The following is a 144,179-nucleotide window of genomic DNA, read 5'->3' as shown; positions in this document are numbered from 1 at the left end:
AGCTAGATCAACAATTATCCCTCTATCAGAACCTAGTAGGACTATGACACTCCTACATAGACCCTCAAATTATTTGAACAAGTCCTTCACTATACTGGAAGAGACTTTTTATGAAAACGCACAAGAATAACTTTTGAGCTCGAAATTTGACAACGTATTAAGTACTTTTTTCTCAGACAGGCTAGATCAACAATTATCCCTCTATCAGAACCTACTAGGACTATGACACTCCTACATAGAACCTCAAATTAATTGAACAAGTCCTTCACTATACTGAAAGACTATTTATGAAAACGCACAAGAGTAATTTTTGAGCTCGAAATTTGACAACGTATTAAGTACTTTTTTCTCAGACCAGCTAGATCAACAATTATCCCTCCATCAGAATCTACTAGGACTATGACACTCCTACATAGACCCTCAAATTATTTGAACAAATCCTTCACTATACTGAAAGAGACTTTTTATGAAAACGCACAAGAGTAATTTTTGAGCTCGAAATTTGACAACGTATTAAGTACTTTTTTCTCAGACCAGCTAGATCCACAATTATCCCTCTATCAGAACCTACTAGGACTATTACACTCCTACATAGACCCTCAAATTATTTGAACAAGTCCTTCACTGTGCTGAAAGAGACTTTTTATGAAAACGCGCAAGAGTAATTTTTGAGCTCGAAATCTGACAACGTATTAAGTACTTTTTTCTCAGACCAGCTAGATCAACAATTAGCCCTCTATCAGAACCTACTAGGACTATGACACTCCTACATAGAACCTCAAATTAATTGAACAAGTCCTTCACTATACTGAAAGACTATTTATGAAAACGCACAAGAGTAATTTTTGAGCTCGAAATTTGACAACGTATTAAGTACTTTTTTCTCAGACCAGCTAGATCAACAATTATCCCTCCATCAGAATCTACTAGGACTATGACACTCCTACATAGACCCTCAAATTATTTGAACAAATCCTTCACTATACTGAAAGAGACTTTTTATGAAAACGCACAAGAGTAATTTTTGAGCTCGAAATTTGACAACGTATTAAGTACTTTTTTCTCAGACCAGCTAGATCAACAATTAGCCCCCTATCAGAACCTAATAGGACTATGACACTCCTACATAGACCCTCAAATTATTTGAACAAGTCCTTCACTATACTGAAAGAGACTTTTTATGAAAACGCACAAGAGTAATTTTTGAGCTCGAAATTTGACAACGTATTAAGTACTTTTTTCTCAGACCAGCTAGATCAACAATTAGCCCTCTATCAGAACCTACTAGGACTATGACACTCCTACATAGGCCCTCAAATTATTTGAACAAGTCCTTCACTATACTGAAAGAGACTTTTTTACGAAAACGCACAAGAGTAATTTTTGAGCTCGAAATTTGACAACGTATTAAGTACTTTTTTCTCAGACCAGCTATATCAACAATTAGCCCTCTATCAGAACTTACTAGGACTATGACACTCCTACATAGACCCTCAAATTATTTGAACAAGTCCTTCACTATACTGAAAGAGACATTTTTATGAAAACGCACAAGAGTAATTTTTGAGCTCGAAATTTGACAACGTATTAAGTACTTTTTTCTCAGACCAGCTAGATCAACAATTATCCCTCTATCAGAACCTACTAAAACTATGACACTCCTACATAGACCCTCAAATTATTTGAACAAGTCCTTCACTATACTGAAAGAGACTTTTTATGAAAACGCACAAGAGTAATTTTTGAGCTCGAAATTTGACAACGTATTAAGTACTTTTTCTCAGACCAGCTAGATCAACAATTATCCCTCTATCAGAACCTAGTAGGTCTATGACACTCCTACATAGACCCTCAAATTATTTGAACAAGTCCTTCACTATACTGGAAGAGACTTTTTATGAAAACGCACAAGAATAACTTTTGAGCTCGAAATTTGACAACGTATTAAGTACTTTTTTCTCAGACCAGCTAGATCAATAATTATCCCTCTATCAGAACCTACTAGGACTATGACACTCCTACATAGACCCTCAAATTATTTGAACAAGTCCTTCACTATACTGAAAGAGACTTTTTATGAAAACGCACAAGAGTAATTTTTGAGCTCGAAATTTGACAACGTATTAAGTACTTTTTTCAGACCAGCTAGATCCACAATTATCCCTCTATCAGAACCTACTAGGACTATTACACTCCTACATAGACCCTCAAATTATTTGAACAAGTCCTTCACTGTACTGAAAGAGACTTTTTATGAAAACGCGCAAGAGTAATTTTTGAGCTCGAAATCTGACAACGTATTAAGTACTTTTTTCTCAGACCAGCTAGATCAACAATTAGCCCTCTATCAAGACCTACTAGGACTATGACACTCCTACATAGAACCTCAAATTAATTGAACAAGTCCTTCACTATACTGAAAGACTATTTATGAAAACGCACAAGAATAATTTTGAGCTCGAAATTTGACAACGTATTAAGTACTTTTTTCTCAGACCAGCTAGATCCACAATTATCCCTCTATCAGAACCTACTAGGACTATGACACTCCTACATTGACCCTCAAATTATTTGAACAAGTCCTTCACTATACGGAAAGAGACTTTTTATGAAAACGCACAAGAATAACTTTTGAGCTCGAAATTTGACAACGTATTAAGTACTTTTTTCTCAGACCAGCTAGATCAACAATTATCCCTCTATCAGAACCTACTAGGACTATTACACTCCTACATAGACCCTCAAATTGTTTGAACAAGTCCTTCACTATACTGAAAGAGACTTTTTATGAAAACGCGCAAGAGTAATTTTTGAGCTCGAAATCTGACAACGTGTTAAGTACTTTTTTCTCAGACCAGCTAGATCAACAATTAGCCCTCTATCCGGACCTACTAGGACTATGACACTCCTACATAGAACCTCAAATTAATTGAACAAGTCCTTCACTATACTGAAAGACTATTTATGAAAACGCACAAGAAAAATTTTGAGCTCGAAATTTGACAACGTATTAAGTACTTTTTTCTCAGACCAGCTAGATCCACAATTATCCCTCTATCAGAACCTACTAGGACTATGACACTCCTACATAGACCCTCAAATTATTTGAACAAGTCCTTCACTATACTGAAAGAGACTTTTTATGAAAACGCACAAGAATAACTTTTGAGCTCGAAATTTGACAACGTATTAAGTACTTTTTTCTCAGACCAGCTAGATCAACAATTATCCCTCTATCAGAACCTACTAGGACTATTACACTCCTACATAGACCCTCAAATTATTTGAACAAGTCCTTCACTATACTGAAAGAGACTTTTTATGAAAACGCGCAAGAGTAATTTTTGAGCTCGAAATCTGACAACGTATTAAGTACTTTTTTCTCAGACCAGCTAGATCAACAATTAGCCCTCTATCCGGACCTACTAGGACTATGACACTCCTACATAGAACCTCAAATTAATTGAACAAGTCCTTCACTATACTGAAAGACTATTTATGAAAACGCACAAGAAAAAATTTGAGCTCGAAATTTGACAACGTATTAAGTACTTTTTTCTCAGACCAGCTAGATCCACAATTATCCCTCTATCAGAACCTACTAGGACTATGACACTCCTACATAGACCCTCAAATTATTTGAACAAGTCCTTCACTATACTGAAAGAGACTTTTTATGAAAACGCACAAGAATAACTTTTGAGCTCGAAATTTGACAACGTATTAAGTACTTTTTTCTCAGACCAGCTAGATCAACAATTATCCCTCTATCAGAACCTACTAGGACTATTACACTCCTACATAGACCCTCAAATTATTTGAACAAGTCCTTCACTATACTGAAAGAGACTTTTTATGAAAACGCGCAAGAGTAATTTTTGAGCTCGAAATCTGACAACGTATTAAGTACTTTTTCTCAGACCAGCTAGATCCACAATTATCCCTCTATCAGAACCTACTAGGACTATTACACTCCTACATAGACCCTCAAATTATTTGAACAAGTCCTTCACTGTACTGAAAGAGACTTTTTATGAAAACGCGCAAGAGTAATTTTTGAGCTCGAAATCTGACAACGTATTAAGTACTTTTTTCTCAGACCAGCTAGATCAACAATTATCCCTCTATCAGAACCTAGTAGGTCTATGACACTTCTACATAGACCCTCAAATTATTTGAACAAGTCCTTCACTATACTGGAAGAGACTTTTTATGAAAACGCACAAGAATAACTTTTGAGCTCGAAATTTGACAACGTATTAAGTACTTTTTTCTCAGACCAGCTAGATCAATAATTATCCCTCTATCAGAACCTACTAGGACTATGACACTCCTACATAGACCCTCAAATTATTTGAACAAGTCCTTCACTATACTGAAAGAGACTTTTTATGAAAACGCACAAGAGTAATTTTTGAGCTCGAAATTTGACAACGTATTAAGTACTTTTTTCTCAGACCAGCTAGATCCACAATTATCCCTCTATCAGAACCTACTAGGACTATTACACTCCTACATAGACCCTCAAATTATTTGAACAAGTCCTTCACTGTACTGAAAGAGACTTTTTATGAAAACGCGCAAGAGTAATTTTTGAGCTCGAAATCTGACAACGTATTAAGTACTTTTTTCTCAGACCAGCTAGATCAACAATTAGCCCTCTATCAGGACCTACTAGGACTATGACACTCCTACATAGAACCTCAAATTAATTGAACAAGTCCTTCACTATACTGAAAGACTATTTATGAAAACGCACAAGAATAATTTTGAGCTCGAAATTTGACAACGTATTAAGTACTTTTTTCTCAGACCAGCTAGATCCACAATTATCCCTCTATCAGAACCTACTAGGACTATGACACTCCTACATTGACCCTCAAATTATTTGAACAAGTCCTTCACTATACGGAAAGAGACTTTTTATGAAAACGCACTAGAATAACTTTTGAGCTCGAAATTTGACAACGTATTAAGTACTTTTTTCTCAGACCAGCTAGATCAACAATTATCCCTCTATCAGAACCTAATAGGACTATTACACTCCTACATAGACCCTCAAATTGTTTGAACAAGTCCTTCACTATACTGAAAGAGACTTTTTATGAAAACGCGCAAGAGTAATTTTTGAGCTCGAAATCTGACAACGTATTAAGTACTTTTTTCTCAGACCAGCTAGATCAACAATTAGCCCTCTATCAGAACCTACTAGGACTATGACACTCCTTCATAGACCCTTAAATTATTTGAACAAGTCCTTCACTATACTGAAAGAGACTTTTTATGAAAACGCACAAGAGTAATTTTTGAGCTCGAAATTTGACAACGTATTAAGTACTTTTTTCTCAGACCAGCTAGATCAACAATTATCCCTCTATCAGAACCTACTAGGACTATGACACTCCTACATAGACCCTCAAATTATTTGAACAAGTCCTTCACTATACTGAAAGAGACTTTTTATGAAAACGCACAAGAGTAATTTTTGAGCTCGAAATTTGACAACGTATTAAGTACTTTTTTCTCATACCAGCTAGATCAACAATTATCCCTCTATCAGAACCTACTAGGACTATTACATTCCTACATACACCCTCAAATTATTTGAACAAGTCCTTCACTATACTGAAAGAGACTTTTTATGAAAACGCGCAAGAGTTATTTTTGAGCTCGAATTCTGACAACGTATTAAGTACTTTTTTCTCAGACCAGCTAGATCAACAATTAGCCCTCTATCAGAACCTACTAGGACTATGACACTCCTACATAGACCCTCAAATTATTTGAACAAGTCCTTCACTATACTGAAAGAGACTTTTTATGAAAACGCACAAGAGTAATTTTTGAGCTCGAAATTTGACAACGTATTAAGTACTTTTTTCTCAGACAAGCCAGATCAACAATTATCCCTCTATCAGAACCTACTAGGACTATGACACTCCTACATAGACCCTCAAATTATTTGAACAAGTCCTTCACTATACTGAAAGAGACTTTTTATGAAAACGCGCAAGAGTAATTTTTGAGCTCGAAATCTGACAACGTATTAAGTACTTTTTTCTCAGACCAGCTAGATCAAAAATTAGCCCTCTATCAGAACCTACTAGGACTATGACACTCCTACATAGAACCTCAAATTAATTGAACAAGTCCTTCACTATACTGAAAGACTATTTATGAAAACGCACAAGAGTAATTTTTGAGCTCGAAATTTGACAACGTATTAAGTACTTTTTTCTCAGACCAGCTAGATCAACAATTATCCCTCTATCAGAACCTACTAGGACTATGACACTCCTACATTGACCCTCAAATTATTTGAACAAGTCCTTCACTATACGGAAAGAGACTTTTTATGAAAACGCACAAGAATAAATTTTGAGCTCGAAATTTGACAACGTATTAAGTACTTTTTTCTCAGACCAGCTAGATCAACAATTATCCCTCTATCAGAAATTACTAGAACTATTACACTCCTACATAGACCCTCAAGTTATTTGAACAAGTCCTTCACTATACTGAAAGAGACTTTTTATGAAAACGCACAAGAGTAATTTTTGAGCTCGAAATTTGACAACGTATTAAGTACTTTTTTCTCAGACCAGCTATATCAACAATTATCCCTCTATCAGAACCTACTAGGACTATTACACTCCTACATAGACCCTCAAATTATTTGAACAAGTCCTTCACTATACTGAAAGAGACTTTTTATGAAAACGAGCGAGAGTAATTTTTGAGCTCGAAATCTGACAACGTATTATGTACTTTTTTCTCAGACCAGCTAGATCAACAATTATCCCTCTATCAGAACCTACTAGGACTATTACACTCCTACATAGACCCTCAAATTATTTGAACAAGTCCTTCACTATACTGAAAGAGACTTTTTATGAAAACGCGCAAGAGTAATTTTTGAGCTCGAAATCTGACAACGTATTAAGTACTTTTTTCTCAGACCAGCTAGATCAACAATTAGCCCTCTATCAGAACCTACTAGGACTATGACACTCCTACATAGACCCTCAAATTATTTGAACAAGTCCTTCACTATACTTAAAGAGACTTTTTATGAAAACGCACAAGAGTAATTTTTGAGCTCGAAATTTGACAACGTATTCAGTACTTTTTTCTCAGACCAGCTAGATCAACAATTATCCCTCTATCAGAACCTACTAGGACTATTACACTCCTACATAGACCCTCAAATTATTTGAACAAGTCCTTCACTATACTGAAAGAGACTTTTTATGAAAACGCGCAAGAGTAATTTTTGAGCTCGAAATCTGACAACGTATTAAGTACTTTTTTCTCAGACCAGCTAGATCAACAATTAGCCCTCTACCAGAACGTACTAGGACTATGACACTCCTACATAGACCCTCAAATTATTTGAACAAGTCCTTCACTATACTGGAAGAGACTATTTATGAAAACGCACAAGAATAACTTTTGAGCTCGAAATTTGACAACGTATTAAGTAATTTTTTCTCAGACCTGCTAGATCAACAATTAGCCCTCTATCAGAACCTACTAGGATTATGTCACTCCTACATAGACCCTCAAATTATTTGAACAAGTCCTTCACTATACTGAAAGAGACTTTTTATGAAAACGCACAAGAGTAATTTTTGAGCTCGAAATTTGACAACGTATTAAGTACTTTTTTCTCAGACCAGCTAGACCAACAATTATCCCTCTATCAGAACCTACTAGGACTATTACACTCCTACATAGACCCTCAAATTATTTGAACAAGTCCTTCACTATACTGAAAGAGACTTTTTATGAAAACGCACAAGAGTAATTTTTGAGCTCGAAATTTGACAACGTAATAAGTACTTTTTTCTCAGACCAGCTAGATCAACAATTATCCCTCTATCAGAACTTACTAAGACTATTACACTCCTACATAGACCCTCAAACTATTTGAACAAGTCCTTCACTATACTGAAAGAGACTTTTTATGAAAACGCACAAGAGTAATTTTTGAGCTCGAAATCTGACAACGTATTAAGTACTTTTTTCTCAGACCAGCTAGATCAACAATTAGCCCTCTATCAGAACGTACTAGGACTATGACACTCCTACATAGACCCTCAAATTATTTGAACAAGTCCTTCACTATACTGGAAGAGACTATTTATGAAAACGCACAAGAATAACTTTTGAGCTCGAAATTTGACAACGTATTAAGTACTTTTTTCTCAGACCTGCTAGATCAACAATTAGCCCTCTATCAGAACCTACTAGGATTATGACACTCCTACATAGACCCTCAAATTATTTGAACAAGTCCTTCACTATACTGAAAGAGACTTTTTATGAAAACGCACAAGAGTAATTTTTGAGCTCGAAATTTGACAACGTATTAAGTACTTTTTTCTCAGACCAGCTAGACCAACAATTATCCCTCTATCAGAACCTACTAGGACTATTACACTCCTACATAGACCCTCAAATTATTTGAACAAGTCCTTCACTATACTGAAAGAGACTTTTTATGAAAACGCACAAGAGTAATTTTTGAGCTCGAAATTTGACAACGTATTAAGTACTTTTTTCTCAGACCAGCTAGATCAACAATTATCCCTCTATCAGAACCTACTAGGACTATTACACTCCTACATAGACCCTCAAATTATTTGAACAAGTCCTTCACTATACTGAAAGAGACTTTTTATGAAAACGCGCAAGAGTAATTTTTGAGCTCGAAATCTGACAACGTATTAAGTACTTTTTTCTCTGACCAGCTAGATCAACAATTAGCCCTCTATCAGAACCTACTAGGACTATGACACTCCTACATAGACCCTCAAATTATTTGAACAAGTCCTTCACTATACTGAAAGAGACTTTTTATGAAAACGCACAAGAGTATTTTTCGAGCTCGAAATTTGACAACGTATTAAGTACTTTTTTCTCAGACCAGCTAGATCAACAATTATCCCTCTATCAGAACCTAATAGGACTATGACACTCCTACATAGACACTCAAATTATTTGAACAAGTCCTTCACTATACTGAAAGAGACTTTTTATGAAAACGCGCAAGAGTAATTTTTGAGCTCGAAATCTGACAACGTATTAAGTACTTTTTCTCAGACCAGCTAGATCAACAATTAGCCCTCTATCAGAACCTACTAGGACTATGAAACTCCTACATAGACCCTCAAATTATTTGAACAAGTCCTTCACTATACTGAAAGAGACTTTTTATGAAAACGCACAAGAGTAATTTTTGAGCTCGAAATTTGACAACGTATTAAGTACTTTTTTCTCAGACAGCTAGATCAAAAATTATCCCTCTATCAGAACCTACTAGGACTATTACACTCCTACATAGACCCTCAAATTATTTGAACAAGTCCTTCACTATACTGAAAGAGACATTTCATGAAAACGCACAAGAGTAATTTTTGAGCTCGAAATTTGACAACGTATTAAGTACTTTTTTCTCAGACCAGCTAGATCAACAATTATCCCTCTATCAGAACCTACTAGGACTATGACACTCTTACATAGACCCTCAAATTATTTGAACAAGTCCTTCACTATACTGAAAGAGACTTTTTATGAAAACTCACAAGAGTAATTTTTGAGCTCGAAATTTGACAACGTATTAAGTACTTTTTTCTCAGACAAGCTAGATCAACAATTATCCCTCTATCAGAACCTACTAGGACTATGACACTCCTAAATAGACCCTCAAATTATTTGATCTAGTCCTTCACTATACTGGAAGAGACTTTTTATGAAAACGCACAAGAATAACTTTTGAGCTCGAAATTTGACAACGTATTAAGTACTTTTTTCTCAGACCAGCTAGATCAACAATTAGCCCTCTATCAGAACCTACTAGGACTATGACACTCCTACATAGACCCTCAAATTATTTGAACAAGTCCTTCACTATACTGAAAGAGACTTTTTATGAAAACGCACAAGAGTAATTTTTGAGCTCGAAAATTGACAAGGTATTAAGTACTTTTTTCTCAGTCCAGCTAGATCAACAATTATCCCTCTATCAGAACCTACTAGGACTATGAAACTCCTACATAGACCCTCAAATTATTTGAACAAGTCCTTCACTATACTGAAAGAGACTTTTTATGAAAACGCACAAGAGTAATTTTTGAGCTCGAAATTTGACAACGTATTAAGTACTTTTTTCTCAGACCAGCTAGATCAACAATTAGCCCTCTATCAGAACCTACTAAGACTATGACACTCCTACATAGACCCTCAAATTATTTGAACAAGTCCTTCACTATACTGAAAGAGACTTTTTATGAAAACGTACAAGAGTAATTTTTGAGCTCGAAATCTGACAACGTATTAAGTACTTTTTTCTCAGACCAGCTAGATCAACAATTAGCCCTCTATCAGAACCTACTAGGACTATGACACTCCTACATAGACCCTCAAATTATTTGAACAAGTCGTTCACTATACTGAAAGAGACTTTTTATAAAAACGCACAAGAGTAATTTTTGAGCTCGAAATTTGACAACGTATTAAGTACTTTTTTCTCAGACCAGCTAGATCAACAATTATTCCTCTATCAGAACCTCCTAGGACTATGACACTCCTACATAGACCCTCAAATTATTTGAACAAGTCCTTCACTATACTGGAAGAGACTTTTTATGAAAACGCACAAGAATAACTTTTGAGCTCGAAATTTGACAACGTATTAAGTACTTTTTTCTCAGACCAGCTAGATCAACAATTAGCCCTCTATCAGAACCTACTAGGACTATGACACTCCTACATAGACCCTCAAATTATTTGAACAAGTCCTTCACTATACTGAAAGAGACTTTTTATGAAAACGTACAAGAGTAATTTTTGAGCTCGAAATCTGACAACGTATTAAGTACTTTTTTCTCAGACCAGCTAGATCAACAATTAGCCCTCTATCAGAACCTACTAGGACTATGACACTCCTACATAGACCCTCAAATTATTTAAACAAGTCGTTCACTATACTGAAAGAGACTTTTTATGAAAACGCACAAGAGTAATTTTTGAGCTCGAAATTTGACAACGTATTAAGTACTTTTTTCTCAGACCAGCTAGATCAACAATTATTCCTCTATCAGAACCTACTAGGACTATGACACTCCTACATAGACCCTCAAATTATTTGAACAAGTCCTTCACTATACTGGAAGAGACTTTTTATGAAAACGCACATGAATAAATTTGAGCTCGAAATTTGACAACGTATTAAGTACTTTTTTCTCAGACCAGCTAGATCAACAATTAGCCTTCTATCAGAACCTACTAGGACTATGACACTCCTACATAGACCCTCAAATTATTTGAACAAGTCCTTCACTATACGGAAAGAGACTTTTTATGAAAACGCACAAGAGTAATTTTTGAGCTCGAACTTTGACAACGTATTAAGTACTTTTTTCTCAGACCAGCTAGATCAACAAATAGCCCTCTTTCAGAACCTACTAGGACTATGACACTCCTACATAGACCCTCAAATTATTTGAACAAGTCCTTCACTATACTGAAAGAGACTTTTTATGAAAACGTACAAGAGTAATTTTTTAGCTCGAAATTTGACAACGTATTAAGTACTTTTTTCTCAGACCAGCTAGATCAACAATTAGCCCTCTATCAGAACCTACTAGGACTATGACACTCCTACATAGACCCTCAAATTATTTGAACAAGTCGTTCACTATACTGAAAGAGACTTTTTATTAAAACGCACAAGAGTAATTTTTGAGCTCGAAATTTGACAACGTATTAAGTACTTTTTTCTCAGACCAGCTAGATCAACAATTATCCCTCTATCAGAACCTACTAGGACTATGACACTCCTACATAGACCCTCAAATTATTTGAACAAGTCCTTCACTATACTGGAAGAGACTTTTTATGAAAACGCACAAGAATAACTTTTGAGCTCGAAATTTGACAACGTATTAAGTACTTTTTTCTCAGACCAGCTAGATCAACAATTAGCCCTCTATCAGAACCTACTAGGACTATGACACTCCTACATAGACCCTCAAATTATTTGAACAAGTCCTTCACTATACTGAAAGAGACTTTTTATGAAAACGCACAAGAGTAATTTTTGAGCTCGAAATTTGACAAGGTATTAAGTACTTTTTTCTCAGACCAGCTAGATCAACAATTATCCCTCTATCAGAACCTACTAGGACTATGAAACTCCTACATAGACCCTCAAATTATTTGAAGAAGTCCTTCACTATACTGAAAGAGACTTTTTATGAAAACGCACAAGAGTAATTTTTGAGCTCGAAATTTGACAACGTATTAAGTACTTTTTTCTCAGACCAGCTAGATCAACAATTAGCCCTCTATCAAAACCTACTAGGACTATGAAACTCCAACATAGACCCTCAAGTTATTTGAACAAGTCCTTCACTATACTGAAAGAGACTTTTTATGAAAACGCATAAGAGTAATTTTTGAGCTCGAAATTTGACAACGTATTAAGTACTTTTTTCTCAGACCAGCTAGATCAACAATTAGCCCTCTATCAGAACCTACTAGGACTATGACACTCCTACATAAACGCTCAAATTATTTGAACAAGTCCTTCACTATACTGAAAGAGACTTTTTATGAAAACGCACAAGAGTAATTTTTGAGCTCGAAATTTGACAACGTATTAAGTACTTTTTTCTCAGACCAGCTAGATCAACAATTAGCCCTCTACCAGAACCTACTAGGATTATGACACTCCTAAATAGACCCTCAAATTATTTGAACAAGTCCTTCACTATACTGAAAGAGACTTTTTATGAAAATGCACAAGAGTAATTTTTGAGCTCGAAATTTGACAACGTATTAAGTACTTTTATCTCAGACCAGCTAGATCAACAATTAGCCCCCTATCAGAACCTACTAGGACTATGACACTCCTACATAGACCCTCAAATTATTTGAACAAGTCCTTCACAATACGGAAAGAGACTTTTTATGAAAACGCACAAGAGTAATTTTTGAGCTCGAAATTTGACAACGTATTAAGTACTTTTTTCTCAGAACAACTAGATCAACAATTAGCCCTTTATCAGAACCTACTAGGAATATGACACTCCTACATAGACCCTCAAATTATTTGAACAAGTCCTTCACTATACTGAAAGAGACTTTATGAAAACGCACAAGAGTAATTTTTGAGCTCGAAATCTGACAACGTATTAGGTACTTTTTTCTCAGACCAGCTAGATCAACAATTAGCCCTCTATCAGAACCTACTAGGACTATGACACTCCTACATAGACCCTCAAATTATTTGAACAAGTCCTTCACTATACGGAAAGAGACTTTTTATGAAAACGCACAAGAGTAATTTTTGAGCTCGAAATTTGACAACGTATTAAGTACTTTTTTCTTAGACCAGCTAGATCAAAAATTAGCCCTCTATCAGAATCTACTAGGACTATGACACTCCTACATAGACCCTCAAATTATTTGAACAAGTCCTTCACTATACTGAAAGACTTTTTATGAAAACGCACAAGAGTAATTTTTGAGCTCGAAATTTGACAACGTATTAAGTAATTTTTTTCTCAGACCAGCTAGATCAACAATTAGCCCTCTATCAGAACCTATTAGGACTATGACACTCCTACATAGACCCTCAAATTATTTGAACAAGTCCTTCACTATACGGAAAGAGACTTTTTATGAAAACGCACAAGAGTAATTTTTGAGCTCGAAATTTGACAACGTATTAAGTACTTTTTTCTCAGATCAGCTAGGTCAACAATTAGCCCTCTATCAGAACCTACTAGGACTATGACACTCCTACATTGACCCTCAAATTATTTGAACAAGTCCTTCACTATACTGAAAGAGACTTTTTATGAAAACGCACAAGAGTAATTTTTGAGCTCGAAATTTGACAACCTATTAAGTACTTTTTTCTCAGACCAGCTAGATCAACAATTAGCCCTCTATGAGAACCTACTAGGACTATGACACTCCTACATAGACCCTCAAATTATTTGAACAAGTCCTTCACTATACTGAAAGAGAATTTTTATGAAAACGCACAAGAGTAATTTTTGAGCTCGAAATTTGACAACGTATTAAGTACTTTTTTCTCAGACCAGCTAGATTAACAATTAGCCCTCTATCACAACCTACTAGGACTATGACACTCCTAGATAGACCCTCAAAATATTTGAACAAGTCCTTCACTATACTGAAAGAGACTTTTTATGAAAACGCACAAGAGTAATTTTTGAGCTCGAAATTTGACAAGGTATTAAGTACTTTTTTCTCAGACCGGCTAGATCAAAAATTAGCCCTCTATCAGAACCTACTAGGACTATGACACTCCTACATAGACCCTCAAATTATTTGAACAAGTCCTTCACTATACTGAAAGAGACTTTTTATGAAAACGCACAAGAGTAATTTTTGAGCTCGAAATTTGACAACGTATTAAGTACTTTTTTCTCAGACCAGCTAGATCAACAATTAGCCCTCTATCACAACCTACTAGGACTATGACACTCCTAGATAGACCCTCAAAATATTTGAACAGTTCCTTCACTATACTGAAAGAGACTTTTTATGAAAACGCACAAGAGTAATTTTTGAGCTCGAAATTTGACAAGGTATTAAGTACTTTTTTCTCAGACCAGCTAGATCAAAAATTAGCCCTCTATCAGAGCCTACTAGGACGATGACACTCCTACATAACCCTCAATTTATTTGAACAAGTCCTTCACTATACTGAAAGAGACTTTTTATGAAAACGCACAAGAGTAATTTTTGAGCTCGAAATTTGACAACGTATTAAGTACTTTTTTCTCAGACCAGCTAGATTAACAATTAGCCCTCTATCACAACCTACTAGGACTATGACACTCCTAGATAGACCCTCAAAATATTTGAACAAGTCCTTCACTATAGTGAAAGAGACTTTTTATGAAAACGCACAAGAGTAATTTTTGAGCTCGAAATTTGACAAGGTATTAAGTACTTTTTTCTCAGACCGGCTAGATCAAAAATTAGCCCTCTATCAGAACCTACTAGGACTATGACACTCCTACATAGACCCTCAAATTATTTGAACAAGTCCTTCACTATACTGAAAGAGACTTTTTATGAAAACGCACAAGAGTAATTTTTGAGCTCGAAATTTGACAACGTATTAAGTACTTTTTTCTCAGACCAGCTAGATCAACAATTAGCCCTCTATCACAACCTACTAGGACTATGACACTCCTAGATAGACCCTCAAAATATTTGAACAGTTCCTTCACTATACTGAAAGAGACTTTTTATGAAAACGCACAAGAGTAATTTTTGAGCTCGAAATTTGACAAGGTATTAAGTACTTTTTTCTCAGACCAGCTAGATCAAAAATTAGCCCTCTATCAGAGCCTACTAGGACGATGACACTCCTACATAACCCTCAATTTATTTGAACAAGTCCTTCACTATACTGAAAGAGACTTTTTATGAAAACGCACAAGAGTAATTTTTGAGCTCGAAATTTGACAACGTATTAAGTACTTTTTTCTCAGAACAGCTAGATCAACAATTATCCCTCTATCAGAACCTACTAGGACTATGACACTCCTACATAGACCCTCAAATTATTTGAACAAATCCTTCACTATACTGAAAGAGACTTTTTATGAAAACGCACAAGAGTAATTTTTGAGCTCGAAATTTGACAACGTATTAAGTACTTTTTTCTCAGACCAGCTAGATCAACAATTAGCCCTCTTTCAGAACCTACTAGGACTATGACACTCCTACATGGACCCTCAAATTATTTGAACAAGTCCTTCACTATACTGAAAGAGACTTTTTATGAAAACGCACAAGAGTAATTTTTGAGCTCGAAATTTGACAACGTATTAAGTACTTTTTTCTCAAACCAGCTAGATCAACAATTAGCCCTCTATCAGAACCTACTAGAACTATGACACTCCTACATAGATCCTCAAATTATTTGAACAAGTCCTTCACTATACTGGAAGAGACTTTTTATGAAAACGCACAAGAATAATTTTGAGCTCGAAATTTGACAACGTATTAAGTACTTTTTTCTCAGACCAGCTAGATCAACAATTAGCCCTCTATCAGAACCTACTAGAACTATGACACTCCTACATAGACCCTCAAATTATTTGCACAAGTCCTTCACTATACTGAAAGAGACTTTTTGTGAAAACGCACAAGAGTAATTTTTGAGCTCGAAATTTGACAACGTATTAAGCACTTTTTTCTCAGACCAGCTAGATCAACAATTATCCCTCTATCAGAACCTACTAGGACTATGACACTCCTACATAGACCCTCAAATTATTTGAACAAGTCCTTCACTATACTGAAAGAGACTTTTTATGAAAACGCACAAGAGTAATTTTTGAGCTCGAAATTTGACAACGTATTAAGTACTTTTTTCTCAGACCAGCTAGATCAACAATTAGCCCTCTATCAGAACCTACTAGGACTATGACACTCCTACATAGACCCTCAAATTATTTGAACAAGTCCTTCACTATACGGAAAGAGACTTTTTATGAAAACGCACAAGAGTAAATTTTGAGCTCGAAATTTGAAAAAGTATTAAGTACTTTTTTCTCAGACCAGCTAGATCAACAATTAGCGCTCTATCAGAACCTACTAGGACTATGACACTCCTACATAGACCCTCAAATTATTTGAACAAGTCCTTCACTATACTGAAAGAGACTTTTTATGAAAACGCACAAGAGTAATTTTTGAGCTCGAAATTTGACAACGTATTAAGTACTTTTTTCTCAGACCAGCTAGATCAACAATTATCCCTTTCTCAGCACCTACTAGGACTATGACACTCCTACATAGACCCTCAAATTATTTGAACAAGTCCTTCACTATACTGAAAGAGACTTTTTATGAAAACGCACAAGAATAACTTTTGAGCTCGAAATTTGACAACGTATTAAGTACTTTTTTCTCAGACCAGCTAGATCAACAATTAGCCCTCTATCAAAACCTACTAGGACTATGACATTCCTACATAGACCCTCAAATGATTTGAACAAGTCCTTCACTATACTGAAAGAGACTTTTTATGAAAACGCACAAGAGTAATTTTTGAGCTCGAAATTTGACAACGTATTAAGTACTTTTTTCTCAGACCAGCTAGATCAACAACTGGCCCTCTATCAGAACCTACTAGGACTATGATACTCCTACATAGACCCTCAAATTATTTGAACAAGTCCTTCACTATACTGAAAGAGTCTTTTTATGAAAACGCACTAAAGTAATTTTTGAGCTCGAAATTTGACAACGTATTAAGTACTTTTTTCTCAGACCACCTAGATCAACAATTAGCCCTCTATCAGAACCTAATTGGACTATGACACTCCTACATAGACCCTCAAATTATTTGAACAAGTCCTTCACTATACTGGAAGAGACTTTTTATGAAAACGCACAAGAATAACTTTTGAGCTCGAAATTTGACAACGTATTAAGTACTTTTTTTCTCAGACCACCTAGATCAACAATTAGCCCTCTATCAGAACCTACTAGGACTATGACACTCCTACATAGACCATCAAATTATTTGAACAAGTCCTTCACTATACTGAAAGAGACTTTTTATGAATTTATGAAAACGCACAAGAGTAATTTTTGAGCTCGAAATTTGACAACGTATTAAGTACTTTTTTCTCAGACCAGCTAGATCAACAATTAGCCCTCTATCAGAACCTACTAGGACTATGACACTCCTACATAGACCCTCAAATTATTTGAACAAGTCCTTCACTATACTGAAAGAGACTTTTTATGAAAACACACAAGAGTAATTTTTGAGCTCGAAATTTGACAACGTATTAAGTACTTTTTTCTCAGACCAGCTAGATCAACAATTAGCCCTCTATCAGAACCTACTAGGACTATGACACTCCTACGTGGACTCTCAAACTATTTGAACAAGTCCTTCACTATACGGAAAGAGACTTTTTATGAAAACGCACAAGAATAACTTTTGAGCTCGAAATTTGACAACGTATTAAGTACTTTTTTCTCAGACCACCTAGATCAACAATTAGCCCTCTATCAGAACCTACTAGGACTATGACACTCCTACATAGACCCTCAAATTATTTGAACAAGTCCTTCACTATACTGAAAGAGACTTTTTATGAATTTATGAAAACGCACAAGAGTAATTTTTGAGCTCGAAATTTGACAGCGTATTAAGTACTTTTTTCTCAGACCAGCTAGATCAACAATTAGCCCTCTATCAGAACCTACTAGGACTATGACACTCCTACATAGACCCTCAAATTATTTGAACAAGTTCTTCACTATACGGAAAGAGACTTTTTATGAAAACGCACAAGAATAACTTTTGAGCTCGAAATTTGACAACGTATTAAGTACTTTTTTCTCAGACCAGCTAGATCAACAATTAGCCCTCTATCAGAACCTACTAGGACTATGACACTCCTACATGGACCCTCAAACTATTTGAACAAGTCCTTCACTATACGGAAAGAGACTTTTTATGAAAACGCACAAGAATAACTTTTGAGCTCGAAATTTGACAACGTATTAAGTACTTTTTTCTCAGACCACCTAGATCAACAATTAGCCCTCTATTAGAACCTACTAGGACTATGACACTCCTACATAGACCCTCAAATTATTTGAACAAGTCCTTCAATATACTGAAAGAGACTTTTTAAGAATTTATGAAAACGCACAAGAGTAATTTTTGAGCTCGAAATTTGACAACGTATTAAGTACTTTTTTCTCAGACCAGCTAGATCAACAATTAGCCCTCTATCAGAACCTACTAGGACTATGACACTCCTACATAGAACTTCAAATTAATTGAACAAGTCCTTCACTATACGGAAAGAGACTTTTTATGAAAACGCACAAGAATAACTTTTGAGCTCGAAATTTGACAACGTATTAAGTACTTTTTTCTCAGACCAGCTAGATCAACAATTAGCCCTCTATCAGAACCTACTAGGACTATGACACTCCTACATAGACCCTCAAATTATTTGAACAAGTCGTTCACTATACGGAAAGAGACTTTTTATGAAAACGCACAAGAATAACTTTTGAGCTCGAAATTTGACAACGTATTAAGTACTTTTTTCTCAGACCAGCTAGATCAACAATTAGCCCCCTATCAGAACCTACTAGGACTACGACACTCCTACATGGACCCTCAAACTATTTGAACAAGTCCTTCACTATACGGAAAGAGACTTTTTATGAAAACGCACAAGAATAATTTTGAGCTCGAAATTTGACAACGTATTAAGTACTTTTTTCTCAGCCAGCTAGATCAACAATTAGCCCTCTATCAAAACCTACTAGGACTATGACACACCTACAAAGACCCTCAAATTATTTGAACAAGTCCTTCACTATACTGAAAGAGACTTTTTATGAAAACGCACAAGAGTAATTTTTGAGCTCGAAATTTGACAACGTATTAAGTACTTTTTTCTCAGAGCAGCTAGATCAACAATTAGCCCTCTATCAGAACCTACTAGGACTATGACACTCCTACATAGACCCTCAAATTATTTGAACAAGTCCTTCACTATACTGAAAGAGACTTTTTATGAAAACGCACAAGAGTAATTTTTGAGCTCGAAATTTGACAACGTATTAAGTACTTTTTTCTCAGACCAGCTAGATCAACAATTAGCCCTCTCTCAGAACCTAATAGGACTGTGACACTCCTACATGGACCCTCAAACTATTTGAACAAGTCCTTCACTATACGGAAAGAGACTTTTTATCAAAACGCACAAGAATAACTTTTGTGCTCGAAATTTGACAACGTATTAAGTACTTTTTTCTCAGACCACCTAGATCAACAATTAGCCCTCTATCAGAACCTGCTAGGACTATGAAACTCCTACATAGACCCTCAAATTATTTGAACAAGTCCTTCACTATACTGAAAGAGACTTTTTATGAAAACGCACAAGAGTAATATTTGAGCTCGAAATTTGACAACGTATTAAGTACTTTTTTCTCAGAGCAGCTAGATCAACAATTAGCCCTCTATCAAAATCTACTAGGACTATGACACACCTACAAAGACCCTCAAATTATTTGAACAAGTCCTTCACTATACTGAAAGAGAATTTTTATGAAAACGCACAAGAGTAATTTTTGAGCTCGAAATTTGACAACGTATTAAGTACTTTTTTCTCAGAGCAGCTAGATCAACAATTAGCCCTCTATCAGAACCTACTAGGACTATGACACTCCTACATAGACCCTCAAATTATTTGAACAAGTCCTTCACTATACTGAAAGAGACTTTTTATGAAAACGCACAAGAGTAATTTTTGAGCTCGAAATTTGACAACGTATTAAGTACTTTTTTCTCAGACCAGCTAGATCAACAATTAGCCCTCTCTCAGAACCTAATAGGACTATGACACTCCTACATGGACCCTCAAACTATTTGAACAAGTCCTTCACTATACGGAAAGAGACTTTTTATCAAAACGCACAAGAATAACTTTTGTGCTCGAAATTTGACAACGTATTAAGTACTTTTTTCTCAGACCACCTAGATCAACAATTAGCCCTCTATCAGAACCTGCTAGGACTATGACACTCCTACATAGACCCTCAAATTATTTGAACAAGTCCTTCACTATACTGAAAGAGACTTTTTATGAAAACGCACAAGAGTAATATTTGAGCTCGAAATTTGACAACGTATTAAGTACTTTTTTCTCAGACCAGCTAGATCAAAAATTAGCCCTCTATCAGAACCTACTAGGACTATGACACTCCTACATAGAACCTCAAATTATTTGAACAAGTCCTTCACTATACTGAAAGGGACTTTTTATGAAAACGCACAAGAGTAATTTTTGAGCTCGAAATTTGACAACGTATTAAGTACTTTTTTCTCAGACAAGCTAGATCAACAATTAGCCCTCTCTCAGAACCTACTAGGACTATGACACTCCTACATAGACCCTCAAATTATTTGAACAAGTCCTTCACTATACGGAAAGAGACTTTTTATGAAAACTCACAAGAATAACTTTTGAGCTCGAAATTTGACAACGTATTAAGTACTTTTTTCCCAGACCAGCTAGATCAACAATTAGCCCTCTATCAGAACCTACTAGGACTATGACACTCCTACATGGACCCTCAAACTATTTGAACAAGTCCTTCACTATACGGAAAGAGACTTTTTATGAAAACGCACAAGAATAAGTTTTGAGCTCGAAATTTGACAACGTATTAAGTACTTTTTTCTCAGACCACCTAGATCAACAATTAGCCCTCTATCAGAACCTACTAGGACTATGACACTCCTACATAGACCCTCAAATTATTTGAACAAGTCCTTCACTATACTGAAAGAGACTTTTTATGAATTTATGAAAACGCACAAGAGTAATTTTTGAGCTCGAAATTTGACAACGTATTAAGTACTTTTTTCTCAGACCAGCTAGATCAACAATTAGCCCTCTATCAGAACCTACTAGGACTATGACACTCCTACATAGACCCTCAAATTATTTGAACAAGTCCTTCACTATACGGAAAGAGACTTTTTATGAAAACGCACAAGAATAACTTTTGAGCTCGAAATTTGACAACGTATTAAGTACTTTTTTCTCATTCCAGCTAGATCAACAATTAGCCCTCTATCAGAACCTACTAGGACTATGACACTCCTACATGGACCCTCAAACTATTTGAACAAGTCCTTCACTATACGGAAAGAGACTTTTTATGAAAACGCACAAGAATAACTTTTGAGCTCGAAATTTGACAACGTATTAAGTACTTTTTTTCTCAGACCACCTAGATCAACAATTAGCCCTCTATCATAACCTACTAAGACTATGACACTCCTACATAGACCCTCAAATTATTTGAACAAGTCCTTCACTATACTGAAAGAGACTTTTTATGAAAACGCACAAGAGTAATTTTTGAGCTCGAAATTTGACAACGTATTAAGTACTTTTTTCTCAGACCAGCTAGATCAACAATTAGCCCTCTATCAGAACCTACTAGGACTATGACACTCCTACATGGACCCTCAAACTATTTGAACAAGTCCTTCACTATACGGAAAGAGACTTTTCATGAAAACGCACAAGAATAAATTTTGAGCTCGAAATTTGACAACGTATTAAGTACTTTTTTTCTCAGACCACCTAGATCAACAATTAGCCCTCTATCATAACCTACTAGGACTATGACACTCCTACATAGACCCTCAAATTATTTGAACAATTCCTTCACTATACTGAAAGAGACTTTTTATGAAAACCAACAAGAGTAATTTTTGAGCTCGAAATTTGACAACGTATTAAGTACTTTTTTCTCAGACCAGCTAGATCAACAAATATCCCTCTATCAGAACCTACTAGGACTATGACACTCCTACATAGACCCTCAAATTATTTGAACAAGTCCTTCCCTATACTGAAAGAGACTTTTTATGAAAACGCACGAGAGTAATTTTTGAGCTCGAAATTTGACAACGTATTAAGTACTTTTTTCTCAGACCAGCTAGATCAACAATTATCCCTCTATCAGAACCTACTAGGACTATGACACTCCTACATAGACCCTCAAATTATTTGAACAAGTCCTTCCCTATACTGAAAGAGACTTTTTATGAAAACGCACAAGAGTAATTTTTGAGCTCGAAATTTGACAACGTATTAAGTACTTTTTTCTCAGACCAGGTAGATCAACAATTAGCCCTCTATCAGAACCTACTAGGACTATGACACTCCTACATGGACCCTCAAATTATTTGAACAAGTCCTTCACTATACAGAAAGAGACTTTTTATGAAAACGCACAAGAATAACTTTTGAGCTCGAAATTTGACAACGTATTAAGTACTTTTTTCTCAGACCAGCTAGATCAACAATTATCCCTCTATCAATACCTACTAAGACTATGACACTCCTAAAAGGACCCTCAAATTATTTGAACAAGTCCTTCACTATACGGAAAGAGACTTTTTATGAAAACGCACAAGAATAACTTTTGAGCTCGAAATTTGACAACGTATTAATACTTTTTTCTCAGACCAGCTAGATCAACAATTAGCCCTCAATGAAAACCTAAAAGGACTATGACACTCCTACATAGACCCTCAATTTATTTGAACAAGTCCTTCACTATACTGAAAGAGACTTTTTATGAAAACGCACAAGAGTAATTTTTGAGCTCGAAATTTGACAACGTATTAAGTACTTTTTTCTCAGACCAGCTAGATCAACAATTAGCCCTCTATCAGAACCTACTAGGACTATGACACTCCTACATGGACCCTCAAACTATTTGAACAAGTCCTTCACTATACGGAAAGAGACTTTTTATGAAAACGCACAAGAATAACTTTTGAGCTCGAAATTTGACAACGTATTAAGTACTTTTTTTCTCAGACCACCTAGATCAACAATTAGCCCTCTATCAGAACCTACTAGGACTATGACACTCCTACATAGACCCTCAAATTATTTGAACATGTCCTTCCCTATACTGAAAGAGACTTTTTATGAAAACGCACGAGAGTAATTTTTGAGCTCGAAATTTGACAACGTATTAAGTACTTTTTTCTCAGACCAGCTAGATCAACAATTATCCCTCTATCAGAACCTACTAGGACTATGACACTCCTACATAGACCCTCAAATTATTTGAACAAGTCCTTCACTATACTGAAAGAGACTTTTTATGAAAACGCACAAGAGTAATTTTTGAGCTCGAAATTTGACAACGTATTAAGTACTTTTTTCTCAGACTAGCTAGATCAACAAATATCCCTCTATTAGAACCTACTAGGACTATGACACTCCTACATAGACCCTCAAATTATTTGAACAAGTCCTTCCCTATACTGAAAGAGACTTTTTATGAAAACGCACGAGAGTAATTTTTGAGCTCGAAATTTGACAACGTATTAAGTACTTTTTTCTCAGACCAGCTAGATCAACAATTATCCCTCTACCAGAACCTACTAGGACTATGACACTCCTACATAGACCCTCAAATTATTTGAACAAGTCCTTCCCTATACTGAAAGAGACTTTTTATGAAAACGGACAATAGTAATTTTTGAGCTCGAAATTTGACAACGTATTAAGTACTTTTTTCTCAGACCAGCTAGATCAACAATTAGCCCTCTATCAGAACCTACTAGGACTATGACACTCCTACATGGACCCTCAAATTATTTGAACAAGTCCTTCACTATACAGAAAGAGACTTTTTATGAAAACGCACAAGAATAACTTTTGAGCTCGAAATCTGACAACGTATTAAGTACTTTTTTCTCAGACCAGCTAGATCAACAATTATCCCTCTATCAATACCTACTAAGACTATGACACTCCTAAAGGGACCCTTAAATTATTTGAACAAGTCCTTCACTATACGGAAAGAGACTTTTTATGAAAACGCACAAGAATAACTTTTGAGCTCGAAATTTGACAACGTATTAATACTTTTTTCTCAGACCAGCTAGATCAGCAATTAGCCCTCAATCAAAACCTACAAGGACTATGACACTCCTACATAGACCCTCAAATTATTTGAACAAGTCCTTCACTATACTGAAAGAGACTTTTTATGAAAACGCACAAGAGTAATTTTTGAGCTCGAAATTTGACAACGTGTTAAGTACTTTTTTCTCATTCCAGCTAGATCAACAATTAGCCTTCTATCAGAACCTACTAGGACTATGACACTCCTACATAGACCCTCAAATTATTTGAACAAGTCCTTCACTATACTGAAAGAGACTTTTTATGAAAACGCACAAGAGTAATTTTTGAGCTCGAAATTTGACAACGTATTAAGTACTTTTTCTCAGACCAGCTAGATCAACAATTAGCCCTCTATCAGAACCTACTAGGACTATGACACTCCTACATGGACCCTTAAACTATTTGAACAAATCCTTCACTATACGGAAAGAGACTTTTTATGAAAACGCACAAGAATAACTTTTGAGCTCGAAATTTCAATTAGCCCTTTTTCAGAGCCTACTAGGACTATTGCACTCCTAGGTAGTATATCAAAACTTTGAACAAGTCCTAATCTGTAAAAACCGAAGCTTTGCGATGCACAGCAAACCGGACCAAAAAAAAAGCGGAAGCAAACAAAAAAAGCGCAAAACTGAAAATCCAAGAAGAGCGCAAAGCTTCAACGAACCTTCTTGCTTTGCAAGAACACATTCCCACGATGTGGGAACACGGACCGAAAAAACCAGTCCGAAAACCGCAGCTCTGCGGTGCAGAGCAAACCAGACCGAAAGAAAGCAACAGCTAGCCAAGCTAGCGAGCAAAGAAGCGGGAGACGACAGCAGACAGAAGAGAAGCAAAGCAAAAACAAACTCTGAAAAAACATTTGGTTAGTACACTTAAAAGAACATCAAAGACAACACACGAGACGCACGGCCACCCCCACCAAGCGACCGCTTCCCCCCCCCCCCCCCCCCCCACCCCGGCGCCAAACCTCCACCCCCTAAACGACCCCCCCCCCCCCAAAAAACAACAACCGACCAACGCCAAATTTTGGCATGAGTTCTGGAACAAGGCCATGGAACTAAGAGAGCATGGAAATGAATTTTGCAATGGATACGAGAATCAGTTACGATGAAGTTACGTCACGAACGGACGTCAGAAACGTCCAAAATGACCCAAAGTACGGTCGACTCGCGGGCTAATTTCACTACTTTTTGAAAACAACACTATGTGACATGTATACCATTGAAACCGTTTTGAACTAAGCTGTTCATATCACTAAACAAAATGAAAAAGTTCCCTCTATACACAGAGTTATTAGCAAAAATCGACCGAGTCCGATCGAAAATAGGGACGTTTCCCATGCTCGTACTCAAATTTACAACTTCTGGTGAATAATTTTTCAGGTTTCATTATATCAAAAGAAAGCACGCATAACAAGCTCTCTGATTATGCAACTCAATGGGAAAAAAATTCGTGTAGGCAGAGTTATTAACGATCGAGCCGTTGGTGCCAAATGCACCAAAAAAGGACTTGGATGACCCAAAATGCCCAACACCTTCATCAACGATTATGATTAAAACAACCAAACATATATGGGGAGAATCCCCATTATCAGGGGAATCTAAACAACCAATTCTCGGACAGTTTAATGACGATACTCAGAGGTCACCAGGTGATCAGACCTGGCAGTCATCCTTCTGGGGTTCAAAATGGGGTCAAGTTTACAGGGTAATTTCTCGGAAACGACCGAACAAAAACAAACGCCCTTAATACCGTTTGTAGCACTGCTTGAGATACGCATTATATTAAAAAATCAGCCCAATCGGTGCATTCTTCAAGGAGTTATAGCAAAAATAGGGTACCGTACTAAATAACCATAGAGGAGAGAAACACCACTTTCAGAGCTAAAATCGACCTTCTGAACTACATAAAATGGGGTGTAAAATATATATGGCGACAATCAGCATTATCGAACGAGTCTAACGAACTAACTATCGAGTCTAAATGAGCTAGTTTTAGTGGTCTAACATGTAGGTACAGCAAAAGTACCGGACACGAATAGCTCAAAATGGAGGTATGTGTCCTGGCCAATTTCTCTAAAACGGCTGAAAGAAACAAAACGCTATTTACAGGGATTCAAGTACGGCTCAAGCTGAGTTCAAATCAACAAACAGATCAAAAATCGGCTCACTCTACGAGGAGATATTCCAACATAAAGGTGCCGTACCAAATGAGCAAATAGGACAGGTACTGCTCATGTAACGCTAAAATTGACCATCTGGACTACATAAAACTGCATACAAAATATATATGGGGAGACTCCCCACTAACTGGGGATTCTAAAACACTAACACTTGTTGGGTAAATCGCGTTTTTTGTTGTACCGAAATTTGGGTCACCCAGAATAGCCCGAAAACTCGAACTATTTCAACTTTGAACATTAATAACTTTTTGATTAGGCCGGTTTGGGAAATCAACCAAACACTGCAAGCAAGAAGGGTTCAGTGCCAACAAAGAGCGACCACTCCCGTTTAATTTGGTTCAGTACTTCAGAAAATATTAACAAAAAACTGTTCTGTACCCCATTTTTTTGGGCTAAAATCGAAGCCCAAGATCTCCGGAACCGACGTAAAACAACGTGAAACAGCGTTCCCGGCGTATTTGTGGGTGTAATTCTGGTCCACTTCCACGTTCTAGTTCACTGCAAACCTTCATCGTGAGGTGGGAAAAAATTTCCCGCCTCACCATGAAGGTTATGATGTTTTGTGTCTTTTGACATAAAACAACATCCACAGAAATTTGATGAAATCGTGAAAACAGAAAAATTGTTGAATTGCTAAAAACTATTGACTCAAATAGCTTCATGGACCCGACACTAGCGTAAATAACACAATTTGCAAGTAACAACAACCCTCATTACAATAAAAACCACTTAAATTCATAATAACGCTTAAAATGATATATTTTTTTAAGTTTACACCCTAATTGTTGTTTGCACAAGCAGACGCAAGAAAAAGACTACAAATAGGCTAGCAGGAACAGATCAAAAGAAACAAAATGCCACCTCGTTTGTTGAATTTGATTCAGTACTTAAGGAGATATCGATGAAATAATAAACTGTAACCTGACTTTCGGTATCTGAAAAGACAAAAATTTAAAGAGAAGCAATGCAAAATGTCCATCAAAAACATAATAAAACCTGTTCTATGATTGAGATAGCTTCAGGGACCCAACAGACGGGTGAATAACACAATTTTTAAGTAATAACAACGCTCATTACGAGAACGACAACATCATTTCAAATTGAAAAACAAAACGGGATTTTTTTTAAATCTTCACTTATTTTTTTTTTAATTCTTAAAGTGCAGCATAGTTCAAGTGCTGCGTTCCTCCAAAAAATGAAGTTGTATGACGTTGATTGACACTATGAGGACTGCTCTGAAGTGAAAATTTGATGTTTGAGTTCCCTTGCAATACAATTTTTTGTTTGGATTATTAAGGATGAAAAAAAGTTGCTTCATATCTTACCAGTTTTATAATTAAAAAAACAACGAAATGAGGTCTTAAATGGTAAGATATGTGCACTGTTGGGTTTTTTTGCTTGTGCGTTTAATAAGGAGCGAGAACCTATTGAAAAAGTTTCAAAAACTATCCTTGATCAACTTTACCTTCACTTGTTTGCAACTTTTACAAATCACAAAATTTTCATTCTGATTTCATTTTTTCCCAAATTTTGAGCTCTATTTCGCGCTTCAAGCTTGTGTAACTTTCGACATATGTCACATTCTGCTACAAAATGAGTTTAGAAGGGATTACAAGGTTGAGCAATTTGACCATTTAGGATTTTCGTCAGGCGTCTATTTTATCAGTGAAAAACGTTGTTATCGGAACACAAAACGAATGATTGACTATTTTGCAGCAACTATGTGTTTTTCATTCTCAACAAACTAAAACAGTTTGGTTTTTATAGTACTTGCTACCTAATAATGACTCATAATGAAGGGACTCTAAGAAAAATATTTTTTACAGTATTAAAATTCAAAAAAAATAATATATATCATGATTTAGAACGCTCTGGATGCTTTTAATTTACTTTTTTCAGTGCTTACCAGTTCACTCACTTTTGTTGGGTTCAAAATGAACTATTCAAACGGTCGTTGAATTATTTTTGCGAAAACGAGTATTTGAAACAAGTTATCGACGATAAAGTCTATATGAAAATAAAAATGTTGACTTTTTTCAAATTTGGAGTTGAATACCTCTCTACCAGCTTCATTGCAGTTAGCAGAGAAAACAGAAACAGTTTAGTACCAACAAAACGCGACATTGCCAAAATAATTTTGTACAGTACTTCGAGAGATATTAACAAACACCTCAATTATACCACATTTTTTCCGCTTTTTTTAAATCTTAAAAATGCCGAAAAACATTCTTGACGCCGTTAAACGGTGCCTCTGGCGTGTTTCTGCGAGGCAATTCAGTCCATTTTTTTTTTGTTTCATGTTAATTAAAACCTTCATGATGAGATGAAAAAACTTTCAAACCTCACCATGAAGGTTATGGTGTTTTATCAGTTTTGATACAAAACAACATACACAGAAATTTGACAAAAATAATAAATTGGAAAAAACGTTGAATTACCAGCAACCAGTGATATAGTTAGCTTAAGGAACTTGAGAGTTGTCTGGAAAAACGTCTAAAAATTGTACGCAGAAAAACCTGTTCGATTACAAAAAGCACACCTCAGCCAATAAAATCTGAGATTGGACATTGTTTTCAGGAATCCATCCTGAATAACCGTTCAACAAAAAAGTTTCAGGACAAACAAATTCAATAGCAAGCAGTGAAAAACTAGCGGCCAGAAATTGCACTGTTGATTAGCCATTTAGATGCCAAAACTATAGAGAACTTTCAAAAAATAGAAAATTTTGATTTACTTTTTTAAAGCGATCAAATGTATTTATTGTTGCGCATTTGATTATTCTTGTTCAATCATTCTTTTACATAGTTTAAGTAATCTGACAGTAGATCTGCAAGAGAACTTTAGTTGTTGTGAATGCTCAAAAAAAATCGAAAATGAACTTTCAAATGAGCCAAACTTTGAGTAAAAAAATTTTTTCTGAAACCAGAACAGATTTAATTGAACAGAACGCGAACCAAACACATATTCTTTCAATTCCTTCTTTTAAAACCTGCGCTTGTAGTTGGGGAATTATTCACCAGCTATGTAAGTGGTACTGACAGTTTTATGTTAAAAAAATGCTACTTTTATCTGATTCACTTAAACCGCAAATTTTTTTTTTCGAACTTCATTTTACAGCTAATCATTTCTTTGAGACATAATACGTAAGCATTGGTCTTCTTTGGATTGAAATCTCAGTTTTGACGCTTTTGATGGATATTTGAACGTTTTTTTTTTGCTTGATCAATGACATGAACTGCAAAAGATATCATTAGACTTCCAAAGTGTTCGGTACGACCTTAGAAGAGGCGTAAGAAGTTTTTGCAACTTCGAACTGTTTCGAGGTATATTTTTTGACCACAAGGGCTACCTGCAGAGCAAATTAAAGTTCGAAAACTTTACCTTAGAAAAATTACAAAACTTGATACGGCCTTATAAGGCACCGTACTAAGTTTTGTAATTTTTCAGAGATTTAAAAAGTTATACCCAGTGCCATAAAGTGATGAAAAAGTGAGTTGTATTAGCTAAGCGATAGATTTAAAGTCGGTTTTAGGGATTTAGAATTTAAAAATCAGTAATTACATCAATTGGTCACGGTGCCGTAGAAAACTTATTACGGCCTTATACGGTGCCGTACAAAGTTTTGTAAGTTTTATACGGCAGCTTATAAGTCTTAGTAAGTTTTCAAAGTTTCGTCTAAGGTGGGTAACCTGGGAACTTCCTTGGACAACGTACACACGAAACGTCTCTTCAACAATCTGTCTGATATAAATAAACAACAACAAACTTTGAGTTCTCCTGCTAAAAAATTCTATTAATTTGGACAAAATTATCTTACTCAAAAACTGCAGGTTTTAAGTGTACCGGCTTTATAAGCTAATGAATATATTTATATTCCGTAATTTTTAAGTAAATTGTTCAAGGAGCGGTGTCAGAACAAAATCTGGAGATGATTGTAGGATATTGGATCTTTTGGTCACCAGTTTGGTTAAAAGGAAAACTATTCAGTTTTTCTGGAGTGGCTAGTGCTTTTTTGTAAACCATTGGATAAAAACTTAATGGTTTTTGAAATTGAAGCTGACAGTTCTTAAATGTTTTGACGGACACAGTGGTTGGTCATTTGTTGTTATTATTCAGGGATATATTTTCAAAAAATTTTCTTCCTAGAAATTTCTCCTCCATGATTAACCATGGCTTTGAATTAAAGGAACTCAAAAGAGTAAAGAAGAACTTCAGTTCAAACGGACGGCATAAATTCTTTGCTGCTTGAACTCTTTGCCCTTTCTTCAAAATCTGCGCTCATAATTGTTTAAAACGCCTTCACTGAAAAAACTTGCTATTTATCTTACCAACTGAACATAACCTTATCAACTCTGAAACAATTATAGCTTAAGTGCAAGTCTTTATAATAGAGGTGGTTTAGATTTTTGGGCCTCCAGAAATGTTGGACTGAGTTTTCTTTAGTCAGAACAAGACACATAACAAGAACATCTGTGTTGATTTAGTGCCTTCAAAGCTTTGCATTTTTGTAAGTACTTGAAAGTCTGAAGACATTTCAGATAGTCTGAGAGCCTAACGACTGTTAATAGTCAAGCAATCTGAAACATGAAGAGACTCGGCAACAAAAAGTTCTTATAACTTCAATAATGAGTGAGCGTAAGACCGATATTGAAATTTCATTTGAAAGATAATTCTAAATTTATTTAAAAAAATTCAAAAGCTTAAGCCAAACGGAATCAGAGATTTTCCAGAACCGTTTGATAGGCAAAACCTAACTTGTCGAAAGCAACTGTTCTCTCACTTTAACATACCATTTAAGTTCCCATTCATTTCTAGTGCTGATAAAAACCAATTGCCTTAGAACATCATGACTTTTCGACTTCTGAACGTTCATAAATTGTATTTTTTGAACTGTTTGTCGACTCTCATTGTTTATGATTTTCAGTTTTTGCGATAATCTATTTTATGTTTTAAATTGTTCGAAAACAATTGTAGCAACCCAAAAGAAGTTTCAACAAGAAAACAAGATAAAACATAGTGAGGCTCGTTACAACAAGGTTTCCAAGCCAAAGACAGTTTTATAAAAAAAGAGAGAGAGAAAAAAAACTTAGTGGTAATGGGTAGGGATTCTACACATGATTGTTTTCAGAATTTTTCTGTGCTCTGTTAATATTTGCATATTGCCAACGCTTGACAAAAGATGATTTTGAGCATACTAAATTCGACAAACAGAAGATTTCCCATAAAGTGAAGATCAGTTTTTGACGTTTTTTGGGCCCGAAAACTTTTTGAGCTCGAAACTCTTTTATGTCAAGTTTTTGAATCTGCCTAGCAGATCACTGATTCCCGTTCTTATCAATACCGCGTTTAATATGATAAGTTTTTGTCTGTGTTCACATATCTTGCATAACAAAATTAAATCTTTTTATTTTGAAAACAACTAGCAGGCCTGCAAACACACATCACAAGAAAAATCTTTCAACCGAATAGAAGATTTAAAATAAATTAGGAATTATGTTTCGCGCCATCTCCGACTCCAACCGATATGCCCTTCATTTACAAGGCATAGGTGTTAACGCCTATGCTACCGATGCATATTTTTCCGTCTTTTACCCTATGTAGCAGTAAATTTCTGTTAAGCGACGCTTTTGGCTTTGCCGAATTGCATGTTCAAGGAGCACTAACATTTTTGCAGATAACGATCTCATACATGATAGCAAAGCGCGTTCAATATCTATTGTCGATTCCTATTACTGAATCAGCAAATCTCTTGTCAAGGGCGTTTATGGCTCGTCTGTTTTGACAAGCTTAATAAGCGCAAAACATCAGCAGATTAGGAGCCAAAATATGAAATAAGGGAAAGATTGGAAGGAAAGAAAAGAAAAAACGAAAAAAACGAATTAAAAGAGAGAAAGAAAAAGAAAATCAATTTCTCAAATTTGTGGTCAAAGAAGTTTTTCCGGTTTTTATTGGACTCGAATCTCTGCTCCTCGCTCAACAGTCGTGGGTCTTAACCGCTACGCTAAGTATGCCGATTGCGTACGCCTATTGATCCCTCTAATGCAAAAAGAATGAAGGAATAAAGAAAGAACGAGAGTAAAACTAACAAATAAAAGGAAAGAAGTGAAGAACGGAATAAAAAGACAACCAAATACCAATTTTTAAAACCAAGTACATGCTTTTCAACCCTTAATCGGGTTTGAACTCATGCCCCTCGCTTCACAGCCATAGGTTTTTTACGTGCGCTACCGACGCCTGTTGCTTTTGTCTATTGAACTGATTACATTCAAGCAAAAGTTTTATTGTTGGCTATTTTTTCTTGCTGGCATCTCCTAAGCTGCACTCTTAATGAGCCCAGAATAGGAGCATAAGCATGGTGATGTAGGCTGCATGTTTATGGACCATTAAAACATGAAGTTAGGAACGCTGTTAAAAATTGCGCTCAAGTGCAACTTTTGTTCAACATAAAAGATAGATAGATAAGAGGGAGAGAATGAAATGCAGAAAGATGAGGGAATGAAAAAAGAACTAAAGGAAGAAGAAAATATAGACAGAAGGAAAAAAAGAAAAAAGAAAATCACACCCCAATTTTTTAAACCCCAGTACATAATGCATCGTTTTCTGCCTCTGCTCGGGCTTGAACCCAAGCTCCTCGATTCATAGCCATAGGTCTACTCCCTTGCGCTACCGACCTTTGATGCTTTTGTCTATTGAATTGATTAAATACGCGAATATTTGGTCATTGGTTAATTTTGTGTCGCTGGTTTTTGCTAAGCTGCATTCTAAATGAGCAAAAAAATGTGCAGATTAATGGCTTAAGCTGCATGTTTACGGGTCGTTAAAGCAAGTGAAGAAAGGAGCGCGCTGTTAAATATTCCACTCAAGTGCGAATGGGATTGAAATTATTAAATACACAGATGAAAAAGAGAGAATCAAATGCAGAAAGAATCAGAGAAAAGAACAAAAAGAAGATATAGAAAACGACTAATAGGAATGAGATGAAGAACGCAGGAAAAAGATTTTCAAATCCCAAACATTTACCCCAGTAAACTATGCATCCATTTCCGCTCCTACTCGGGCTTGAACCCACGCCCATCGCTTCACAGTCATGGGTCTAATCCCTTGCGCTAACGGCGCCTGTTGCTTTGGTCTACTGAACTGACTACATACACAAATTGTTGGTCATTGGCTTTTTGTCTCGCTTGTTTTCGTTAAGTTGCCTTCTAGATGATTACAAAAATATGTGCAGATCGAGAGCTTAAGAATGGTGGAGAAGGCTGCATGTTCAAGGATCGTTAAAGCATGTGAAGATAGGAGCGCTGTTACCCAAATACTCAAGTGCGACTTAAATTTAAAATAATAGATAGATAGATAGATGAAAGGGAGAGAATGAAATGCAGAACGAATAAGTGAATAAAGATCGAAAGGAAGATATAGAAAACGATTAAAAGGAAAGAACTGAAGAACAGAAGAAAAAGATATCCAAATCCCAAATTTTTACCCCTGTACACTAAGCATCAATTTGCTCCCCTACGGGCTTGAACCTAAGCCCATCGCTTCACAGTCATAGGTCTAATAAATTGCGCCACCAACGCCTGTTGTTTTTGTCTATTCAACTGTCTATATACGCAAAATTTTGGTCATTGGTTTTTTGTCTCGCTTAATTTTTTTGAACTGCAATCTTAATGAGCACAAAAAAAAATGTGCATGTTGGAAGCTTAAGCAAGGTGGAGTAGGTTGCATTTTTAAGGATCGTTAAAGCATGTTAAGATAGGAGCGCGGGTAAACATTGCGCTCAAGTGCGACTTACATTTAAAATAATAGATGAGTCTGTTGAACAATTCAACCAAATCTAATCTGGTCTAATTTTTGCGAACTACTGATATGATTCATTATATAAATCTATATAAGCGTAATTCGCCTCGCAAAAACAATCTCTTGGAACGAACAATCAATTCTGGAGACATGGTGCAGTCAGCAAAAACAAGATCAAAAGCCAGATAACTAACTTGGCTGGAATTGGCACTTCTTAAGAGAAATCCTTCAACAGACGGACATACTAAATCAAAAATCAGACGGACATACTAAACCAAAACATCTTAAAATTAATTTTAATTTTTGCAGTTAGGCTGAACTGCAAAAATTAAGATTAAGTGGCAAAATAAAGATGTAATGGAGAACTTCTCAAGTTAAGATGAACTTGCAATGTACTCTGTGGTATCATAAAACCAACAACAGTGTGATAAACGAAGTGCATTTGTAATTTAAAGGGTTCGTAACAAACATGTCTTCGCCAGAACGGGTAGCCGAGAGGGCCAAGTTAATTTTTTTACGACAGACTTTCAATGCACCAAATATGGGACAATACATGTACAGTTGAACAACCATACAACTAAATATTCTGCCCAAAAAAGCATTGCCTTAATTGTGGACTTCAAAAATGTTGTACCATTAAGTTGTTGTACCCAAAAAAGCATTGCCTTAATTGTGGACTTCAAAGTTGTTGTACCATTAAGTACAAAATAGATAAATAAAAAAAATGACTCAACTCCGCCTCCGATAAAACATAGCCAAAACGTATAACTTTTTAACAATTGCAATGATTAATACGACTCCAATTAAACCAATTGGAACCATATCCCCTAAGTATTCAGTGAAGATTAACGTATTCACACTAAATCAATGTGGTTGAGCTAACCTAGGGAGAGAAAACAAAACGTTTTCTCGCATCAGACTATCAGAACAGGTGCTAGGAAATTGAGCCGAAAGGAAAATTAGCCGAATGGAATATTAGCCGAAAAGGAGATTTTAACCAATCAGATTTGAGAACGGCCGTGATATTTTGTTCGGTTGTGATAGATTCATATCAAGTCCCATATGCCGCTGAGGCATGGCCGTGGCCCGCCAGGCATGACCAAAGGCATTATTTTCATGTGTAAGCGAGTTAGATAATTGCGCGTCCCACTTATGTTTGCTTACAGCAATTATCTCATGCAATTATTTCTGCTACTATGCCACATTTTGACTTTTTCGGCTAATATTCACGTCGGCTAGATTTCCTGACACCATCAGAACACTTAGATAAATTCAAAATCCAGGAGTATGTATTTTTTCGCCAAAGATACAATTTTAACCTACAAATGGCTTAAGATCCCAATATAGGTCGTGGTCTTTCTGTCATTCAAGAGATGACCTCTAATCAAGTCAATTCTGTAAATTCAATTAAGCACTGGCCAATTAAAAAACATATTGTGAATATTGTTCTCGATCATTCTTTAGGAATTCGAAAAACTAAAGTGCACTAGTTAAATTCTAAATTTGGACTTACCCAAAACTATACCCCAAAATAACGAGACGGTTGTCGTCTCCCGTCAAATATTGGATGAAATTTTTGTTGAAATAAAAAACTCAAACATAGTCAAACTGTGAAAATGCACTGATAGATAAATTGTTCTTTCGTTTGATTCCTCTTGCAGTCAAATGAGAACATTAAGTTCAACTTGCATTAGTTTAAATAGTATTGAATAAACCGAATAAAAAAAATAAATAAGAAAAGCTACGACTTCTATGGACTAACCGGTACTCTTGTGGACTTCCAAAGACAGTTGTTAAAGTCCTTTTATTATTAACAATACGAACTGTCCCAGGTTGACCACCTTAGAGGAAAATTTGAAAACTTACTAAGACATACGCTGCCTTAGAAAACTTACAAAACTTTGTACGGCACCTTATAAGGCCGTAATAAGATTTCTACGGCACCGTGTCCAATTGATGTAATTGCCAATTTCTGAAGTCTACCTTTCTAAAAGTGGTTTTAAAAACAACGATTATCTCATACAAGTCATTTTTTCACTAATTTTTGGCACTTTTCTCATCTATGAAAAAATAAAAAAACTTAGTACGGCGCCGTATAAGGCCGTATCAAGGTTTGCAATTTTTCCAAGTCATTCTTTTCAAACATTAATTGGCTCTGCAGGTACACCTAACAGTCAAAAATTTTACATTGAAACAGTTCGAAATAGCAAAAACCTGTTACGCCCCTTGTGAGGACGTGTCGAACTTTGGAAGTCTAATGATATCTTCTGCAGTTCATGTCATTAATCAACCAGAAAATTGTATTGTTCAAATGCACAAATCCATCAAAAGCGTCAAAACTGAATTTTTTTACAAAGAAGGCCAATGCTTAGGTATTATGTCTCAAAAAGGGGTTACCTTTGAACTGAAGTTCGGAAAAACAAAAGGTTTGCGGTTTAAGTGGATCAAACAAAATTTGCACAGTTTTACACGTTAATCTGTCAGTCGCACCTACACACAGCCGGTAATTAGATCGCAAACTGCAGGCCCACAGTTTATAGTAAACTGAAGAAAAATTCTTTTAGTTGTTTGCGGTCGGTTCAGTTAATTGTGCTCTTGTTTCTGTAAAAATTATTTTGTGAAATCTTTGGCGCATTTAAGAATTCAGCAATGACTATGGTGCCATTTCCCCTTGTCTTTTTCTAATGCATATCAGCAATTGGACATTTTTGAGGTGAGTTTCAATTGGTTCCTAAAGTAGTGAGAGTAGTACATTTAAATTTCACAATTTTTTCGTCAACTGAATCGCTCACTAATATCGTTTTTAGGTAACGTCAATAATCAACCAGAAAAACATTCAACTTCAAATATCCACCGAAAACGTCCATGTTGTAATTTTAATTTTCAAACAAACCAATGCTTACGTATTATGTCTCGAAAAGAGGTTATTTGTTATCTGTATATTTTTTTTTATCGTGAGCCGTTGATTTAATTATTGGCACACAACTCAAAAAAAAACTTTTGATCGTCCTGAAAGGTTGTACAGTTTTAATCTGGGCTTCACTTAACCACAAATTTTGTATTGCGAAACTGAAATTATGTGGCTAGCTTACAAATTTGAACAGCAGTTATTTCGTCATTTAAATTAATACCAATATCACTGCGGAAAGACTTCATTTATTTCCATGTTCGGACAAAGCAAACTTATAGAAAACGAGGCCAATAGAGTCCTTAATACAACTTTTCTTGCCTCAATTTCTGTTAACGATGCAGTAAAATTGGATGTCTTTGTGGGCCTGTTACTGCGTCGTGGTTTTTTTTGCCTTGGGTTATCTCATAAATCTCTACAGTTTCTTGTGATTCGTAGTTCGTGTCCTTTAGGTTGGCTTCGGCCGTTCAGCTTCCTGAGCTGGAATCTTGTCATCTTCGTCCTCTTCTTATTTGGGGATGTGGAATGCTCTCTGTGTATTTTTTTTGCGCAGCCTTTCTTGGGTGATTGCACATATTTCCTCTTAGGAGGAACTTTCGTGCGGTGAACTTTAGCTAAATTGGTCAGGTTTGTGTTGGTGGGTGAGTCTTGCTGCCTTTTTCGAATGGTGCGTTCGCCCTTTAATTTTGTCATTTGTTCCCTTTGGTGGACCTTCATTGTTCGCTGTAACTTTTCATGGTGGTTAATGGCCGTCTTTCGTGCAGCAAATTTGATCAAAGGGATTCGGGGTTGTGCGGGCGTATCAAATCTAGTTACCTCTGACTTGTGTAGTACGGTGTCAGCTTGCCCCGGGTACTTGATTGTTAAAATCGAGCCGGAAGTTTTCACTAATTGTGCACTTTCTGGCATTACTTCATATGGGCCTTGGAGTTGTTTCTTGCTGCGTGTTGAATTAATTGTGTTCCTCGCTAATTGCAGACCTTTGCTGGATTCGGCGACTGGTTCCAGCGTTTGTTGGGGGGTCATTCGGAATGTTCGAGGGATCTTGCCGGTGTTCTTCTTAGCTGCCGTGAGCAACCTCTCTTTAGATGTACGCACCTCCTCGTCGCTGTTGAGATCCTCTTGTTCCCAACGTTCGTCGGATATCAATTCGACCACTCCCATTAAGTTGTCATTTAAATAATCAAGTTGTACATTTGGCCATTTTAAATTGCTACAATCAGTTGTAGACGTCAGGTTGGTTATATGGGGTGTTAGCGGGACGCCCAAAGTGCGCTTCGAACGGGTATATATTCGTTGCTTTTTTCGACAAATTCTTAGTTCTTGGGCGATTTGTCTTAATGACTTTTTTATATTAAACGGGTGTTCTTTTGGATCTGATTGATGTATCCTAGTCTTCGTTTGACCGTTTGCAATAATCTCTCAACGAGGCGTATCAATCTAGGGTCTTTTGCAGGTGCAAATATTATTTTTATGTTGTTTCTGTTGCAATTCTCTATTTATATTGCCGGTTTGTCATCTAGCTTGATCCATTCGTATAGATCTAGGTACTCCGTGTATGGACATATATTTATTTAGGAAATGTTCTATGTTGATTGCATTCGCGTTATTGTATAATTTAAGGGTTGGAAAATCGATCGCTGCGGGCAAGGAAGTATAATTCTCTTCCTTGCCGTTTAACATTTGTCCACCAAAATCTATTTGAATTTCTTCGTTTGGTTCGATGCATGATATGATTAGTGATCAGTTTGTTTTTGGTATTAAACTTTTAAGATTCTTACCAAATTCGGTGAAGGGGCGGCACGTTTTTGCCTTGTTTACCAGGTCTCTATTAATAAAGGGCTACCATAGTCTATTCTCAACTTCTGTCATTCCCCATGATCCCGGGTGGGTGGCATGAAGAACGTCAATGAGAGCACCCTTCAGTGTATTGAGGATCGTGAGACGATTATCGAGTAGTATGCAGCCGTCGTTCGCTCTCAATTGGTTCCAGTGAGCGTGTATCTGTCTGCTCACTGCTTTGCATTGACGTTTATCGTTTTGGATGATGCAGTGTCGAATTTCTCTTAGGACGTTGTCCCTGTTTGTCCTTGCTACGAGGACTGAATACGTCTTTGATTGCTTTGCCCAGCATTGTGTCTGATGTTGTTTTGTCTTCTTTGCTGGGGCTCAGGTAAGTAGTGAAAGAAAGTGGGCTTTTTCCCAGATTCTTTGGGGTAGTATTTCGTGTTGAATCTTGTTCTGCTTGCATTTCTAAAGAAATTTGATTTTGAGTTAGCAACTGGTTGGTATTTGTGTTAACTGGCAGGTGGGATTTTGCAATCGCTCGCTGTCTGACTTTTTGTTCAATTATGTCATTTTTTTCACGTGGTTTTTTTTAAATTTGGATAGACTTGTCTGCTTTGGTTGTAATTATGTTGTTTTTGAACTGCTTTTGTTTTTGTCTTTTGACTTTTTGCTCCAGGCACTTTGATTTTGGAATTGTCACGCGATTGCAAGGGTAATTTTATCGGGTGGCCTCTTGTGCGCTTAATTACAGTCGCTGTGTTTGATCTCTTGGAATCGTCGTGCGATTCCAGTGTAGGAAAATTTCGTGTTCTACCGCGTTTTCTTATTACTTTGATTGTTTTTTTTTTACTATAGCGTCTATTTGTGCTTTACAAAGTCTTCATCTTACATACTAATTGGTTTTGCGGCGCCGTGGGTGTTCCTAGATATGTAATCTGTGAGGCCCATTTTTGAACCTGGTATGAGTTCGATATTAAAGTGAAATGGGATTAACCTATCGCACCAGCGGGCTAATCTGCTTTGGTGCGCCTTCGTTGATTTGTCTTTAAGTATGGATAGAAGTGCTCTATGATCTCTTTGTACAGTAATGTATTGATCATATAGATAGTGTTTAAAATGTTCAAGTGACCAAACTATGTCTAAGAGTTCGAGCTTGTTGATGCTATTGTTTTCTTCGGCTTTATTTAGGAAACGTGAAGCGTATGCTATTGTTTCCCAACCATTGTTCGGTTCCTGCTCGAGGACCGCTCCGAGTCCGGATCGTGATGCATCTGTACGTTTTTCTTGACTGACAATAGTGCGTATTTTTGGTTTTATTTTCTATGTGCTCTTTTATTTTCTCGAATGCTGTTTGATGTTTTGTGGTCCATATATATTTGTTATCTATTTACAGTAATTCTCGAAAAAGTCTGCATTGTGTCGCTAAATTCGGAACAAATTTTTTGAGGTGATGTACGCTACCTAGAAAGGATTTAAGCTGTTTACATGTGTTGGTCGCCTTCAAGTTTTGTGTGGCTTCTGTAATAGTGACTAATGGTTTTATGCCATGTTGATTGATTTTGAACACTAACCATTCCTTTCATTTTTCGCGAAATGGCATTTTTTAAGTTTACGCTTAAGTTTCTTTTAACGAGTTTTTGGAGACATTTGAAGACTTGTTCTTTATGATTTTCAATTCCTCCGCCCGTTACTAATGTTATGTCGTCCAGGAAACTATTTGTGTTTTTAAAGCATTTTAGTGTAGTATCTATTGCCTTTTGGAGTTCTGCGGGCATATCAGTTAGGCCGTAGAAACCTGTTATGAATCTGTACGTTCCAGTGACTTGACCACCTCTGATGTTGGAGTTGCAATGTTTTGTGGTTGCTTCGTAAAGTGGTAATTGGCCATACTTGTATCGTAGGTCGAGAGTGGAAAAAAATTCTCTTTCTTGCGACGATTCCGAGATTGCCTGTTCAATGTTGTCCATCAGGCAGTCTATATTTTGCATTTGATTTTTGTTTTTATGGATTGCTTTATTTATGACTTTCGAGTCCGTTGCAAGTTTTATTATTTTGTCTCGTTTGACTGTAATTACTATAGGTGAAATAAAATTTTTGTCGCTGCCTTTGTCCAATTTGATTACGTTGCCGTTCTTTTGTATTTTTTTAGTTCTTCTTCGACCTGTGATAGTAGGTGGATTGGTATTCTCCGTCCTCTTTGATGAATGGGCGTGAAGTTTGTTTTGAATTTTGAATTAACTGTAAAATTTATCGATCGCCCTATCCTTTTTATTAGGTTGGGATTTTTTTGGCTTTTTCTATTTTTAAGTTTTGTCCTTCTAGATTTTTCATCATTGCAACTTGCTTACCTTCCGCTTTTGGGGAGGGTTGTTGGTTGACTTGGATCCCGAGTCCTTGAAAAAAAATCGCGGCCAATAATCGATCTGTGGTTGTTCAGTACCACTATGAGATCAGACCAACCATTACACTCATACCACAGTATAGTGTGCCAACATTTCTGATTGGTGTATTCGTAAAGCAGCGCAAATTGTAGGATTCGTCTTACGGCTCTACCAGCTGTTCTTATCCCTGTCCCCTATCTCATGCGCCAGTCTTTCTGTTACCAAAATGTTTGAACTACCCAGTATTTGGTGTTACCAAACTTTATGTGAAGTTTCGTTGTTGTGGGTGATACTTCAGTGGTAGAAATTAAGTTGATTATGTAGTCGTCCTCCGAATCCTCTCTGATGCTCTCTATTTCATTGCTTAATTAAACCATATTTTTTTGTTCCTCTTTCTTTGTTTCGTCTGATTCGACTATTTCGTTGACATTAAGATTGTTAGTGTATCTGTTCAGGATGGACCTGCAGACCCTGGCTAGATGGTTGGGTTTATTGCATCTTCTATACGTCTGTCCGATGTCTTGACACTGAGCCCGATGTTCTTAGGTCCAGGGCTGTTCACAGTTTCAACCGTTACGTTGCTGGAATTGTTGTCTGTTTGACTGATTTGAATTGCCTCTGGGCGAATTGTAGTTACCTCTGGGCTGGCTAATGTTGCCTTGACAATTTCCCCGATATCTGGAGCTAGAGATGGCTAGGACTGGCTCCGATCTTCCTACTACTAATACCATTGAGGGATCTGTTGTATTCTTGGCTTGTATTGCTAATTGGCTTCGTGCACGTAGTTCGATGCTGATGGCTAATTCGAGTGCCTTTTCTGGATCTAGTGTTTTATTTAAGAGCTCCTTCTGAATTTCCGTGTCGGTCACGTTGACTGTAAATATGTCTCTTAACAGGTTGTCTTCCAACGCCCCCAGATGGCAAAATTCTGCTAGGGATCTTAGAACAGAATGGAATTGTTCCATGGTTTCTCCTGTTTGTTGGCTTCTTGTGAGCAATAGGTAGTGGTCAAATTTGACGTTCCGTGGTCGTATGAACGTCAGCTCCAGTTCTTCCTACAGTCGCTGTGTCGTGATGTTCCCGACGTTGGTGTAAGGGTTTTTCTCGGTATACATTCTGCGTCCTTCGATTCTAATGGTCAAGTAAACCATTAATTTTAGTCCCTTATTGGCAATGTCCCATGGCTTATTGCCGCACAGCACCCCTATTCTGTCCATTAGATTACAATCGTTTTTCCATTTGGCTGATGCCTGATTGTATCTTGTAAGTATCTGCCTCTCCAGCGTTTGGGTTGGGTTGTGTATTGGTTGTTCCTCTACGTGTTCTGGGGAATGAATGACTGTCATCGGTTTCTCTCTTAGGAGGTCGTCAAGTTCAATATTCGTCTTTGCGACGAAGGACACTTTCAGTTGACTTCTCCACTTTTCACTTGGTAAGTGTGGGTTTGAACTGCGTTTTTCCCAGAATGGTTCGAGACCTAGTGTTGTCTTTCTTTTTTCCTCTGACAGCGCCATGTGATACTCGATCTATGTGATGATGATCTAAACTTGTAATCGAAGACAGTTTCTTCAACGGACAACTGTAATCAATGCTAGATAAGGCAGAACTGCAATTAACCATTTGGCAGTCTGCATATTAGTGCGTGGTACCAGTCAACTTTAAACATAAGAGACAACCGTCGAACGATTGCAGATGATTAACAATGTTAAGATATACATACTGCATGAAGGATTTAATAACTTACTATATCATAAAGTGAGATTATCTATAAGTGTAGTACTCGTGTACCAGAATTATAATTGTTGTATGGTAAACGATAGCGGTCAAAAGATCAGTTGCGAAGAGTCAATTCAGACTGTTTTTCACTATTCAGTTTGGCAAAAAGCACTTTGCTTTATTCTCGCAACGTTAGCATAAGCTTATGTGACAGAAAAAACCTGTCCATAAGGATTCACAGTTTATGTATACAACAAAAAGATTAAGTTCATGAGTAAGTAGGTTTACTGCAACGGTGTAACAAAGTTCCAAAACGACGATACTGCATTCCATATGGAATGATAACACTAGTAATATAGTTTAACAGTGTTTATAATAATAGGTGTAATACTTGGTTTCATACAGCCTCCACCACATTTCCCCGGCAATGATATTGATATTAGTCGAATATCAATTTGTTAAGTTCATCCACATCCCCTGTATTGAGGGATGAGATTGGGTTTTGTTCCGAGGTCTTGGTTGCTGGGATAGTGATGATGTTGTTGCCGTGAATTTGTTGTGTGTTTTAAGTTGTTGTTGTGTTTGTTTGTGGTTCGTTTTCGATGTCTGAAGTTGAGTCGTGTTCTGCAGTTTGGTGGTGCTGGTGGTATTCCTGTTGGATCGGTGTTGATGAGTGTTGTGGTTGTGGAATTGTGAGATTCTGCTGTGTGGGGGTGTTGTCCTGTGTGGAGACATTTGGTGGGTCTGCTTTCTTTATTGTTATGATGTTTGCGTAGTCTGTGTCTGTGTCTGTGTCCTTTGTGGTTTGTTCCTCCCGTACTTGGTTGTTCGCTTTGATTCGGTCTACCACGTTGTCGATGTTTCTTTTTGGGGATTTCGTCACGAAGTCATTTGGGGTTGACGAGGTTACTAACCGCATGGGACTTGGTGTTGACGATTCTGAGGCGAGATTTATTATCTCAATTGTTTTGGATTTGCTTAGCGATGAGAGATCCATATGGATTAATGGATGTTGCTTCTGTGCCGGTTGCTGTAGTCTTTTCCTTGCGAGTGCGAATTTTTTCTGTGCGATTGCTGCCTATTTGGCTTTTTGGTCGAATGCTGACGTGTTATTTTTTGTTGGTCGCTTCGTCTTCTTGGATGGTGAGAGTGCCTTTCTTTTTCGTTCGCTTCGTAGTTTTTGGGAGTTCCTGTTGAGTTTTTTGTTGGAAGGTCCTGACTGATGTTGTAATGGCTGTTTACTTTCCATGTGAGATGTCCCTGGCCTGTCCGCGTTGGGTCCTTCTTCGCGTGCTTCGGGTGCTCTCGCTGGGTTGCCGGGCTTATTTTGTTCCAAAACCTGCTGTGTTCCTGTCAGTTGTGCTTCCCTCTGGAGCTGTTTCTCTTCCTCTAAACAGAATTTACGTATTTTTTCTCTATATATATTTTATTCTCGCACTGTCTTACATGCGACGAAGTGTATTAGTCGTGGTTTGTTTTCTTGTGGTTGTGGTGGTTGTGTAGGTTTTTGGTATGTTTCTGTTGCTATAGCTAAGTCGCTTTTTCGGATTCGTGTATTTGTTCTGTTATGTGTGTCGATTGATATTGTGGTTGGTGTGTAATCAGTTATGGTTCCATCTGGAATTTTATTCCATAATGGTTTTAATGTTCTCCTTGGTTCTGGTGCTCTTCTCAATAATGTTTTTCTGGCTACTTGTTTTCTTTTGTTTAATAGTACGGATGTCTTATCTCCGAATGTTATACTTAATTTGTCGGGTGTTATCTTAATTGGTGATATTTGCTTACGTTTGGACTGTGTTTTTATTGCTAGGGGGATTGTGTCCGACTCCGCGACTGAGTTTTCTGGCGTATTGTACTGTATGTGTTTTCTGGCGTATTGTACTGTATGTCCAGGTTTGGTTCGGAGTCCGAATAGTTCCACGTTGCTTGTTGGTCGAGAATTGGGCGTCGGAGGATCTTCTTGTCTAAATAGAATTTCTTTATGTTATTGTATGTGAGCTTTTTCTTGTTTGGGTGTGTGACTATATTGCTTGTTTGTGTGTTTAGTCTTCTGCCGAAGTGTGCTTCGAATGGTGTAACTTTTGTGGTTGTGTTTGTTATCAGTTTTATGTTTTCTATAATTGCGGATATTTTGCCTGTTAGTGTTTCTTTTGACCAATTGTTATCTACGTTTATTGCTGCTAGTCTTTTTTTATGGTATGTATTAGTCTTTCGACCATTCTTGTGCCTCTGTGATCTCCCGTTGGAGCTAGTATTAGTCTTATGTTATTTTCTTTGCAGAAGATTTCAAAGTTCTTTGCATTGAACGCTTGTGCTTGGTCACAACTTACTGATCATGGTATTCCGTGAAATTTTATGTATTCTTTTAGGTAGCTTATGGCTGTATCTGTGTCACAATTATCATATATTTCCGCGTGGGGGTATCTGGTATATCTGTCTATTGTTACTAATATATATGTGTCTTTGATGTTGTTTGTTATTGGGCGTGCAAAATCCATTTGGATTTCTTCATTTCGTTCTGATAGTGTTGGTAGTGATGTGAGTATGGTAATCCGCCATATGACTGTAGTGTAGGGGGGTTCCAACCCCCCCCCCCCCCCTACAAGACTTTCTACCTTTGAAAAACAGAATTTTGCGTCAAAGTTTTTTGTTCTAGTGAAAAGGCGGATTAGCATATTTGTATTTTTAAGAAAAGTTTTACGTGGGTATTCATATAAGGGTAGTTTTGGAATAATCCTTTCACCGCGCGCATGAAGGGTATTCATTATGTAAGTTGAACTTTTATTCAATTTTGGAGAGTTGGAATTAATTAAACTTGTCAAGTTTTTTTTCGCAGTATATAGAATTAGGTGTTAGCTAAGTTTTAGTCTTTCACTAAATGTTTTTGGTGAAAACATAAAAAATCAAATATAAGACACCAGAGGCCTAAAATTTTCAAAAATTTTTTGAAATTTTTTTAGAAAATTTTTCAGTTTTTCAAAGTCCTAAAATGGTCTGAAATGGATTTTGCGCTACGAAAGAGCACTCAAAAATGATTTTTTGTTGACTTCACTTTTTTTCACCTCCACAGTATGGGGGTCGAAACATAGAAAAATTTCAATTTTTGAGAAGAAATTTCTAAACTTTTTTGAAGTCCTAAAATGGTCTGAAATGGATTTTGCGCTATGAAAGAGCATTCAAAACTGATTTTTTGTTGACTTGAAAATTTTCTCAGATAAGGTCTCTACTATAAAAGATAGACAAATTTTTGTTGACTTGATTATTTTCGTACATAAATGCAAATTTTGTTCATTTATTCATTTCTCTGTTTGAAAATCAGCATGACAACCATAGCGACCATAGATTTGAAAAACATTCATGAAATTTACAAACAAATAAAAATTGACTACTGAGAATATATTGAACGAATTGTATACTTTTTGGCAGCATGTCATTATCTGGACCCAGACATTAACTTGGAAATATTCTCAAGTTGGGACCATATGGTGGACTTATTGGTATAGACAACTCCTCGTTAGACACTTACTTGAAGTCTTATAAATTGCTTCGATTACATGCAATACTTCATGACGCTTCAGGGTTTATTGCAGAGCATAGTCAGAAAGAACTGGATATTCCTACGTTTTACCTTGTCCAATCACAAATGCTTATATTGGTCACATGACTGGTCTAACGTTTTGCCTTTTCGTGAAAACGTTTAAAAGGAATTTGTTTAATTTGCTGGAATGTTGAATTCTGAAGTTGTTGTCTTAGATTTTGAAGGTTTTCGTCACAAAAAGTCCGGTTTTATAATTAAAGAGTTGTCAATTTTCTCAAACAATTATTCAGACACAATCTTATTTCTTCCACCACTGCCATACAATTCTCTTTCCGTTAGTGAGAGGAAATCTCATCAGTGGGTTAGTAGGTTCTTACACGGTTTATCTTGGAGCACTGGCAGTTATACTTACTGGTTTCTATCCCAAATCTTTGTCGCAATTCATCCGGAAAGTTTTATGCAAAAGGAAAAGAGAAATCGGAATCACTGCAAACTCTATTGCAGAAGGAAGTTGTAGATTTGGACACTCTTTTTTGCCCAAAAGTTGATGAAATTTCTCATCCGATTAAACATTTTACTTGTGCTTTGCACTCTTTCAACTTACCCGAGAAACAAAAGAAAAAACATTGTGCTAAAAGAAAAGCACATTTGTATTTCTATTGGCTAACACTGCCCACCAATGAGCCGTCGAGTGGAGAAGGTAGCTCCTTCAGTTCTTCAAGTGAATTTATCTCCAAGTTTGACAGTATGCAGTTGCTTAACGAATGATAATCAAATAACTCTATCTTTGGTCAGAGAGGAAAAAGTAGAATCACGGGGGCAATCTATTCTGAGGAAACAACAAATACTTTGCAACATAGCTGACGTTGAGACTCTGAAAAAATATCTTTCACTGCTCGAATATTTTCAAATGTACCATGTCTTTACAAAAGAAAATGAAACTAACCACTTTACCTATTCACAAGTCGTCAGCACCGGTTCAAGTGACCCTGGACGACGAAAGTCTCCCTGATGAAATAAAGCAGGTTGTCAGCAAAGGAAATGTGGAGTCAATTGTCTATTATGCAAAGGATTATGGCATGCAATCGAACTACAAAGTGACTTACAAGAAGGAAGACAAAGACTCTAGATATACTACATATAAATTTTTTATGATTGAGAGAGGTACTAACAAAATAATGAGCTAACACAAAAACTGATGTTTTAATTCATTTTTGATCAAAACGTCTTTTAAAATGATTGATAAAGAAGACCAGATAGATTTGCCTGCTGGAATAGGTTTGAATGATTTAGTTTTCAAGGAAGAAAATCAAGAGAGACGCTCATGGAAATTTTGTAACTCTAGTCTACCACAATCAGAAGTAGTGTATTTTACTCAAATCGTAATAATACTGTGTCTTATTGGTGTGTCTTTGATCAAACCTGTGTTTTTTCATCTTGATTGTGAAGAGTCAACATTTTGGTTTTCATTGCTTTCATGCACAGTTGGCTACGCGCTTCCTAATCCGAAGCTATGAACAAGATAATTTCAAAAAGCGATAGACTATTCATGGCTGTTTGTGGGCCGTCATGCTGTGGTAAAACTGAGCTCATATTTCAAATGTTACTGAGAAACACCTTTTATCCAAAATTTAAATCTATTTACTACTTTTATCAACACGAGCAACCAAAGGTCAGCTCTATAGAGCGTAACTTGAACATTTTTTTCACAAAGTTTTCTGGATTTAATTTCATTTCACAGCTGGAAACTGTCTGCTTGTTTTTTGACAATTCTTGCGAATACATTTTCAATGACAAAGAATTTTTGAAACTCGCAAATGCTGGACGTCATAGAAATATTAGCGTCATTTACGTTAAGCATAACTTATTCCAACAGAGTAAATGGTCAAGAACAATTGATCTGAACACAACCCACATCATTTTGTTCAAATCACCTAGAGACATACAGCAGATTACCTAGATTGGCAAACAGTTAAACAACACAAGTTTCTTAAAAGAAAGCTACGAATTAGCAACAAAATTACCCTTTGGACACTTACTCATCGACTTGGATCCGAAAACTTCAGACACTTTGCGTTATTGTTCAAATATTGTACAACCAGGTCCAACAATTTTGTATCTACCTTCCTCCAAAGCAGTTATAACAAACTTGACAGATGAGAGAGAAAAAGTTATGTATGCTAAAGCAAATGCTCGAGCTGTCTGAGAGTAATTTCAGAAAGTTCGTCAAAGAAGCACCAAATAGTTTTATAAACTTTCTATGTGAATGTTTGCTCAATGTAATCAACGGCAATGTTCCAGTCAAAAAGCATTTACTTAAAAATCAAGAGGATTCATTTCAGCAGTTAATATCAAAGGAAACAAGTCTGAAGAAAAAGCGAATTATTTTAGCGAAAAAACCAGAACTTATCAAGGCAATAGGATTCTCGTGCTATCTTTACTTGAAAGTCAATAATGCGTGCAGAAGAATTTGTTTTGATCCCCAAGAGAATGTTCAAATCAAAAAATCCAACCAAGGAAGAAATTTTTGATAATCCAATATATCAACAAAAAGCCACCCAGTTATCACTCCTACAAACATCTAATCCAAATTTTGAGCAAAGCAGTGGAAAAAAATTAAAAGATGCTGACACAAGCACTGATAGATTGATCACGAGAACGAAGAGTACCGGTGATGGAACAAGTGATCCAGATGACGTAAAATCAGAATTATTTGTTAGTGATGACAGTGAAATTGAACCCTTAGTGAAAAAACGGAAGGATTCAGCGTTTGACTCAATAATGCTAGAACTAAAATTAATGGATGAAAATAAAACAAAAAGAGCTGCAATTATCCGGAAAAAAATTTTTGATTCCGATACTGTTTCGATTAGTGAAGAGAATAACGTCCTCCATATTGAACAAGAACCTCAAGGAGTGAAGGTGACAAATTTCTTGTACAATTTACAAAACCTACCAAAAAAATTGACGTGCAAAAGTATTCAAAAATATTGAGTGAACTTGATATAGCAGCCCATTTGGTTTACAATACTCATGCAAAAAAGTTCTCGATGAGTTTTACAAGAAGAGGAAGAGCAACCGACTCGAAAACAAAAGAAACAGCAGCAGCAACGAAAGCAACCAATAGGAAGATTTGAAACAAAAGAAAAAAGTGCAAAGCCAAAAGTCGAAGAGAGCAAAAAGAAGACAGACGAAGACACGAGTAGAAAAAACTGGGCTTTCTATAGATTATGTGAAGAAATTTGACAATCTCTATTTAAAAGGACCTGCGTCATTTGGAAACGCAAAAAGACAGCAAAATTTGAGTAAATTATCAATGAAAAAAGTAAAAATGTATTTGGAAACAAAACCATCTTTCACCAAATATCGTTCACGTCGCCTCAGATTTCCAAGGCTTGAAGTAATTGTTATCGACCTAAATGAGATCTGGTCCGTAGATCTAGCATTTGTTGATAAACTTGCAAAGTACAACCGTGGTGTAAAATACCTTCTTGTTGCAGTTGACTGTCTCTCAAGATATCTCAGGGTTGAACCACTAAAAACAAAATATGCTACAGAAACTGCAGAGGCTTTCAAAAAGATGATCAAACATAAGCAACCTAAAAAAGTTTGGGTCGATGATGGCACAGAGTTCCTCGGTGATTTCAAAGACCTTTACAACAAACGCGGAATTCATTTATACAGTACGTTCAGTGAGAAAAAGTCTGCTTTTGCTGAAAGAAATATACGTTCCCTCAAAAATATAATATACAGATACTTAGAAGAAAAGTGGACCAATTCATATCTAGATAAACTGGATTCATTTGTTAAAACTATCAATTCTAGAGTTAATCGAACAATCAAAATTGCTCCAAACAAAGTCACAAAAAAAGACGTTCCGCGGCTTGTATCGTTGATTGCGAATACAACATTTACTCAAAAACCAAAATTTTTTGTTGGTGATCTTGTACGAATACTGCAAAAAGAGGAGACGTTTGGAAAGGGTTACAAACAGTCTTTTACAGACGAGATTTCGTCCGTCCCAACATTGAACCCTCCAACGTACTCTCTTTTTGATAGCGATAAAGAAATTATTCAGGGTAAATTCTATCACCCCGAACGCCAATTAGTACGAGAATCTCTTTTGCAAAATGGCAAGTAAACGTTTTGAAGATGAATTTACGTCACATGTAATCTCCTCCGCTTCGATTGAGATCTTTGATCAAAACACATTGGCTTCATTCAGAAACTTTTTCAATAATGAAATACAACTGACGGGAGACTGGAGAGTAACTTTGAGTGAAATTAATTTTCCAACGAAAATAGAACACATCACAAATGGGGTCCTAACAGTTTAGGTGGTTTAGAAGATCACCAACGGAATAGCTCTGGAGCCAATGTCATATCACGTCCATACAACGGTGAGCGATTAGCTTTCATGCCAGGAACTTTTGATACTGTTCCACAGTTGTTAGCTTCCATAACAAGAACTGTTGGTTTACCAAATTTTTCTTTCAGAGAAATTAAAAGTTCCGGTTAATTTGAAATTGTCTGTGGAAAATACGAGGGAATTACGTTTCCAAGCGATGAAATTCCTAGCATTATTGGTTTCAAGGGTGTCCCTGATGGACGAGGAACACACATTGGGTACAAAATGGACACAACTGCAAATAAACTGATGAAAAAAGATGATACCAAGGCTTTTATGGGTGACTTTCCAGCTGATCTGTGCGCCGGGAAACACTTGATATTCATTTATACAAACATTATTGAGTATCAATACGTGGGCGATGCGAAAGCACCTTTATTACGAGTCATTGATTCAAAACAACGGTTGAAAAACGGTAGCATCTGCGAGCTTGAACCAACACACAGAATAGTTTTTTTGAATTTGGATTACAAAAAACTCCTTTCAAATACGATTCAATCAATTTCTATAGAACTACGCACCGAGACAGGTCAGTTAGTCCAATTTTCAGTGACCGGTAAAGTCATTCTGACGTTACAACTCAAAAAATTTGTTGAGTAAAAGCAATGGAATCATACTATGCCAATCAAGCATCTGCATTGCCTTATTTTTCAGGGCACTAAAGACAAAAAGGTAGCGGTTTTGGAGCTTTAGCAAGTGGCATCGGAAGAATCGCTCTACCTCTTGCAAGAAAATTTATTATACCAGCAGCAAAACATGTTGGAAAAGAACTTCTGTTACAGAGCGTACCAGAGTTAATGGACTTTGTCAGTAAAAAAAATCACCAAAACAAGCGCTGAAAACACGATATCAAATTTGGTCAAAAAGCAAACAGGAGGCTCATTGGCACTGCGAATGAGACAAAAACGAATGAATCGTAGGCGATCCAAACGTTCAGTTTCAAAAGCGAGAAAAGGTAGCAAAAAAAGAAAGGTAGTCATTTCAAATCACAAACAGCCAAGGAGAAGTCGGTCGGTTTTCTTTGCCAAAGATAAAGATGATCGGTAACAGAGGCAACACATAGTTCCTTGGATTTTTTTGAAAAACCAGCGCTTCTTGTAACTTTTGATGGGAGCTTTTGTCAAAAAGTAGGACCAGTTTACAGTCCTAATGGACCCATGCTTGAATTTGAGGTTGCTGGAGACAGAAATAATTTTATTGATCTGCAAAAAATTATCCTTGAAATTAAATGCAAGATAGTTCAGGCATCTGAAGCTGATTTAAAATACGATGCTGGAGCTGCAGCTGATGTAACCAAAACAGACGCTCCTTAATTTTGTAACAATGTTTTACATTCGCTCTTTGCTGACTGCACAGTATCAGCCAATGGATTAAAAATTTCAAATGGCAAATATCATTGCAAATAGAAATTATGCTCACAAAAGTTTCATTGAAACTGAATTTTCTCACAACAAGGATGCAAAAGCTACTTGGTTGGCTTGCCAAGGTTATTCGTACGAGGATAATCCTGGAGCGATAGAAACAGCTGAAGTTAACAGACGAAAAGCTTTGGTTAGACAATCTGCTGAATGTACTTTTTATGGAAAAGTGGCAGTAGGTTTTTTTACATGCGATCGTCATCTTTTGAGTGGAGTCACTCTACGAATTTCGTTTCGACGATCAATAGATGATTTTCTAATAATTTCTGACGATGCTGGAAATTCATACAAGGTGAAAATTATAGAAGCTAATTTGTATGTGAGAAAAATGACATTGAACGACGACGTCGTTTCTGCCATTGAAAAAACTTTACTAACAAGCCCAGCGTCCTATCCTTACTTGGAAACTATAACAAAAAAATTTCTGGTTTCTACTGGTTTGCAAAGTTGGAAACAGGAAGATGTTTTTAGCAGGGAGCCCATTCGACGTCTTGCTATTTGTCTTAACACAAATGAAGCCTTCTTAGGAAGCAAACAACTCTATCCTTTTCACTTTCGTAAATTTAACCTGGAGCAGATTTGTATTTATCGAAATGGACTCCAGGTTGCTGACAGCCCCATAATGACAACTGACGTAAAACGCTTGTACTTCAACACAATGTCAGATTTAGCCTATATCGATAATGGGCTTGGAATTAGTTTGTCTGAATACCCCAACCATTTCATTATGGTGTTTGATCTCACCAGCACTCAGCAGGCTTCACATGAATTTATTCATCCTGAACTTACAAATTGTTCAATTTCAATTGAACTTAAATCTTCAGCAGCATTACCCAACAATATAGAAATTTTTATTATTGGGTGAAAAGCAAGCACTATATTCATCGATTCTGCCCGAAGAGTTTCAAAAAATCATATTCTTACAAACTGATGGATGAAGATGAAATAAACAACCTTGTTCAAGCATGTAAACTTTTGAAATACAAGTTCCGAGGTGGATTCGCAGCTGACAACTTCCCTGTCAATCTATCTCACAACAGTTTCATCATAGTGAATGTATCAACCTCTCAGTCAATTGGAACACATTGGACACTTTTTTGTCGGAGAAATGGAAAATATACTTTTGCTGATCCACTTGGACAAAACTTAGCTTCATAGAAAAATTTACATAGTAGACTTGCTTCCTCTGCTGATAATATTCAAACTGTGTTTGAATTGCTTAGAAACCAACCAATTCAAAAATCAAACTCAATATTGTGTGGCTTATTTTGCATTTATATTGCTCATTACCTCTTTGATGAAAAAGAATTTGTAAAGATGAGTGATGTTGATTTGATACGTTTTGCGCTTCATATGATGCTCTAACATTACTAAATTTTGTATCGAAATAATTTTTTTTTTAAATTTAATTTTTTCTTCAAAAACTAAGCGTACACACAAAACATATTATCAATATCTATTTTCCCATAACCACTCACAAAAATATCCATTATTTGACAGAAAGCACCTGCATGAGGACCATACAAAAGGTTTTCAAATCTCTATAGAGTTTCAGTTGATAAACAGTCAGTTTGCATTTGCTGATTCAATGTTTTCTCAGCATTTTCCACAGATTTGTAGGCAACAAATCCATTTTGACGGTGCTTTTTGCTCGGGACATTGCTCAAGTTTGGTAACCGCTTCTGAATTGCGGTTGCGTCTCCTTTTGTAAGCGTTGCTGAACCGTTGTATTCCACAGCTAGTTTGAGTTTTTCAATAACCTCTCCAGTTGCCTCCACTGTGGCTCCGTTTGAAAAAAAAGTTTTGAAGGTTGTGTACAAACAGGGAACTGCATAAAGCTTATTACGTTTCAATATTTCCGTAGAAACTTCAGACACATCAAACAACACATGATAACGGTTAGAGGGTAACACTTCACAATAGCCCTTTTCAAAATGCATGCACACAGCGTAATGCTTGGCAAATAATGAAGATGGTTTTTCATCTGAAACGAAAAATCTGAAATTTTTTTGAAATTGTTTAAAGTAAGCAGGTGAGCGCTCATACATAGCTTCCACCATTTTGTCAAAGCGGTTCTTTTATTCAGATATTTCGTGGTGGTCGTCTTTTTGCTTCAACTTTTGTTTCTTTGCTGGCGTTGCTTTAGCTGTTATATCAGTATCATTAGAATTGTTAGCAGTGGATCAAATCTTTGGAGATTTTTTCATCAGCTTTTCAAATTCTTCGACTGTTAGTGTAATTCTTTGTTGAAATTAGTCATGTTCGGCTTTTTTGAATAATTTTGAAAAGACGTAACTTCCAGTCTTTTCATAAGACTTAATCGTTGCTCTAACCAAACGTTTTTCACTTTTAGAAACGTCGAAATGAGCGTCTCCAAAGTTGGCGTCTTTCTCAGCTGTAAATGGCATGGTACAATTCTTTTCTCAACTTACTGAATCAAACTGTTTTACTTTGAAAATGAAATACCAATGAATTCTCTGGAAATGAAATTTGAACACACACACACACACACACACACACACACACACACGTGCAAGCTAAATATAGAATTCTTCAACTGATATGAATAATGTGAAAAATATAACATTTAACTATATGTTAGCTGTATGTTTAGCTACATTGTTAGCTAACAGAAGCACTAATTGTACACTACCTTGTGTCAAACACTTGTATGTCTAGAGTATTTCCAACAAACAACGAGATTGAATAGGAAACACACACACACATTCTTCAACTGATAAGAACAAATTGTAAAATTCAGCGTTTACATACATGGTAGCTGCGTGTTTAGCTACATGTTTAGCAACCAGGAACAGTAATTGCAAACTGCAATGTGTCAAACATATATCTCTATAGTATTTCCAACAAAACAACGAGAATTTCAGTGCATTTCGTGTTATCTTCTAGCTTGAAAATAACACCTAAAACCCATAGTTTTACGATTGCTGAATACATAAAAGTTAATTAGAATGTAGAATTATTTGTGACCCTGGGTGTGTTGACAGACATTTCTTTATAAAAGTGTGCTAAACTGTGAGCCAAACCCCTTCCAGTTTAATTTTTTGAACAACGTACCTACTTGCTGAAATACAGTTTTATATTCAAGATCATGTTTGAAACACTCTTTGACGGCTTCAAGTTTTATTTCAAAATTATTCAAGTTTACAAAAAAATTATTCAGCTTCAATTTTTAAACAAAATTTCCTTTTTGTTTTCGTTTGAATTTAAACAATCTCATTTTATCTTCTTTTTTCTTTATTGTTTCTCAATGTCTTACCATATTTTATCAGAAACAGAAAATTCATTCGAACGCACAATCGTTTACCAAACAATGCTTGAAAACTTTGTTGTGATCGTACAACAAAATCGTTTAAACGAAAAAGAGGACTGGACAACGAAAAATCATTGTATGATACCAAAAATTTTTGTGAATTTCATTGCTCAGTTGTCAGACAAACCTCAATCAACCAGTGGGGGTTTCATTACATCAGGGGGTATTATACCACCTTCAACACTCTCTGACCCTCTGCATACTTACGATATATCAAATCTACCAGTGGGAACAAAGAAAATTATTTATAAATACGATTGCGACTGTGTTCCTTTCTATGAAAACCAGCTCGGCGTTTTGCAAGAGTGTGATAACTTAGCAGATCTTTGGGGGCTTCCCAAATCTCCAGAACCACCAATCAATCCGTCTCCATTCTGTACTCCTACTGCAGATCCCAGCTCTACGTTGAGCCCAGACAGCACACAGCCAAGCCCATCTCTTTTCTCAAGTTTGAAAAACAACAATTTGTGGATCAACTTTGACAGCTCACAAAATGTAAGCGATACTCTACTGCGCAACCTATCTGCTGACAATTTTGAAACTCCTCCACAGGACGCCGAAAACCATGGGCATGAAATCACTTCGACCAACAATTTCTCAAAAACGCCTGAGAACACATAAACCCCTTCTGTTGTCAATGCTCCGAAAAAGAGGAAAATTTCAGCAATGCGAGAACTCTTTGACAAATCTGAATAACTACTTTTTCTTGAAGTGAATATAAAAAGTTTGTAAAAAACAGTCCTTTAACAGTGTTCTTTATCTTTCACTGCTTGTTTCTGACATTTGAATTTCTAAAATAGATTTGATTTCTTCATAATTTAAACTATATTAGATAGTCTTTTCGACTAAGAAAACATAAAAAAAATAACAAAAAAAACGAATTTTGCTTTAGAAACACTGAGAAATTTGGTACCACTTTTAGATATGAAAATTATATGGGGGGAGCACTGCTTAACGGTAAACATGAGAAAATCACATTGCAATTTTTTCAATGTCTAATGAACGTAAGTTTCAAGGATTATTTTTTCTTGAAAAAAAATTGTGTAGAAAACAACTGATAAAAAACATATTTGTGAATAATTTTCTAATATCATCTCAACTTTTGAAGCATACTATGGAAGCAGTCGAACCAAAAGTAAGGGTTCATCCAAAAAATTCGAAGACACCGCTAAAAGCATTTTGAAGTTATAATAATTTACATGTTTTCCTATTTTTACAAAAAATTCTGATTTCTGAATTTTTCAAAAACTTTTTATCAATTTTTTAAGCATAATTTGAAAGCCGTTGAACTGATTGGTAGAATTTGACCGAAAAAAGAATAGTACATTTTATATATTTTTCAAGAATTCTAAAATTTTCTATCAAAAAACTTAGAAAAAACCGAAATTTCATAATATTTTTGCCGTTTACTCAAAAACTGGACATACGATTTTTGATTTTGTACCCTATACCAAAAGAAGAGTTTGTAGCAATTGCAAAAAAAACTTTTTTCAGATTCCAAAGGAAAAATTTTTTCTTAATAAAATTTTAATTTATAAATTTTTGCATGTAATCTTAAATTATCCAATTTTCAATGGAAAAATTCATTCGCTTATAAAAAACTGAAATTTGGTTTGTTTTTTTCATTTCAACTGAGCCTGCCTCCAATTGACGGGAGGTGGTCTGAAACTGTGTTTAACATGGTGAGTAGAGAAAACGTAAGTGGTTCTTATTTCATTGCTCTTCAGGCTAGAGGGGAGTATTAGGAACAATTTTGACCACTTTCTGTTATAGAGTTATCTGGGAACATATTTCTCATGAATCGTAAAATCATTCGTGGCGTGTTTCATTTTGAACTTAGATAGGTTCAATTGTATATCAATACTGTGGAAATTAAACGTTAAAGCAAAATTTTGTTTAGTAAAATTGAAGTTTTAAATATAGAATAAATCGATTTAAGTGAAACCCCCAGATTGAATTTACGGTTAGTTCAGTTACGTTAGTACATAGACCTGTTATCAGCTTTCTACTATAACTCATTCACTATGCTTTTACCATATTTTGGCTTTTGAAATATAAATGCCCGTGTTTACTAGGTCACAAGGGTAAAAGTTATCAGCTGAAAATACTTGTTATAAAATATAGCAAACGCTTTACAGAAGACACACCCAAGCTTTGATAATAACTGAGAGTTTGAATTGGGAACACGGTACCAATTTACATAGTTTCACTCAACGGTTTTCAACGTTTTCACTTAAATTCAGACCAAGTTTCTCAGTCTTGTTAGTCTTTTTTTTTTAAAGTTATTTCAGTCCAAGCAAAACTATTTCACCCAAATTATTCCAACTTTCTTATTCAATTTGTAATTAACTCTTTCCCAAGAATTATCTTTTGTATCATTTTGAGCACTTTTCTATTTTTAAATATTTTTTTGGAATTTTTATTTATATAGAAAACGTTAAAATGGGCCTACAATGCACAGAATGCTCTATTCAGCTCAGCGACAGACGGTCCCTAAAAAAACACATGAAAAGGAAACACAATATCTTTCCTGATGTGTTAACATTCAGTTGCTCACAATGTTCGGCAAATGAAAACAGCTTACTTTTGTTACGCAAGCATTCCATCACTAACCACCAGAAGCCAGTGGATAAAATTTGTTATTCATGTCGAATCGGATTCAAATCAAAAACTGATTATGCAAACCATGTCAACAATGAACATGGTTTACCTATTTACGACATGGCTCCTGAAGACATAAACCCTGTAAAACCAACAGTTACTTCGATCAATGGTAGCATCAACTATTATGAGATCACTCCTGAGTCAACTATTTTGGACATTATGGTATACCTTTTCGCAAAACGCAAGGAAATTTCAGACATTGTGAGAAAACACACAAACCAGTATCCCCAAAAAATGCAATTGACCGTCGAATTGAGCCTCACAAAACCTGTAGCAGAGGAAACCGAGAGGGTTACAGTTTATTTCAATACTGAGACAGTATCACTGTATCACACTGGACTTTCAGATGAAACGTACACAGAGCTAGTGGATTCTATCGTAACAAAACTAGTTTCCTTCTCTAGCCATGGAAGCTGTTGGCAGTTGTCGTCTATCGATAAAGTTAAACTAAAGCTGGTACGGTTTGTACCTGTCCGTGGCAGCAGTTTCATACCTTTTCCAGTAGGGCATTTGTTAAGGAGAGATTCAAACCTGCTCAACATCCATAACGGAAACGATGAAAATTGTTTCTTGTATAGTTACACTGCAGGATATCATCTGGTGTTTAAAAAGGAAACTCTGTAACCACCCCGCAATTGTGTTAGACCAAGGACGAACGTCCTTACCTACAGCAATGAAAACCCAGCAGCAAAGCAACCTGTGGGTGACTTCGATATGCCCATGAGCTTGATGGACATTTCAAAATTCGAGGACATGAACGAATTTCAGGTGAATGTTTTCAGGTAAGAAGGTTTTAAAAGTTCCATTGGTGTCTAATAGTTGAAAGTAAAACCCAAAACTAAAACGAAACATAAAAAATGAAGAAAGAATAGCTGAAATTCATCTCTAAGAAACAAAAAAAATGGAGCCATGGAAAAATCTCACATTTATTAAAATTTTTTGTTAAGGTATCACGACAAACAACTCCTACCGCTTCGATTATCAACTGGAAAAACCTTTCCCTTCATACTGGATTTACTTCTTCTCAGCGACGGTGAAAAGTATCACTATGTATTAATCATCGACTTCTGATTTCTGAAACTTTCAATTTTTTAAGCATAATTTGAAAGCCGTTGAACTTATTGGTAGAATTTGACCGACAAAAGATTAGTAAATTTTATATATTTTTCAAGAATTCTAAAATTTTCTATCAAAAAACTTAGAAAAAACCGAAATTTCATGATATTTTTGCCGTTTACTCAAAAACTGGACATACGATTTTTGATTTTGTACCCTATACCAAAAGAAGAGTTTGTAGCAATTGCAAAAAACTTTTTTCGGATTCCAAAGGAAAAATTTTTTCTTAATAAAATTTTAATTTATAAATTTTTGCATGTAATCTTAAATTATCCAAGTTTCAATGGAAAAATTCATTCGCTTAAAAAAAACTGAAATTTGGTTTGTTTTTTTCATTTCAACTGAGCCTGCCTCCAATTGACGGGAGGTGGTCTGAAACTGTGTTTAACATGGTGAGTAGAGAAAGCGTAAGTGGTTCTTATTTCATTGCTCTTCAGGCTAGAGGGGAGTATTAGGAACAATTTTGACCACTTTCTGTTATAGAGTTATCTGGGAACATATTTCTCATGAATCGTATAATCATTCGTGGCGTGTTTCATTTTGAACTTAGATAGGTTCAATTGTATATCAATACTGTGGAAATTAAACGTTAAAGAAAAATTTTGTTTAGTAAATTTTGTTTTCAGGTAAGAAGGTTTTAAAAGTTCCAATGGTGTCTAATAGTTGAAAGTAAAACCCAAAACTAAAATGAAACATAAAAAATGAAAAAAGAATAGCTGAAATTCATCTCTAAGAAACAAAAAAAATGGAGCCATGGAAAAATCTCACATTTATTAAAATTTTTTGTTAAGGTATCACGACAAACAACTCCTACCGCTTCGATTATCAACTGGAAAAACCTTTCCCTTCATACTGGATTTACTTCTTCTCAGCGACGGTGAAAGGTATCACTATGTATTATTCTTCGACTTACACATGCTTGTTTCAAAGATCAGTGGTAAAGAATATCGTGATAGAAACTTCCTTTGCCGAAAATGCTTCCACGTCAGTGCATCTGAAAAATCGTTTCAAAATCATCAAAAAACTTGTTACAATAATGACGCAGTAGAAATCAGAATGCCTGAGCCAGGAAAAAACAAACTAGTGTTCGACAGTTACGCAGCTAGATGGTTTTCACCATTTGTGGTTTACCTTGAATTAGAGTTATTGATTGTACCTGTGTCCACAGTCAAGAACAGACCAGAAATTTCCAGCACAAGTATTATTGAACAACATCAACCCTGCAGTTTTTGTATTATGGTGATTGAGCGAAATAACCCTACGCCGATACATTTTGACATATATACAGGACCTGACTGCATGGAAAGGCTTCTGGCTAAACTTGTAAAACTAGACGCTTTTTCTACAACCAGAAGCTTAAGTTTTCTATAATCAATGGGGTGGCACCGTCCAAAAAAGCGTACAACTGCTGCTGGATTTGTAATAATGAATTCGTGAACGATGCTGAAAAAGTTATAGACCATTGTCATTTTACTGGAAGTTTCATTGGATTTGCTCACAGTGAATGTAACCTGAAGCGGAGAACCATCAATTTTACACCAATTGTTGCGCATAATATGATGAATTATGATATGCATCATATCGTCAAAGCACTTAACTCAGCTTCACAGGATACAAAAATTAACGTTATTCCTACTATTGACGAACAATTTATCGCCTTGATCTTTGGTGTACATATTGAAACGAAAAAACGCAAAACAAATGAAGTCACTGTTTACGAGTATCTAAGATTTATAGACAGCTTCCAATTTATGCCAGGTAGCTTAGATAAGCTAATCCAAACCTTATCTGCTGACAAATTTACGATCTTAGACAACTTCTACAGAGGATACTCAGCCGATCAACGAAAGCTGTTGAAAAAAAAGGTAGTTTTCCCTACTCATATGTTGATTCGTTTAAAAAGCTGTCTGAAACATCACTGCCTAACATTCAGAACTGGAAAAACAGTCTCAGAGATAATAAAGTTGATATCACGCAAGAACAACTTGAACAACTCTGGAAACTGTTCAGAGTTCGACTGTGTCAATCTCAAAGACTTTCTCGAGCTCTATTTAACAGGAGATGTGCTCCAACTAGCTTGCTGGTTTGAGGAACTATGAACAGTGTGCTATGACACTTACGGGCTCGATTGCGTTCAGTTTTATACCGCTTCGAATTTGTCACGGAGCGCCTGCCTCAAAGTTTGCAAGCCCGATCTTGAATTGTTAACAGATCGCAACATCTTAGATTTAACGGAAAGAATGATCCGAGGCGGTTTGGCATCAGTGTACAGTTCTCGATTGGAAATTGCCAACAATTCACTCCTCAGCAATTTTGACGAATCAAAAGAACCATCGTCCATACTGTACATTGATGCCAATAACCTTTACGGTGGAGTCATGCTACATTATCCTCTCCCCCTCAAGGACTTTGAAATTGTAGAGGAATTCAGTTTGGAAGACATTCTGAACACAGACGATGAGGGGGATATAGGATATATTGTAGAAGTGGACCTTCACTACCCAGATGATTTACATGATAAACACAGTGACTTTCCTCTCATATCGGATAAAGAACCTGTTGATCCTATAGAGTTGAGCGAATATCAGTCTGAACTGAAAACTACTCTAAACATTTCAAACAGTAATATTAAAAAAACTGAGACAGACGTATCACTCAAAAATGAACTATTTCACTCATTATCGGAACCTAAAGTTTTTCATATCGAATGGAATAAAAGTCAACAAGTTGCATCGCTCAGTCAAATTCTGTCAGTCGAAATGGCTCTCAACCTACTTTCAACTGAACACCAACAAACGTCAGCCAGCAGAGTCAAAACTGAATCAAGACTTTTATAAATTAATGTCTAACTCCGCATTCGGCAAACTGTGTGAAAGCCTAAGAAATAGAGTAACTGTATCTTTCGTTAGGAATGATGTTGCATTACTCAACGCCACCTCACAAGGAACCATCTCTTCAATCAAAATTGTGGATCAAGACCTTTCCCTAATTACTAAGAAGAAACAGTCAATTAGTTGGACAAAACCCACAATAGTAGGAGCTAGCATATTGGAACTTTCTAAGCTCTTCATGATGGATTTTCATTATAATGTTATGAAGATCGAAACCGTGTGTACACTTTTATATTCTGACACAGACTCATTTATTTACAAAATAAAAAGTCCGAAGTTCTATGAAGATTTCGCCAAAAATTCAAGATTGAGAAGCCATTTCGATCTGTCGAACTTCCCAGAAAATCATCAACTACATGATCGATCCAATGAAAAAACTGTCCTCAAGTTTAAGGACGAACTTGCGGGCATGCAAATTGAAGAGTTCTGCGCCTTAGAACCTAAATTATACTCAATAAATGCAGGGCAGAATGCTAAAATGTCTGCCAAGGGGACCAAGAAGTATGCACAGACCAAACTAACACACGAAATGTTCAAAAAAACATTACAGAAAGGCGATCTTTTGAGACTCGAAAACATATAATTTAGCTCTGAAAAGCATCCAATTCATACTGTTTGTGTCAATAAGACTGCTTTAAGTGCCTACGATGATAAGCGATACACCAACACAGACCGTACAAGGACAATACCGTTCGGACATTACAGTCTGAGAGAAAAAATATTCGCTAAAAAATTTGTGAGGACGTTGACTGGGGAGTAGAACCCCCCGAAATGTACACTGTTTTTGATTTACCTGAAGGAGGGGAAGCGACTGGTTGGGAGACTTCTGATCCTGGTTTCAATCAACCTCATACTCAAATGAACAATTGAATGATGTTGTTGATTTCAATTTGATATCCGATCAAGATGATGAAACCAATCAGGAGACCCCAATCCTTTTATTTTGCTTGAAGCGGAAGAGAGCCCTACCACTTCAACGAGTACTGAAATTTTCTCATTGGAAAAAATCAGAAAAATAAAGGCTATCAGTCCAAAAACGGATGATGAAGCAGACAGCAGCGAGATTTTATTATCACCAATAATTTCTCGAGAAGGACAAGAATCTACTTTGCAAAGCAGTGAAGAGTCTCCGCTATTGCTCAAAAAACGCACCCGTGCTTATATAGATGACTCTGAGAGTGATTGAATTGGTATTCATTCTGTATTTTGAATTAGTACATCTTTAATAAGAAAGGAAAGTTTCAAATTACAAAGAATAAAATACTGTTAATCAATTGGTCTTTTTAATAAATCAGGCTAATAATATACTAAAATGCTTACTTTAGCTGAATTTTCCCGTTCTCCTGGCAAAAATCTTGCCCACTTTGTCTCCCTAACAAAGGTTAGATAAGTGATGCAAATATAACTTTTTTTGTGGAAAAAGCTGTTTTACAGAAAGGACAAACTGTGTCTTTAATGTTACCAGAACAAAGGGACTTGAAACAATAAAGGGGATTTGATATGAGGAAGTACTTATGGCGGCGGTGATGGGACAAATGGGATAAGAAAAAAATTGGCTGATCACACTTTTTGCAGTACTTTAAATATCGACTTTTATGAAACTTGGAAAAGTGATTCAATTATTCTTCCGAATCTGTAAAAGTAAGCCCACACGTAGTGCAAACCGTTTGTGTCATGACTTGTTTCTTTCTTTCATAACGCTTCGTTCATAGTAAAACGTTTCTAGCTCTATTCATACAAGAAATAAGGTGCTATTTCTAACAAAATTCCCAATTTTAGACCCATTAAAATGCCCTGGAAACCATAAGTTTTGTCAAAGTTGCAGACACTCATAAAACTACTCTGAGCATTCCACCACTCTCAAACTTGGCAGTCCAATTTACCCAACCACAATTGCACAACCATTCCAATTTTAATTTACCCTCCACTTTTGCCTCTCGCCGTAAAACCAATTCTGTAAAAATCCCCCAAACAGTGACAATTAATTTACTTTAACTTTGAAAAACAAAGTTCCAAGGCAGACCGCCGCTTTGATTTAATTCCCCCTAAGTTCAATAACCATAAACAAAACTTGACAAGTTTAAACAATTCCAACTCTCCAAAATGGAATAAAAGTTCAACTTACAAAATGAATACCCTTCATGCGCATGGTGAAAGAATTATTCCAAAACTACCCTTATATTAATACCCACGTAAAACTTTCCTTAAAAATACAAGTATGGTAATCCGCCTTTTCACTAGAACAAAAAACTTTGACGCAAAATTCTGTTTTTCAAAGGTAGAAAGTCTTGTAGGGGGGGGGGGGGGTTGGACCCCCCCTACAATCATATGGCGGTTTACCATACTACTGATGTGTGCTTGTTTTTTGGAATAATGGGTTACAAGTTTTTACCTGTCTTTGTGCCATGTTTGCATCTTTGCGCTAGCGCTACTACGTCCCGATGGATTTGCGGAAACCATATTAATTGGGCTAAATAAATCATGCCGGCTTGGCCTGGGTGGGTTTTGTGTACTGAGTCGATAACTGTTTTCCGTAATTGAGTAGGGACATACATTTTGCCATCATAGAGAATGCATCCATTCTGATTTACTGAAAGATCTTTTTGGAGGCTTTACCAGTATTTTGAAAAATTTTTGATTGCGTTCCAGTCTTGCAGCTCTATAAGTCTGCGGACTTTGTTGCTGGTTGTATCGTTTTTATTTGCTTCCGCTATAAATGATTCGCCGAGGACTTTAAGTAATTTAGTAAGTAATCTGGGGAGTTTTCGAGAGTAATTTCGTCAAAGGGGTTTTTCACAATATGGTGATTCAGTGGTTTCAGTCGTTCTCCAATATTTGATATACAGTCTGTTTGGTTGCCGATGGTAATGGCTTTGGGGGGGTGGAATGGTATTTGGAGTTTGGGGGTTGTCTGATGGGGTGTTAGTATGGTCTATTGATGACATGTTTTTCTTGTTTGGGCCACGAGGTCTTTTTGTAATTTGTTGTTCAAATGTGTTAAAGTTGGTTTTTTTTCTTGTACAAACGTTTACGAAAAGTGGATTAATAAAGAACGACTGTTTTGTGCAACAAAACTGGCTAAAAGCGGTTTGCTTTGTTTGTTTTCGTTCACTTGTCTGTATTGCGTCATTTTGTGCTTGTATATTTGCTGCGATCCTATTGGATGAATTTTTGTCTGCTCTCTTTAGCATAAATTTGAATGAGTCGATTAAGTTAATGACGAAATTTTTGTCGTCTTTTGATACTGGTAACGCTGCTGAAGTCGGATGTTTACTGAAGTAGTCTGTGAACCCCATGTTTTTTCTGCAATGTGTTCTACAGAAAAATTTAAGGGTAAAATTCTATCTACACAACTTATTAGTCTGCTTTGACATGTTTCATTTCCCCTATTGTCTTTTAGTGCTGATAATAGGGCTTGGTGATCCGTGTGGAGTGTGACACGTGACCCGTATAGGTAGTATTTAGAGTGTTCTAGTGACCATACAACTGCTAGTAACTCTAATTCATTTATGCTATATTTCTGTCCGTTGGTGTTTAAAAATCTACTCGCGTATGCGATTGGATGCCATCCGTTATCGTATTTTTGTTCGAGGCAGGCTCCTAATCCTTCTTTGCTTGCGTCGCAGCGGACCCTTTTTTCGGTTTGTGTCGAAGTGCTTGTTTTCTATTATTTGTCGTATTGCTTTTTTTATTTGGTTGTATGATTTTGTGTGTTCTTCATTCCAATCTAATTTGTTGTTTTTTATTTTTTTGTGTGTGAAAGTAATGGTCGGAGTGGTGCTGATATCTGTGATTGGCTGGGGATAAATTTTCGTAAGTGTTGTATGCTACCCATTAGCGATCTGAGTTGTTTTAGTTGTTTTTGGTGGGTCCATTTTCATGATGGCTTCGATTTTTCGTTCCGTTGGTATTATTCCATCTGGATTTATTTTATATCCCAACCTTGTTATTTCTTTGACCGCAAATTCGCATTTATGTAGGCTTATCGCCCGGTTTTTTTTCTAACCGGGCGAGTACTTTATCTGGTTCATTTTCATGGCTTGTAAGTGTTCCTTTAGTTATTATTATTATATCATCTAAAAGGCATGTGCTGAATTGATGTTTGCTAGTGTAAAGTCCATTATTTTTTGGAATGTTGCTGGCATATCTGTTAGTCCATAAAAGCCGTTTATGAATCTGTACGTTCCTGTGGCGTTTCCTCCCAATATGTTGAAGTTTCAATGTTTTTGTGTTTCTTCTTGTAAGGGGACTAGGCTATATGCGTATTTTAAGTCTATTTTTGAGAAGTATAGTCTTCCTGTTTTTGTTTAAATTCGCTGATCTTACTTGCTATCGTATCTATCAGGTGGTCTATACTTTGCATTAAGCATTGGGTTTTAATAGCGGCATTTAATTTTTTTGAACCTAGTGCTATTTTTATGGATTTGTCGTGTTGTGTCATTGGGTTGTAATAGCGGCATTTAATTTTTTTGAACCTAGTGCTATTTTTATGGATTTGTCGTGTTTTACTGTGGTTACTACTAGACTGATAAGGTATTCGTCAGAGCATTTGTCTAATTTATTTATTTGTTTATCTTCTATGAATTTATTTAATTCTCTTTCTGCTTTGTCTATTAGATGGAGTGGAACTCGTCTTCCTTTGTGCTGTGTGGGGTGGAATGAATTATGGAATGTGGATTTTGCTATGTGGTTTTTTGATTTGCCAATTCTTGTACATAAGTCGGGGTATTTTTCGAATATCCATATCGCAATGTTGTTTTGTATTGGTTGTATGTTATGTATTTTCTCACCTGGTGTTTTGTAGGTTAATTCGATCCCTAGTTTTTGGAGGGTGTCCCTTCCTAGTAGGTTCACTGTGTTTTGCGGGACAACAAGGATTTGGCAGTTGTGTGCCGTTGTGTTGCCCGTTACTAGATTCAGTTGGATTGAGTAGTCCACTCTTGTTTTGTTAATGTTGAAGCATCTGAACTCTCCTATGTTTTTGTCCTGTTTGACGATTTTGTTGCCTAGTTTTGTTATTAGGTGTTGTGCGGTGCGCCGTGAGATGAATGATCGTGGGCTGCCTGTGTCTACCAGCCATTTGATGTCCTCTTCTTTACTTTTTGTTTGTATCCAGAATTCTCCTTGTTGGTTTTTGTTAAAGTCTTTTTTGGTTAATGTAGTGAAGTTTAAGGATTGCATAAAAATTATGGAACTCCAGTCTTCCATCATTTCTCTGATGTAGCATGTGCTCAAGGGGTCGATTGTTTCTGTCTCTTCTTCTTACTCTTGGATTGACTCACTGTCGGGAATTGATTGTATATTACGGATTCGTCTTGTGTTTGTTTGTTGTTGTGTATTGTTTTGTTGTTGGCCTTTGTTGTTGTATGTTTGGTTGTTTCTTTGTGTTTTTTGTATTTCCGATCGTCTTGATGGCATTTCGGATCTGTAAATTTTGGCGTAGTGACCTACTTTTTTTTACAGATGTTGCATATTGTGTTTTTTGCTGGGCAATTATCGAGGTGTCCTTTAATGAATTTGTACCCACATTTCCAGCAATCTGGAATCTTGTTGTTATTTGATGGTGTGGGGTGTATGCATCTTCTTTGTAATTGTTGTCTTTGTCTTTGTATTAGGTTGATCTCGGATCCACTTGGACTTTGTGCGTGAGTGTTGCGTATCCGTTGTTGATTTTCTTGTCCTCTTTGTCTTGTGATTGCGTAATGTAAAGTTTCTAGGGGGTCTCTATCTTCTGATAGCAGATCCATTTGGATTTGCGGGTTCGGTATTCCCTGTATGAAAATACTTTTTACCAAGCTGTCTTCTAGGTCTTCCCAGTTGCATGGTGCTGCTTTTTGCTTTATCCTTGAATGGAATTTTTCTAATGATTCGCCTGGGTTCTGTGTCCATCTGAAAAATTGGAATCTGTCGAATGTTTCGTTTCTGATTTCTTTAAATGTGTCTTGTAGTTGTATTACTAGTGCGTCTGTTGTACATTTGGATAGTTCTGTGTTTGGATTGCGCTGGTGAAATATGTTTGTTCCTTCTGTTCCGAGTGAGAGGTAGATTAAGCGTTTTACTTTGTTATCGACTTCGTCCCATTTTGAATTGTCTATCATTGGACCTTGGTCCTCTACTACTTGACATTGATTTTTCCAATATACTTTTCTTTAATGTTTCTCTGTTCTCTCTGTCTTTTTTCTGCTGTTGTTTCGTCAGGATGTGCTGGTTCGTAGATTGGTTCTTTTGGGTAATCTAATTCTTCTGTGGTTGGTTTTGGTCGCAGTAATTTTTCTACCTGAATGTTCTCTTTCGCCGAAATGGCTAGTTTTGTTGTTGTTATCCATTTTTCCATGTTGTAGGGCTACGACTATTGGTGAAGGTGTTAATGCTGACTGTATGGTTGCCATTTTGTATGGTAAAAGATAGCGGTCAAAAGATCAGTTGCGAGGGTTCAATTCAGACTGTTTTTCACTATTCAGTTTGGCAAAAAGCACTTTGCTTTATTCTCGCAACGTTAGCATAAGCTTATGTGACAGACAACACCTGTCCATAAGGATTCACAGTTTATGTATACAACGAAAAGATTAAATTCATGAGTAAGTAAGTTTACTGCAACGGTGTAACAAAGTTCTAACACGACGATACTGCATTCCATATGGAATGATAATTCTAGTAATATATAGTTTAACAGTGTTTATAATAATAGGTGTAATACTTGGTTTCATGCATCCTCCACCACAATAATAATAATAATAATAATAATAATAATAATAATAAAACTAATAATAATAATAATACTAATAATAATAATAATAATAATAATAATAATAATAATAAAAATAATAATAATAATAATAATAATAAAAATAATAATAATAATAATAATAATAATAATAATAATAATAACAATAATAATAATAATAATAATAATAATAATAATAATAATAATAATAATAATAATAATAATAATAATAATATTAATAATGATAATTTTAATAATAATTATATTAATAATAATAATAATAATAATAATAATAATAATAAAATAATAAAAATAAAAATAATAATAATAATAATAAAAATAATAATAATAAAAATAAATTGTTAACGGATTATGCAAAATAAAAATGGGAATTTACATAATTTATTTATTTTCAAATGTCCGAAAGGGCACCATTGACCCCTATGGAATGTTTTCAGGCGCCTTTGTGACAAAGGTAAACAAACAGTGATTTTTTTAATGTAAGGAAAAGGAATTACTATGTGTCTAAAAAAACTTAAAATGAAATTAAAACACGAGTCTTTGGAATTAAACGGGCCCAATCAGTCAAAAATATAGTTTTTTGTGTCTAAGGAACCAATAACATAGTTTTAAAGGAAATTTTTAGCAAAAATTTTAGCTTGTTTTTCTTTCATTTTTCTTAGAATTTTTGTAATCCAAACAAATTTTTTCTTAAAAAAGATTATTGTAAGCAATCTGTTTATTCCATTGTCTGTAGGACACGTTTTGTGGTCGACCCATAAGCCAGGATTCCAATCTGTATGACTGCATGTACGTATGTTTTACAGACTCTAGCTAGATAAACAGCAGTGAACTGATTCAAATTTTTCTGGATATCATTGCAATATTCGACAAAATGTAAGGGGTGATATAGAATGATGCCTGAATACTTGAAAATCTTTACATTTACTATTTTTCTGCGTAAGAAAAAAGCCATCTTCACTGGTTTTCTTTTCTCTAAAAGACATTGTCTCTGGTTATTTATATTTAGTGTCAGTTTATTTTGCTATAGCCAGTTTGTAAAAATGTTCAATGCCAATTGACGCTTGATGTCTATTATTTTTTGCGTTCCAGTGGTTTTCATAGCAGTATCGTCAGCAAAAAAGTGTATTGTTTTTGATTTTACATGAAATAGCAATTCTATAAAAAATCAACAGCAGCGGTTCAAGTCTGGAACCCTGCGGTACTCCAAACTACACATATCTATATTTCGAAGTTTTCCATTCACTTTTTCCACCTGTGTTCTGTCGTGCAGAAATGATTATATTATGCTCAAACTTTTAGCCCTAATTCTTTAATCTGAACATGCAATGGTCGAGTGTATCAAATATTTTTTTCAAGTTCAGAACAGTAACACCTTGATTTCATTTACTTTATTTTGTTTATTCACTCTGATATCCGTTAACAATGAAACAATTGCGTCTGTAGTGCTATGGTTTGATCTGAACCCAAATTGGTTAATCTATAGTATCTTGATTTTTTCGATATAGTTTTTAATTTAATCGAAAATTAGGAACTCGAATATTTTGCCAATGCTGGGTAACAATGGGATAGGTTTGTAGTTCTCTGTATTTCTTTTGTCTCCTTCTTTATAGAGTGGTGTTATGGATGCTTTTTGAAAAAAATTCGTTTCTTTCCTCAAAACATTTGTTGAAAAGCGTCGTCAGAACCGGGGAAACACTTACCGATACAGCTTTGATAAAGACGTAGTTGAATTTTTGGCAATCTGTGCTGTACCTTTTCTCAGTCTTAGCAATAGCCGCAGTAACCTTTTCTACTTCAATTTTCGAGAAAACTTAATGTAGCAAAAGAGCTTTTGTTTTTTTCTACTGTTTTTATATCTTCTTCGTTAACAAACTGGAAAAATTTCTGATTTCTGTTTTCAGGTTCCGTCAGTATTTGCTTTTCGTAAGTTTCTAACATCTCTCGTATTTTTTTTCTCAACAGCTTGGAATGCTTTTCTTGTGCTTCTTTATCACTTTAAGACTTTGTTGTTAAGTAACACTTCTGATTAAGCTGAAAATATTTGTACTTTTTTTTCAATCCGGTTTTTCTTGGAGCCATGTTTCGATAGCTTTAGTGGCAAAAAATTATTGAGTGCCTCAACCAGTTTCTCATTCGCTATTTCTGCACACCGGTTAGCATCAATTCTTAAAAATTGGCCGCTCATTGATTCAAGTTTTCTCTGGATAATAGAGTTGAGCTCACCGAGAAAATGATCATCGCTAATTTATGCCAGTTTCTTCTCAGTATTTGAATAGAATTTTTCTCTCCTTTTCCAAGCTTTAGTTCCTATTTGAAATTTGTAAAAGAAACTTCAGAAAAATTTTTCTAATCGTTTGGCGCGTTAGAGTTTGAGGGTCTACAAGAGCCAAAGCATACCTTTCCATCTTCAAAAGGTTGACATTTAGGTCCCCACACATGATATGCAGAATACCTGGTGTTATACGTATTTGTTCAATATAGGAAGAAAGTTTTCCAAAGGTTTCTGTTTTGTAGCATATCAACAGCAAAAATGTGAAAAAAGACTTAATGTAGTTTTGCCCTTCGAACCAATTTTTCTTCCTACCATTATATTGAACAAAAATGTTTATACAGTGAGACACTTTACGAAAATGACTACCTCATAGATAATAATTTGGGAAAGGCAGTAGGAAAGCACCTAAAAAGTGAGAAACTAATGTGTGAAATTTCTCTCAGCGCAAATGAACGGTAAGACAAGGCAACCGAGTGTGAAATAGGATATCCCAGGTTTTGATGCGTCACCTTAGACTGCTCTGATCGGACCATTTCCCAGACTTTGCCCTCTTATCAGATCATCATGCGACCCAAAACCTTTTGATCAGACCGTAGTGCGACCCAAGAATTTGTGCGACTATGGTGCGACCCAAAAGACCTCTGATCAGAACATATTGCAACCCAATTCATTGATCAGACCATCGTAAAATAAATGCGGAATTTTTTAACCACAAGCAAATTTTGATATGAATAAGTATAGTAGTAGTAGTGGTATTAGTAGTAGTAGTAGTAGTAGTAGTAGTAGGAGTAGTAGTAGTAGTAGTGTAGTAGTAGTAGTAATAGTAGTAGTAATTGGGATTCGGCCAGGAGATATCTTGATCTGCTGGCACGGGGATCGTCTCCCCTTTTTATTTCGTGATGGTGAATGAGGGCAAACTACACTCTCCACGTCACACTGACAAGTTCGTTGTAATTTGCGTTGAAGAAAGTCCAGAGAACACTTAGTAGTCGTTGTTTTAGTCCAGTGGGGTTATTGATGTCGTTCGTTGCTGGCAGTCTGTTGATGAGGGCACCGGTACGGAAGAAAAAGCTCTGCTCGCTTTGGATTTTACGTGGTTTGCGGTGGCCAAATCTAACGTCGTGTGAAGATCGGATGTCACGAATGCAATTCCTCAAACAAAGGCATGGATTAAAATCGATATCAAAATATCCCGTCATACATTTGGATAGAGTGCGCAGATCTTGTTACTGCATGTATAATGACAGGGGAAGTATTCCAGCTTTTAACAAAAGCTCTTTGTAAGTACTGTTTCGGTCGGAGCAAATCCATTCAAGAGCCCGTTTCTGGACATTTTCTAATGTTTTCAAATTGTCGATATTGGCATACATGCAACTACTGCCGTAAATAAGAACAGGGATTATGACGGATTTGAAAAGATTCAATTTAACAGACATGGTAAGAAAGGGCGAGCTCCTTTTCAACAGGCATAAAACACCTATCGCTTTATTACATGCTGCTCTATTGTGATCAGTCCATTTAAGATCTCGGAATATCAATAAAATCAAGTCTTTTTGCACAATATGTTGCTGTATCTCATTGCCTGAAAAGAAAAACGCCTTGGTGGTATTGCAGAAGTCAAGATGGGTGCATTTCTTAACGTTAAGTGGTAGTTCGTTATGTTACTCCACTTTTTCATTCTTGATAAGTCCAGCTGAGAGAGCAATGAGGAGCTGTTGATTGAGATGAATTTTGCATCGTCGGCGCATAGCAGGGGTTGGCAATTCTTGCAGTTGAGAGGCAAATCATTTATATAAAGCAAATAGAGAAGGCTGGCGAAGATTGAGCCTTGTGGGACCCCACTGCTAACTGGAATTTCTTCGAAAAATGTTCCGTTGATTTGCACACGTTGAGTTCTGTTCGCTAAGTATGATTGCAGCAATTTAAAAACTCTGCCACGAATCCCAATTTTATATAGTTTCTGTAACAAAATCCCGTGATCGACATTGTTGAAAGCTTTTTCGTAGTCTGTGTAAATGACGTTAATTTCGTCGTCAGAATCTAGGGAATTGTAGATTTTTTCAATGTATATTAGTAGTTGAGTGATAAAAGAGCGTTGCTTCCGGAATCCGAATTGAGAATCACTGAAATAGGGTGATGCGTATCTATAAAGAGAATCAAACAATTTTCGAGATAATACAAAGGAGTGATATTTGTCTGTAGTTTTCTATCTACTCAAAGATGATTGTGCTATGAAATAAGGGCTATCATTGGGCGGATTGTATAAGCAGACTATCGGAACACGGTGTTCTCCCATTGTGACTATACAAGCTACGAGCATACCTGCAGGTATATCATCATTTGTTCTGATACCAGATCAGAACGTAAGCCAATCAAAACACCTCTATGTTTTGATTTCTCGTAACTGATCGATAAGTTACGAAGCTTAGTGAAAAAGATCCGTGTCTAGAATTTTGCTGTAAAGCCAAATTTCTGTAATCATAAAGAAAGTGAGTGAAAGTAGATTTATGTGGTTAGCAAATATGGTCCTTCTCTCACGACTCAATAGGCTCCGAATGTTAAATGCGAGGAATGTTATGTTGCCTGACTTTAGATTATTTAGTCACAGGGCGTGGGAATCGTTTTTTGTCGAGATTTCGTTACCGTTGTAGAATAACTTCAGATTTATAATTTTGAAATTTGTCTTGTCGTAATTCTCTTCGGAGATCAATTTCCACCTTTTTGTGAGACAAACTTTTTTCTTCTGACAGGGAGCGATTCACAAAGATGTTTGTGTTGTTTCCCTCGTTGTGTCGTTTCAATCGATAGGTGCGTGCTAAAATTTTTCGAACGACCCAAGGATTATTGAATGTAACTAGTAAAGATCGTGGTTTGTTGTCGGCATTGAATTTCCCTAGGCAACGAATGTTTGTTACGCAGGAATCATCTTCATCTAGGCAATTGAGTATGTAAGCTACGTTTCTAATTTCAAGTGTCACAATATCATCTGATTTAGGCTTTTTACTTGAGTCGGGATTAGTAAATTCACTTACTCCAGATATAGTAATTTCCATATCCAGTTTGCTGTCCATATCAGTGTTTACCTGATTACCTGAATTTTTGTCTGGTTTGGTCATAGGCTTCGACTAAAGCAGAGCTCGTCTTTAAACTATTACTAAAACCTCTATCTATATCGGGGTTTCTTTATGAGCTCCTATTCCAATAACTCTTAAACTAGAAGAACAATAAGGACAATCAACTCTAACTGCATTACAATCTTTAATGCAGTTAGAGTTGATTGTAAAGATTGTAATGCAGTTACGTGTAAAGATTGTAATGATTACACGTAACTGCATTGTAATGCAGTTAATGTAAAGATTGTTACGTGTAAAGATACGTGTAAATATTGTAATGCAGTTATAGTTGATTGTCCTTATTGTTCTTCTAGTTTAAGAGTTATTGGAGTAGGAGCTCATTAAGAAACCCCGATATAGATAGAGGTTTTAGTGATAGTTTAAAGACGAGCTCTGCTTTAGTCGAAGGCTATGACCAAAACATTATCGCAGACAATAGCAAATGCTCGTTTAAATACTATATATTTTTTTCTGAACTTGAAAATAATAGCATAACCATAGAAAAATTGATAAAAAATATAACTTTATTAAGAAATATAAAATTTTCTCAGAATGAATAAGCATGATGAAAAAGCATCTTTCTGTACTCAAAACGTGCTTATCATGCTTATTTTATGATTTATCATAATTTTTTTTATTTGGTTTAGTCCAAGGGCTTGAGTTTGCGCAAAATTAAAATTTTGATAAAACCCCAAAATCTGCACACAAGTTAGTTTTTCACACTATTATGTAGTAGTGGATATATCCAGTACTATAGTAGTGGATAAAACGGGGGAACCGATTAGGCCTGCGGTTTGGACCATCCCTTGCGTATACGTGGACCATCCCTACGGAAAACTCACTAATAGATACCACCAGAACTGTACAAACAAATGAACACTCAGTCGGGATGAAAGAAGCCCCTGGAACTCCAAAAGCCTATTACTACTACTACTACTACTACTACTACTACTACTACTATACGTCAGCATTGCGGTAATGGTCCGAGACCCCGGGCTGGCCCCCGTTTTATCCACTTCTAATGTTGATGTTATTTTAGACGAGATGTAACGTTTATCTTGCGAGCATTTTAAAATGTCTTGGTTCTCTCGATCGAATATCAGTTCTCTCACAGGGCAGTGGACAGAACAATTGAGTTCATTTGCACGCGAAGTTGTAACAGAAGAAGAGGGAAGTAATGAAGAAACATTTGAAGCAGGCAATGACTTGGCAGTGGCCTGCAAGCGAATTGAAGAACTCGAAAAAACTGCCGCTAAGTTGCGAGAAGAGGTGAGTTTCTTTTTGTACAAAATTTTAGCTCTACCAAACTTTGGATTTTTTTAATAAAACGAAGTGGAATTTTTAGCTTTTGATCCCACATCTGTGTTAACTATTTGCCGTGTTTTATTTAAGAACGTATGCAGTAGATAGGTAGACTCGTCAACTGAACACAGTAGTTGGTTCGATGGTAAAATTGAAAGTTTGGCCAATTTGACTATTAGTAAGTTACTGGGGTTGGAGACATCGGATTTATGCTTCTAAAAATTGGACTTGTCGTTAACCAAAATGATAAAAAATTATCTTTCATGAGTTTATCCACAAAGGTGTTTTCCTGACTTGAAACTGAGCAACACAACTAATTTTGAAACCTGTACTTCTATTTTTCTGATCTGTTCACACATTTTCATGATTTATGAAGTCAAATTGGAAAAAGGGATTTTGGTCACGCCGAAACAGGAAGTGGAGCGAAAAGGCGAGTGGTTTTCCGGCGTGAAATTTTTTCAGTCTAATTTTAAAGTAGTGAGAAAACGGTATTTGAACAAAAAATTTGCTTTCTAGCTAGTGGTGTTTTTGTTCACATGCGGCATGTTGACATTGATTTTCAGTTTTTTATCTGATTTATTTTGGAAATGGCTTTCCCAATTCACTCATAGAACTTGTACGGTTATGTTTTTTTAATAGCCGCACAGCGATAGCTGGGGCTTTTGGCCTTCTCTTGTTTTTTTTATTTCGTCGTCGCGATTTTTGTTACAACCATATGACGTCACAACCACTTTAAATCTGCTTTTTTTTCTTTCGTTCATGCAATTTCAACTGAAGTGCGTGCGTGACGTCATTTTTTGTTCTTAGTGGAGCGAGTTTTTTCATTTGCGTGGTTAAATTCTTGGTCACACTTGACATATCTCACTCGCAAAAATGACTTCCTCAATTGACTTTTATTTACTTTAATTCAAAGAGATTAGGTCAAAAGGGTGTGTGTCACTCTAAATGAAGGTTATTAGAGAGCAGCTAATAGAGGCAACAAAAACTTATACACATTTTAAATCAAAATATAACATATCACCCTTCAATGAAAAGACGATTTTTTTTTGGTCTGTCTTTTTTACTGTTTTTTTTCGAGACTGCAGATCTACGAAGCTATTGCGGCTATTTTCTGGCAATCTGTCAGTTATATTTTTTAATTTGCTCTACCTTTTGATCGCTTTTTTGTTTTACAAGTCACGATTTTCACGCTTGACTTATGACTTACCTCACTCACTGTTTCAACTGAATGGATTTTAAATTCTTTCACGCATTGAATTACACAATGTAGTGAATACAGTCGAAGTCAAAAGAGCGAATCAAAACAAACGCGATAAACCGATAAAGCCCAGTCATTAAGTCATGGCGCATTAGTTTATCAAAGTTCATTAGAACTATTGCTAGCTGACATTGTTATTAAGCTTAGTAGCTTTCAGTTAAGAAGCTGAATTATGTATAGTTTTAGAATCTAACTGAAACTGTACACCGAATAAGCGAACCGTTTTGAAACTTAGGAAAAAAGTCGGTTAAGTTTTATCTTTGCTTTTGTTCTTTTTCTGTTTCAATCCCGATTTGCGTCAACGGTTATTATCTGCCGGATTTGTTTTTACTTCAAATGTTAGTGATTATAGTGGTATATAATAACCTCTAATGACGCTCACTTAGTGAAGTTAGTTAACCCACCCGCGGCTGAAGTAGGCTGCTACAGATTTCAGCTCGCACCAGAGAGCAATTCTTTCGGCGTTAGTCCGTTATGTTTCAATTAGTGGCTTCAAATGCAGTTTTTAGTTACTTACTGACGTTCAGAATTTACGTGGAAAAATGAACCATTTTGAAGTACTTTTCATTTGAATTATTTGTTAATTGCACCACTAAATCGGAGGAAGTTTATAACTAACTATACTTCATCTGATAATTTCGCGAAATTTTGGCAACATCAGATGCGGTATAGTTAGTTCTAAACTTCTCCGATTGCGGTCAGCTGCCTCAATGCGTGAATGGGGAGTATCGCGCTGAACAGAAAACTTTAAGAAATTGAATAGGAAAATCAATAATGGTCGAACAATTTTGCCCCAAAGATGACTCCCGATTCGACTACAATAATTGCTCCAAAATTCGATCTGAAGTAATTAAAAAAGTGCAAAATTAAAAATTTGCGACTGTTTCAATTTTCAATTTTCAAATTCGAAGCTCAATAACCCTAGAGGGAATCTCCAGGGAATTCCCAATAACACCAAAATTGGAGCATGATATTACAGAAAGATATGAGTATAAAAACCAACCTATCTTGAAAAGAAGTTTTCGTAAGTCGATTCAAGAAATGGTGTTATGTTCTATACCTTTCAAATATTTAAGTCTTCCGCCTCAAATTTTAGGCCTAAACTCTAAAAGCAGACCAATCGCCAACTCTGAATACGATTCGGCAGTTCTTGCATAAGCGCATGAACTGTGATCTGTTGAAATTCAATCTTAGATAGATGAATTGAAAAAAGAAAGCGAATGGTTTTTTTTCTTTCAGCTACAAGGATAAACTATTCAAGCTCAGCCTACATTCTATTTCATTATACGCCGAAATGCAAGATCTAACGTTCCTTACATGCCTTAATGATAAAGAAAACTAAGATTTTTTTTCAGACGAACTAATATACTTTGCTTCATATCACGCAAATGATCTAATGACGACGACTATGCTAATGTGAAACCTGCTTCATAAAAGGCTTGATCGAACCTATTTGAACTTTGCAAAAGGGGACAAATTTTGCCTAGGATATGAAACCGTTCTAACAGTACTATATGAGAGGGAAATCGCACACAGCGAGAGCTAACTATTCAATAAAAGGAGCCTTTTTCTCTATACACCGGGAAATTTTTATTTTAATTAATAGCCGCACAGCGATAGCTGGGGCTATTATTGGCCTTATATTGGTTTTTTTTACAATTCAAAGAATTTGAATTGTATTGGCCGGCTGTCTCTTTTAAGATCTGTTCACACATTTTCATGATTTTTGAAGTCAAATTGGAGTAGTGATTTTGGTCACTCCTATAAAGAAAATGGAGCGAAAAAGCGAATGATTTTGCGGCATGAAATTTTTTGCTGTAATTTTAAAGTAGAGTGAGAAATCGGTGTTTGAACAAAAATTCGCTTTCTCGCTAGTGGTATTTTTTCATATGGGGAAATTTCTCTTTGACTTTTAATGTTTTTTTTTCGATTTTTTGGATCGGATTTTTTTTCTAAATGGTTTTCCCAATCCATTCATAGTGCATTCTAGGACTAGTTTTTTTTTCCAAATTTCCTTTTCATGCTTGTGGTTTTTTGTCCACATGCGGCATTTTGACATTGATTTTCTGTTTTTTTTATTTCTATCTAATTTTTTTAGAAATGGTTTTCCTAATTCACTCATAGTCCGTTCTAGGTCTGGCTTTTTGTTTAGTAAATGAAAATTCTTTGAATTGTACGTCAGGACTTGTCTGCTATGTTTTTATTTCGTCGTCGCGATTTTTGTTACGACCATATGACGTCAAAACCACTTCAAATCTGCTTTCTGTTCATTCGTTCATGCAATTTCAACTGAAGTGCGTGCGTGACGTCAATTTTTTGTTCTTAGTGGAGCGAGTTTTTCATTTGCGTGATTAAATTCTTGGTCACACTTGACATACCTCACTCGCAAAAATGACTTCCTCAAAGAGAAAGAGTCAAAAGGGATAGGGTCAAAATGGTGTGTGTCACTCTAAATGAAGGTTATTAGAGAGCAGCTAATAGAGGCAACAAAAACTTATACACATTTTTAATCAAAATATAACATATCAGCCTTCAATGAAAAGACGATTTTTTTGGTCTGTTTTTTTACTGTTTGTTTTTTAGACTGCAGATCTCCGAAGGTATTGGGGCTATTTTCTGGCAATCTGCCAGCTATGTTTTTGCTCTTTTCGCTCTGCTAGAAAACGTAGAGTTTTAACTGTTCAATTAAGAGATTATATGAACGAAATCAGGTTAAATGTTTTTGTTGCTAGAAGGGTATTTGATGTACGCTTTTTAGCAAAGCGCCACCAAATTCAATATGGAACACCATGTATGACACTGATTTGATCCCTTAATATCGAATCTCAAACATGGATGTGATTTTCTGGTTAGCAGTGTCTCCGTGTTTAGCCTCCATGTGTGTAATAACTTTCTTCACTTGCTTCCTTAAGTCAGCAAAACTCAGCCTTTGATTAATTATTGACGTTTGGGTTTTTCACATTTGGGTCCCCGCTACAATAATATTAAAATCACGCTTTTCACCATTAATGATTCGAGCGTTTTTCGGACATCACTGTAAACAATTTATTCGCCTGGGATCTTCGATAATAAACAGTATAAAAAATAAATACAGGATAATAAGAAGCATTTGGATTGAGAAAGGATTTTAAGGTACAAAAAGCTGGGTCTTGCCTGTAAATAACTAGCGTAGTTATCAGTGCTGCTATGCACAGCGTGTAGACGACACAGAGAGAAATATCCAAATAGTCGTTAGAGTTCGGATCTCTTTTCCATGTCGAGGGACCAACTGGCTTCTGTGTGATGTTGTCAATCTTCACTCAAGAGATCTGATTAAATGTAAACGATGAAATTTTTTTAAAGTTCTCAGAGTACGCGTTAAACGTTTTTTTAAACTATCCAAAATCCAGATTTATTACGGTGAAAGCCATCACAAGTATGATCCGATAAATGTGACAATTAGCTTAAATTCAGTTTTAGAAGAAAATTCAACTTATTCCCATAGTAAAAATTGATTGTTAGTGTTTGTTTGTCGGTAGAAGCCGAGAATGAAACGAGTAAGTTTCAATATCCGCATATGTACAGATTTCCATTAAAATTAAATGTAAATTAGCATGTCCACCTATATATGAAAAATGGTACGGAAAGCAGGAAGTTATTTTGGAAGTAGTTGGCTGAAGTTTTGAGTAACCGAAATCAGCCAAAATTTGGTTCAAAATTAGACATAACCGCTAGTCTCGAACGAATTGCTCTCGAACAACTGACATGGGCTGGCTTTGTATCTACCTTAAGCTTAGGCATGAATAAGTGGGAGGGGTCAAAATCACCTAAAATTGTCTTTTACGCTACGAATTTACACCATCATTGCTGAAATTGGTGGGGGAGGCTGAGAGGGTTGGCATTGAGGTCACAAAAACGTGTGGCTCAAACAAAAACTGCATAAAATAAACAAACTGTGTAGAATTTAAAATTCAGCTAAGGTGGTTCGGGGCCTTAGCCTCTAAATTCCAACAAGTTTTGAAAATAGTTCCTAAGTTTAGTTTTTCTCTAAGTTAGCCCTCTAGGCGACTTTAATTCTCTTAAAGACCTTCTGCCCAAACTAACTTATAAAGGAAAACGGGCACACTTCTATACTTAGCAAAAGTTAACTTACAGCAGTTAACTTCTAGTACTTATGCCTACTAAGAAAACTATAACAAAAACACGCCGAAATCTAGCTAAGAACTCTCTGTCTTACCAACAGAAAGGAGAGACTTCACTTACAAAATTAAATTCAAAAAGAAGCTCTAGGAAAGTACAAAAATCAAGCGGTATATATACTCCGCAAAAGTAAAGAAAAGAGATATAATCAAGTCCGATTTCTTTTTATAAATTAATCTCATGCGAAAAGTCCCAAAAAATCCCTTGGTTAAAACAAGTTCATCCCCAATTTAGTAAGTAACCTCTAATTTGAGCTGAGAAATCTTAAGTTTCATCAAAGGTTATGTATCCATTCAGTTCAGACAAAGTCAGAATTGTCAGTACTTATCAAAATCAATATTTGTTGAATAAACCGCCTCTAAAGTCCTAACTTACTTAGCCATTATTCTTTCAATCTAATTTAATTCGAAACTTCTGAGAAATAACCAAGGTTAGTACTTTGCCATAATTTCTTAAGTTTTCTTAAATTTCTTAAGATAGCTTAAGTTAGAAATTCCATTTCTACACCACCCACTGGGACTTAACTATTCTCCTGAATAGTTATAATTACATAGTTAAACGATTTACATCAGTAAATAGAAATGTAAAACAAATTTGTAGAAAAAGAACTTATAAAAGGTTTAGTTAGTCCTTGGTCTGAGTATTCACAAAGTTTCAAGTGCTTTTGTTTTGATGCTTTCGAGGAGAGACAACACTGCACACGAATCGTTTCTATCTTGCGCATCCCCGACTGTAGTGGCCTTTTTGACCACACCGCTGGCATACTACCCGGGACCTCGTTTGAACTTGTCGGCCTCCAACAATTGCCTGTTGTCCCTGCATCAAGTGTTCAAGAGCCCATCTCATTTTCTGTTGCCCAGAGAGGACCAATTGAATTAAACGGAAGTGAAATTCGGGACTGAATGCTGCTTCGAGAACCTCCATCTCCGTTTGTGTGCTGGCATCTCTGGTATTTTGTTCCCCAATCGTCGCAGTAGTGCTCCAAGCATCATCATCATCGTCCCGCATTGTTACCGGCTGAGGCTGTGTTGCACTACTGATTCCCAGGTCAATAGCTAAGCCCACCGTAACAGCATACCCCACAAATGGCTCTTTACGAAGTTCACTCCTCAGGCTCTCCACTTGTAGCCCGTTGATGAAAATCCAGTGGGCCAGACGATCCAACTCTTGGTCCGTTTTTCCTAGATTTTCTCGATAGCATTTTTGGTAAACCCTGTCCGCCCACTTTGTGATACTCTCGCCAACTTTTTGTTTGAGACCAAGTTCCTCTTGTGATGACATTTCTCAGTGAGGTTGAAGTCACTTTGGTTCTAGTACAACGAAGCAAGGTAATGAAAGATCGCAATTTTTTTAAAGCCTTATTTTTATGCTTAGAGCTTTCACGTTATCACATATAGACAACTTTCACATTTTCCTTAAATCATGAGCTTTAAATCATACTTCAAATTCTGATAATCCCTCTGTGGTCGCCAATGTAGAATTTAAAATTCAGCTAAGGTGGTTCGGGGCCTTAGCCTCTAAATTCCCACAAGTTTTGAAATTAATTCCTAAGTTTAGTTTTTCTCTAAGTTAGCCCTCTAGGCGACTTTAATTCTCTTAAAGACCTTCTGCCCAAACTAACTTATAAAGGAAAACGGGCACACTTCTATACTTAGCAAAAGTTAACTTACACCAGTTAACTTCTAGTACTTATGCCTACTAAGAAAACTATAACAAAAACACGCCGAAATCTAGCTAAGAACTCTGTCTTACCAACAGAAAGGAGAGACTTCACTTACAAAATTAAATTCAAAAAGAAGCTCTAGGAAAGTACAAAAATCAAGCGGTATATATACTCCGCAAAAGTAAAGAAAAGAGTTATAATCAAGTCCGATTTCTTTTTATAAATTAATCTCATGCGAAAAGTCCCAAAAAATCCCATGGTTAAAACAAGTTCATCCCCAATTTAGTAAGTAACCTCTAATTTGAGCTGAGAAATCTCAAGTTTCATCAAAGGTTATGTATCCGTTCAGTTCAGACAAAGTCAGAATTGTCAGTACTTATCAAAATCAATATTTGTTGAATAAACCGCCTCTAAAGTCCTAACTTACTTAGCCATTATTCTTTCAATCTAATTTAATTCGAAACTTCTGAGAAATAACCCAAGGTTAGTACTTTGCCATAATTTCTTAAGTTTTCTTAAATTTCTTAAGATAGCTTAAGTTAGAAATTCCATTTCTACAAACTGGACTAGTAAATTTACCACAAACTTCGTTTGAGAACAGTTATTGATCAATTTAAAATTGAACCTATGGCGACAGTAGAGTAAAAAACTGTTTGATCGTTCAAGTTGCTAAAGCATAATGAGCTATCAATACGACGAAAAACGTTCATATAAGAAAAGTTGAAAAAGACAGGAAAGACTTAAAAATAAAATTTTGTTTTTAAAAACTCCAAGGGAGCATAACACGTTCCAAGGTTAACTTACAGAAAACCAAAAAATAGATTAAATAAATTACTGGTATATCTTCGTTGTAGAAAAGAAGACAGCGATTAACTCTGGCAGAATAAGATGTTAATAGGCTGAATTCGGAAGTAATCTATTACCAGAAACGACTACACGGTCAATTGAAAGTCACATTGTTTAATCCCTGTTCTTCTCAGCCCAATGTGACTTTTAATTGACCGTGTATTCGTTTCTGGTAATAGGTTACTTCCTAATTCAGCCTAATAACATCTTATTCTGCCAGAGTTAACCGCTGTCTTCCTTTCTACAAAGAAGTCATACCAGTAATTTATTTAGATCTATTTGGTTTTCTGTAAGTTAACCTTGAACTTGTTATGCTCCCTCTGAGATTTTTAAAAAACAAAATTTTATTTTTAAGTCTTTCCTGTCTTTTTCAACTTTTCTTATATGGACGCTGAGGTGAACAAGGATTAAACAGAATCAACTGAAATGTTTTAGGGCAAACATCAGACCGTAAAAAAGCGTTTAGTACTCAAAATGGCATCAATAGATATAAATAGCTTGCTAAAAATTACTTGATTGAAGTTTTCCTGAATTTCCTAGCTCCAAATATTTCGTCAGAAAATCAATATAAAAAAATTTATAGCAAAATTTTTTAGATAAATCTAAAAATGATTTGAAAATGCTGCAGGTAAAATGTCAGAAATATAATTGATCTAAGCACAGCACGCTCTTATATCTGTTTTTGACTTTTGCTCAGCAGATTAACCTAAACGTATTCTCTTTCACCGAAACGAGAACTATGAAAGAGAACAAGGTCACCAAAGCGTCTTAGCCTAAAAAAACAATAATGAGCTTTTAGAGAATTAGTTTTGTTCCTAAAATTGATGAAAGACTCATGATTACAATCATTAATTGGAACGTTTGTGAGCAATTAAGCATGAAAGAACTCTGACTTACCATTGTCATTTAAAATCACAAAAAATCCGAAAAATCAAATTAGAAGAGATGTACTTGACTCGCACGTCAGTAGTCGACCGTGGGTTTGGTCAGCTGCGCAATTATTTTTGAAGTATTAGGCTAAATTTTTAATTAACAGAAACAGCCAAAATCTGCTTTAACACTTAACATAGCCGTCTAATGTCGACGAATTGCTCTCAAACGACTGGCGTGGGGCTGACTTTGGTTGTTGTAGCTACCTTGAGCTTTGGCTAATTAGCCTGACTGGGTGAGGGGTGGCAGCAAAATTGGGGTCAAAAGACGGGTTCATTTCTGTTTACATCCAGAATTTATCCGCACACATCAAAAATGTGCTGATAGGAAGGGGCGCGAGGGTTGAAAACTTGAATAATTGAACTTCACACCGTGAATTTAAGTCTCCATAACAATTCTGGTGAATCCTTCACTTGGAGACTATTAAGTTTCTAAGAAAACTGCTCAGCGACATTATGACCTCGTTTTACCAGTTTTTTCTGTTTCTCAGACGAAAAGGCACAAAAAATAGCAAAAAAGACGACAATTTAATTGCTTCGAACTCCGGTAGATCCGAAGTGAACGTAATTAGTTGGTTGCATAGAGGAGCTGCTTATTTCCTACTCATTTTTGATTTTTTATAGTTTTTTTTTATGAACAAATAGATAAATATAAAGATTTTTTTGCTATTAATCAGATCTCTGCCTTGTACGCATAGTCCATTTTGTAGTCCTCGGCCATTTCGAAGTTGTCCTTTGACTTCACTGATCTAAAATTTTAATGGGCAAATTTGAATCAGTTATATTTTAAATGTGTTTGTTATTGACGTCCAATTAATTTTGTTCCTAACTGAATCGTTTTGTAGTGTAGTTTTCTAAGTTGAGCACTTTTTAGTCATAATCAGAAGTAGAGCTTGGCTCGAAGCTAAGGTACCTGGGAAGAAATAATTTTCCATCGGAAGTTTGTGGCATTCAAGCTGCTTAACTTTTTTCGGATATTCAACCAACACCAACCCCCGTCCGATCTTTGCCCCAAATCTTAGGTTCAATTATACCGTCCTAATTAATTGATATGTCAACAGTGTTTAAAATCCTATATAGTTAAGATGTTTCAGTAGTGAGTGATGAAAATATCTAACCGGTTTTGTTTGATTTGTCCTCTGACCTCTCTGATAATTCAAACTGATTTTTAAGATCAGTGATGGGAGAAGTGATATTTTCACGCTGCGCAATCATGTTCAAGCCGCTAAATAAATCTACGAGTTACTGCTCTTTTCTCTTTAGATGCCCGTAATACAAGATATAATCGCCAAGCTCGCTAATAAAGTTGCTCGAAATTCTCATTAATCTTTAATGTCGAAATGTCATTTATTTCTTGCGAGAGAACCCAAATTGAGCTAAGTTTGTTGCTACATTTTGGAAAAATATCGCTTTTAAAATAGGTTAAAATTGGGGTCTAACTCCTAAATCTTTGCAGAGAACTTAAATTACATAGTTTGTAATAATATTTTCTTGCTCTCTTTAGACAATCAGATATCAGAAGGCATCAACCGTGAACGAACAAAAAGTTCGCAACTACGAGCAAGAAATAGACCGAATTTCAAAGGAGCACATTGAAGCAATAGAAGAGAAAGAATTCATAATCAAACATCTTCAGAAACAAGTTAGAGAATTACAATCTTCGAGGTCTAATCTTTCCGAAACATCCGATAGTAAATTCGACAGAAATTCAAACTCCGCCTGGAGCAATTTTGACTGGCAAGAAACGCAGCCAGAAAGTCAGGATTTGTTCGGATTCAGTGTTCAAACCTCGAACTTGCCAGAGGCGTCAGAATTAGATGAGCGAATACTTAACTTGGAACAGGAAAATGATCGTCTTCAAATTGAACTGAAGACTTTGGAAACCTTTTACAAGGAAAAAATTGAAACGCTCCAAACTGAAAATGAGTCATATCAAGAAAGTATATCAGATCTCGAATCAAAAATTCAAACAGAAATTCCTACAGAAACCTCGACAAATACAGAATCATTGGATAAATTGTCCAGCAACTTTGCCCAAACAGATGACGTGATATTTCCTGACGATTTCAACCCTGCCACACATGACTCATTGGAACACTACTCGTGTACTGTCATACGCGATAAATTCCCACTGCTTGCCAGAGCTCTTAGTGAAATGATTTTAGAGAACCACGATCTCAAACAAGCAATTACAAGCGAAAATGGTGAGTTTCAAAAGTCTCAATAGAGGTTCAGTGTCTCTGTGTTCTATGCTTTATAGCGTCAAATTATAACGATGTGGGTCAGGACATTTTCCATTTTGCTGAAAAACAGCGCTAATACTTAGTTTAGTGCTGGTTAATGTCTGAAGTCAGAAACCTGTCCAATATTCTGAGCTCCCTTGATCTCTCACTCATTTGCAAATCGGTCTTAATTGCAGCCTGCTGTTATCCCGGGTATTGTTAATTGGTGATCATGGAATGCTGTTTTGTGACTTTTGACTTCAACTGATTTGATATAAAAACAAGAGGCTCGGTAATGTGCGTTGGCACAATGTTCCGATCCCGCTCATCCACTTTTTCGACTTAATTGTCTCAAATGAGGAAGAGATAGAAAACGTTCAAAAAGTTCACGTATTGTTCGAAATAATTGTTGTATCCGATTAATAAAGACCAAAAATCAATATCCATCTATTTAAAAAACCAAAAAAAGTCAAAATAGCATCAGATAAATACTAAACTAAACCAACTGAAGTGCTATTCACAGGAAAAGTAATGGGACCTGTCTTTATTGAGAGTCATTGACAAGTAGACATTAAAAACAAAAAGGAGCAAAGTAAAAAAATAAGTTTAACTTTTGAAAAATAATAATTTTAAAGTCATGAGAACCATTCGCTATCAACTAAAACCCCTCAATGGTTTTATTTATATCTTCATCCGAAGTCCTTGAGGCCGGTCGTTACCGAGAATATAATAAGACTGCAAAAAGAACAATTATAGGCAAAAATCAAAATCAATAAAATTTTGTGAGGAAACGGTTTCGAAGTCCTTAAAGTATTAATTAATTCACTAAAAAATGAAATATAATAAAATCCATAATGTGATATGTGGCTGGTTTTTAATTTGTCCCTAATGTTATAATCGGACAGGACAGCAAAATAAAACCTCAAAAATTGAAAAGTGGTCGAAAATTATTATAAAAACTTGTAAATCTCCTCAAAAACCATCAATTAAATGACAAAAAGTAATAAAAACTACAATATATTTCACTGAAAGTATAATTAAATATTTTTTGCTGAGATTAAGCTGGAAGGTAGCAGCAATATGATCAAAAGTGGCAATTATAAAAAACCATTACATTCAAACATTTTTTAAATCATAAGTCAGAACAACCATAAGTGTTCCACTGAAAATTCACTTACATTCCACTTAAACAGAAAAACTTCTTAATGCTGAGGAAGTCTTTTGGACATGTCATTAGTTAGACTAAGTCAAAAAAAATGAAAGCAACGACGAAAACTGCAGAACTCCAATTTTCACAAACAATTTACGGAAATGGAATTGAAGCCATAAGCTTCTTGCTGAATATATAATTTATGTTTATTGGCCTTCATTTGCACGTTAATTTGACTTGTTAATTATTCAGCTTCAATTTTAATTCGTCTTGCGTGAAATAACTTAAAGCAAACACAACACTTGAAACAAAAGTACAATCCTTATAAATTTTTGGAATATAAAAATCCACAGTTAGACCAAAACTTGTCTTGCTGCTGCTGCTTATCCATCAAATCAGGAATTGTTCCAGATGTTACTAAAATAGCTAATTTGACCAGAAAATCAATATATCAGAAATAGTTGTTTTGTTGACTTTTGGTTATCTATCTAGTTATATTAGCGAAAATACCTTTGTATCAAATGAATGCATTAAATCGTATCTTTAACAGTAATTTAGATACCGAATTAGACATTTGATTATTTCAATTCAGTCGTTAGACTACAAAAAGAACACCAAACGATTGCAAAACTCAATTCATTGAAAAATCACGAAACCGATTTGATGCAGCCGTAAAAACCATGCGCATGATTCTTAAAGCAGTGTTTTTTCATGGACCTCATTTGAAAATAAAAGGGACCTCGTAATATTAGAACCTTTAAATAAAGACTTGCCGATATGAAAAAATTGATATGAAAAAATGCAAAAAGTATTTTAAAAAGGACACCCAAAATAATTTCCGAGTCTTTTTCATTGCGAAAACCAATGATGAGATAATAACTGACCTTGCTACCAATGCTTGGCTGTAAAAAAAACACGATTGTTCCAAAAAATGCCTAATAATTTTTTTGGCAGCCGAAAATATCAAAATATTGAAACTAAATGCTTTTTAATTAAATATCGAATTAAAATTAGCGAAAAACCGCTCAATTGTTAGTTCCAGAGCTCTTTTTTGGGAACGGGAGGTGAAAAGTATCCTCATCGGATTAAACAAAGATCACGTCCGCAGTTTTTATGTCTTCACTACCGGCTAATTTGGACAAAGTGGGCTCAAGAAGCGTATTTAGGGGCGTTTTTCTTCAAAAAAGTGTAGAATATTCAAAACTTGACCAAAATTTTAAGCGAAAAATTTGGCTCGAACGGTGCAGAAACTCTCTTATCTTTAGACGCAAAATCAATGAGACTGTCATTGACAATCTTAGCCTATTTTTGGAAGAACTAATCAAATTTCAGCAAAGTCACAAAAAAATGTGGAAACAACGGACTTTATGATGAACTTTTAAGCCTCCGTAACTCCTCGGAAAAGCGAAATTAAAAAAAATTGTTTTATTCGAAATTCTACGCCTGAAAAGCGTTATAAAGATATCACTCACAAATCTTTAAGATGAATGTATTGATCGTCCAAAATTGACTGAACAAAAAAACCCATTTGAGTATTTAACCCCGATCCCCACTAAAGTATGTCGGAAAATAATTGGTTCTTTCCCATTAAAGTAAACTCAGATGATTTCAAAGCTTGCTGATTTTGCCAGTATGCGTATATCAAACCGTATATTTTCATTGTTTGTTTCACCAATTTTTATTTTCTAAATAACAATTCGCTGAGTTTTTCATGCTTTCGCGCTTTGTTCGAGAACATTCTTTGTTTTCTTGATTGCATCCGTTTTCGACTTCTTCATTGAGGGATCAAAGTTGCCCCCATTTTGAAATAATGGCTATTATTGGCCTTCTCTTGGTTTTTTTTTATTTCGTCGCGATTTTTATTACGACCATATGACGTCACAACCAATTCAAATCTGCTTTTTGTTCATTCATTCAAGCAATTATAACTGAAGTGCGTGCGTGTCGTCATTTTTCACTCGTGGTGGAGTGAGTTTTTTTGTTCATTTGCGTGAAAAAATTTTTGGTCACACTTGACTTACTCACATAAAAATGACTTCCTCACTTTGAAATTGACTTTTATTTATTTTAATTCAAATAGATAAGGTCGAATGGGTATGTGTCACGCTGAATGAAGTTTATTAGAGAGCATCTAATAGGCAGCAAAAATTTATACGGATTTTTAATCAAAATATAACATATATCAGCCTTCAGTGAAAAGACTGATATACAGCAAAATAAAACCTCAAAAATTGAAATGTTCAAAAATTACTATGAAAACTTTTAAGTCTCTTCAAAAACCATCAATTAAATGACAAAAAGTAAGAAAGACTACAATATATTTCACTGAAAGTATAATGCGATATTTTTTGCTGAGATTAATAATTCAACTTCAATTTTAATTCATTTGGCGTGAAATAACTTAAAGCAAACACAACACTTGAAACAAAAGTACAATCCTAATAAATTTGTGGATTATAAAAATCCACAATTAGACCAAAACTTGTCTTGCTTTTGCGGCTTATCCATCAAATCAGGAATTGTTCCAAGTGTTACTGAAATAGCTAATTTGACCAAAAAAAATCAATATATCAGAAATAGTTGTTGAATTTTGGTTATCTATCTAGTAATATTAGCGAAAATACCTTTGTGTCAAATGAATGCATTAAATCGTATCTTTAACAGTAATTTAGATACCGAATTAGACATTTGATTATTTCAATTCAGTCGTTAGACTACAAAAAGAACACCAAACGATTGCAAAACTCAATTCATTGAAAAATCACGAAACCGATTTGACGCAGCCGTAAAAACCATGCGCATGATTCTTAAAGCAGTGTTTTTTCATGGACCTCATTTGAAAATAAAAGGGACCTCGTAATATTAGAACCTTTAAATAAAGACTTGCCGATATGAAAAAATTGATATGAAAAAATGCAAAAAGTATTTTAAAAAGGACACCCAAAATAATTTCCGAGTCTTTTTCATTGCGAAAACCAATGATGAGATCATAACTGACCTTGCTACCAATGCTTGGCTGTAAAAAAACACGATTGTTCCAAAAAATGCCTAATAATTTTTTTGGCAGCCGAAAATTTCAAAATATTGAAACTAAATGCTTTTTAATTAAATATCGAATTAAAATTAGCGAAAAACCGCTCAATTGTTAGTTCCAGAGCTCTTTCTTGGGAACCGGAGGTGAAAAGTATCCTCATCGGATTAAACAAAGATCACGTCCGCAGTTTCTATGTCTTCACTACCGGCTAATTTGGACAAAGTGGGCTCAAGAAGCGTATTTAGGGGCGTTTTTCTACAAAAAAGTGTAGAATATTCAAAACTTGACCAAAATTTTAAGCGAAAAATTTGGCTCGAACGGTGCAGAAACTCTCTTATCTTTAGACGCAAAATCAATGAGACTGTCATTGACAATCTTAGCCTATTTTTGGAAGAACTAATCAAATTTCAGCAAAGTCACAAAAAATGTGGAAACAACGGACTTTATGATGAACTTTTAAGCCTCCGTAACTCCTCAGAAAAGCGAAATTAAAAAAAATTGTTTTATTCGAAATTCTACGCCTGAAAAGCGTTATAAAGATATCACTCACAAATCTTTAAGATGAATGTATTGATCGTCCAAAATTGACTGAACAAAAAAACCCATTTGAGTATTTAACCCCGATCCCCACTAAAGTATGTCGGAAAATAATTGGTTCTTTCCCATTAAAGTAAACTCAGATGATTTCAAAGCTTGCTGATTTTGCCAGTTTGCGTATATCAAACCGTATATTTTCATTGTTTGTTTCACCAATTTTTATTTTCTAAATAACAATTCGCTGAGTTTTTCACGCTTTCGCGCTTTGTTCGAGAACATTCTTTGTTTTCTTGATTGCATCCGTTTTTGACTTCTTCATTGAGGGATCAAAGTTGCCACCATTTTGAAATAATGGCTATTATTGGCCTTCTCTTGGTTTTTTATTTCGTCGCGATTTTTATTACGACCATATGACGTCACAACCAATTCAAATCTGCTTTTTGTTCATTCATTCAAGCAATTATAACTGAAGTGCGTGCGTGTCGTCATTTTTCACTCGTGGTGGAGCGAGTTTTTTTGTTCATTTGCGTGAATAAATTTTTGGTCACACTTGACTTACCTCACATAAAAATGACTTCCTCACTTTGAAATTGACTTTTATTTACTTTAATTCAAATAGATAAGGTCGAATGGGTATGTGTCACGCTGAATGAAGTTTATAAGAGAGCATCTAATAGGCAGCAAAAATTTATACGGATTTTTAATCAAAAAATAACATATATCAGCCTTCAGTGAAAAGACTGATATACAGCAAAAAAAAAACCTCAAAAATTGAAATGTTCAAAAATTACTATAAAAACTTTTAAGTCTCTTCAAAAACCATCAATTAAATGACAAAAAGTAATAAAGACTACAATATATTTCACTGAAAGTATAATGCGATATTTTTTGCTGAGATTAATAATTCAACTTCAATTTTAATTCATTTGGCGTGAAATAACTTAAAGCAAACACAACACTTGAAACAAAAGTACAATCCTAATAAATTTGTGGATTATAAAAATCCACAATTAGACCAAAACTTGTCTTGCTTTTGCGGCTTATCCATCAAATCAGGAATTGTTCCAAGTGTTACTGAAATAGCTAATTTGACCAAAAAAAATCAATATATCAGAAATAGTTGTTGAATTTTGGTTATCTATCTAGTAATATTAGCGAAAATACCTGTGTGTCAAATGAATGCATTAAATCGTATCTTTAACAGTAATTTAGATACCGAATTAGACATTTGATTATTTCAATTCAGTCGTTAGACTACAAAAAGAACACCAAACGATTGCAAAACTCAATTCATTGAAAAATCACAAAACCGATTTGACGCAGCCGTAAAAACCATGCGCATGACTCTTAAAGCAGTGTTTTTTCATGGACCTCATTTGAAAATAAATGGGACCTCGTAATATTAGAACCTTTAAATAAAGACAGACTTGCCTGTAGTTGATTCGAAAAAATGCAAAAAGTATTATAAAAAGTACACCCAAAACATATTCCGAGTCTTTTTCCTTGCAAAAACCAATGATGAGATCATAACTGACCTTGCTACCAAGGTCAGTTATGAAGTATAATGGTTGGCTGTTAAAAACACGATTGTTCCAAAAACATGCCTAATAATTTTTTTGGCAGCCGAAAATATCAAAATATTGAAACTAAATGCTTGTTAATTAAATATCGAATTAAAATTAGCGAAAAACCGCTCAATTGTTAGTTCCTGAGCTCTTTCTCAGGAACCGGAGGTGAAAAGTACCCTCATCGGATTAAGCAAAGATCATGTCTGCAGTTTTTATGTCGTCACTACCGGCTTATTTGGACAAAGTTGGCTCAAGAAGCTGGCATTTTTTGGAAGAACTGATCAAAATTTCAGCTATGTCCCAAAAAATTTGGAAACAACGCCATTTATGATAACTTTTAAGCCTCCGTAACTCCTCGGAAAAAGCGAAATTAAAAAAATTGTTTCTATTTGAAATTCTAAAGCTTGAAAAGTGTTCTAAAGATATCACTCACAAATCTATAAGATGAATGTATTGATCGTCCAAAATTGACTGAACAAAAAACCCATTTGAGTATTTAACCCCGATCCCCACTAAAGTATGTCGGAAAATAATTGGTTCTTTCCCATTAAAGTAAACTCGTTCGAGAACATTGTTTGTCTTTGTTTTCTTGATTGCATCCGTTTTTGACTATTTCATTGAGGGATCTAAGTTGCTCTCATTCTGAAATAAAGGTTGTCGCTTTTGTAAAAGTGTTTAAGAGCGAAAAAGAATCAATATCTTTGTAAATTAGTGGTTAGTTAAGTTGTCAGACTTTCATTCTGGAGGTTTTATGTTCGAACACCTCTGGGGTCAGATCTTTGAAACCATACAAAACTTCTAAGCTACTCCCCCTATAAATTAAATTGCTGCGCCTGTCGTTCAACATCAATTCGTCCAAAGCCAGTCGGTTTATGTTTAGTAGCTAAAATAGCAGAAGTTCACAACGAAATTTGATTTTAAAGGTACTGGAGGACGCAAGCATTTACTTTTTAAATTCGGTGACCAATTAATTTATTCTATAAAAACGGAAAATCTAGCTAATGGAATTTAGAAAATTTAATTTCAAATTTTTATAAATAGCCGCACAGCGATAGCTGGGGCTATTATTGGACTTCTCTTGGTTGTTTTTATTTCGTCGTCGCGATTTTTGTTACGACCATATGACGTCACAACCAATTCAAATCTGCTTTTTGCTCATTCGTTCATGCAATTATAACTGAAGTGCGTGCGTGACGTCATTTTTCGCTCGTAGTGGAGCGAGTTTTTTTGTTCATTTGCGTGAATAAATTTTTGGTCACACTTGACTTACCTCACACAAAAATGAGTTCCTCACTTTGAAATTGACTTTTATTTACTTTAATTCAAAGAGATAAGGTCAAATGGGTGTGTGCCACGCTAAATGAAAGTTAATAGAGAGCAGTTAATAGAGGCAGCAAAAACTTATACAGATTTTTAATCAAAATTTAACATATCAGCCTTCAATGAAAAGACGATTTTTTTTGTCTCTTTTTACTGTTTTTTTTAGACTGCAGATCTGCGAATCTATTGCGGCTATTTTCTGGCAATCTGTCAGCTATGTTTTGAATTTGTTTCGCATTGAGATCAGAACATTTTTCAAGTGTTCGTCTGATATTTTATCACCAAGAGTTTGTAAGAAGACGGAGTTGAGCGATGTACCAAATCCTAATTTATCTGCTAGATTTATTCAATCAAATCCCCATTCAATCAAGCCTCTTACCAGGAAAAATACTAATAAAACATCGAAGTTTTAAAATCACATTTAGAAATCAGGTTAAGCTCAGCTCAATTTTTGAACAAACTTATCAAGCTGAAACGTATTAACAAGGAAAGTTTAAATGTCTAGTTAAAACCGTAGCTTATAACAGCTAGTGTGAAAGCATCATATGTAAAAGATCAAAATCACATTTTAAAATTTTAGTCCACATAACTCAAGGTGTTTTTTGCAGCTTGAGCAAGTTGAAACAAAGAATGTTATGAAAGAATTTTGAGAAATACATTATACTTTTTAGAGGACTGAAGTGCGCTGTTTGCCCTTAATGACTGAAAGCATTGTTCTAACGATCAATGAGCCTAAAAACATGCCTTGACTTAGGTGTTGCGAAAAGATAACTGGTCGATTTGTTGAATAGTGTATTTAGACGCAATCTCATCAATTCGTTCAAATCAAGCTGAAGCCTGTTTTTAGCAACCGTTGACAATTTCGAGGGACAGCGAATCTTAAAAAAGATAATAAATTGAAAGATTTTCAATTTTATAGATTTTCAACTTTTTAGCAAAACAAGGCGGCTCGGTAATGTGCGATAGGACATAAGGTTCCGACCCCACTCTTCCACAATTTTGGCATAATTGTCTACCAAATGACGAACAGATAGAAAAACACAAAAACTTCAAGTATTTTTCAAAAAAAAACTGGTGTATGAACGAAAAGATAGTCTCCAAAGCAAATAACTCAGTGGAGTAAAAATGATGCATTAGATTGATGAGATATGCCGATATTAAGAAAGCGAGCGAAGACGAACGGCAAAATCAAACAACAACAATTATTTAATTAGATCAAAAAATTTATGTCCGTTTTAAAAAACAAAACTTAATAACGAAGTCAAAATAGCGTCAGATAAAACTGAAAATAAATAAAATAACTTGTATTTCACCAGAAAAAAATGGCTATTCACCAGTTCATAATAAAGCTTGGTAACAATTAGACAAAAAAAGAACAGAAACTTTAAAGTTAGAAAATTCGCTGAATTTTTTTTAAATAAACATTTAATTTCCAAGTAATTAAAACCGTTAGGAATCAACTAATATATCCCATAGGTTTAGAATTACCAATGCTTCTATAGAAGGGAATTAAGAACTTTTATTATTCAATTTTTTATGCAGTTACAAAAAGAACGAAAGAAAGTTACAAAAAATAGATAACAAACTAAAAATCAATTAAAACTTGCCAGAAAATGCTTTGGAAGCCGTAAAGCCATACTTTGGCTCCCAATATATGTTGGATTGCACCTTCGTCGAACACTGATAATGTATTATGTGGCCGCTCTTCAATGAAAACAAGCAACAGTTATACAGAAAAGAAAAAAAGTGCAAAATTTTGTAATACTTGTTTTCTTTCGAAAAAAAAAATTATTTCCAAAGACATGAAAGCCATTAATTAAAAAAAGGAAAAAGTTGAATACGTTCGCCCATTCTTCCTAAGGAAGACCTTGAGACCTGAAATTATCCATAATATGTATTACGTCTACAAAAAGAACGTCAAATATGACAAAAGTCAAAATTTCATTTACTTTTTTTTGTGAAAAACCCGTGTGGAAGCCAGTAAAGTCATAACGAATTCTCTTAAAACATTAGATTTTTTGACACCACTCCCTTTCGACACCTTCCCTTGAAAGGCATTTTGTGACCTCTCGTTACTGAAGCTAGGTAACAATTAGACCAAAAAGAAAAAAAGCAAGATTATGTAAAACTTGTTTTTATCGAAAAAAATTTCCAAAGACATGAAAGCCATTAATCACAAAATGAAAAAATTGAATAGGTTCGTTTATTCTTCCAAAGGAAGCCCTCGAGACCTGCAATTATCCAGAACATGTCTTACGTCTGCAAAAAGAACGTCAAATATGACAAAAATCAACAATTAATTTATTTTTGTGAAAAACCCGTGTCGAAGCCAGTAAATTCATAACGAATTCTGTAAAAACATTAGATTTTGTGACACCAATCCCTTCTTACACCTTTCTTTGACAAAAATAATGTCATCTTTAACCTTTAATTAACGAGGCCAGGTAACAAGCAGACAATAAAAGGAACAAAATTGCGAAGTTGAAATGTTTTTTTTTTCCATTTTGGAAAACAATTGTTTTCAAAGCCATGAAAGCCATTATCTATCTTCTAATATCAGAACATCGGCTCATCTACTCTTCCAGGAAAAGCCAATCAACCGGGTCTTTGTACAAGAAATTAAATACGACTAAAAAGACAAAGTAAAAAGGACACAGTTAAAGACAAAATTAAAAAATTCAATCAAATTCTTCGAGGAGGTATTGTCGAAGCGGTAAAGAACCACAATCTATATCTTTAAGGATTTAAATATTATCAATTGTGCGTTATTTTGAACGCGAAAAATGTGATACATGAACTGACAATAACGTGATAAGTTGACAAAATTAGAAAACATGAAAAATTGGCAAATACCTAAAAATTAAAAAAGTTTGTGAAATCTAGTAGTATCAAAGCCAGAACAACATAACTTAAGGCGTAAGACCGCAATAAAGACTAAGCTTGAATTCAGCGGAAAGAAGGAGCACTCGTTGATTGCTGACACTAAGCTACAAGTTGACCAAAGTAAGAGAAAAATGGAGGCAAAGTTCAATAAGCCATTTTTTATTTAAAAACCAAATATTTTAAAAGTCAAAACGACCATAAGTTTTCAATCAACTAGATAAATTAATTTCGAGCTAATTAGGAAGGCAATAGGACCTATCACTAGTGAGCTTCGATTTGAAATGTTCTGTTATTTAATTAATATAAAAAAGATCGAATTTTTTTTATAAAAAACCGACTGGTGACAATCCGAATTATTTTTGGATTGTAACGGTCCAAGGTTGGTACAGAACTAGTCCTGCTAATGTTGATTGTCCATTAGGAATATTTAAATTCGGAATGTCATTGATATAGATTTTTTGTTTGTTACAAAATCAAAAGTAAATGCTGCGTTTTTGATAATCAACGAAAAGTTAACAAAGAACGGCAATGTTTCAATTACAGAGCACTCTCAACGGAAGTTGAAGTAGAATAAGCCCCCCTTTTCAATCTACAAAGATTTTGTTAGTGGTGTTTTCGGTGTGCACTTCCTGCAAATTTAATCAGAGTGGACTAAAGAAACTTATTTCGTGCTGTTTTCGATGAAAAAGTTTTGGGAAATTTTTAGCCAGAATTTTTAACAAAAAAATTCAATGAAAATAGCCGACAATGTATTTTGTCTTTAAAAGTAAAATCAACAGCATTTTCAGGAAGAATTTCATTAATTTTTATCAAAATTGGCGAAATTTTAGTCAAAAATTCCGAAAAAAGCTGAATGAAATCAACGGAATTCACTCTATTTTCTCGAATGTTTAAACCTCGATATCTCCGTGTCAAAAACGAAAATCGAAAAAATCTTTTTAATTCCATATTCTTCGCTGGACAAGCTTTCTAATGATACCAGTCTCAACTCTCTACGATGAATATATCGATCGGCCAAAATTGACTGAACAAAAAAAACCCAGTTGAGTATATAGTTCCTCCCCCCCCTCAAGCGGGGTCGGAACAACAAGTGGGAGAGTCCTTTTAAGCAAATTCAATGCTTTCTTTTCACCTAATCAAGTGCAAAAATTAAACTAAAGGAGAATGTTTTACCTCAACTTCAGTAAATAAGGAAAAATATGATGTGATTCAGAACATGCGTTTTTTGAAAATATTTAATTTTTTACGCTTTTATGTCCATCATTTATTCACTTTTTGAAAAAAACGAAAAAAAAATTCTAAGAACGAAAAAACCTTTCTTTTCGTCTTCAGAGATTTAAAAGTGCATAATTGAAGGAGAACATTAGAATGGAAGGACAATGTTTCCACCCTGTGTCTCAGATGTGAGAGAATGATAAGGTTGAACATTTGATCATTTTAAATATTTCAGCGCTTCATTTATACTGCCGCTTTGTTTTTTACAAAACTTTTAAGGTTCTACGCCGAGAAATAATCGAAATAGATTCAAATACAGCTAAGTGACAAACACTGCTTATAGCGAAATAAAAAAGAGAAACTGGCAATAACTATATACACAAATGGGTTTTTTGTTCAGCCAATTTGGTCGATCCAAATCTTCATTGTAATGGTGAGTTGTGGGTATCATTAGAAAGCACGTGCTGGGTAGAATATGCAACTAAAAAGATTATTTCGAATTTAGTTTTTTCCATGGAGTTATCGAGGTTCAAAATTTTGTGAACATTTGATTTATTTTTGCCGTTTTGGTTCTTATTTTCCGTATCTTTATGCAATTTTTATGCCAATTTTGCGGAAAAATATGAAATGGTTAACGCTAGTGTCGTTCATTTCAGCTCTAAAAGTACATGAGAGTTGTTGAACTGTTTGATTCCAATTTTGGCTAAATTTTTTGCTAAGTTTTTCAAAATTAGACCTTTTTCATGAAAAATGGCTTGAAATAAGCTTCTTTATTCCACTTTGTGCATGCTTGCTGGATTAACACGCCTAAAAACTGCTGACAAAACATTTGTTAACTCTAAAGAGGACTAGGTTTATTTCCGTTTCTTTTGAGATTGTTCCTGATTTAAATTTTCGGTTTTTTGCTAAAGTAATTCAATAATTATCCAAAATGCACCTTTTCGATATATCAACTCTTTTGTCAATTCATCCATGTCCATAATATTCAGAACAATTACATGTTCTTAGTGGACGAAAAACAATATCAGGGCTGGTTATGGTCTACAGTTCAAAAGTAATTCTGTTTGTAACCAATCGCTTTAAAAATATTTTGGCATTTTTTGCTTTGTTAATTGCATAACAGAACAATTCAAATCAAGGCTTCTTAACTGGCTTCATTTAGGTCCAACTGGTTTTCTCAAGATTTTCATTGAATCCTATCTAGTATTTTTTGTCGAAAGCTTATGGCCGTTTTGACTTCTAAAAATAACTGTTTTCAAAATGAGCAAGGAAATAGTGAGCTTTGCCACTTCACTTTTTTGGTCAACTTTAACTTAAGGTCTACAAAGACAGGTCGCATCGTCTTTCTAACGATTTTTTTTAATAGTTATTGCCGTCTTGCGTTTTAATTAATGAGTTTTTGGCTTTGATACGAGTTTCAAAAAAATTGTGGTTTTAACTTAACGGCTTCTTCCCCATTTTTTGCATTTGTTAATTGAATTTTGTTTTTCGTCTGTATTTAGCGTTTGTTGACATGCGACATATTCGTGATGATGAAGGATCTCAATGTTTTCATATGGAGGTATGAATGAAGGTAAAGCTATATAAAGGTTTCAATTGATATCTAATGGTTTTCATTCTTGATATTATTTGTAAACGTTTTTTTAATGTTGACGTTTTTGATTTTTGTCTACTTAAGGATTGGTACCATGTTTTGCCTGATGATGTAGAAATTAATAGCAAACTTGTTATTAACTTTTTTTTCAAAAAAAAATTGATATTGTTTTTTGGATTTAAATGTTTTTGTTGACCTTGTTGTTTGTCTTGTCTCGTAGTCTGAATAATGGCAGTTTTCATCGGTCCTCTAATGTTGCATTATTTACTTCTTAAGTGATTTGAGTCGGAAGCAATTTTTCTATTCGTATGCCAATTATTTCTGAACGATATTTGAATTTTTGAAATTTTTCTCTCTTCCTGATTTGGTAGACAATTGAGCCAAAAAGTATTTCACATTAAAAAAAGTGCTTGTAATTAACTGCTATTCCTGCAATTGAGCGATGTTTGAACGATAAATTTGAGAGAATGATTGATCAAAAAATCTACTTTTTGCGCTCCCTCCAATTGCAGTTCCTAAATCGGAATAATCCAAAATAGTGTCAAAAATTTTTATTTCTTGTTTGCAGTCGTGAAATCTCAATCTTAGTGGCATATCATTGTAATATTTATTTGAAGAAAATTGTTGCAACCTATGTTGAACATATATACTTCAAATTTGTCAAATGTATATAATGTTATAAAATCGCCTTCAGAATAAGTTGAAAATGGAATGCAAGAGTTGCATTTAAAAGACAGCATGCTATGGAGCTTTTTGAATGGAAAAATTGTGAATTTTGAATTCAGCAGCATTTTGAGAAAATATGAAGATGTTAAGTGACGCACTTTTCTTGTCGTAACAATTTTTAGCATACTAAAATATTGTTACTGTTGTTGTGGAGAAAAAAATTGGTTGGTTAGAATGGTTTCTGTAGCAAAAACTGAATAAAACATTAAATTAAAAAAAACATTATTTGTCTTCTAGTATCGCTTTCAAGTCGTTTAGGTATCGCTACTTCTTTTACGGGTTGGGTTAGGTTGTGATTGTGAAAAACAAAAAGTTTTTGTTTTCGTGAAAGCTGCGTTGTGCGGGCTTTGAAAGGTTATCCGCTTTTTCCTAAAACGTGTAAAAAGTATTTTAAAATGAGTTTTGCCTGCAGGAGTCCTTACATTTTCTTTTAAAAATGTGGAGCAGAATGTTCTATAATGAATTAAACGTATTCCAGAGCCCTCATCCCAACACCACGAGCACCACATGCCGATGACAGAATCTGAGTTAGAACAGCAACCACCTCCGCGGCTCCCAGTCACAAGTGGTGCTGAATGTGAAAGAGAGGGCAGTAACAGTGGAGGAGGCTCCTCTGTTGATTCAACGTCCAGTTGGCATTTGATCTCGTCTCAGAGTAACAAAGCCACCCCAATTATTACAACTGCTTCGTCGCCTATTAGTGAGTAGAGAGTGCAGAATTGAACTTCTCAAGTTCTCACAATGGTATCGATCGTAAAAGTCCTCGATCTTTCAAGTAAAAAGCTACATTGAGCATAGTCTGTCAAAAATATAGGAAGAACTACATGCTGCGTGCAGGAGTTCCATATAGGCAGTATACCAACTGAGAGCATCTTGTATTTATTAATCCTTTTAAAAGGAAACATTAGTTTTTTTTTAAAGGTCATTATTGTCTTTGCTTCATGTTGTCGAGTTCGGAAACGTGACCTAAGATGCTCTTATTCAGAAATTGTGTTACTGAAACGAAAGCGATTGTCAGATAATCTATCACAAGGGCCTTAAAGCCGAGTGGTTGATGCTTGTCTAGTATGTTGAGGTCGGAGGGTTCGAGCCCTTCCTTGGACCAAATTTTTGCTCCCCTAAATTATCTATTCTGAATCAAATTCTGAATCAAATTAGCCCATTCTGAATCAAATTACCCGCCTGTCGTTTGAGAGCAATTAATCCAAAAGTATTAGGTAGATGTTTTTCGTGTATTCGTTTATTTAAAACTAAGTAATATGCAATAGGTGACTAATTAAGTACGGTACATCTCGCAACTTAGTTAGATATAATGATGAATATTTGTTTGACCAGTTTTTCTTCGCTTAAAACTGTTGTTGATGATTTTCAATATGACTTGCAAAAAACCTTTTCAGCTCTTTTCTGAATTTTGCATATAGTATTGCAGTTCGTAAAGCATTCCATTTTCTAGCTCCTTGGTAACCGAAAGATCGTATAGTAGTCTCATTCTGTCATTTTGGTAAATGTCGCTTTTTCGATGACATTAACAGATTGTTCTTTTGCAACATCCTGTAAATAGACAAGCTGTGCACTTCTCAACATAGTACATCGACAATATAATTTGAAATCAGTTTGCTTATGGACTGGGACTACGCAGCTCACTTTGAAACCCTTGCTAGTCGACATTGTTGAGACATAAATTCATGTTTTGAAGGGCGCTTCCGGTTCTTTGAGCTTTAGCCCAGCCCCACTCTGCTCACCTTACCGACCCGTCTCACAACGTTCTGTCTGTCATGCGGTTTTTGACTGCGTTTTTCATCGCGTCACTCGCTTTTAAGTCATATTCAATATTTTTCCGTTTGTGCCTCCCCCCCCCCCCAGTACATCGTGCGACTAGGGGTGCAAATATTATGAGCCCACTAAGCTTGGGGGGGGGGGGGCACACACGAAAAATATCCCAATATTCGAGTGATTAATAGCCGCCCTCATCTTCTCAGCCGGCTATTATAGCGCTCCTATTTTTTTTACAATTCAAAGAAATTGATTACAATTCAAAGAATTTGAATTGTATTGGGGCGCTGTCTTTTTTTTACGACTCGAAGAGGAGTATTGGAGAAGTCCTTTTTTAATCAATTTTATTGGAGTGAATTTTGAAGCGGGAAATGAAACGCGTGAAAAAATTTGGAGTGATTTGGTTGCTGAACAAAAGTGAAGAGCGGAGCGAAAAGAGAGTGGTTTTTGTTCATGCAGCTGTTTTTGAGAGAGCGAGAAATTGATGTGTGACAAAATTTTCCCTGAGCGAGCGAAATTTTTTTGTTCACGTGCGGCTTTTGAAAGCAAATTTTTTTTGCAATTTTTCTTGTTTATGAGGTTTGATTATGATATTGTATTCGATTTGGGCTCGTTCTGATAGGAATTGAAGGTTTCAAGTAGTTAATTTGAGTTTTATGCAAATTTGGAGGTTTTTGATCAGTTTTGCTGATTTTTCGACGAAATTTAATGAATTTTGCCTTTTGTTTTGTTTTACTGCTTTAAGTGCAATTTGCATAGAAGCTCGTTACTCAAGGATCATCAGGTATACAAATTGATTACAATTTTGTTGTTATAAAACATTTTTTCTAAAGAAAAATGGCCGAAAAATTAGGAAGTTTTTAACCACTTTTTTTTAAATTTTTGGCTTTTTTTCGTTTTTTTTTAATGGTAGACATTTTCTTTAGCTTGTTATGACTTGCCCATTTTTTCGCGAGCATTTCATTGCTCTATTTGCTCAAAGTAACTTTATTTGGCTTTATTTTTTCTTGTAAAATTTAAAAAACACCTTACTTTTTCTCGTTTTTTATTTGTTCAATTTGGTTTTAAATGTCGTTTCTGTTCTTCCTCAACCTTTGATAGCATTTGGAGAGTTTTTAGTGGAAGTCAAATGTTGTAGCTCTTTTGGATGTCTCTCATTCTGATTGATATTAGTTTCGAGTTGTTTTTGTTAAAGAAAATCGAGTAAATCAGAGCAAATTTTGGCCACTTTTTGTCTTTTTTCTAAGTTTATTGCCTATCTCTTCCAATTTAATGTTTTTTGTTGGAAACTTTTTCTCAATAAAGAGCATTTTTGTAGGTGCCGATACTATGAATTTGCACTTGAAGGCTTGGTAGGGCAGTTTTCATTTAAACAAATTATACAAATCTCTAATTCGTTAAAGAGTTTTTCTTAGTCTTTTTTTAGTTTGTTGTTTAACGTTTCTCTGCAGGTACTAGGTGGCCGATTGATCCAGCCAAATATATAGCTAATTGATTTCTATGAGTTATGGATGGGAAGCTGCATGTTATCTTTTTGTAGAGAATTTTGTTTGGATTTTTAGAGAATATTATTTTTTGATTTGGTCCTTTGTCAAGTTTCCAGTACTCCAGTCTTTTCTTTGTGAATTGGTTACACTGTCTGTCGATTGAAAATATGCTGGTGATGCATCTGATAAGTGAGAATAGTCAGATTTCCACTTCGAGTCGTTTCCGGAATTCTTCAGGCTATGTTTTTAAGATCTGTTCACACATTTTCATGATTTTTGAAGTCAAATTGGAGTAGTGATTTTGGTCACGGCGATACAGGAAATGGAGCGAAAAAGCGAGTGGTTTTGTGGCGTGAATTTTTTTCGCTCTAATTTTAAAGTAGAGTGAGAAAACGGTGTTTGAACAAAAATTCGGTTTCTCAGTAACGGTTTTTTGTTCACATGCGGCAATTTCACTCTGATTTTTAATGTTTTTTCAAATTTTTTGGGTCGGATTTTTTCTAAATGGGTTTTCCAATCCATTTACAGCTCATTCTTGGCCTAGTTTTTTTGTTTGAATTAAATTTTCATTTCTAGCTAGTGGTTTTATTGTTCACATGCGGCATTTTGACATTGATTTTCTGTTTTTTTCTTATTTTTTGATCTGATTTTTTAAAAAATGGTTTTCTCAATTCACTCATAGTCCATTCTAGGTCTAGTTTTTCTGTTTAGTCAATGAAAGTTCTTTGAATTGTACGTCAGGACTTGTCCTGCTATGTTTTTTTACTTCGTCGAATAAAAAAATGTTTCTCTTTACCTCATTTTGCCGCTTTTTCAACATTTTGCGTGTGTGATATCTTTTTGACTTCTCTAGGCTAGTTTCTCTCTTCTCTCATTCTGCTAAATTGGTTTTGAACATCAGTTGCTCAGCAAAGCAATTCAAATTGAACAGAGTCGGTATAAAAAATTGAAGTCAGAAGTAGAAACGGGATAAACCCATAAAGCCCAATTTTAGATGCCCGCTATTTGAACGTCGTTCCTATGAGTCTTAGTTACCATCTCTAATGCTTATTGGTATTGATAGTAGCCCCTGTAGCCTCTCTCTAAGAAACAGAAGTACGTTATGTTCAACTACGAAATGCCATCAAAATAAATCGGACTTAAAAGATGTTTTTGTACAAAAATCTTTTTATTTTTCAATATATTCTATTCTTTCAATCCCAATCATGCTTATTGGAATCAACGACGGCTATTTTCCGGCAATCTGCCGGGTATGTTTTACTTTTGCAGTGATTATGCTTTGGCCACACTTCACTTCCCTCACTCTCAAAATGAATTTCTCTCTCTCCATGATTTTTTTGGTACTATGTTTGGAAAAACTAAAGGTTGTTAAGGATAGCTCAATCTATTTGACTATTTTGCAAGTTAAAACAGGTCTTTTACTTGCAAGTAAAAAACCGAATTTCCCTGTCTGTAGATCTTACTTTTCCTTACTATTTCGAGACTACCAGTCTACTATGAAATCGCAGCTACTTTCTGCCAATCCACCAGCTAATTATACTCATTTTGATCGCAAAAATGCTGTGTTGTTGATAACAAATTATAATCCGAGACATCGCGCAACAGATCTGTAGTAAAAGTGTCTTGAACTGCGCTCTTGTGTATAACACTAACGATATTTGGATCTTTGACGTGCCTGAGTTTAGCAGACAATGGTTGATTGTTGCAGGTGGTGGAAGCAAGCCTTGTTCCCCAGTGCAGGCTCAACTAATAAACAGAGATCAACAGACAGACTCCGATTGGATTGGGCAACTGGAAAAGACAAGTCAAATTATCACTGAAAGTGGCGATCAGACGGAACTAGACATTCCCAAACAGTCCGATGATGTTTCACCTTCCATCTACATCAGTTTGTTAAATGTTAGCTTGCTTTATTTTTTATTGGTTTTATTAATAGCCGCACAGCGATAGCTGGGGCTATTATTGGCCTTCTCTTGGTTTTTTTACGACTCGACGAGGAGTATTGGTTTTCTTAAGGTTTTTTTTAACGGAAGTACTATTCGTTCAGACGCCGTTTTAACCTAAAAGCGAAAGTGAGTAAAATTGCCGTGTGAACTAATTTTTTCAGAGCGAGAGAAGTTTTTTGATCATGCGCTGCGTTTAGTGAATGACTTTTTGACTTTGAAAAGTAGTTTTTGAATGAATGGCACATATAGATAACCGTTTTTTCGTCTAAGTGGCCCATTTTTTTTGCTTGTAATTTGGTTTTTTGTAGAAATAATTTTTTTTGATGCTATATTGAAATATAAACCTCGGAAATTGATGACAAAGAATTTTGCAGAGCCTGAAAATGCGTTTCAAATCCAAAATTGGCGCACATTTCTTGATTTTTTAGTTAATTTTTGGCTTTTTTTCTATTAATTTCTTCATTTTTGGATCTTTCAGCCCTCTTTTTTTATCAAAAATCACTTAATATGGCAACTCCCCCTTATAATTCATATGCTCAACGCCTCTTTCTACCTCGATGTAATTTGTTTTATAAAATTGTACATATGCGAATCCGATTTTGGTAGTATTTTTCCAATTTGTGTAAGTTTTTGTTTGTGTTTTGGTTTTGATTGCTAGAAATAGCCTTTTTGTGCATTATGAGGGACTTCAATTTCGTTTCAATAAAAAGTCAATCAGTTTTCGGCATTAAGTTTTTGATAAACAGTTAAAATTATTTTCATAAATGCGGCCTTGAAAGTTTTTTTGGCCATTTTTTTGCAAAATGTTTCAATGTTTCCTATGTTTGAATTCTGCTTTTTTTTGTTCTGCTCTGGTGGATAGTTCTTTGTCTCGGATAACTCGTTGTCTTTTCTATGTCTCGAATGCTGAACAATGGAAGGTATTCGTTTTTTATTTTTTGATTAATTAATTTGATTTTCTACTTTCAAAAATCAAGATTGTCTTTTTGTTACGGTGTTCATTACTTTGTGTCCATATTCTTCACATTCTAGTTTATATCATTCTAGAGTTTTAATGGCACCTACTTTCATATTCGTTTTGATTTTTTCAGTTTCTAGAAATTTAAATGATTTCAGCTTTTTATTAGATTTGCGGCATTTCTTTGGTGTGCAATTGGCTTCATTCAACATAAGGCAGTACTGAGAGTTTGCTAGAAATTTTCACTTAATAGTATTCTTAGCAGTTTTCTTCCGGCCTTGGTATTGTTTTTAGACGACTTTTTGCCCTTGAATTTTGTTCTTTTGTTTTGTCTTTTCTATGATTAATTTAGTTTTTGGATAAGTAGGAAATCATGTTCTGGAGCATATATACAACAAGGAAGAAATATATGTTGTTTTTGTCTTAATTGCAGTGATTATGAATCTTTTTTCCAGTGGTTCTCTGTTTCCTTAATTTGAGCATTCTTTTTTGAAAAATGAACTTAGTTTCTAAGATCATAATCTGCCGTTTGCTTTTGCGATTATTTTTTGAGATTAGAATCATGAATTATTTGATTGCAATTCATAGCCCTGTCAACCTTTTCAGCCTATCAGTTTTTTCACGATCCTAATTATTCGGGCTTTTTTAACGTTGCCAAACGTTTTCAATAAAAAATGTGCTGCATTTTGTTTCTCTTGGTGAACGAGGTTAAAGTTGCACCAATTTTTATATCAGACCTGGGGAGGTAATGAGGTAATGGTTTAATACAAAAAGGCAATGGCTTCAGTTACAATTACGGTTTTGTGAAGTTTTGATGCTTCGAGTCGTTTCCGGAATTCTTCCGGCTATTTTCTTAAGGTTTTTTTTTACGGGAAGAACTATTCGTTCAGACGAAAATTGTCGTGTGAACTAATTTTTTTCTGAGCGAGAGAAGTTTTGTGATCATGCGCTGCGTTTAATGAATGACTTTTTGACTTTGAAAAGTAGTTTTTGAATGAATGGCACATATAGATAACCGTTTTTAGCCGTTTTTTTGTCTAAGTGGCCAAGTTTTTTTGCTTGTAATGTGGTTTTTTGTAGAAGTTATTTTTATTCGATACTATATTGGAATGTTACCCTCGGAAATTGATGCCACTGTGTTTTGCAGAGCCTAAAAATGCGTTTCAGTTTCAAAACAAGGACAAATTTCTGGTTTTTTAAGTTAATTTTTGGCTTTTTTCTAATATCTTCAATTTTGGATCTTTCAGCCGTCTTTTTTCTCAAAATTCAGTTCATATGGAAACTCCTTTTTTTCATATATTCATAATTCATATACTCAACGCTTGTTTGAACCGCGAAGTATTTTTGTTTTATGAAATTGTGCACATGCAATTTCAATTTTTGTAGTTTTTTCAATTTTTCCTATTTTCGTATTTTGGTTTTAATTACTAGAATTAGTCAGTCTCTTTGTGCAAAATCAGATTTATATTCCGTTTCAGTACAAATTAATTTTTTGGCGTTAAGTTTTTGAAATACAGTACTTTTTTATATATGCAGTCTTAAATTTTTCGATGGCTCTGTGTCTCGGATGGCTTTTTGTCTTTTCTAAGTCTCGAATGCTAAATATTGAAATGTATTCATTTTTCTTCATTTTTTAAATGTTTTTCAATTTTCAAGTAGTCTTTTTGGTTTGGTGATTCTTACATCCTGTCCTTATTCTTCGCATTCCAGAGTGTATCAGTCTAGCATTCCTCGCACCTACATTTATATTCGTTATATTGCTTTCTTCAGTTTATAGCCAAAAATTAATGATTTCAGCTTTTTCTTAGACTTTTCTTCGGTTTGCAATTGATTTCATTTAACATATGGCACCACTCAGAGTTTTCTGTTAAGCATTTTCCAATGTTTTGGCTGAGCACTAGTTTCTGCTATTTTCGTTGGGCCTTTGTATTGTTTTTAAACGATTTGTTGTCTTTGTTCTTTTCTATGATTAATTTTTTTTTGGAATTAGTATGAAAGCATTTGGTCTATCATATATTCAACAAGGAAGATTTATATCTTATTTTTGTCTGACGGAGTCTTAAATTCAAGTATTCTTTTTCTTTTGAAAATTTTAGTTTTCTTAGATTATTATCTGCCTTATGCTTCCGCGATCATTAATTAGTTGATGGCATTTGATAGCGCTCTCGGTTTTTTGATCTTATCAGTATTTTGATCATTCTAAATATTTTGAACATCTTTAACGTTGCCAAACAGTTTTAATAATATGAAATTTTGCTACATTTTTTTCTCTTGGTGGCAGCAGTTTAAATTCCACCAATTGTAGATTAGACTTGGGGAAGTAAGGAGTTAATAGTTTAATACCAATTGTAATGGTGTCAGCTGCACTTACGGTTTTCGTGAAGTTTTGAAGCTTATAGTTGCTTCCGGATTTCTTCCGGCTATGTTTTTTTTAACGGAAGTACTATTTTGACCTGACAACCAAAGAGAGTAAAATTGCCGTGTGAACTAATTTTTCTGAGCGATGGAAGTTTTTTGATCATGGGATTTGATCAGTGAATGACTTTTCGACTGTGAAAAGTGTTTTTTGACAGAATGCAGCATATAGATCACCATTTTTGGCCGTTTTTTGTCCAATTGGACCAATATTTTTAATTATAACTAAGTTTTTGTAGACAGTTTTTAATAGAAACTGTATTGATATGTGAACCTCTGAAATTGATACCGCATTTTTTTGAGTGTGATAATGCATTTTAAATTCTAAATGAGCACATTTTTCAATTCATTTTTGGCTTTTTACATTCATTTCCTCAATTTTGGATCTGAAATCGGATGTTCTTTCAAAAATTAGTGCATGTTGCAATTTAACTGATATTTCATGCATTGAATCCATTTTTATAACGTGAAGTATTTTCGTTTTATAGAATTCTACACATGCTTGACCGATTTTGGCAGTTTTTTCCCAATTTTTGTTTTTTTGTTTTTGGATTAAATTACTAGAAAAAATCTTGGAGCGTAATGTCATTGATCCTAATTTCCTTTAATAATTATCGACTATTTTTGTTGCGTTTAATATTTGAAATTCAGCAAGCTTTTTTTTCATAAGTACAATTTTGAAAAACTTTTTGACAATTTTAATGCAAAATATTTTGTTCCCAATCTTTGAACTATGATTCTAAATTTTAATCTACGCAGGAGGATAGCTATATACTTTTATGGTAAATAATGAAATATAATTGTTTTTCTACTTCATATTTAAATCAATTTGATTTTTAACTTTCAAAAATCAAGAACATGTTCTGGTTTTTTTATGTTTTTTGTCCGTATTCTCCGCATTCTAGCATGCATCAGTCTATCTGAGTCTTTTCTTCAGACCTACATTTCTAGTAAGATCAGCTTGTTTCAGTTGCTAAAAGAAATAAGGATTTTAGCGTTTTTCTTAGATTTTTTGTTTACAATTCTTTTCAATTGACATAATGCGGCATGAGAAATTGCTTGAATTGCCGTTCAAAATCTTTGGCTTGTATTTATTTTCCACGAATAGTAGTGGGTTCTAGTTTTTATTTTAAACCTTTTTTTTGTATATCCTGTCTTTGTCGTTTTGAATAATTTGTAAATTTTTCAACTTCTTTGCAGATTTTCAAGGCTTCAGGCGTTTTTTGGCGCATTGTACCATTTTATTGAATTTTATGGTCAATTGATTTAAAGTCTCATGACTGTAGGTTTTTTTACTACAAGGAATACAAGTTTCTTTTGCTACAAAGTTGTCTCTAGGCAATTTAACAAAATTTTAGGATTTCCCTTATTTCTTCTTTTCAAAAATCCAGACATTTGTGTGCCCATTGAAGCTTGGCTGCTTTTTGTGGTTAGATAACTAGTTATCATAGCATGAAACAACGGTTTTCGTTTTTATGAGTACTTATACTACATGGAAATTAAATTGAACTTTCTTAATTTTTTGTTTGTTTTGCCGACATTTTTTGATGTTGTTTGACATTTGAATGTTTTCTCTGGATGGTGCTTTCTGTATGGAGACGTGATCTATCTGAAAAACCAGTTCTTTAGGTGGGTACGACTTCGAGTCGGTTCCGGAATTCCTCCGGCTATGTTTTTTTATTTCGTCGTCATGATTTTTGTTACGACCATATGACGTCACAGCCACTTTTTGTTCATTCGTTCATGCAATTTCAACTGAAATGCATGTGTGACGTCATTTTTCGCTCTTAGTGTAGCGAGTTTTTTTTCATGCGCGTGATTAAATTTTTGGTCACACTTGACTTACCTCACTCTCAAAAATGACTTCCTCAATTTGAAATTGACTTTTATTTACTTTAATTCAAAGAGATAAGGTTAAATGGGTTTGTGTCACTCTAAATGAAGGTTATTTGAGATCAGCTAATAGAGGCAGCAATAACTTATACAGATTTTTAATCAAAATATAACAGATCAGCCTTCAATGAAAAGACGAATTTTTTTGGTCTGTCTTTTTTACTGTTTTTTTAGACTGCCGATCTACGAATCAATTGCGGCTATTTTCTGGCAATCTGCCAGCTATGTTTTTAATTGACAAAGACTTACCTGTGAAATTTAAGGATCTCGGAATTTTGAGCTATTACGAATACCAATACAATTAAAGCATTAAGGTGGAATAAAACTATGGAGTGGTTAGCTATTAAAACCTTTTTTGGAATTATCGTTGTTTTCCATGTAATTTATATAATGCTTATCTCGCTAGCATTACAACTTTTTGCGACTGTATTATATTCATTCAGTTGTATTTGAAATGTTTTCAATTGCTCTTGAATGAAATTTCAAGCAATTACTATAATGGTGCGCGTGTATTTGATGAAAAATTTTTGCTTAAACATTTTGACTTTTTCCAATTATTCGAGAACACTAACGATAGAACTCGACTGTGTAAATTTTGCAGTGTTTCCGATATCGTTGAAAAGTCTCGGCTTTATCGTCAGGTCCCAATTGCTGGATTTTGTTTCTGTATGATAGAGACAATTCTGATGTGGTCTTATAATTGTTACAACATATACAAATGGAGTTTGATTAACTATTTTGCAAACTGTCTTTTATTCTTCAGCCACAGTACAAAACTATCTTACGCACTTTGAAAATATGGGAAGGTCGTATTGAAGCCCATGAACTTAAGTCTTTCAATCCATTTTAGTTTCCAAAAAGTCTGCCATTACTCCCCCTGTATGCACAATATAAACATGCCTAATTAAAATCGCTTATAGGGAGAGCTGGTCCGTGTTCTCGGGTTTCCCTAATGGGGTAATTAATTCGATCCCACTATCGTGAGTGGAGGATCTTTTTAGTCAAAGGATTTTTTTTCTGCAAATTTTGGCCGATTGAAAAATTTGCAAAATTTTGGTTCCTACTCAGTTCTCCATTTGTCAACTGTAATCTTCAAACCTATTTCTGCATTTCAATTTGTTAACTATTTGAGATTTCAAACTTAGGGAATATAAATTAGCTGGTTTTCGGAAATTATCTTCTGAGAAAGAAAAACTCAGTAAATGTAGTTTGCTCGATTTTCACTGGTTTTGTTTTTTTTTAAAAAGTAATGCAATTTACTGAACAAATAACTGTTGACCATTTAACAATAAGGGAAAAGGAGCGAAACGAAGCCAAAACAAAATATCTTGAAGTAAGCAGCAATTTGGTGCTGAATGAACTCACCATTAAATGTGCAATTAAATGCTGCACAAGTCCTGTCCATTAATTTGATTAATGTAGTATTTTAATTTCCTTTAGATCAACAGTCTAAACGAGTTGGTCAAAAATAGTGACAGTCTTGGTGATGACCTCAAACAACTTCTCCAAGACGTCAACTTAGAGTCTCTCTTGGAGGAGGCTTCACAAATCCAGGAGCACAATGTGTTGCTTCTTTCTCAAAAGCTGCTCCAATTCAGACAGGAATCGACACTTGAACTGCAGAAAGTTTCAGAACAGCTCATATTATTGCAGGAATCGCACGCAAAATTGCAGGTACGGTCCAATGTTTTAAAAGGTGATGTGCTCAGAGAGAATAAATCAAACTTATGGCTGAACCAGTTTTCAAAATAAACTCCGAAATTAGAGGCATGTTTAAGAGTTTTACATGATGTTCCAGCAGACAACCTGTTGTCAAAAACTAAGCAAATAATTGTGCTGTATTGATTGAAGAACAGATTCCCTTTATAGTCGAGCTTTTTATCATCCTTGAAGAAATTGACGTTATTCTGTTGAGCCTATTAGTCAGAAAGGAGCCTTGATTGGACCCCTTGACCTCAATTGATATTGAATAGAGTGACAAAACGCAGTAACTGAAAACCCGATTTTATCACTGTTCTGTATTGCGGCGGTCAGTTCCTTTTTAACATGATGAATCTGCCGAGTTCATCTGCCTGACAAAAAAATGGCCAACCTTGAAACTGAACCGAGTTATCACTCGATGTATCGAACTGTGATAAGTCTGCTACTTTTTCCAACTTGATAATTTTGTCTCGTGTTTTTTACCGATTGGCTTTGGTTTTGTAATTAATTGCTCTCAAACGAAGTTTGTAGCAATTATATTAGTCCTGTTGGTCTTTTTTTATGCGATTTTTCGCTTGACCGATTTTTCGTCTGACGCTTTTGACTTTTCGTCCTCAAAAACGGGATAAACAGGTAGCGCCCAGCGGGCATTAAGTGCTCTTAGAGCCTTTCAGCTCTGTTTCAGCTCAAACTGTTTTGGAGACTTATACTTATACTTATGGTGTGAAGGGCGGTTCTGAGAGGTTGATGAGAAACCCCACCCCGTTGACCCCCATCCCCACCGCGCTGTTGCCCCCTCCCCCCAACCCAGTGTTGCCCCCATCAGCCCCCAGTGCACCCCCCCCCCCCCGTGGCTAGCTACTGACGAAGCCAACCGCTCGCCGGTCGTTTGAGAGCAATTCGCCCGATCTTAGTCGGTTATGTTATTTAGCTGTAATAAATCTTATTTTTGAGAAAAGTAATTTCTAGGCTGCTCTTTACCGTTCAGAAGCCATGGAAGCAAGCTATGTGCTAAATTAAGAAACAACACTGAAAACATGAAAAGATTTGTGTTTGGACTAAAATTTTATCTTCGTGTAAAATTATAAACTGCATGTCAAAATAGTGATCTGAAGTTCCGATGGACACTGGACATTAAGCGTCGCTAATTTTCGAGATAATAATTAAGAATTTAAAATCAAATGAAGATTATTTTTGTGATAGCAATATTTATAGCTGTAAGCTGAGCGTAGCTAGATTGCGGTGCTCTTGGTTTTTTTACAATTCAAAGAATTTGAATTGTATTGGGGCGCTGTCTTTTTTTTGTTCACACATTTTCATGATTTTTGAAGTCAAATTAGAGTAGTGATTTTGGTCACGCCGAAACAGGAAGTGGAGCGAAAAAGCGAGTAGTTCTGCGGCGTGAATTTTTTTCGCTCTATTTTTAAAGTAGAGTGAGAAAACGGCGTGAACAAAAATTCGCTTTCTCGCTAGTGGTTTTTTGTTCACATGCGGCAATTTCACTTTGGTTTTTACTATTTTCGATTTTTTGGATCGGATTTTTTTCTAAATGGTTTTCCCAATCCATTCATAGTTCATTCCAGGTCTAGTTTTTTGTTTAGTCAATGAGAATTCTTTGAATTGTACGTCAGGACTTGTCCGCTATGTTTTTTTGTTTCGTCGTCTCACGCTCTTTTTTCGTTTTACATTTGTTCACACAGCAAAGCTGAAAAAGTCGAATTTTCTGAATGACTTCTTCCTCTCCCTAACGTCATTTCTCACTCGCTTTAGCAAAAGTTTTTAGGTTATTTGCGTGATTAGGTTTTGATCATACGTGACTTACCTCACTCAATAAAATGACTTTTGCACTTTAAAACTTAAGTTTAGTTTGAATTTGTTTAAGGTCAAAGGAACGTATTTGTGCAGTAAAGGTCCCCAATAAGAGGCTTCTGCCGAATGAATTATAACAGGCTTTATTAATTTATCGCTTAATTTGGATTAATTTCACGTTTTTAAATACTTGAATCTTTTGAATCTGAATAGTTGATTTAACAATATCAATAGAGTTGTTGAAAAAAGCTGATTTGCCTAATTCAGGACAAATTTGTTGTGCACAAAGTTTGGTTGCGTCATTTTTGGTAGCCGTCGAAAATTTTCAATTTAAAGTTGCCATGTATAGGTTGGTATTGTTCCAACCTTTTATAGAAAGTTTTGGCATTGATTTGAATCCCAGTTTTTCCGAAGCCTGGCACCAAACTTAAAAAGTCAAATTGATTGGACTTTGATACCAAATTGTTGTTATTTTTAGGCAAAGAGTATTTGGTATTGACCTTTGGTCTTGCATGAGAGCATCATTCGCTAAACTTCGTAATTTTTTTTATAAAACTGGGATTCTTTACTTTCTTAAAACGGTAAGATTCAAGCTGTGTAATAAATTACGAAACAACAATTAAAAAGATTGGTGTTTGGACTAAGATACTGTCTTTGTCGTGCGAAATTATAAACTGCAAGTCCAAATTTTGAACTGAAGTTCCGATGGACACTAGACATTGTGCGTCACTTATTACCGAGATATTAAATAAGAATTTAAAATCAAATGAAGATTTATCCGATTGTGATATTTTTTGCTTTCTTGGTTGTTAGAAATCTCCGATGGAGGCGCAAAACTATGGGGGAAATATTAGCCAAAGATCTTAAAAAATACTTTATACTAATTTAACCTGATTGATCGTTTTGAATTGCTGCTTTTTACAAATCTTGTTCATTGTTGTTGGGATAAAGTTTAATCAAGACATCAAAAAGGTAAGCTGTCGAAATGGTAGCCATTTTTAGTTTTGGAATCTTTTTAAATCTTTTTTCGATTAAGAAATGTAACCAAAAATTGGTGGCTGAGCTTTTTATGTTTCTTGAATCTTCTTTTGAAAACTAATAAATCTTATCAAAAGTAAAGGTTCGCTAAACATTGATGGGAAAAGAAAGGTTAGATAAGAAGTAGTTGGAAAAGTAGTTTCGAAAGACTTGAAACACTGTTGTCTGTCTTAAACAAAAATGAACAGCGCGTCCCAAGTATGGAGGCACTTTTGTAATAATAGTCAGCACAATAGCAAAATCTGTAAAATGAATGAGATCTTTATTTGCCACCGTGTAACTCAACAGTTAACAAATTTATAAGCTTCTGGAAAAAAACTCATATTCTGCTTGTTATCTCGAACAAATCTTGAATCCCAAAGTTTCCACCTTTTTTGCGTTTCACACCTCTACTCTGCTTAAAACATAGTTTTTACTTTTTTAAATATTTTCAGTAGCGTTTTGAAATCAAATGACCAACGTTGAAATCCCTCAAATTGCAAGTCAATCAAGCACTTTTATAGCCAATAGCAGGCTGAAAGATTCTTTCCAGGCTGTTTCCAGATTCTTTGTTGCTGAGGAATCAAAATGCCGGTGTTATCTTTTGGTTTTGAAATTGAGGTCAGTTCCAGTTTATCAATTTGTGGCTCCCTCAGTTATATTTGTGCGGAACAAATATTGAAAAGACCTTTTAAAATTAACTGAACTGTGTTTAAATTCAATTTTTAAGAACTGCAACTAAAACTGAGTTCCCTAAAACTGATTCAAACTTCGAATACCTCAGATGAAACAACGATATCAATAGAGTCTGAGAAAGCAACGTATCAAACTCATGTCGATGATAGCAACAAGTGAGACTTAGCCGGCATGGTTTTTTTGATGCTCTCATACGGATTTTTTGTCTGATGTTCTTGGCGTCAAAATCGGTTCATAATTGTTCTAAAATTGTCTGGAAAACCAAATAATGCCAAAAACCACATTATTTATTGAACGATCTTTTTTGACCTTTCTACTCAATTTGGATTAATTTCTACGTTTTTACATACTTGAATCTTTTGAATCTGAATAGTTGATTTAACAATATCAATAGAGTTGTTGAAAAAAGCTGATTTGCCTAATTCAGGACAAATTTGTTGTGCACAAAGTTTGGTTGCGTCATTTTTGTTAGCCGTCGAAAATTTTCAATTTAAAGTTGGCATGTATAGGTTGGTATTGTTCCAACCTTTTATAGAAAGTTTTGGCATTGATTTGAATCCCAGTTTTTCCGAAGCCTGGCACCAAACTTAAAAAGTCAAATTGATTGGACTTTGATACCAAATTGTTGTTATTTTTAGGCAAAGAGTATTTGGTATTGACCTTTGGTCTTGCATAAGAGCATCATTCGCTAAACTTTGTAATTTTTTATAAAACTGGGATTCTTTACTTTCTTAAAACGGTAAGATTCAATCTGTGTAATAAATTACGAAACAACAATTAAAAAGATTGGTGTTTGGACTAAGATACTGTCTTTGTCGTGCGAAATTATAAACTGCAAGTCCAAATTTTGAACTGAAGTTCCGATGGACACTAGACATTGTGCGTCACTTATTACCGAGATATTAAATAAGAATTTAAAATCAAATGAAGATTTATCCGATTGTGATATTTTTTGCTTTCTTGGTTGTTAGAAATCTCCGATGGAGGCGCAAAACTATGGGGGAAATATTAGCGAAAGATCTTAAAAAATACTGTATACTAATTTAACCTGATTGATCGTTTTGAATTGCTGCTTTTTACAAATCTTGTTCATTGTTGTTGGGATAAAGTTTATTCAAGACATCAAAAAGGTAAGCTGTCGAAATGGTAGCCATTTTTAGTTTTGGAATCTTTTTAAATCTTTTTTCGATTAAGAAATGTAACCAAAAATTGGTGGCTGAGCTTTTTATGTTTCTTGAATCTTCTTTTGAAAACTAATAAATCTTATCAAAAGTAAAGGTTCGCTAAACATTGATGGGAAAAGAAAGGTTAGATAAGAAGTAGTTGGAAAAGTAGTTTCGAAAGACTTGAAACACTGTTGTCTGTCTTAAACAAAAATGAACAGCGCGTCCCAAGTATGGAGGCACTTTTGTAATAATAGTCAGCACAATAGCAAAATCTGTAAAATGAATGAGATCTTTATTTGCCACCGTGTAACTCAACAGTTAACAAATTTATAAGCTTCTGGAAAAAAACTCATATTCTGCTTGTTATCTCGAACAAATCTTGAATCCCAAAGTTTCCACCTTTTTTGCGTTTCACACCTCTACTCTGCTTAAAACATAGTTTTTACTTTTTTAAATATTTTCAGTAGCGTTTTGAAATCAAATGACCAACGTTGAAATCCCTCAAATTGCAAGTCAAGCACTTTTATAGCCAATAGCAGGCTGAAAGATTTTTTCCAGGCTGTTTCCAGATTCTTTGTTGCTGAGGAATCAAAATGCCGGTGTTATCTTTTGGTTTTGAAATTGAGGTCAGTTCCAGTTTATCAATTTGTGGCTCCCTCAGTTATATTTGTGCGGAGCAAATGTTGAAAAGACCTTTTAAAATTAACTGAACTGTGTTTAAATTCAATTTTTAAGAACTGCAACTAAAACTGAGTTTCCTAAAACTGATTCAAACTTCGAATACCTCAGATGAAACAACGATATCAATAGAGTCTGAGAAAGCAACGTATCAAACTCATGTTGATGATAGCAACAAGTGAGACTTAGCCGGCAAGGTTTTTTTGATGCTCTCATACGGATTTTTTGTCTGATGTTCTTGGCGTCAAAATCGGTTCATAATTGTTCTAAAATTGTCTGGAAAACCAAATAATGCCGAAAACCACATTATTTATTGAACGAACTTTTTTGACCTTTCTACTCAATTTGGATTAATTTCTACGTTTTTACATACTTGAATCTTTTGAATCTGAATAGTTGATTTAACAATATCAATAGAGTTGTTGAAAAAAGCTGATTTGCCTAATTCAGGACAAATTTGTTGTGCACAAAGTTTGGTTGCGTCATTTTTGTTAGGCGTCGAAAATTTTCAATTTAAAGTTGGCATGTATAGGTTGGTATTGTTCCAACCTTTTATAGAAAGTTTTGGCATTGATTTGAATCCCAGTTTTTCCGAAGCTTGGCACTAAACTTAAAAAGTCAAATTGATTGGACTTTGATACCAAATTGTTGTTATTTTTAGGCAAAGAGTATTTGGTATTGACCTTTGGTCTTGCATAAGAGCATCATTCGCTAAACTTCGTAATTTTTTGATAAAACTGGGATTCTTTACTTTCTTAAAACGGTAAGATTCAAGCTGTAATAAATTACGAAACAACAAGTTCCGATGGACACTAGACATTGTGCGTCACTTATTACCGAGATATTAAATAAGAATTTAAAATCAAATGAAGATTTATCCAATTGTGATATTTTTTGCTTTCTTGGTTTTAGAAATCTCCGATGGAGGCGCAAAACTATGGGGGAAATATTAGCGAAAGATCTTGAAAAATACCTTATACTACTGTAACCTGATTGATCGTTTTGAATTGCTGCTTTTTACAAATCTTTTTCAGTGTTATTGGGATAAAGTTTAATCAAGACATCGAAAAGGTAAGCTGTCGAAATGATAGCCATTTTTAGTTTTGGAATCTTTTTAAATCTTTTTTCGATTAAGAAATGTAACCAAAAATTGGTGGCTGAGCTTTTTATGTTTCTTGAATCTTCTTTTGAAAACTAATAAATCTTATCAAAAGTAAAGGTTCGCTAAACATTGATGGGAAAAGAAAGGTTAGATAAGAAGTAGTTGGAAAAGTAGTTTCGAAAGACTTGAAACACTGTTGTCTGTCTTAAACAAAAATGAACAGCGCGTCCCAAGTATGGAGGCACTTTTGTAATAATAGTCAGCACAATAGCAAAATCTGTAAAATGAATGAGATCTTTATTTGCCACCGTGTAACTCAACAGTTAACAAATTTATAAGCTTCTGGAAAAAAAACTCACATGTTGCGTGTGATCTCGAACAAATCTTGAATCCCAAAGTTTCCACCATTTTTTGCGTTTCACACCTCTACTCTGCTTAAAACATACAGTTTTTACTTTTTTAAATATTTTCAGTAGCGTTTTGAAATCAAATAACCAACGTTGAAATCCCTCAAATTGCAAGTCAATCAAGCACTTTTATAGCCAATAGCAGGCTGAAAGATTCTTTCCAAGCTGTTTCCAGATTCTTTGTTGTTGAGGAGTCAAAATGCCGGTGTTATCTTTTGGTTTTGAAATTGTGGTCAGTTCCAGTTTATCAATTTTTGGGTCCCTCAGTTATTTGCGCTGAAAAAAAATATAAATAAACTGTGTCCTGTTTATATTCAATTTTTAAGAACTGCAACTAAAACTGAGTTTCCTTAAACTGAGTTAAACTTTTAATATCTCCGATGAAGCAAGTATAGTCGATAGATTATTAAAATTCCTTTAGAGGCAATTCATAGCAACAATATCAATAGAGTCGATGATAGCAACAAGTGAGACTTAGACGGCAAGGTTTTTTGATGCTCTTATACGGATTTTTTGTCTGATATTCTTAACAACAAAATCCGTTCATAATCGGTCTAAATCTGCCTATAAAACTTAAGAAATAGCAAAAACCACATTATTTATTACATCGTGGTAATTCTTTACCACTTTTTCTGACCTTTTATATAATTTGGAACAATTTCTACGTATTTAATTACTTGAATCTGAATGGTTGATTTTCTTGCTTGTTTAATTGGCGAACGCTTATTTACTTAGTGACAATATCAATGGAATTGTTGAAAAAAAGCTGATTTGCGTAATTCGGGTCGAATTTCTTTTCAGAAAATTTGTTTCCCTCGTTTTTGCTAGCCGTCGAAAAGTTTGAATACAAAATCGTATTGTATAAGTTTGTATTGTTCCAGCGTTTTATTGAAAACAAATAATTGTTGCATTGATCTGAACCCAAAGAGTTATCGAAGCCTGGCACCAAGCTTAGAAAGTCAATTATATTGGATTTTGATAGCAAACTATTACTATTTTTAGGCAAAGTATATTTGGCATGGACCTTTGGTCTTGCTTAAGAGCATCTTTCGTCGAACTTAGTAAATTTTTGACGATAATGCGTTTCTTTAATTTCTTAAAACGTTAGAATTCAAGCTGCGTGATAAATTACGAAACAACGCTGAGAACCTAATTAAAAAGGTGCGTTTGGACTAAAATATTATCTTTGTCATGCGAAATTATAAACTGAAAATTCCATCTGAATTTCGATGGACACTGGACATTGAGCGTCACTAATTACGGAGATATTAATTGAGATTTTAAATTCAAATGAAGATTTTTGTGATAGCAATGTCGACATTTCATCTCGAATTTCTATGACGACATGAAGAGTGATCTTTAACGCTTATCAGTTTTATCAGATTATGAGTCATTTTGTGCTAGAAAGTTGAAGTTTGTTTCTGTAATAAGTTAGAATTTGTTTATCATTTTCGAAAAAAATTATAAGCAAATTCAACGGCGTCCAAAGTTTTTTTTTGGACGCTGTTGACTTATCTGCTGTCATTTTGCTTTTTTCCGCCATCAAATGAAGAATTCGCTTTGATATCATACGCCCAGTTTTTTGTTTTTTCAACATTGAAAAAATTAGAGGAAAATGAAGGATTTTAACTGAAAGCTTTTTTGAACACAGTTTCGAGCAATTATTGTAAACGTGTCAGTCTGTTGCAAAAATTTAGCTTGGCTGTTTTCAGTTTTCGAGTGTTTTTTTCGATCTTTGAGTTTTTTGTTTTGCGCGATCTAAACTTCTCTCTCCACATCACGTGTCAGCAGCTGAACTCAAGTGGTGGCAGTTCACTACTAAATGTCAAATGAAACGTGTGCCGAAATTGCATTTTTACTTTGTAGTAGATGTAATTGTAGTTTTTGTAGTTGTAATGGTATATAATATCTTATGATGACATCATTTGAAGCCCATTGTATTGTTTTTTACCTTCCCCCTACAACTGAAGCAGGCTGTAATAGATTGGAGCTCCCACTAGTCTTTCTAGAGTATTTCTTCGGACATTAGTCGGTTGTTCATTTTTTAAATCAGAAAAAGTAAAAAAAAAATGTATTGTGCCAATTGCATGATCTCGTTGGAATGTAACCTGTTCTTAAACACCAAACAGAGTTGATTTCATTAGTTTGATGTTCCGTTTTCGACATCCACTGACAATCTGTTGCATGTTCAAAATTGATACGGCAAATTAAAGTTTTTGGGAACTAAGTTCATCTTTGGGAAGATCTAAGTTCTCACGCTGAATCTAAGTTCTCACGCTGAATAAAAAAACCTAATTACCTCAAAACTCGCTCCTCTTACAGGTTGTGGAAAATTTTCCTTAATAAAAAAAAGAAAAATTGCATAACAAAGAGTGACCATCTAATTACCGTTAACTGTCACTTAGTTCCCAAAAACTTTTATTTGTTGTTTCAATTTTTGCAGCAGATTGTCAGTGGATGTCAAAAAAACGCAACAAGTTAATGAAAACAAACTACTGCTTAATTACTTTCAAAAAAGTTATAAAGGAGTTAAAATAGCCGATTGGTTTCCCCGATTTTTTGTCTGAACTGAACTTTCTGACCTAGTGACATTTTTTTTTCGTGTGAGATGCTAATGGTTTTTCACTGATAATTTTTTGATTCAGTCGTTACCTTAATCGTCCTTAAAAAACTTCTGCGCGATTCGAAAGAGTAATTATTTTTTAGTCTGATGACTCAAAGCAGCAATTGGACCTGGATAACTTAACCTCAGAAAACAGCCGCCTTCAAACCAGACTACAAGAACTCTCAACCGCTTTGGAGTTGGCAGATGAGCAACTGCAGAAAATTGATTTTAGCGAAGTCAACTCGCTCAATCAACAGTTCAACAGAAATGATCACTCGAATAATCGCTCAGAATCTTCGGATACCGAAGATTTGAAACAGACCCAGTTTCTTTTAGAAGAATCCTTATCGTCGAACCTGAAAATGTCGTCAGTTATGGAGGATCAAAAACACGAGTTAGAAGTTCTGCAAAATAATTTGAGTCATTTGCAGAAAGTGAACTCGGAACTTACATCTGAGAACGAATCTCTCAAGGAGTTGACTGATGAACTTTCAGGTCAGATTGCGGAAAGTGAGAAAAATTTGGAAAAATTACGGCAGGAGCAAATTGCCGCAATGCAAACCAGCGAAAGTGCAGATGACAGAAATAACCTTGCCTTAGATAGGTCTAGAACTCCTGAGTTTCAACTCAGTATAGTTACCGAATTGCAAAACGAAGTATTATCTCTTAAGAAGAAATTGAAAAAGAGTAAAGCTGCATCAGATAGAAGTTCATTATCTCCTGAAAAAGCAAGAAGTAGTAGCAATAATGCAAGTCCCAGTACACCTGTTTCAATTGCAACTGAGAGTGTTGATAGTTCAATTTTAGAACAAGCCTTACTTGACAAAGAAGAAGTGATAGTAAAATTGAATCGCGAAATTGAGGGTTTCAAAAACACAATAGCAGATTTGTACCGCGAAAACGATTCAAGGTTCGAAACTCAAACTGAACTGTTATCATTAAAAGATCAACTAATTGGTTTGCAAAATGCTTTGGAAAAACAAGAAGATCAAATAGTCGATAAAGATTTCACGATTGAAAAGTTACAGCAAGAATTGGAGGTGAAAATTGAGCAACATTTAGAAGAAACAAATCATTTCAAAACAGAAAATGATCGATTAAGAATTGTTTGCGCTGAAATTGAAGACCGTGAAAAAACTATGCAGAAAAATATCGAATTTTTGCAACAGAAAATCTCAGAAGCGAACTCAAAGTACGACAAATTTATGAAAAATTTGAGAGAAATGATTACCAATGTTTTCCCCGTTTTAGTCCAAGACGGCTTAAATCTGGGGGAAGCAGAAATCCTTACAAACTTAGCGCAAATTGTAGGAAATGTTATCCAGGAAAATGAGAAATTGAAGTCAATATTACAATCTGAAAGTGACGAAAAAGATCAAAGTATCATTAAAATTTCGGAACTGAACCTTGATTTGAAATCAGTCAAAAACGATTTAGAATCAGAACGAAATGCGAACTCGGCGTTGCGTGAACAAGTTCAGGAAATGATGAACAAATTAGTGAATGTTACCAACGAAACGAATGATTATGGGTTAAGGTTAAAACAGGTTTCGGAGAAGCTAGCTTCCTCAATTCATGAAAAATGTGACCTTAATTCGAAATTGAGTAATTTGCTCCAAGAACGTGATATTTTGTTACAGTCAATTGAAAAACTACGAGTTGAGAAAGAATCGCTATTAGCCGAAATTGACAAGTTAAAATTGCAATTAACAGAATGTAAAGATATTTGTGAGAAATTAACGATCGAAATTGAGTTATTGGTTAGCAAAAATTGTGAAATTAGTGACGAAATATCTCGAGAAACTGCAATTTTGCATGACGATTACACGGCGAAAAGCGAAAGTTTAAATTCGGAAATGCGTGAATTGAAATCTCAAATGAGGCAATTAGAGAATGAACTGAAAAGTTCCGAAGACTCGAAACAAGAAGTTTCAAACGAGCTTTTGACGAAAGAAAATGAATTAGCAAAAGTCAATTCTGATTTGAAATCTGTATATGCCGAATTAGAAACGATATTTAACACAAACGATTGCAACGAAATTTCACTAATCGTAACATGGATGAAAAATGAAGTGAAACGCTTAGAAGATGAAATTTCGTCAAAAGATGCAAAAATCGATTATTTTGATGCAAAAATTGAAAATTTGAAAGACGAGCTGCAGACCAGAGATAAAGAGATTCGATCTAAAGATTATAAAGAAAAACGTTTAGAACGAGATATTGAAGAATATAAAATTAAAATCCAGAATTTTTCAGACAAAAACGAATATCTTCAGGACGAATGCAATCTGCTTACTGAACGAAATGAAACGCTAGCTGGCACAATCGCGCAATTAGAAAATTATTTACAAATTTCTGAGAAAAAATTGAGCGAAACTTTAAGCGGCGATTGGGAACAAAGATTTGTAAAAGAATGCGAAACTGTTTCAACGCAGAAAAGTCAAATTTCAGAGCTACGAAATTTAGTGGAGGGATACGAAAGTCAGCTAAACGAAGCTTTAGAAGACTATGAGAGCTTGAAACAGCGCTATACAGCTGTATCCGAGCGTGTGTCTGGAAATGACTTAGCATTTAAAGAGGAAATTGCTTCTCTGAAAGAGCGAATCAGTACCATAACGAGCGAAAAACTGCACCTTAACTCCCAAGTAGAAGATTCAAAGCAACAAATATCGACTTTGTCGCGTCAGTTAAAAGAGCTTTATTTGAAAGTACAGAATTTTGAAGTTGTTGTCAACGATAAAGATGATCTAATAGCGAGTTTGAATGAAAAGTTGATTTCTTCAAACGAAAAGCTGGCTCAAAGTGAAAGTTCGCTACTAAGCATAGAAAAACAATTCAGTGAAAAGATCAATGAAAATCAGGAATTTGTGACTAATAAAGCCGACTTGAAAGCGAAAATTGACGAATTAAACAACGAAGTTGAAAAATTGAAAAGCAAAAATGAAGCTTTGAGCGAAATTCTGAACGAAAACGAAACTGGTTGGAACCAAAAATTCCAAAAACAACAAGAAGATTTTGAAACTTATGCTCAGCAAGCTTACCAAGTTAGAGCGCATTATGATCAGTTATTATATGCTTATAATGAAAAGACGCAGCAGAATAGTGACCTTGAGAAGACGGTTGAAAGTTTGAAAGAAGAGAACTCAAAGTTAGAAGAACGACTAATTGATGCTTCGTCAATGGCCCCGGTGGCTTTCAACGAAACCCAGATTTCTACCGAAAGTGAGCAAAAATTGACCTCGAGTTACCCTCCTGACCTTTTACAAGTTTCATCTTCAAATGACCTCAAATCAGCCTCTGAAGTTCTGCAACGTGAAATCAATTCGAAAGATGAACAAATTTCGAAACTGAAGACCGAAAGGTCGCAACTGCAAGAAGTCATTGCTGAAAAAAATTCAGAGATTGAAAGCTTAACTTCAAAAAGCGCTGAAATAAATGATCAGTTGACTAAAAAAGGAATTGAAATCAAAGAATTCTCGGCTAAAAATGAAAAACTGTCCACAGAGTTAGTGAGATTACGGGAGCATATGTTAAAAATCGAAGAAGGCTACACACAAGAAGCGTTGGCTGCGGAAGAACGTGAAAAGAATTTGAGAACTAAATTGTACCAGGTTGAAGAGAATCTGCAACGCGTGACTTCCACGAGCAATGTCATTGAGTAAGTAACCTGACCTTTTTGCGGCAATTGATAAATTTTGCAATTGGTCAGAAAATAACGAGGTGCTTTTTCAAATATGCAATAAAATTTTGAAGCTTCCAGTTTTTGAGGCTTTTAATGTTACCACATTTTAATTTTGAAAACTTCATGCTAAGGACACTTTTTTGTCCAGACAATTTTGACTGTTTTCGTGCACAATTTGGCCAATTCAAAAAATTTAAGATGCTTGATCTCGATCGTGTTAATGATTATTTCTGTTCCATTTTTTCTGATTATGAATACGCCAATGTTTTGAAGTTGCGAAGCAGAAATAAATTTAATGCTCTTTTAGCTGTTTGTTTATTTGACCATGATTTTAAGAAAAAATGCGGAATTTAAAAAGACATCTAAAAGCGACTTCACAAAATTTGTGTCTTTTAGAAATTGTTTAGTCCAATGGCCAAAGTGTTGAAAAATTAGCCAATAGTTGTTGCGCTTTGTATTACATTTCTATTTTCTCAACCTTCAGGTTAACAAAAATTTAGATTAATTTGTACTTGCTCCCGAACGAAGTCGGAAGCAATTATTGTAAATGTGTGTATCTTTTTATGCAAAATTTGTGTCTGAATGTTTTCGTCCTGAACATTATTTCAATTTCACATTCTGAGAGACTTTTTTCACGCTTGGCTTTTTTGAGTGATTTGAATAGCAAGCATTCAGAAATTAAGATCTTTTGCTAAAAATTAAACCAATTGCAACCGATTATCGTTCTTAGCCGTGTAGCGTAGCGGTTAATGTACCTGACTCTCATCCGATAGGTCGTGGTCGCAGGTTCGAACACCTCTCCAGTCAAAAGTTTTGGCACCATGAAAGTTTCTCTAGCTTAGGTCCGCTTCTAAATTGTTTACCATGCCAGTAGTTCGAGAGCAATTCGCCCAATTTTAGTCGATTTAGTTTTCCGTTGAAAACTCTAGGTGTCGATTATTGGGGGGAGCGGACGAGAAACTGACACGGAGGACTGTTTCAGTACTTTTTCAAAAGTTCATAGGTTTCTAAGTTTCTAGTAAGGCTGTGAAACTCACTTCAGTAGTAATATATATAATTCAAATAGGAAAATCTTAATTGGTTTTGGGGCCTCTTGGTGCTTTTGAAATCAAAGTTTCTTAAAAGTAATCAAGTGCGTCTTTTGGATTCCTTAGCGCAAGAGAAACAAAGCAAACATAGAGAAACTTGTTCGGTGCAAAAGCGAAGCGTACGTTACTTTTAATGGAGGACGCAAAATGTGAAAAACACCTTTTTAATTCTGTATCAGGTAGAGTTTAAAAAGCGCTGGGAAATTTTTAATAAGGATATCATACCTTAATTCTATTATGTTAAATTTTCTATGATTGCATGTTATGTTCGTGTTTTGGCATAGCGCTAAGCCTAATTTTGGAGAAGAGTTTCTTTGATCTCATGGCATGAGCTTGACCAATTTCATCATTTTTCTGTTAGGATAATTTTTGATGAGTTTTCTATAGAAAGCAATCATGTGTTTTAAAACTATTATTTTTATTCAAACGGATTAAAGTTTTTGAAATTTCATCAGGAATTTCATTAAACAGTTGCTAGCAAATGTTGAAAATTACGAAGTTAATTCCTGACCCTCGAATATCATTTGATCGTCACATGTGAGTTTATACTACGGTGCCTTTTTGCAGCTCCGAGTTGTTGACAAAAATGTCGGAGCAGGAAGCACAGCTGTTTGAGGTGACAAGCAGGTCAAAGCAGACAGAGGTACAGTTAAGAGACATGACACAACAGATGAATCTCTACAAGGATGCTTCTCAGAATCTACAGCTGGTTTTGGAGAACTTCCACAAAGGTTCGAGCCTCTTTTGATGAAATGTAATAAAAAACAATAGAAGCGATGGATATGCCATGGAGCATTAATTTTGGTGTTAAATACACTTGGCATGTATAGTCGACTGGTAAATTTTTTTTGTCCGTTTCAGAACAAGAGCGTGAAAAGCGACTGAGTGAAGAAACCTTCGAGAAACAAGTGTCTTCTGTAAATGAGCAGAAACAACAGCTGGAGTCTAAATTGAAGAAACTCAACTCCAAGTTAGACAAGCAGCAAGAATTGCTAGAACAGGTCTGATTCGTACTAATTTGGACATGCTATTTTGGGAAATATATAAGATGGAATCGTGAATCTTTTATGCCCATCAAGTAGGAGTGAAATTCAAATATTTTTGTATGATCGCAAAAATTGTTCAATTGTACACCTTATGGCCTAGTCTCAAGCTTTCGTCGGTTATGAATAATAGTTTAAATTGAGTTCAGAATTGCAATTGAGATCAATTCTGAACATAAACATGGCAGTAATACATTAACAATAATCTCAACCAAGGACCCTCAAGAGTCAATTGTATTGATGAGGTTAGAGGGGCACACAGAATACGCAGCTGTTTTGAATATCAATTTACTGTTGTTAATAGCCGCCCTCATCTTCTCAGCCGGCTATTATAGCGCTCCTATTTTTTTTAATTTGTCGAACTTTTTTTCGCTTTACCTTATTTCCGCTTTTTCGACATTTTACGTGAAATCTTTTGGACTTCTCTAGGCTAGTTTCACTCGTATGTCATTCTGCTCAAAGTACTTTTAAACAGCAGCTGCTCGGCAAAGCAGTTCAAAACGAAGAGAGTCAGTATAAAAAAATCAAAGTCAGAAATAGAAACGGGATAAACCCATAAAGCCCATTTTTAGATGCCCTGTACTTGAAATTTTTTCTCAAAAGTTTTAGTTACTATCTATAATGCTTATTGGTATTCATACTAGACCCTGTAGCCTTTCACTGAGAGACAGGAGTATGTTCAACTACGAAATGACATCAAAATAAATCGCACTTAAAAATGTTTTTGTACAAAAATCATTTTTCTTTTCATTCAATCCCAATAGAGTTATGGGAATCAACGGCGCCTATTTTCCGGCAATCTGCCGGGTATGTTTTGATTATGGGTGGCAAATCTAAGTAGTAAATCAGCTTATATAGTGTAAATTACCCGCCAAAGCTTGATCTGGATGTGTGAAATTAGCTCGAAATTAGCGCATGTGCTTTCTCAATTTTAACTTTCGGAGTCATGCTGAAACCCCTCCTTTCGAGCTAGGTTTCACCAAGAAGATATGTACGAAAATGTGAGTGTTTTCTTATTCCAAGCGATTTTGTCAAAATATCTGCAGGCATGTTTTCTGTAGTCAAATATGACAGTTCAAGCTTCTGGTGTTCTACCAGTTCTCGCACAAAGTGCAGTTTTATGGCAAAGTGTTCAGTTTTTTCCATGATGCATTGAATGCTTGCTTAAGGCAATACAAGCCTGATTATCGACAAAAATTTTCAGAGGTAGTTTACAGAAAATTCCTAAGTCCTCTAAGATTCCACTTAGGTGGATGGCTTCTTTACTTGCCTCAACAACAGAGTTAAGTTCTGCTTCAGCAGTTGATGTTGCTACAGTCTTTTGGGCCTTACAACCCCAACTTATTGCTCCAGGCGACTCATCAACTTAAAACAAAAACCTGAAGTACTCCGCCTGTTATCTATGTTCCCTGCCCAATCAGCATCAGAAAAATTCAACAAATCCAGATTCTGAGTCTTACGGAAAGTTAAAGTCTGATTCATTGTTCCTCTTAAGTATCTAAGAACACGCTTGGCTGCTTTCCAATGAACTGCTCTGGGATTTTCAACAAGCAAACGTAGAGCATTAGCAGCAAAACAAATATCGGGTCTACTCGACAAAGCTAAATAGTTAAGACAACCTATCAAACTTCGGAAATTAGTTTTGCTCATTCTAAACTGCTCTTCACTCCCCTCCTGAGGACAATCATTTTTTGAAAGTTTACTATTTTCTTCTAATGGTGTGCCAATTGGCCTACAATCGTTCATTTTGAAAGTCTAAAATTTTTTCTATGTCCTTCTCTTGGCTAATTTTTATTTCCGATGAAGTCTTGTCAATTTTCATTCCTAAAACCACGTCAAAACTGAATAATCACTTTTTTTAAGCTTCTTGGAAACTTCAGCGTAAAACCAATTACAAAAATTTTCAAAAACGCAAGAGCAAAGGAAATCAATTATTTTTTCATCCTGCTTTTTATAAACAAACATTCGCCATGAAATGAGTTAAAAAAAACTTACTGAAATCAAGAAAGCCTTCGAAGTCAAAAACCAGTTTCTTCCAGATCGTTTCAAACCATACAAGCTCTTTTTCAATTTACAAACAAATGGTTTTCCATTTTCATCCAAAAGTTCAAAACCTTCAGGTTGTTTAATGACTACATCTTCTTCATTCGGAGCAATTGAGATCAGCAGTTTTTATGTCCATTTGTTTTAATTGATATTCGTTAGAAATAGCCAGAGATATCAAAATTCTAATGGTTGAAAGTCTAGTTTTAGGTGAGTATGTTTCATAAAAATCTTTTCCGAAAACTTGGCTAAAACCTTTTGCAACAAAACGAACTTTATAGCGACATATATCACAATCAGGACCGAATTTTAAAGCAAAATGCCATCTACTTCCTACTGGTTTTTCATCACTTTTCACTAAGGACCAAACATTGTTTTCAACCAAAGAGTCGTACTCATTTTTCATTGCTTCAAACCAATTTGGATTTTGCAAAGCCTCATCAACATTTTTTGGAAGCAAAGGATCGATAGCCAGTTGACTAAAAAAAGAAACTTCATTTGAATCGTTATTAATGTCTTCGACTAACTTTTGTGTTTTCTTCTGTTTAAAGTAAAATTCATTTTCATTTAATCTTACGTTTCGTGACTTTCGGATTTTGAGTTCTCCTTTTTCGTCTTCAAACCCAATCAAATAACATTTACTATTATCAGAATTCCCAAGAAAAATTTTCTTCTTTGAGGTTTGATCTAATTTTTTGCGAAATGGTTTTTCAATATGCATAAATGCCAGACAACCAAAAACTTTGACGAAAGATAAATTAAGTTTTTCATTGTACATCATTTCAAAAGGTGTTTTCTCAAGAGCTGAAAGCAAAAGGATGTTTTTGACGTAAAAAGCCATGGTCAAAGCATACGTCCAATATTTTTTGTCCAAGCAAGCGTTATTTAAGAAACAGCCAGCCATAGCAACAAAAGTTACCAAATTCTTTCAATTTTTCCATTTTGTGGAGTATATGGAGCAGAGTTTTCAAAACGAATTCCTTGGTTCCTATAATAGCGCTTAAACTCATTTGAAATGTATTCTCCACCTCCATCAGAAACTAAAGTTCCTGGTTTTCCAACATCAGCACAAAACTGTTTTAACTTATCCAAGACCTCGTCTCTCGTTTTCATGAAGTAAACTTGAGAAACGACTGAAACTATCTACAAATCCAATGGCATAACAATGGCCATCAACAGCTTCAGGAGAAATTTTTCCGAAGACTTCTGTATGCACAATGTCCAAAATTTCTTTCGCTCTTGTCATGCAATCCTTGGGAACAGGCTGTTTTGTTGACTTATTTAACTCACAAACTTCACAACACTCAATTTTTGAATCACTTATTTTCATACCCTCAACAAATTCTGGCAGACGTCTCAAATCAGAAAAATTGTTATGTCCCATCTTTGCATGCCACATTTGTAAACTGTCAACATTGAAGCAATTTTCATTAGAACAAGGAAAAGTTTTCCACACAAACAATCCATTTTCAACTTCAAAATGAAAGACTTTATTAAAAACAAGTTCAAGTTTTTCAGCGAAAGAAACATCAACACCCGCTTCTCTAAGTTTTGAAACAGAAATTAAGTATTTTGAGTTATCAGGTACAAATAAAGCATCTTTTAAAACAATTTTTTTCAATTCTTCATTGCTATTTTCAGCGAAAAACTCAACATCCCCTTTTCCTAATATTGCGGATTGCGTTTTGTTAAATTGTGAATTATGCCAGAAAAATTTTCATCCAGGTTAGCAAAAGTACTTTTATCTTTAATCATGTAGTTTGTTGCGCCAGATTCAATGATAAATTCATTACTACTCTCACTCGAGAAACAGCTAAAACTTTCCTCTTCTTGCTCTTCCGAAACTAAATTTTGACTTTCTTCTCAATTATTTTTTTCGTTCATTTTTCATTGCCTGCGATTCTAATTTTTTGTAAGTGAAACAATTTTCGGCAATATGTCCAACGTTTTTGCACTTAAAACAAGTTATTTTTGAATTAGGTTTCTCTTTGTTAAGTTCCGATCATTGTGCACGACAAAATTTTGCGATATGTCCCCTCTTGTGACAATTAAAACAAGTTCGATCATTGGTAAAGAAAACTGATTCTGATTTCTCTGTATTTCTGTCGTTGCGTTTCTCACTTTCCAAATTTATCAAATCACGTTTTATTTTATCCAAGGTTTTATCTTGACCATATTTTACCAGAGTACAAAAACTTTCAAATTCACGAGGAAGTCCCTTCAAAATTATCGAGACAAACATTTTTTCACTTATGGACTCATCGACTTCGGAAAGGTTTAACTGCATGTCCTCGGCTCTAGTAATATAGTCTACTATGCTTTCGTTATTGTATTTTCTCAAATTTGTTAAATCAGATATTAGTTTTTGTAAACGCGGCCTCTCAAAACTTTTAAACCTCTTACACAACACGCTCCAAGCTTCAGATCCTTTTCCCCTATATGGTCGCAAAAACAAAACTGACTTCTTGTCGAGGCACTGAACAAGTTCATACCAAATGGCCATCTGTTTCTCGTCAAAAATCTCTTTTCCCTTTCTATCGGCCGCATCAATTTGCTCCTGTGAAGGTCGTCCCTTCAGCGTAGGTATAAACTCCCTATATCCTACAGTGCCGTCAAGAATTTTATTCAACTTCAAAACATACATTCGCGCCTCAAACTGTTCGGAAAAATAGACAGTCTTCTTCTTTACCGCTAAAGAAAAGCTTATCAATTGTTTTGCTATTCATGTTTAAAGGGGGAGCTATTATTGTGTGTTAAGAAAGTTTTGAAATTAAAACTTAAACGTTCAATAAAGTAAAATTAAAATTATAAAATTAAATCTATCCGTACACTCTTTCACACAAACATCTCAAACCACTAAATTAAAGAACACCAAACAGGTCTTTCTTAATTCAGACCTTAACAAGTTTTCTATTTTCCTTTCATCAAAACTAATTTTATCATAATTTTAAAAGCAAGTATTTTAGGTTTTGGAAAAACACGAAGTTATAAACGTCTTTTAAAATAAAAACTTTTGACCAACAGACAGTCTTTATTTATGAAACCTTTCGACCTTTACTTAAAACTTTTTAATAACAAAGCAGAGTCTGCCAAAATTCGTCACTATACAAAATAAAATTGTATAGAAAGCAGTGCTTTTCAAAGGCTATATGAGAAATACTGTCTACTTAGTATAAAAGATGACCCATTTTGTTTGAGAATGTAGTATCCTTGACAAAGTTGGAGTGGACATTGACCAATATAGCCACTGATTCCTCCACTGCGACTAAGCACGATGTGTACGGATCCTCCAGATAATTTCTCAAACACTAGCTTAAACTTTTCTCTTACGCATGGGCCAACTTTCGCAAAATTCTTCAAGCAAGCTTTCTATACATCATCTTTTACTATGCTGTTACTATATTCAACCATATTGCAGGTTTTCATATGTTTCGAATGGTTTACACAATGTTACATGCCCTGCAGGGATTCTGACCAAAATCGCTTTTACAAGTTCAATCTGTTTTACAGATAGATTTTACACCTTTTAATAAACGGACTCTTTTAATCGACCTTTTTTTGTTTCAATCGACCGTTTTTTTTGTTAAGTCACGAGTGGTTTTCACACACCCGTAATCAAGCTTTGATGCGCGCTGGAATCTTTAACTTAAGAAATATCAAGCATAAAATTAATTCACTAAATCAACAGTTTCAGAGTTTGACTCTCTCTCACTGTCTCTCTCTCTCTCTCTCTCTCTCTCTCTCTCTCTCTCTCTCTCTTTCTCTCTCTCTCTCTCTCTCTCTCTCTCTCTCTCTCTTCCTGGGTCTTTATCGTTCTCTCTCTCTCTCTCTCTCTCTCTCTCTCTCTCTCCTTCTCTTCCTGCCTTTGGCACTCTTTTGACCAGGACACCCTCTCTTTCTCTGTCCCTCTCTCTCTCTCTCTCTCTCTCTCTCTCTCTCTATCTCTCTCTCTCTCGCTCTTCTTTGTCACTCTGTCAAACAGGCAGGCCACCCCTTCTCTTGTCTTGTCTCACTTGTCAGTTTTCTGGGCCCATAACCTATTGACGAGGTTAGAGGGGCACACAGAATACGCAGCTGTTTTGAATATCAATTTACTGTTGTTTGATTATGGTTGGCAAATATACGTAGTAAATCAGCTTATATAAATAGTGTAAATTACCCGCCAAAGCTTGATCTGGATGTGTGAAATTAGCTCGAAGTTAGCTCATGTGCTTTCTCACTTTTAACTTTCGGAGTCATGCTGAAAAATTGCTTTTCTAGGCTGGCCCTTCATTTAAAGTGCGCATTTCAAGCCTGTTTGGTTCTAAATTCTGAAACAACGAACTTCATTTTCGACCAAAAGACGCTTATTTACATTAGTACGTTGGTTGTCGGTGTTCCAAAACGGCAAACGTAATTTTGACCTATGAAAAGAGTTTAGCAAGAATTGTAGCGAAGTTTAATTTGTGTTTCAGGCTGCGCATCTGAGTTCCGAGATGGAATTGAGGGAAGAAGAGATTGAACGACTTAGAGGTGAAGTTGACTTACAGATGGTACAGGTTAGGAAAACTGTTCAAGAATTGTTCTTTTTCATTACTATTATCATTACTATTTTTATCTGTCAAATTGCGTGGCCGAGATGCAAACATGAATGTTTCTAAAATAGATATTACGAAGCCTATAGCGTCCAATGTTGCTATTATGCTATCATCAGTTGTTCTAGATCTCTAATTTAAGTTTACTGACTTTCTGTTGGTAGGTTTCGAAATGGAAGAAGAAAGCACAGGAGGCTTCGGGTAGTGGTGTAGTTGGGGAGAGGGTAGAGAAACAACTTGTCAGGAATTTACTAGTGGCTTATTTGACAGTGCCCAACAGCAAAAAGAGCGATGCGCTCAACATGATTGCAAGATTCCTCGAGTTCTCGGAACAGGAAAGAAATAAGGTTGGTTCGCTTTTTTAATTGTGGTCATGTGGTCTTTTTATGCGCTTTATCGTCTGACCCATTTGACTTTTCGTCAAAGCAGGATAAACATATAAAGCCCAGAGGGCATTAAATTCTTTTAGTGCCTTACGGCTTACCAGAGTCTAAGTTTGCGATTCGCCGAACCTGTTTTGGAGACATAAGTTCATTGTGTGAAGGGCGGTTCCTAGATTATGCCCACCTCAACCACCGTCCCCCAATTCCCACCGCGTGTGCTTATCCTTACACCCGTAACCCTGTGCGCTCGTCCCGCCCAGTTCGCCCAAACCCCCCCCCCGTGCCCCCAGTCGTTTGAAATCAACTATTCTGACGTTAGTTGGCTATAAGTACTTCTTACATAATTGGTTTTGGAACTGATTGAAAAACTATGAAGAATTTTTACGAAATAAAAGAAACTGAATTGATAGCGGCAATTTTTATCACCGCTCTGTAGTTCGTTTGCAAATGAAATTAGTAGTTCTTTATTAATAGCCGCCCTCATCTTCTCAGCCGGCTATTATAGCGCTCCTATTTTTTTTACAATTCAAAGAATTTGAATTGTATTGGGGCGCTGTCTTTTTTTTTTTTTTAAGATCTGTTCACACATTTTCATGATTTTTGAAGTCAAATTGGAGTGGTGATTTTGGTCACGCCGAAACAGGAAATGGATCGAAAAAGCGAGTGGTTTTGCGGCGTGAATTTTTTTCGCTCTAATTTTAAAGTAGAGTGAGAAAACGGTGTTTGAACAAAAATTCGCTTTCTCGCTAGTGGTTTTTTGTTCACATGCGGCAATTTCACTCTGATTTTTACTGTTTTTTCAATTTTTTGGATCGGATTTTTTTCTAAATAGCTTTCCCAATCAATTCACAGCTCATTCTGGACCTAGATTTTTTGTTAGAATCAAAATTACATATCTCACTAGTGGTTTTTTGTTCTCCCTAGCAGCATTTTGACATTGATTTTCTGTTTTTTTTTTGTTTTTTTCATCTGATTTTTTTTAGAAATGGTTTTCCCAATTCACCCATTGTCCGTTCTAGGTCTAGTTGTTTGTTGAGTCAATGAAAATTCTTTGAATTGTACGTCAGGACTTGTCCTGCTATGTTTTTTTACTTCGTCGAATAAAAAAATGTTTCGCTTTACCTCATTTTGCCGCCTTTTCAACATTTTGCGTGAAATCTTTTTGACTTCTCTAGGCTAGTTTCTCTCTGCTCTCATTCTGCTAAAAGTGATTTTAAACATCAGTTGCTCAGCAAAGCAATTCAAAATGAACAGAGTCAGTATAAAAAATTGAAGTCAGAAATAGAAACGGGATAAACCCATAAAGCCCAATTTTAGATGCCCGCTATTTGAACATCGTTCCTATAAATATTAGTTACCTCTCTCTAATGCTTATTGTTATTGATAGTAGCCCCTGTAGCCTCTCTCTAAGAAACAGAAGTATGTTATGCCATCAAAATAAATTGGACTTAAAAAATGTTTTTGTACAAAAATCTTTTTTTTTTCAATATCTTCTGTTATTTCAATCCCAATCATGCTTATTGGAATCAATGGCGGCTATTTTCCGGCAATCTGCCGGGTATGTTTAAATATTGGAGACACAATCCATTCTTGAGGCAATAGAAATGTATGAATACTATGGTTTTGCGATCATTCCCATAATTGGAAAACTCTCCTTCGTCTTCATTGCAAATTATTTTTCAACAAAATTGATTTGGATAATTTCAGGTCGGTATCAATGCTCAACGTGGTTGGTTCTCAGGCTGGATGCCATCAGCCAATAACAATGCCACACAGGCAAAGGGAGGTAGCCAGCCTACCGATAGTGCATCGCAACAGCAGGATTCGTTCACACAAAAGTTTATAGAGTTCCTCGAGAGCGAGTCCTCAAAGCCCAACGTCGTCTCATTGCCTCATCATCACCTGAACCCACAATCAACAGGTAAGGCAATATTAATTGATTATTGGTAGCTATTGGACTCGTGGTTTTCGTAGTGTCCAGTTGTGTAGTTGTTAGTTGTGTTGAATGTGAAACGTTTGCAATTACAATCGACTGTGGTCTTTTTAAGGCGATTTCGATCAATTTTTTGTTTGACCATTGGCTTTCCGTCCCTAAAAACGGGTTAAACAGGTAACACCCCCGGGGTATAATAGTTTCTCAGATCTTTTCGGCTCAGTAGAATCTAAAGATTGCGATCCACTGAAACTGTTTTTGAGACAATAATTTATGGTGTGCATGGCGGTTCTAGTTTGAGCCCCCCCCCCACCCAACACTCAACAGACACACTTTGTAAGTTTATGCCCTGAATTATTGGTGCAATTTTGTAAGTGGTGCACACATAGGCTTGTAACGATTTTGTTGATCAAGTTTTTTTTAAATAAAAGTGTTCAATTGTTTAGTGGAATGGAATATTGGTCATCGTTGTAAGGCCCTCACAAAACCTTTTTTTCTAGGTGAATTGTCAATTGAAACTGGGTTCTCAAAACCTCCTCTGGGTGCTCCATCTTCCATTTCCAAATCCAAATACCCCTCAACTGGATCAAGAGGGGGAGGCTTCAACCCGTTCTCACCCACAGTGTTGCCTCAACTCAGACCACAACACTCACCTTCTGTCTCGCTGAGTGGAGGCAGCATTTCCTCTCTTGAAGATGAACCGAGTTTCACTTCACGCTTACGCCAAGAAGGTTGAAAGTTATTCTATTAAAGCCATTATTTTATAGCTAGCTACCTCTGATTAGAGACAGTCGAGAACTGCTTCAGTATAGGTTACGTGACTCTGATAATGTCAACGAGAAAATCTGGCATTAATCGAGTACCGCGCAGCTGTTCGAGATGCAAGCCAGAAGTGACCTTAGCAGGAGTAACGTATCCTAGCTTGAAACACGAACTTGCAGGTTTGAAATTTGGCACAGTATATAGAAGAATGTGGCTTTGTAAAGAATCTGGAACTACTGTAGATATCTGGCATTTTAATAATTCCACATACGTCTTTCAATGACTTCTCAAATAGTTTTTTCATCAACATACGTACAAAAGTGCATTATTTGTTCTCTCTTGTTTAATAGCCGCCTCATCTTCTCAGCCGGCTATTATAGCGCTCCTATTTTTTTTTTACAATTCAAAGAATTTGAATTGTATTGGGGCGCTGTCTTTTTTTTTTTTAAGATCTGTTCACACATTTTCATGATTTTTGAAGTCAAATTGGAGTAGTGATTTTGGTCACGCCGAAACAGGAATTGTAGCGAAAAAGCGAGTGGTTTTGCGGCGTGAAATTTTTTCGCTCTAATTTTAAAGTAGAGTGAGAATACGGTGTTTGAACAAAAATTCGCTTTATCGGTAGTGGTTTTTTGTTCACATGCGGCAATTTCACTTTGATTTTTACTGTTTTTTCGATTTTTTGGATCGGATTTTTTTCTAAATGGTTTTTCCAATCCATTCACAGCTCATTCTAAGCCTAGTTTTTTGTTTAAATTAAATTTTCATTTCTCGCTAGTGGTTTTTTGTTCACATGCGGCATTTTGACATTGATTTTTTCTTTACTTCTTATTTTTTTTGTTCTGATTTTTTTTTAAAAATGGTTTTCTCAATTCACTCATAGTCCATTCTTGGTCTAGTTTTTCTGTTTAGTCAATGAAAATTCTTTGAATTGTACGTCAGGACTTGTCCTGCTATGTTTTTTTACTTCGTCGAATAAAAAAATTTTTCGCTTTACCTCATTTTGCCGCTTTTTCAACATTTTGCGTGATATCTTTTTGACTTCTCTAGACTAGTTTCTCTCTTCTCTCATTCTGCTAAAAGTGATTTTGAACATCAGTTGCTCAGCAAAGCAATTCAAAATGAACAGAGTCAGTATAAAAAATTGAAGTCAGAAGTAGAAACGGGATAAACCCATAAAGCCCAATTTTAGATGCCCGCTATTTGAACGTCGTTACTATAAGTCTTAGTTACCATCTCTAATGCTTATTGGTATTGATAGTAGCCTCTGTAGCCTCTCTCTAAGAAACAGAAGTATGTTCAACTACGAAATGCCATCAAAATAAATCGGACTTAAAAAATATTTTTGTACAAAAATCTTTTTTTTTTTTCAATATACTCTATTCGTTCAATCCCAATCATGCTTATTGGAATCAACGGCGGCTATTTTCCGGCAATATGCCGGGTATGTTTAAGGTATAGCTAAAAAATTAGGATTGATGGGTGTCACGGGCTTTAGGGGAGGGTGGGTGGGGTTTGTGGGGGGGGGGGGGGGGGGGGGTTGGTGTGCTTTTTGGTCACATTGCTGTATTGATTTGTTCTTTTTCAGATTCGTTCACACCTCGTCAAAACCGTAGCAGGAATAGTAGCAGTAATAGCTCCTCTCATCACAACAGCGTCCAAGGAACTACAGCGTCTACCCCAAAAATGTACCCTTCCAGTTCTGGCGGTCCAAATGCCCAGAATTCCAGTCTGGACTATTCCAGTGACCAATCAGATACGTCCAGTACAGTTCAATTTGCCCATAAACGGGAGACAAGTTTTCTCAAAGATTTGCTCCAAGAACACTGACGATGGTTTAGCAGCACTTTTATTAGCATACAATATTTAACATTGGCAAATAATTGGCAGAAAACTCCGCTCTATTTGATAGAATTGACAAATGTTCTTATAGCCCCTCATGGGGTGACTAGAATATGTAAAAAGCAGAGACAAATATGCGTATTTTATCAGAAAATGCCAAGAAAATTTTCCGAAATTGTCTAAATTGTTTAATTAGAATGAGTTTGGAAAGTGAATTGTAAATGGAAATCGATCAACCAACCCTTCATCGCCAGAAAAATGTAACATAGAGCGGAGTTTGATGATAATTTGCACTGGTTTAAACTCGTATAGGTAAACATTCATCCAAACTGGTTTTCGGTGCTAAGCTGTTTTAGTTTTCATTGTTGCGGATGAAATGATAAATTAGTACAAATCAGAATTTGTCTAGAATATTCCAGTCAAATGCGTAATATAGTATAAAGTTATACATACTGTAGCTTAAAAATACTTTAATTTTATTCAGTCAATCTTTTGAGTTGGTGATTTTCCAATCCTCTGTTAAGCAACTAGTTATGATAACTGGACTCAGATCTGAAGTTATAAATGGTGAAATTGGATATGAATTATAAACGAGTTATCGAAACAACCACTTGTATAATGTTGAACATTTGTAGCTTTATTGTTTTTCTCTAATAATATATTATTGTTTCTCCTCTCAGTTCTGACATGAGTAACTTAAGCACGAAAAAGCTGCCTATACAGAATCAACCGCTGTGGTGAAATGGAATTTCACTCCCAGAAATGAACCGAATGTAGGAGAGTTTTCAGATCTTGAGCCGAATCGCGAGCGAAAACATCAAGAACAAACAAGAAAACAACCTGAGAAATAATTAATTGCTCTCAAACGAAGTTTGTATCAAATATATTAGTCCTGCTGGTCTGCTGATAGAATTTGTATTACATTCTTTGTCTGACCGTGCTTTTGTCAGTGACTTGTCAAGAACGGGATAAACAGAAACCCGAAGAGCATTAGTAATAGCGATTTTGATCACGCCGAAACAGGAAGTGGGTTGAGCGATTTTGCGGTGTGAAATTTTTTCGCTCTAATTTTAAATTAGAGTGAGAAAACAGTGTTTGAACAAAAATTTGCTTTCTCGCTACTGGTTCTTTTTTCACATGCGGCAATTTCACTTTGATTTTCACTGTTTTTTTTTCAATATATTGGATCGGATTTTTAAATGCTTTTCCCAATTCATTCATAGTTCATTCTTGCCCTAGTTTTTTGTTTCAACCAAATTTCAATTTCTTGCTTGTCCACATGCTGCTTTTTGACATCGAATCTGTTTTTTATTTTTTTATCTGATTTGTTTAGAAATGGTTTTCCCAATTCACTCATAGTCCGTTTTAGTTATATTTTTTTGTTAGTCAATGAAAATTCTTTGAACTGTACGTCAGGACTTGTCTTGCTATGTTTTTCTAACTTCGTCTAAAAGATTTTTGTTTCGTCTTACCCTGACTTCTTGGAATTGACTTTATAAGGACTCCAGTGACTTCTACTGCTTTGCAGTTAAAATTTGTGTTCGTGACCTCATTTCTGCTTTTAGGTCAATTGCGTGATTTACTTCGCTCAAAAAAATGACTTCTGAACTCACTTGTGGAACTTTGAGTTTTATGAACACTTACTAATTAAAGGTCAATAGTGTGCATCTAAGTAGTGACAAACTTATATGCCCTTTTTCCTGAGTAATGGAGTCTTGAGTTTTTAATATTAATTTTGAAAAACTCCATTAGGGCTTTTTACTTGTAGAGCAAATTTGTCATAAAAATGACAGTCCGAATCTGACCCAAAAAGTCTAGTGGTCTATTAAAAAGGCGGTCGGTCTGTCAATCTTATTTCTTTAGTTGTTTCAACTCATGGTAGGCCACAAGCGTCTCTCGCGACAATTTTTTCCGGCAATCTGCCGGCTATGTTTATTTAGTTCAGTCATAATCTGAAACTCATTTCTGCCAAATGCTTATACGGGACTTGCATTGCAACACAATTTCCTTTCATAATCGTCGCATAATCAGTTTACGGCTATATAAAATCTTTCTGATGTGTAATTTTCCATTAAAGTTGCCTGATATTATCAGTTTTTGAGGTTTTCTACCGCGGATTTGGGCGTACAATTTACTCTTCCTAGCCCAAAACTTCGATGTAGCAAATTTACTATCACTATATAAAGTCTAAAGTTAAAGTTTTAGTTTCGATAAAGCAGAATTACATACCGCATTTTCTCAAACGACGAGTGGTCAGCATAGTGAAACACTCGAAAGAGGAGCTCGAAATGCCCAAATCAAAATGAACTGTCAGGACAAAAGTCAAAAAGGGAACAGCAAGGAATCCTCTGTGAAGGATAACCTTGGAACCGATGTGACAAACGAACAGCTTCACTCATCTATTAGACCATTGGCACTGAAGGACGCAGAATCTTCTATAGAAGGTATCCACACACTAAAATTGATAATCTTACCACAACAGCAAGCAGAAAGATGGCAATTTTGTAATCAGGATCTTACGCTCATTCGCGACGTGTTTAATGCAAATATCTTGGGTTTGAAAGCTCAATGACAGCTAATTGGCAAAACTTTAGACCAAGTTCTGCTCAAGTTGGAGAAAAACATCTCGCAACCAAGAGCTAAAGTTAGAAAGCTTAGTGTTGAGTACTGAGAATGAAAATTTCTGCAATTTTTTCGGACAAAACAGGCCAGCATACAGTCCAAAAAGAGCCTCTTGATCCAAAATTGACAATTTACGAAAACACTAACTGAATTTTTATCAAGGAGGGAGAAACTGAGGAGTGTCTAATTTTATGATGTTGGATTCGAGGTGCGAATCCACTATAATTCATGGTTACGTAGATTGAAATTACAGCTTTCAATTTATTGAGCGGGAGTTTCACAAGTGTAACTCTATTCTTACGGTAGGGAACACTGACTCGATTCCACTACCAATTATAGTCCGTCCAAAACAAGAGAGATTGACAAGCAACTGAATTAAAGATTAAACTGATAAGAGAATGAAATTAGTATAAGCAACAAAAGTGGGAAGTACAAACATATCTGAACACTTGACTTTTTAGTCGGAGGTAAAACTTACCTCAGTGAATAACTTTTTTTGAAATCAAGTTAACAATTGAGCTGAAAGATATTGTGACATTAATAATTTAGTACATTTTCTGATCCTTTGATATATCTATATCACATATCCGCGACTTCGACAAAAATTTGAATACTTATCAAATTTTAATTATAAACAGCATATTCATTGGTTATCATGAAAAAAATTTATAGTTGACATTGTTGACAATGGTTCTGAGTTTGAAACAACAAGATGAAAGGTTGTAAACGCCATGGCTTTCCAAATTGATTAAATTGAAATTGTGAACGAACAGTATATACAGGCTAAGTAAACGAAACTGCAAAGTTAGAATAGCAATTGTAACACGAATGTAGCTCTGTTATGAAATGAACATTCATCTATTAACCTTAAATGAAATTAACATATCATCAAAAATATTACGAATGAGTGACAGTTTAAGACATTGACAAATAAATTAAAATTGCATGAATCATAATTAAATGAACAAATTCAATTGAACTGTTTTGAGAATATTTTAAACTTGGTTCTCAGCATTAAATACGATCATACTGACCTCCCTTTTGTAATCAGCATGTTCCTACTCGTGATCTGTTGGAGTATTTGTGAATGGTCAGATTCATGGATCCAGTGGCCTGAATACCGGAATTTGTTCCTACTAAATTTGTTCCTACATTAGTTCCTACTAATGGTGGTTGTGACGCTTCCTGTTGGATTACTGTCTCGATGACAGAGTTAGTATTCCGTGCTCGTTTAGGCATTGGTATTGATTCTCTATCGCTCACGAAACAGACTGAGCTTTCGCATCCGTAGTAGTCCAGAGCT

General features: G+C 35.3%; 1 protein-coding gene across 1 annotated transcript; it reads left to right on the top strand.

The window, feature by feature from the left end:
• Positions 1 to 75,825: 75,825 nt before the first annotated feature.
• LOC142348192 (uncharacterized) lies at positions 75,826 to 140,929 on the top strand. Its single transcript, XM_075399438.1, has 13 exons — positions 75,826 to 76,094; positions 86,507 to 87,206; positions 101,730 to 101,951; positions 106,220 to 106,410; positions 113,164 to 113,397; positions 123,006 to 126,562; positions 128,242 to 128,405; positions 128,536 to 128,675; positions 135,215 to 135,298; positions 135,499 to 135,681; positions 137,425 to 137,638; positions 138,151 to 138,381; positions 140,001 to 140,929. Exons 1-13 carry the CDS (start codon positions 75,900 to 75,902, stop codon positions 140,240 to 140,242), a joined length of 6,357 nt encoding a protein of 2,118 aa, XP_075255553.1. The 5' UTR covers positions 75,826 to 75,899; the 3' UTR covers positions 140,243 to 140,929.
• Positions 140,930 to 144,179: the final 3,250 nt, after the last annotated feature.

This window comes from Convolutriloba macropyga, chromosome 10 (genome assembly GCF_964194025.1).
Source record: "Convolutriloba macropyga chromosome 10, txConMacr16.3, whole genome shotgun sequence".
NCBI lineage: Eukaryota > Metazoa > Xenacoelomorpha > Acoela > Convolutidae > Convolutriloba > Convolutriloba macropyga.
This window is presented reverse-complemented; position numbering and strand designations above follow the sequence as displayed.

Excerpts from the sequence above, each read along its gene's own strand:
- LOC142348192 (XM_075399438.1), top strand. The coding sequence starts at position 75,900 with ATGTCTTGGTTCTCTCGATCGAATATCAGTTCTCTCACAGGGCAGTGG. Across the intron at positions 128,406-128,535 it reads TTTGGAGAACTTCCACAAAG|AACAAGAGCGTGAAAAGCGA; the intron begins GTTCGAGCCTCT and ends TGTCCGTTTCAG. Across the intron at positions 135,299-135,498 it reads TTGACTTACAGATGGTACAG|GTTTCGAAATGGAAGAAGAA; the intron begins GTTAGGAAAACT and ends TTCTGTTGGTAG.